The sequence below is a fragment of the Scleropages formosus genome, chromosome 18, assembly GCF_900964775.1.
Source record: "Scleropages formosus chromosome 18, fSclFor1.1, whole genome shotgun sequence".
NCBI classification, from domain to species: domain Eukaryota; kingdom Metazoa; phylum Chordata; class Actinopteri; order Osteoglossiformes; family Osteoglossidae; genus Scleropages; species Scleropages formosus.
In genome coordinates, this window is record NC_041823.1 from 21,057,200 (window position 1) to 21,197,821 (window position 140,622).

Here is a 140,622-nt window from a genome sequence, read left to right on the forward strand (position 1 = left end):
CGGTGCGTAATCGTGTCACTGCTTTTTATTCCGTAATGCTTCGTCAGTTTCACTTCCTGCGCTAAAATCTCTTCTCTCCACTCCTACTGCAGTGATTTGTTCTCTTTCTCTTCCCTTTCATTCCACCCCATCCCACCCCCCAACTCTTGCCCTCTCATGCCCTCCTGTCTTTAACTCATTTGTCCTTTGTTCTCCCTCTCTTTCAGCAAATCTCTTCGATTTTGGCTCCCAAATCACAGCAGAACACGAAAACTGCAGATGCATCTTTTTCCAAATCAGACGATGAGCACAGCTGATGATGCAGTTTACTCAAGCACTGATACCATTTTGCAGGAATGAGGTCATGATTTTTGGCCTGACTTCTATATTTCGATGACAGCATTGTCAGATGACATTGACTGAGCTGTAAGGGCGATCGCCACTACTGCGGCAGCTGCGATGACTGCGCAGTGCTGCCGTTTCGTGGGCCTCTAGTGGGGGGGGGGGGTGGTGTCACTTAGCCTAGCACTACATACAGTACTGTGGTTAGGGGGGCTGAGAAGTGACTCCACCCAACAGAATGAGCGGTGAGAGGCTCTAGATTTAAATCACACTGTCAGAATAGAGCAGACAAGCATCGCTGGGTCATTTAGGGACCTTCTTTTATTCCACAGTGGGTGGGTCACTATGCAATAAGAGGGGATTTGTTCCCTCATTCATTAGTCTGTGCAATGGGCCCTCAACCCCACAAGGTTCTGTTTAAGATAATCATGAAATAAATGGAACAATTACTCTTGCCTCCTAATTTTTTGCTTAACTTCTCTGCATAGTGAGAGTTGCCATTTTATGGTACTTGCTAGTTCCCTGCATTACAAATCATGTAAATCCTGCGCTGTGTCTGTGCAGTTGCTGCATCACATGCTGGTAGGCAAGCCCAATAAATGTGAAATAACGCTGATTTTGTACAGTCCTACTCAAAGTTTGCATCCCCCCAGGCTGATAAACCACTATACATACTCCTTATTTCAAAGGTTGTAAATATCCTTCACTCTGTTTAAAAAAAATTAAATAAAATAAAATATTTTTGCCCTCTAACACTTTTTATAATTTCACTCCTTTGCCGTTTTCTTCCACTGTCTCCAGTGCCGGAGGAAGATGAGCACCACCCACCGTGCTCCTGCCAGTCAAACTTCCATCCCGTACCCTCCTCAAGGGCTGCAAGTAGCAAACACTTCTGCTAAAGTATAATTATTCATGTGATTAACTTGGAATATAACACTGACATTTATTCATGTAGCAGATGCTTTTCCTCCAAAGCTACATACAAATCAGGGTAAGAAAAAGTGCATTGCGCAATAGACAACGGGATTTCAAGCGCAGGCACTACTTTTGTCAGCGCATACAGAAGCGAGTCTGTTAGGAAGTACACAGATTATGTGACACGTTGTTTGACGCAAATTTAAATCTCTGTTTGGAGATGTGGAGAGGAGCGGGTTCAAAATGCGTTTTGATGCCTTTGAACTCCAAAAGGGACTCAGCAGCTGCGAGGGACGGAGGGAGCTCATTGCACCACATCTGTGCCCAAAACAAGAAGCTTGTTTTGGACCATCTCCCGAGTGGGTCCACCAGTATAAATGATAATCAGTAGGTTCATGATGAACTCTTTGGAAGAAAAAAAGTGAATAATAGTAACCCTAACATTAAGGAAACCAAAAAAAAAAAAAAAAGTACAGATGCTTCATTCACAGCAAAGTATTGCAGTGGAGCACAACTGCATTAGAAATTCTCTTAATTCAGTTTTCAAATGGAGATTCATCTTGTACATTAAGATGAAAAAGTCATAAAATATTAACTAATATGTGTTACTGGACTTGAGAAGTCACCCAACACTCATTTGCAGCATACTTTAAATTTACCATCATATTTAAATGATGCATATAAGTACACTTTACTGCAGATTTTTTCCATTGAGCTAATGGCTCAGTCCATCTGTGTCCGTTTGTGTTTGAGCAGCTCAGCACAATGCGGCACAAGGCTTTGGTGTGACCTCCCGTGAGAGACCACCCCCAAATCACACAAGAGGACGGGGGCGGTCCAGACGCAGACGCAGCCCCACTCGTGCTCCTTATCGATCACACACACCACTGACCAGCAGCCTAATCCTCTTTTTTTCTTCCGCTCCCCATCTTTTCTCTGATCCACCTGTCCCCCCCCCACCCGTGTTCTCCAACCAGCCCCCACTGTACCATTGCTCCGTTTTCCCTTTTCTTCCTCCTTCCATCTTTGTAATTGTCCCTCCTTTATCTCTCCATCCCTGCATTGTGCAGCACACCCCCAGCCGCACCCCCTCCTACATTGGGAATAGAAGGTAATTAAGGAACAGCCGCCACAAAGGCCATGTGGCGAAGGCTGCGGGTGTGATACACAGTCAGACGAACAATGATGGGGCGCTGGCACCGATCCCTCGGTCGGCGTGGCCTCGGCTTGACTGAGTCACAGCGAGGCCAGCCAACAGGGTTCAGGAAGCAGGGCGCACAGGTGGAGAAGAGCCGCTGCGGGCAGCGATCAGCACTGCGCTCACATGCGAACGTGGCGTGGTGTGTTCATCTGGGTCTCTGCCAGTGTTTTCAGTATAAAGAGGCAAACTGAGGAATGCTGTCACAACACGGGCCACCCTTTACTGGCAGCCTATTGACAGAGGCACTTAGGAATGCTTTAAGATGGACAGTGGTGGAGGTTTTACTGGCAGTAAGACGGGCCTAAACCATTTCCTTCAATTAATCCACAGAAACGGCTGCAACATCTCGGTGGAAAATAATCAATAGATTCATAATGGGAGTCTGTAGGAAATCCCTAGTAAGACTGCAGTTCGTCCGCGAGCGATGGCCGGACCCGCGCTAAGGCTGACCACCCATGAGCGAGCGCACGTGCCCCTGCCAGCCAGAGCCGCGCATTTGCCCCCTTTAGCCGTCGGACAATCAGCCTTTGAGCGTCCGGGGCAGCTCCTCGCGGGGATGCCACAATCTCCCTCACTATTCAGCGAATCACAGCTCAATGACTCATCCAGCTCTCCTTCCCAGCTCTCTCGTGTCACAAACTGGGCCTCCACTATGATGGGGTGCTCCGCAACTCGGCTTTTCGCTATCGTACCGAGGAAGAAATCAAAGGAAAGGACTCATCGGCGCTCTTTCTCATTGTCATCTTCGGCGCTGGTGGTGGAGCGGCGAACCACACATTAGCAAGACAAAGACCATATTGCAAGAAGTGCACAGAATACAGACTGTATACATACAGTAATAAGTGTGAGCAAGAAAATTACATATTGCCATGGATGAGCCACAGCCATTCATATCTCTCTCTTTTTTTTAAAAAAATCTTTCAAGGTTTTGCTACTGCTCCTGAGTAGATTGGAATACAAAGAGGCTGAAGAGAGGTAAAGAATGCAAGGGATAGAAAGGCAGGGTCACAAGCGCGCCGACGGAAACCGAGGGCGAGGAAGCGGTGGGCACAGAGGCGTGAGCCTTGTTTCCGGGACAACGTAAACAGGGCAATTTGTTTACATTCCTCACGAGAGGGACGCCGGAGACCCGACAGCCTGACGCCTGCGGGATCCTGCACGCGTCATGTGGAGGCAAGGAGAAGAGGAAGGTGCAGAGAAGGAAAGGAGGATGTTGCAGAGGAGGAGAAAAAGGAACGGGAGAGGGAGACTGAACTGGAATATATCGAGATCTCACTGGCTCTGGGAAACGAGGGGACGAAATCCCCGTAGATTTGACTCAAATCAGTGTGTTCACTGTGTTCACGATGAAGCATGGCCACTGGGCCTGGGATTGTGTGCTCCTTTCACCGCGAACAAACCCTTTTCCAATTAAGGGTCAATTGTACAAACAGGATGTTGGCGGGGGGGGGGTCCGGACAAGACATCATCACACTTTTCCTTCCCTAACTTCCAACTCTTCCATAGAACCTCTTTGTCTGTCAATCGGAGGTGCTGGTTTTCCCGATCCACCTCGTTCAGGTCGTTTAACACCGTCGGTCCATCAGGAACTCCTCCAGCCACTCCATGTTCATCTCCTTTGCTGTTACGGATGGGTCCGTGGAGCGACAGACATGCACGGCCACGTGGAGACACAAAAATACACTCACGGCTACACAGAAGCCCACCTGCACACAAATGCATCCACAAAACAAACTGACACACCATGGAAACACACACACCATCTGAAACCACTTGTCCCATATGGGGTCGCGGGGAGCCAGAGCCTAACCCGGCAACACAAGGCACAAGGTTAGAGGGGACACCCAGGACAGGACGCCAGTCCATCACAAGGCACCCCAAGAGGGACTCAAACCCCAGACCCACCGGAGAACAGGACCCGGTGAAAGCCACTGTGCCACCACACCCCCCACTACCCTAGAAACACCAACCCCGCATTTCCCGCACACTGTGGAACCTGCGTATTCTCACCCTTAACTATTCACACGCGCGTTGTGACATTAGGGCACGCCGTTAATGCTTCAGGGTTTCAAAGCTCACTTTGCCTGACAACACTGATCCTCACACACTGTCACAAGTTCACAAAGAGCGCACGGCTTCCGTTGCCTGAGATGGGGCGCAAAGGGGTCGCGGTACTGATACCGGCCTCCCAAGATTGTTTCCCTCTCAGCTTATCGGTGGTTCTACCCCCATAACCCACTCTTGTGTAGTGTCTTCTGTAAATGTCTTTTCCCTCCATCACCTTCGCACACACTCTTTCCATCTATGTTCTGCCGAACACACACACACACACTCATTTGAATGCAAAGAGCTTTGGCTCCAGCTGCGAGAAGGCGATTGATATGCAAATGAGCAAACAGACCCCCCCCCCCCCGGCTCCTTGCTCGGCTGCGTCATCGTACGCTGGCCGCGAGAGATGACCGGCGGCCCCCAAGAGACCGAACGAGCGGCCCTTATCGGCCCATGGCCATAAGCGAAAGCCAAAGAGCTTTGTTTCCTGGTGAGCAGCAGCTTCCATCACAGTCCTGCTCCAGACAGGAGCCTTTCCCCAAACTAAACCCTATTCCACACACACTTATTCACTTAGCTGACACTTTTCTGCAGAGCAACTTACAACATTAACCAACATTAATTATTCACCCATTTAGACAGCTGGGTAATTTTAGGGGAGCAATTTAGGATAAGTATCATGCTCAAGGCTACTACAGCCAGAGGAGGGATTTGAACCTATGCCCTTTAGGTCCAAAGGCAATAGTGCTCACCACTACGTGACCAGCTGTCCCTAAAGCATCTTCCACAGTGAAATCGTACCACACATACTAAACTCTATTACATACTGCTGCCAATAGTGCACACGTGAAAACCTTGCCCGCACCGGTGGTGTTCGGAGGACTGGAACCACATTCCACACACTAAACCCTATTCGACACTGGAACTATACACTTTTCACACTTTCTAAACCGCTTGTCCCATACGGGGTCGCGGGGAGCCAGAGCCTAACCCGGCAACACAGGGCATAAGGTTGGAGGGGAAACACCCAGGACGGGACGCCAGTCCATCCCAAGGCACCACAAGCGGGATTCGAACCCTGGACCCCCCGGAGAGCAGGACCCGGTCCAACCCACTGCACCACAGCGCCCCCTGGAACTATACTTCACACACTAAACCTTATTTCATACTGGAACTACACTCCACACATGAAAACCTCCCCTACACCAAACCCTATTCTCCTCCAGCCCAATACTACACCAGAGCTCGATGCATAAATTAATTTCACATGGATGTTCGATGCCTGTGGGGGGCGCGGTGGCGCGCTGGCTTGGCCTGCGGTCTGGTGGGTGTGGGGTTCGAGTCCCGCTTGGGGTGCCTTGCGATGGACTGGCGTCCCGTCCTGGGTGTGTCCCCTCCAGCTTTGTGCCCTGTGTTGCTGGGTGAGGCTCCGTGACCCTGCTTGGGACAAGCAGTTTGTTAGTGTGTGTGTGTTCTACTCCCCATGGCATCCCTACTTCACCTGTGCAAACATCCTCATTATAAGTACCATGCTTCATAATGAGCCCTAACTTTCCCCACGTACTGCTCAGTAAACGCAAAAAGTTTTTCTTCCCCCCGGATACCAAGACGTCAAAGCAAGCAAACGAAGTTAAACGCACAGTAACCGGTCTAAGGGCATCGCAGGTTTCCAGATGCACTGACGCATGGCATTTTTTATTAAGCTATTACCGCATCATCTCAGCCCAGGCTGACTCATCAGTGTGTCACAGGGACCAAAGCATGGCGCCACGTGCTGGAACTAGGCTGAGTGTCGGCTCTCGTATGACAAATTGATCGGAATGGAAGCAGAAGACGTCGAACACAGCCCCCCCCCCCCAAAAAAAAAAAAAAAAAAAAAAAAACAGTAAAACCCACGCATCACATTTGTATGCTCCACTTTGTCCAGGATGCAAGCTGGTTATTAAATCTGTGAAATTTCAGACAGTGTAGTCTGCCAAAGGGGATCAAGGATTTGGCCCATCCTTCTGCAGAAATCATTGAAACAAATGCACAAAGTGTACAACGCAAACCACGCGAACTCCGTCAATAACGCGCAAGGAATCGACCGTTCAGCTGGGAGGATCATCCGAGGGGTAACGACAAGGCAGGCTGACAGATGTACCGCTCAGGATCTTCTGGGCCTCATCACATGTTGCCAAGTACAAGACGGCCTGACGATCGAGAGCGTTGGCTTTCGTGAAATTCGGATGCAATTCGCTCAACCGAAATAAGAGAAACGCGAAACATCTATAATATCCTGACGTCTAAGGGAAAAGATATTAAGCTGCATAAACGGTACGTATAAGAAATTCAGTAAGCGGTAGTCTTCGCCGCAGACCGAAGGGCAGCCTCGGGGTTCCTATTATGGTAACGTGGACCCGGTGAAATCTAAGCAGGGAAACACGAACGCCTCTGGGTTTTCCTAGTGCTCGCATGAGCTTGACGGGCTTCGGACGAAATCGAAGTACGTCTACCGTGAAGGAGGGGAATGTTTCTTCGCGGCAAATAAATATTTACACACTGCATCCTCGGAGAAGGACGGAACGCATTGCATGTGCTTTGCACTTAAAGGCTATTTATATTACGACGGCGCATAGCATAGAGCAGATACGGTGCTCCAGCATCCGGATGACGTGTTTTTTTTCGATTTAGGGTCGGCGAAACGCAAAGGGCCGACATCCCGCGACCCACGATAATTGACCGATCAATCACGACGGCTCACACCGGGAGTCAAAGAAAGTAGTTCGACGAGGGGTCGCGCGTGAATTATGGATGTTCCTGCGGGACACGTGTCTCCTAGGAGTCACATTAGCAGCAAGGCTGCGGGTGCAGGAGCCCCTCCAGCGTGGAGGCAATGAGTGTGGGGGACCAACCCGGCTGTTGTGTACACTTCAAAGTGCTTTTGCTTCGGACTCTTCTTGATGCCATTCGGTGACCAGCTGGTGGGACGATGCCGCCCCTCCCCCATGCCTCACAGGGGGTGGGATCGTGGACAGGGGACTGAGGGCCACGGGGAGGTGCCCGCTGATGCACTGGTGGCGGTGCACTCTGCCGTTCCACTCCGTTCCATTCCCATGCTCTGTGTTTGCCTACAGGTCACAAGGCTGGAGATAAAGTCACTTGAGGGCAGGAGGAGGCGGTAGGAAACGCTGAGGGATGAGCTAAAGAAGGAGCCGTGGAATCTGTCCATCCCGGGAGAGAGGAGTGTCCAAAACAGGAGGAAATACGAGCCACGAGTCAAGCGATGCGTTTAACCACAACTACTCCCTTAAGCACACCGTGTACCACCCAACCGCCCCCATCTACCTACAGTACTGTGCGAAAGTCTTACGTACTTAGGTGTTTAGCAAAAATATTTGTTTCAGATTGTTATTTAATGTCTTCTGCATTAACATCAATGGGAAAGAGCAGATTTTAGATTTCCGAGCATTCCTTTTGCACAAAGTGACAGTGTTACAGTAAGGGTTTTGTATGTTGTGAAAGTACACACACACACACACACACACACACACACACACACGTACGTTGTCTGAAAGCACTTATCCCAAGCGGAGTCACGGCAAACCGGAGTCGAATCGCCTAACCCGGCAACACAGGGCGTAAGGCTGGAGGGGGAGGGGACACACCCAGGGCGGAACGCCAGTCCATCACAAGGCACCCCCAAGCAAGACTCGAACCCCAAACTCGCCAGAGAGTGGGACCCGGCCAACCGCGTCAAGCGGTTGTTGATGATGGACGGTTACTAAGCTTTGTAGGGAGTTTATTAAGAGCATTGTTTTTGGAAGCACTCTCACTTCACAGCTTTTTCCCCCAACCAAGTACCAAAAACTTTCGCACAGTACTATATACGTAACTTGAAGGCTTCTCTGACAGCAGGGGTCCCAGGTTGGAGGTTTACGCAGACTTGTATGTTTCATGACCAATTTGACATCCACAGAAAACTGAAGCAAAAGAGCCGAGAGAGCCGGACCAGGTTTGCCCACCATCGTTATTGCAGTAGATAATGTGACGAAGGGCACAGGTTCATCTTCCCTCCTGGGATTGTTCCACTACGCACTGTCCCCAGGGAGTTCACGCTCCCCTTGCTTCATTACCATTAATGCACAAGGGCTTTGGGTTCAACTCAGTGCCACAAATCTGAGCGCTTCCGTATTGTAGCCATGCTGTACGCCCACGCAGGATGCTCCAAATGTAAACAAAACCCAGCAATACCACGGTGGATCACAGTAACAAATCCTCTGTGGATTGCAAAGTGGGAGCGAACTGTGGGGATTTAGTGATTCGGGGTGCAGGAGAACTCGACGGAAAATAGAGTGTAGAAGAGAGAGGGATGAGGCAATGTACCATACATAGGGGTGAGAGCTCTCACTTTGCAGAGGCCTGGGATTGAATCCCACCTCCTGCTGCTGAATCCCTACCCTAAGTAATAACCCTGAATTGCTCCAGTAGAAGTTACCCATCTGCACAACTGGGAAAGTAACTAAGTGTCTTTGGGGAAAAGTGTCGCTAAATGAAGAGAGAATAACGAGGGTGAGAGTAGAGATCGTGGAGCAGGAACCCAAGTGTCGGTCTGCACTTGAGGTGAAGCTGGTGGGACCCAAAGTGCATCCAGGATACAGGGGGCAGGTAAGGTGTCGGGGCATGTTTGGACAGGAGAGCAGCGGTGACCGAGTGTGACTGTCAAAACACAGACAGAGACAGTCTAATCACTTAAGCCATTTGTTTTTGTTTGTGTGTGTAACATTAGCCCATAGTGGACAGGTGCAGAAAACAGTAAGTATAGTTTATCTTAAGGCAAACACAGTACACAATAAAATGATCTTTCTCTCGCTCTCTCTCACACACATACACAGTAGCAGCATGCCAAAGGGGGGGAACAAGCTCACAACCAACCACCAAATTCTTGATCCTTCTGCGTCAACGATGCTCGGTTCAAAAGCCCCCATACCTCTTTTTTTGGCAGCCAGTTTTCATCTCCAAGGGGACCTGCACTGGCACAACGAGAGCCCAAGAGTCACAACACTTCTTAAACCGACCAGCCGCCCACTCTAAACTCATGCATCTGCTGTTCCGCACCACCCTCCCCTACACTCAAGCTCCCACTTCCTTCTGTCACACAGTGACAGGTGGTGGATCAAGTAGAGTCTGCCCCATGTGGCATCAGCCAAAAAGTACCAGGACTGACCTGGGCCTACCCCAGATCGCTCACTCCCCCCCCACCACTTTCTGCATCTGTTCTCCAGTCTTTCAATCCCTCTGTTTGAAGACAGGCGTGGGGGTGAGCATGATGACTATGCTGAGTGAAAGAAAAAAAAATTTTTCAAAAAAAGCACACAGAAGCTACTCCTCACATTGGCGTGTTGGGCGGGGCCTACAGAGCAGGATGGTACCTACCTGGCAAAACAGTGCCCAGGCAGAGCAGATCCCATCACGTTGCCGGCTTCAGTCCAATAGTTACTCGACCAACAATCGCTTTACCAGTCTCTCTATCGGCTACTCTTCCAATAGTCAAAGTCAAGTCAACCAGGTGCTCTACCACTTATTGTACCACTCACTATACCAAGTTACTCTACCAGTTACCCAGCAGTCAGTCAACCAGTTGCTCTACCAAGTTACTCAACCATTCGACAACTCGCTATGGCAAGAGTCACTCTACCCGTTAACGTAACACTCACTCTACCATTCGACCAACACTATTATGGTAGCGGTTGTTTCTCAAAGTACCTCCACCAGTTCCATTCGTGCTACTCATTTTCTCATGCACTTCAGCCCTTCCTCCCACACCGCACTTTGAAAACAAAGTGACCTCCTAGGGCCTCGAACAGATCAAACCTACCATCGGTAGCTCCTTGTTGTATTTGTTGAGTTGAGGAATGTGTACTGGAGGGAAGAGGGAATCGTCAGCTGGCTTCTGGAGACTTTTAGCAGCAAACATCCAAAGAGTGGTGTTTGTGGGGAAACCATTGTGCCACAGGAAACTGGATCTTGTCTAAACAGGGCATGCAGCACCTGGCTGCGTTCCTGCTACGTCGCCACACACGGTTGACCTCATGTTACAACCGTTCATGGAAAAAACTTTCCTCTTGACTGAGAAGCCACTCAGCCTCTCTGATGCAGCCGGCATCCGTGGAAAGAGGCTAAGGGAGATATAAGCCATTAACTCTCAAAAGAATAGCACAGCATTATCACCCTGACATACACGTACTTTGCGATGACAGGAGGAATCATTACCGTTCAAATTTTTGGCTGCTTTGAAATGCAGCTCAATGGAAAGGGGAGCTGGTTAGACAGAAGGGTTGTCTTCTGGTTAAATTTTCCCTGTTATATTTGTCACATCAGACAACCCAATCAGCGACAAGCCATAAATTTCAAGAAGTGTAGAACTTGAGGACTAGGAGGGAAGTTCAATAGGTATAAAATTGGTGATTGCCTAATATTACAATTGCTTAAACTGTTACAATGGGCACTTACATCATTTCCCCAGTAAAGAAAAAAGCCAACAGCATGAATAGCACAACGACAGCTGCTTTTTGGAACAAAACGCTACCTTACTGACAAATCAACACGTTGCTGTAGCTGTCGCACCACCTGCTCTCTCACACACGTGCCCAACACTGAGGAGGAAGGAAAGAAACACTGCATTGTTCACATGCTGTCGAGACAGGCCGAGTCTCCGCCAGGGCGATAAGGACACCGGGACCTGCCTTACGGTAACAAGTGAACAAACAGCAGACTTTGCCACACACATTCCGTGCATTTTTTCTCAACTGCTCAAGGACACATTTATCTCTGCCCCTGCTCCCAAATTACAGAGCAGCACAGGGAGCCATGCGTGCAGAGGGGCCCAGGTGTGAGAAAGCAGCTGGTGTTGGGGGGGGGGGAGGAGTTAGAAAGGGAGGTGCAGACAGACCTGTGTTTGCCTCTGTCGACAGGTTAGCGTGAGGAGGGCTGTACACACACATGGGCCAAACGCAGCTTTCGAACAGGGAAACACAAACAGTTAAACAGCACACAAAGCACATCAAAAATGAAGCAGCACAAAACCAGTGTTTTGGGCAGGGGGGGGTAACCTTTTGCCTTTCACTGCTGAAAGAGGTTCACTAGAGAAGCTCGGCATTAGTCACAGTGTCCGTACAAACCCGAAACGCCACCTGTTGCAAGACTCCCACCGCCCCATTTGGAGCAACCCATCAAGTTTTACCTTCTAGAATGAAAGCAATTTATGACCAAGGAAGGCCTTTTTACTCATGTCAAAGGCCTATTGTGGACTGCAGTGCCACCTACTGTTCAAACAGCTGCAGCAAACTTGAAACGAGACAGTAAGTTACTGGGTATGCAACTATTCAAGTTGAGGGAGCTTAGGATACACACTGGTCTAACATGTGTTCTGAGAATTAGCTTGTTCATTTCAAGCAGCCAGCACCAGCCTAAAACTGCAAGGGCTCAAATGTGATGCAAGCTGCTAATTTCAATCAATCCTTAAAATCAGTTAGGGGCAACTTGTTGTAAAGAAATTTGTATAGAGAATTCTAGGAATGTTTTTCTGCAGCTAGTCCAGCCCTTCCACTAATTGGTACCTGCGCAATCATCTTACGCTGGACACCAAGTGAAACCATGCTCAAGGGAATCAAAACTGCAATTGTACTAAATTTTATTAGGACTAAGCCATTTGCATCAAAGTTCAGATTTTATTAGAACATATTTCCCAATCATAGCTAATGAGGAATAAAAACAAGACAAAGGAGGAGTTTTCCCAAAGTTTATTACACAATTTAAGATTTCTTGCTTGCAGCAGCAACCTAGAAAAAGAAAGGTATTTTTTTGTAGATGTCAAACAAGGAAGTGTGATAAGTGCATGTGTGGGGGAAGGGGAGACTCACCTGACCAGCAATTCTATCCAGGTCTCTCTGGCCCTGGGGAGTGAGCCTACGACCACTGCGGGGGGAGGAGGGGAAAAAGTCAATCTTCGACACCCACCACTCAGGCATTTTTGATAGGTTGAAGACTAATCCTAAACAGAAGTTGTGCAATACCAAAAGATCTCAAATACTTCCACTGTTTTCCCTCCTTCCTCAAAAGGGCCCGACACCATGACCTCCATTCTAACACAGTACAAAAACAGACCTACTGCACAACTCCGTCCAGCTTTCCATCGATTCTACTGTCCACAAAAACACTGAGTTGTCAAATAATGTCAGCAGGGAAGTTACAGGTCAACCACTTAATGACCAACATCAGTTTCCAACCCTTTACACTGCCATCTACAGCTGAAAAACTGAACTCAGTTAAACCACTAAGTGTGGTTGGTTCATCTCAACTCCTCCCATCAGAAATGGGTCAACAAATTTTGAGGCCGAGAATCCTCACAGAGCATAGCCACTCACCCATTTGGGTCTTTTTCCACCATTTTGAGCCCCTCCAAGGCCTGCAGCACCTTGCGAGCTACATTCTTGGAGCCACGGCTAAAGTGTGCAGGGCAGACACCATTTCTTTGGCGACCTCCGTAGATCTTGGTCATGGAGCCGACTCCAACGCCACTGCGCAGGTACAGGTGACGCACTGTGGAGGCTGTAGAACAGCTTGGACTGAGCACAGCATTCACACAACATGCTTTACAAGCAGAAGGAAACCCAGGAGCCCCAAATAAAGCAGTCTACATCAAGTCACAAACTGATAATTGGCTGCTTCCCAAACAGCCCATTTAATTCAAAGACTGGATCATCTTCTTTATAGAAGACTGGCAAAAAACACACAATTCCTGAAAAATGTATCTGAGGAATCTTAAACCCCCTTTCCACACATTTCTTCATCAGTGCACTGCAAGTCTAGGCTACATAAGCTGTAACGTCAGAAGTTTGATTCTGAGACAGGCAGTGTCAAAACTAGCAGGGAAAAAATACCCAGCACTGTCCATCAGCCTTGGTAGTCAAAGAACAGGCCATTTAATGTTTCCATGACAAAGCAGCAGAAGATGGGCCATGTGCTGCATGTTTGAAGTAGAGAAAAGACTTACCAGCTCTAGTGTAGAACCAGTTGTCATCACATGGGGCAAGCTCCTTGTGTTTAGCCAGCTTCACTGTGTCCACCCACTCGGGCACCTTCAGTTTCCCAGACCTGAGAGAAGGACAACACGAGAAGCGTTACAAGTGTTAGAGGATGCAACTGCAGCTGAAGGGCCTGTTTCAGGAAAAAAAAGTTTCAAGCCACAGGAGGAGACAGGTAAACATCAAGCCTACAGTGATACACCATAGCAAGATGACGGATAAATAGAATCGGCACTGGAGTGGGTACGTACTTCTTGAGGAAGGCTGCCAGGGCACGGACAAAGTCCTGCTGGTTGACATCTTTCACTGTGATACCGGGCATCTGGAGGGGAGATTTGCATCGATAAATCAAACTTGTACAACTGCGACAGCTACTAGTGTGGTGGTTAGAGCTGCTGCCTTGGGACCCAAAGGTCACCGGTTCGATTTACACCTCCAGCTATAGTACCCCTGAGCAAGGTACAAAGCTCAAATTGCTCCAGTAACAATACACAGCTGTATAAATGGGTAAATAATCCTATATACTATGACACTAAGTCACTTTGCAGAAAAGCATCACTTTAATGAGCAAATGTAACCATCCATTGTGTTTTCCATAAGTACTTTAATTATGGAATCATACTGCCAAAGCAAGTGGTGCCTAGATCATGGATTATACCTCCCCATTTTCTTACAACTGTAAGAAAGAAAACTAGTAATACTAGCTCGGGAGACACCACAGTAATGTAATAAGGTCAAAGAAATAGAAAACGAGCTGAAACAGGACAGGTCTCCCAATGGACTCCATGATAAACACATTACATCTAACGTTTAACAGGCATCAATTTTGATGATCAAAATGAGGGGGAGAATATTTTTCAGCCGGGTTGCGGAACTGCTCGTTCTCACATAATTAATAGCAACAGGCCCGAAATTTGTTTTCGACACAAACATTTCAGGACTCAGGAGCATCGGAGCTATCGCTATGGAATATTCCCGAATCCTGACTTAATACCACTCCTCGTCGCGTTACCCACTACCGCGTGAAACCCATTTTAGTTACTGCGCTAAACACGCCGAACTCGTGTCGCAAAGCAGCGCAAGAGGGGCCTAAACATCGGAGGTGCCACACAGGTGTGTGTTAAGGGCTTTAACAGTTGTGCAGACGGGACCTGAACGCCGACGGAGCGGCACGTTGTTCAGGCCTCGCGCCGAACGGGGGCCGCCATTATTAGCTAGCGCTCAGCATCTTCTCCCTAAATCTCCTTCACCAAAACAGCCACATGCCCAACGCAGCGACTCGCTCTTTGTAACACGTTCTCAAAACGTCACTGAGAGAAATCCGGAATCGACACTTGCGTTAGAAAGGCAATCGTGATCACAATTTCAGAGCAGAGAGGAAGCGCCACCGTACCTTGCTCGTAGACAGCAAACGGAAAGAGAGAAACAGGGTTTCCAACCCGTATTCAAACGGCGTGCTCGCGTGGACTCTCGCGAGATCTCCTTCAATCGCACAAAAGTTCAATATACGAAAAGCGCCTTTAAATTCTGCAACTTTCTGTGAAACTCTTTGTTACCGTCTCTAAGAGCATTTCCCGTTATAATTAATAATAATGATAATAATAATACTAATCATCCTAACTGAAGTTCCACTTGGTTTTTTAAGTCTTTGAATTAAAAAGGATAATGTTTTCAAAATATCTATCTTACGACAGTGCGGTGGCGCAGTTCGTTGGCCCAGGTTCTGCTCTCTGGGGGGTCTGGGGTTTGAGTCCCGCTTGGGGTGCCTTGCGATGGACTGGCGTCCCGTCCTGGGTGTGTCCCCGCCCCCTCCGGCCTTTCGCACTGTGTTGCCGGGTTAGGCTCCGGCTCCCCGCGACCCAAGCGGTTTCAGATGATGTGTGTGTATCTTACGACACCATTTTTTTACAACTTTTTATTTTTTCTACTGATAATAACATTTTGTAATGATATAAAATTGTCGCATTTATTTACAACGAAAGACGTTTATCTCTCTTTCCATTTTCACAAACCGCTTGGTGAACAAGGGTCGCGGTGGCTCGGAGCCTATACAGGAAGGAAAGAACTGGACGCAGGGTACATCGCTCCATGGCCAAGCAACCACACAAGTCCACTTTCACATTATTTTTTCAACTTAATTAAAATAAAGTTATTAAACTCTTACACAGTTAAAAACAATTATCAAAAAGTTCACAACTAAACAAACCAAAAAAAAACCCACATTTGGTTGGTCAACAAAACATGAAATACATTGTCACAATACAGTAACATAAGTCTCTCTCCAATAACATACATTCAAAACTCATAAAAAGGAAAACAATCCCCTTCCTGGCTTCAAAATATGATTAGCCTCTTACACACACCAACACCCATGAAAGGAAAATCCCCCGCTTTCACATTTTTTTTTAACTTTATTAAATAAAGTTATTAATATAATACATAATTAAAAACAATTTAAAAATCAACAAATTTACAACAAAAGAGATTTAAATCAACTACATTTCTTACAGTTGGTCAACAAAACTTACTAAAAAGCCACTTTCACTTTTAATTTTTTTTTTTTTTCTACGGATCAGAATGGATAACCAGCGTAAGGTGTTTGGCTCCACACACTGTCCAAATCGACAGAAAATAATATCTCCATTCATCATTTCCGGTAATTAAAATCTTTATTCAATAAATAAATCCTAAAAAACTGCCATGCCAAAAATAAAATCAAATAAAACAATAAAATCAATAAGACCAACTAATATGGAAAAAAAACGCATAGCAGAACCTTTCACACACTATAATTATAAAAAAAAAAAAAAAAAAAAGAGAAACCGCTTCTCCCGACCAGGATCCCGGCACACCGGAGCCTAACCCGGCAACAGAGGGCGCAAGGCCGGAGGGGACACAGCCAGGGTGGGACGCCACACCATCGCAATAAGGCACCCCAAGCAGGACTCGAACCCCAGACCTACCAGGGAGCAGGACCGGACCAAACCCGCTGCGCCACCGCACCTCGTCATGCAGCTTTAAAAACGTCATTAATACGTTCGCATTTAAAGCCTTGAAATGGTCACGTGACAATAGCAAAAAAAAAAAAAGAAAAAGAAAAAAAGAAAAAAAAGAAAGTTTTTCACTTTTCGGAAAGCAAAGCGCTGGCGAAGTAGTCTCTGCTACGTGATGAAAAAAAAGACGCTTTTTTGTGATAAAAGATGGTTTTGAGCTTAATGTAAAACATCTTTTGACAGAAGGCGCGGACATTTACTGAATTGTACCGCCTCAGTTAAAAATGGCGCGAACTTCATCTTGGCGTCTTTCACATTGATCCTGGAATCAGTCTGAATGATTAAGTTTGTAGTAGAATATACGGGCTGAGTTCTGTTTCATTCGCTATGCAATATGAATAAAATTGTGTTGGAAGCACGATTTTGTGTGGTTTTAGTGCTATCAGTTAGCTGCAATTAGTTTTTTGCTTTTTTTTGTGTGAAGGGTATCACTGAATTTCCTGCATTTCTCGTTGCACGATGTCATCTTTCATGGTTTCCAGTCAGTAATTTTGAGTGGAGCATGAATACATGAGAGGTTTCAACACCCGTATTTATACGGTGTACATTTTCGTAGTTACTCTCTGGTGCGCTGCCCAGAATTTTGGTATTTGCTGAGGTTGTATATTGAAAATATTTCAGCTGAACTTTTAAAAATTGTTCAAATGATTGCAGAGCAAATGTCAAAACGTGTCTATTCACGGTCTGCATAATATTGTTGAAGGTGTTGAAGGCCCCTGAAGAAAACCCACGCGGAATACGCCTTCCGCTTTCTTCTTGCGTATCTTTCCTTCTCCTCGTCTCTTGGCCCGTCTCCACGCCCCTCCATCTCCTCGGCTTCCTCCGCCGACGTGTTTACCCACAGCAATAAGGAGACGGGAGAGCGATGCAAGTGTGTCCTAAACGGATTTATTGTGCCACAATTGCCCTTTGCATGGCTCAGATGGAAAGGGCGCCTCGGCCGGGGCGTTAACACTATTGAGCTGTTTGTGCCAAACGGCCTAAGAGGGAAACAATTTAGGAGCTGGGTCGCGAGGGTTGCTGGGGAGAAAGAAGGAAGGCCTCACATGTTGCAATAGGCAGTAGATACAGATTGTCAGGTGGAAGTAAAAATTTTACTTTGGGAGCCTTCGTCTTTCGAAGACGGACTTTTCAGTCTCTGGTGTGGCACCGGGTGGGTTTTGGACTTCTTCTCAATCATCTGACTCGTCTGTTTGCTTCTCAGTTCTTTCCCGCTTGATCGCTGTGCTTTGGTAATCTTTCTGTCTTTTTATATACTGTTTTCCCCCAGTTTCTTTTCTCGTATGTGACGTTCCATGAAACGCAATCGTAGCAAATCTTTTCGCCTGAACTAATTTGAGGGAGGGTGCGGTGGCGCAGTGGGTTGGACCGGGTCCTGCTCTCTGGTGGGTCTGGGGTTTGAATCCCGCTTGGGGTGCCTTGCGATGGACTGGTGTCCCATCCTGGGTGTGTCGCCTTACGCCCTGTGTTGCCGGGTTAGGCTCTGGCTCCCCATGACCCTGTATGGGACAAGCGGCTCAGATAATGTGTGTGTGAACTAATTTGTCACAAGGATGCGGCAAACTTAAAAAAAAAAAACGTTTTGGATGTTCTGGTTTTCACTAGTTTCCAATTTCAGTGCAGTTTCTGCTTCTTTTTTTTTTTTTAAATGTAGTCTTTCAATCCTTGTCTATTATCATTTGTTAGACAAACTCACGTATGTAACGGAAGAAGTATGAGCTTCAGTTCTCAGGTGCAGAAAGTAAGCTGATGGGTAAAGAACGAGGCTTGTGGTGAAAGGGCCGCAATTAAATTTTTCATAAACCGTAGCATTTCTTCATGCCAAACAGTTAGATTCCAGTTCTTAATATTTTTTTTTTAAACAGATAACATTTTCTTGTTATTTGTCATATTTTGTGTGTATCAGATTTATGTTGACCTTTCCTGTGTATGGCAGCATTATGATACCAGTGCCACGAATGTCATCTTCACCCTCTCGCCTCTTACCCCCCTGCGCTGCTCAGCCATGCAGCTGGTGTGGTTGCGCTCTGTGTGTCAGTGTGTCATGTCTGTGTCAGTGATTGGCATGAGCGTGCGCATGTGCCTGGCCAGGGTGCGAGGGCAAGCGCCAGATGAAGGGGGCAGCCATGCTATCACCAGGTTCCTGCGCCTTTGCCTCGGATGGGTGAGTGCAATCGGCGCTGCGGCGGAGGTCCCCGTGTCAGTGGCGCTGAACCTGAGGAGTCCGCAGTGCCTCTACATCTGTCTGACCTTGGTGTCCTGGCCCCTGTTTGTCAGACAGTTCACCATGTGCCTGCTGCTCCTGCTGGCCCTTAACAGCCATCTCCATCTCCGTCTGGGAGCACGGTGAGTTGCACGGTGAAGAAAGGAGCATAGAGCAGGTGAAAGACGTTCACTAGTGTATTTGCTCGTACAAGGGGATGAGAAAGGGCTGCGGGAGGGGGAGGGGGAAGAGCTTGAACTGAAAAGCCACTAAGGGTTCATAATGCCTCGGAGCTGTGAGACATTCCGATGTGTCTGATCAGGTGTGTCTTTCTTTCTCTCAACCTCAGACACGCTTCCCTGATTTCACGGTGCAGGGCCCTGTTCACAGTGCTCATCAGCTTGGGGGGCTCTGTCCTCACTGCTTTTGGCCAGTGTATATTTCAAAGCGTTCTGGACACCTGGGACATAGTCCAGGGAGACGGTACGGATGGACTGGGATTGGATGATGGGCATGGGGACGACTGGACCGCTCCATCTCCCCCTGTGAAGTATCCCATGATCGGGAAGTACCTACCCTATGGCGACTTCCTGTCCAAGTTTTATGTGCAGGACCTGGAGAATTTCACGTACGCCAAGATCCACGGCAGCCGCTCGGGGGGTGTATGCCCCCAACACCATCCTCAGCCCACAGGTCCTCGTCTACGTCTATGCCCTTAGTGTGTTTGTGCCCCCGCTGTTGGTGCAGATGGGAATCTACCTGGATCTGCTGTGTGTGCTTCCCAAGTGCGTATCCACCCCAGCGGGACCCCCCAAGCAGCACGATGCGACGGGCCGCTCACTAGTCCTCTCTCTCGGTCTCCTGGTGCTGCTTTGTCTCCCGTTCCACACCTCCCATGCCCTCCTGCTATTTGCCCCCGGCACCAAGCAGCCTCCACGGGCAACTTCCGTAGCCTCAATCCTCTTCCAGGCCTATGGTCTCATTCGCCCTCTCCTACACACCCCTGCGCCCCTCCATCACATCAAACTGATGCCCTCCACTTCCCAGAGGAAGAGTACTGATGCCGCGCTCTGTTCGACTTGGTGGAGTTGCACACACACAAGGAGGGTTTGTCCGGAGGTGTGAGGGAGCCAAACCGTCATCTCAGACATGGCTGTCGCTCTAATTGCCTTTAATTTTAAATAATGCCTACATCTGATGTCCCTTAAGCATCTCTAAAAGTCCAGAAGTTTCTCCATAATGATGTTTTTGTTCATCTTAATTAATGCATCCTGTATGGAGTGCCCAGAATAAATAAGGTCCAGTTAATGAGAAACCATAAAAATATTAAAAATATAATCCACTGGCAGAGCTGAATCTTAATCCAAACTTTACGTCTAATTTTAATGTAAACCCAAACACTATCAATCTAATCCTTGCTAATACTACCTCAGAAAACATACGCATGCAGGCTGCCTTACAGCTGGAAATCCCGCCGAATGGATTTAATTAAACCGCGTTGTACATTTCTGATACCGGGCAACAGGGAAAACTATATTTCTCTGAAAAGTAATTAACTTCTGCGTGACACAGTTTTATCTTTGTTTTGATTGAATGTGGACTTCTTCAATTCACTTTAAATAAAATGACTAGTTCACAGTAATTAGATTGTTCATTCTGCATTTTTTTCTTTTTTGCCAAAATTGGTACAGAAATATTTCTGCCATTCTGTCACGGCCACGTATGCCCACGCACGGGCACAGACACACGGAGCCACCTGCTCAGACTAACTGTTGTGGCACAGTGACAGGGACAGCGGCCATTGACTTCTATTCTGCAAAGTTTTCCAGGAGCAGAGGAAAATATTCCGCGCGCAGCGAACGCCTGCTCACGTGTATTGATGGCTCGGGAGCATCTGACTTTCACTTATTTCCACAATGCCTTTTTGATCAATGTGCGGCCTCAGCGTAGCCAGACTCAAGGTTTCGCTCAAAGCATCCTGACAAGTGATGAAGCGAGAGAAATGAAGAAAAGAGGAAGCCTCACCAGAGCTGTTTGTTTTTTGCTAAGCAAATGTGTGATATCGAAATGCGAACTCGCGATCTGCCGCTGGAGCACGGCTGGTAGCTCCAGGCTATTACTTTGATTACTGTTTAACAATTAGTCTTTATGACAGGTAGCTGCCACACCTTTCTATCCATTCGAGAGAAGTCGATCAATGCATCTCTGCCTTTTCCACCGGCTGTTAAATTCAGCTCTGAACACAGATGAACACAAATTCTTAATGCTCCTGCCACAGTCGTGTATTGATCTCCCAGAAATAATGGCAAGGTCACGTTTTAATCAGAACTGTGACTTTGATATATTTATTTTTCTATCAATCATTCATTCGAACGTTTTATTCTTTTATTCTTTCAGCCCCCGTTCCATTTTCCCTATTCCAGTTTTCAGTCAAGGGATGTTTGTTTTTCTCTATTGTGATGCATTAATTTTGTGTTTTCCCCCAAGGTGAGACGAGAGAAAGACACCGCACCGTGCACGATGTGATCATTTTTAAATGTATTTTTTTAATTTTGTCGTGCTTTGTATCTTTCCCCTCTAAAGAAATACAGTTAGCTATATCAACAGCGACGTATGGACTACAAAAAGAAACAAGAGTGAAAGAAAGAGGCGGAGAGGACCGAGACGGGGATGCACAAGAGACACAGAGCGGCCAAGGGATGGCCAGAAGGAGACAAAGGAGGAGAAAGGGGGAGAAAGAGAGAAAGGGAGACTGCAGCTTCTACAGAAGAACAAATGTGGGAAATGTACAATTAATAACAATTATAATAATAACAGTAAGAATTGCAACAATAACAACTGTAATAAAACAAATAATAATAATTATAATAATGAATCAAAATCAATAAGACATCATATATCTCATAAAGACAAAATGAAAAGACGTTTTTTCAGGTTTTCTTTTTTTTTTTAAGATCACTTTAACAGTATTTTGCTCGGTTTTGTACCACTAGGCTAATATTTGTGTTAGTATAGTAACATCGCTTCATAATGCGCTCCATAATAAATCTTTTTGAAGACTCTTTATTTTACTGTTGTTCCTGTCTTTTCTATACAAATAACATTTTTAATTCAAAGATATGTATTATTGTGAAACTGTATTTTGTATACTGTAATCTTCTGTACTAGAGCATTCAAAAAAAAAACAGTCTTTCGCTTCCACCGCCTTTCAATTTCCTTCTGTTTCACATTCATTCAACTTTTTTTTTCCCGTTTCATCCTGTTTAAAACAATTTGTTCTTCAGGCATTTCATTCTTCGTCTTATTCTCTTTTTTCCTTTCACACAAGGGACAAAGACACGTCTCCTTTAATTATTAACAAACAGCAGGAGAGAGAGAAAAAGGAGAGAGAGTCAGAGAGAAGAGAATGAGAGAATATTTCAAGTAGTAAAGAGAAAAACAATATACATTTTTACAGCCACAAAAATGAAATGGCAAGCCCAGCATATCGTAAGTATGAATATGGATTTTTCATTTTACGTATAAAACGAGTGAGTTTGTGTGTGTTGGGAGGTCACATATAATTCAGTCTATACATCTATTATGTAACGTGGGGTTTTTAAAATATATATATATATATATATATATATATATATATATATATATATATACACCGTATATATGGGTTTGACTGTAGTTTCCCTTTCTGTGCACATGACATAGTGTGTGGTCTGAAGGAGTGATCCGTATTTAGTAGAGTTCATATGTTCATCTCTTTCTCTCTCTCTGCTGAACACAGTGCATTGGGAATGTCTGAGGTCCCTAGTCTCTGGCCGGAATTGTAATTTTTCTCTCTTGCTCCCCCTCTCTCTCAGTAAAACTTGGGTGGCGTCATGGCCCTGCCCCTATCTCCCATCCAGTGTATGGCACAAGTGTGATTGGTGGCTCGTCTTTCCCTCTGTGTGACAGTCTTGCAGTGTGTGGTGTGCAGTATGCTGTTGTACAATCGCAGTTCCGGAGGCTGCCAGTAGGGTGCGCTACAGTAAATACTCCTTCTTGCCCTCCCTGGAGTCGTTGCCGTTGAGGAAGGCTTCCTGAACCTCCCCGTGCTCATCCAGACCGCTGGCCTCGTGGGTCAGATAGGAGCCTGCGGGGAGAGCTGAGGTCAACGAGGAAGAGACGAGGGCTACACGTCCTACCGGTTCCTTAACCGCCTCCGCTCATATGTCAACTCAAGTTGCGGGCACTGAGCGACAAAATGATCACCTTCCCATGCGCCTCCCACTCACATTCCTCTCCCTTCTCCCTCATCTGCCTCCACACAGCCCCCCGTCTCAGATTGTAATATTAATCCAATATCTTTTATCGAGTGAATGGGAGAGCTCCAGATGCTTTTAAAACCGGTACGGGGATTTTTTTATAGAGTGTAACCCAGCTAAGTGAAGGGCCATAAACTATATGGCCCCGCCCCCTTCTTCCAACTTCTCCCTGACGTGCCTCTTAGCGGTAAGTCATTCCCTGGCGCATTTGAATTCAGAGGGGCCCCAAAGGTTGCAGGTTCGAATCCCACCTCCAGCTGTAACGTGGCAGAGCACGGTACTTACCCTAAATTACCCAGCTGTATAAATGAGTAATAATAATTGTTAAATAGCTCAGCGTTGTAAGTCGCTTTGGAGAGAAGCTAGCGTCAGCTAAATGAATAAATATAAGTGGACAGCGTAGCCCCGCTCCCCCTTTCCACCAGCGCACCATCCCCTCTCGAATTGAAGCGCCTCCGGAAATGTGCGTCGCTTCTAGGTGCAAAAGACCCATTTACGCACTTCCATTTGCACGTATTCGTTTAGCTGCTGCTTTTTCCCAGAATCGACGAACAACAATTTAACCCATTTATAGAGCAGGGTAATTTTTACTGGAGCAATTCAAGGTAAACACCTTGACTGGAGGAGCTAGAGCAGGAGCTGTGATTCAAACCCGTGTCCTTTCAGCTCTCACCGCTACGCCACCTGTTGTCCAGGAGAGGACGGGTGCACGGCGGTCTTGAAAACATGCAAAGCGGGAAGACGGAGCCGAGGACGGCGCCTGCGAAGTCTCGCGCTGTCGCTCAATCACCTTTCTGCCTCACGGAGCACCATATGGTCACGATGAGCACACAGATGACGGCGAAGACCAGCAGGGCCAGGATGCCCCCGATCACTGCGTACGGCACCGCGCTCTGGGTCTCCACCACCGCCCCGGGATCTGCGCCGCACAAAGAAACACGGTTAAGGGGAACGGACGAGCGGAGCTCCGCCTGTCCGCAGCGCAAACCACCTTTGCGCAAAACACGCAGGGGGGAGAAAAAGCAACAGCGAGCGGCAAAGAGAGAGTTCACCGTGCACATGGGCCCAGAATAGCCTGAAATTGAGTCTTTATCAGCCCCGGACTGCGGAAAAGAGAAGAAAATTAATAAAGCTTGAGGGGATGAAAACATATTTTACACCATGACAGGCTGGAAATGATAGAGGTCCGTCACGGACTCGACACGGCGCCACGGCCGCTAGCCGCTGTGTACCGGCAAGGGGGGGTCGGGGTCGAGAAGCTGTGAAGGATTTGAAGCGGGCGGCTGTGTAAGCGGAACCCTGGCATCTGCTCACGGGAGCGAAGAAAGGTCTGCGGAGAGAAAAGGTCTGCGGGGTGATATTACACGAGAGATGAGAAATTAACATGGAAGCCGCAGTTCATTTATTTTTCCATTCCCAGCGCGGCGGAATGTGCCCTGTAACGATTAACCGTACAAGAGGGGCCGGTGCCTCCAGACGTCTCCTCCTGACATTTCCGCGGCCGGCGGCGTGTTGAGGCGCAGGCGGGGAGGTGGGCGGGGTGAGCGCCGCACCATCCCCCCCGCCGTCCTGCGGTCCCACACGGAGCCTCACGCCGCTCGGTCATGCGCTCCGGCACAGCCGGGCAGCACCATCCACCGGGCCGCAGCGCCCGGCCGAGCAGGACCGCTCTTCCCTCTGGTTAATTCTCACCATTATGAACCCGCATCCACTACGGAGCAGGCCGCGATCGAGGCTCCCGGCGTGATCTCGGGACATCTCCCAGTAGGACCTTCCCATGCAGTGTCTGCGCAGCAAGCAGGACGGTGTCGGGTTTAGAGCTGAGGCAGAGCAGCGCGCCGCATCGGTGCCGCACAGAGAGACCAGCGGGCAGAGGGAGGCGGTGGCAGCGGCGAGGTGCGAGGGGATGGGGGACAGGGTACGTTACCTTCAGGGTCTAGGAAAGTGCTGCTGAGGGTTGGGGAAGTTGGATGGGAGGTTGGAGGGACCATACGGGGGACAGACACATCCTTCACACTCTCTACCAAAGACACATTCTCTGCGGGAGACAACGGCATAGGGAGAGGAGGTCACCAGAGCGGGCAGCGGCACTACTGCAGGGATGCCAGGTAGACAGGGACGGGGTGATGAGGCTAAACTGGAACGGTAAAGATCAGCACATTGGTTATTGTTCAAAAAATGCATCATTAACGCTCGCGCCGGGATTCCTTGGTGGTGAGGGAACGGCAGAGCGCAGATGTGCCCACGCACACCTCTACGTCCTTCCCTAGGACAGCCGGACACACCCGTCGATCGCCAAAGACGCCGACGCAGCAACGGCTTCTGGACGCCAGGGGGCGGCAGCAATCTCCGGGCTTGTCCCGCGCGGGCCATAAATTGAGCCGTACCACGGGTGCATTCATCATTCAGCTCGCTCCCGCAACAGTACCTCTCCCCTTCCTTCTCTAAATCCCTTTCCAGCTCGTCATCCATCTCCCTCCTTCACGCTCCTCTTTTCCCGGCTGCTCCTTTTTTTGACGGCCGTGTTACTCCGGCTCACATCCACCCGGGCCGCTCCACCTCCATTATCCACCTCCTCCACCAGCGTCTTCCTCCCTCCGCCCCCCCCTTCCTCTTCTATCATCTGGCCCACAAGTAAAATGTGTTTCGATGTCTAAATGTGCATTTGTGTGTGGAGGCAGAACTGAGGCTCAGAGCCATTCTCAAGGGTGCGACGACAGGGCCCCCTCCCGCAACTGCGGCTACTGCAAGTCTACGTCCTTAACCGTCATGCCACCCGCTGCTGCTGGACACTGACGGTAGTATCATTAGTGAGCCGCAGATTATTACTGCTCGTTGTTAACCTCCCTCACGCAAAAAAAAAAAAAAAAAAAAAAACGGCGATGCTGTGGCGCTCCCCGTGTTTTATTCACCCCGACATCTTTCCCCCCTTGAATAAATCCGATCATGAACCGTCTACCGCAAGAGCAACAGCCAAAGGTCTATTTTTGCACATAAAAGAAATTCCCATAAACGTGCATTAAAGAGGAAGAAGTCTCCTTTTCCCTGGATCCGAGCGTTCGTTAACACACGCCCGATTGTGTATCCCCTGGTTTACCCCCCCGGCTCGGGTTCTCTCCATCTCTAGTCTCACTTCATTAATCAAGGGCGCGTCTTATTTCTTCCAATTAGCGCTACAGCTCATTAACACAAAGACATGGCTCCTCTTCCCCGGGAGCGCGGCCGTCCGTCTCTCCTTTCCTCTCTCTCTCGGTCCGTCTCGCCGCGTCTTCATCGCTCCCGCTCATCTGTCCCTCACCATCTCGAGCGGTTCAAATCGAACGGGGTTCGAAGGCACGACCATGTGGTGCGGAGCTGCAATCGGGGCACTTTGCTCGGGGGGTGTAAATGCGATCGAGGCCCTCAGTTCAATGGGTTTCCACCCAACGGTGGCATCCGCTTGGTGAGGTCCCGTTCGCTGCATTCAAACCCCCCACCCCTCTGCAAAAAAAAAAAAAAATCCCACCATTAAATTAGAGTTGCAGAAAAAAGCGAAGCGCTCTTTAAAACTTCTCCGCTCCGTGGATAAACTCGCCACGGCGAACTGACACAGCGAAAGCACCTGCGACAAATTGGCTCCGTTTTGCCCACGTTTCGCGCTTCGCGGGCGCACGCGGCGCACAAAGAACTGACAGCGCGAGGGAGGATGTTCTGGAAAAGGGAAAAAAAAAAAAAAATCATTTTTCAGTGATGTCACCCTGCAGTTTCGGCTGACTCATCTCGGCCCGTCTCCGCGATAGCAGGGCTTTATCCCCGTAGCGCGTGCGGCTAATCTGCGGAAGGCAGGTGTGTGTGTGTGTGTGTGTGTGTGTGTGTGTGTGTGTGTGTGTGTGTGTGTGTGTGTGTGTGTGTGTGTGTGTGAGAGAGAGAGGGAGCGATCACACCCGCCCCTTGGGAGTCTTTCCCCAGATCACCCCTCCTCTCTACGGTGAGCCAATGCGGTCCAAGTTACTGCTCAAAAAAAAAAAATACAGCCTGCACACACACACACCATTTTGTCATCCTCTGCAGGCCTCTACATAAAGGGTTTTCCCATTCATGTCACATGCCACGCTGCCTTGCATACTAATGAGGGACACGTGTTGATAAACACCGGGGAACCTTCCAGAAGCCGCGCTCTTGCTCGGTGCGTTCGCACGGGCGGCCGGAAGTCCGGTCCGGCTTGTTCATCGGGCTCCGTGCCCTAACGCGCGTCCGCGCTGCGGCAAAGAGCGTGGGACTTGGCGCCAGGCGGAGGAACGGGTCCGTCTTACCGTAGACGAGCAGCATGTAGTGGTCGGCAGCGCGCCCGTAGTTGTTGTGCGCCTGGCACAGGTACGTGCCGTTGTGCGACTGGCTGAGGCGCGAGATGGTCAGCGTCGAGTCCGAGGTCTCGGCCCGCTCCGGCAACGTGTCGTTCACCCGGGACCACTGCACGTTCCGCGGCCTGCGAACGGAAAACGGACGCTGTCGGTGGACGGTGGCGGGGGTGGACGGCGGCTCCGAATGAGGGACGTTAATTCTGCTGGGAGTCGCTCGCACGCACGGGGTGGGGCGGACGCATTCCTCGGGCGCGGCCTCGCAACGGTTCCTCTTCCTCCCCGGACAAATTACAGCGCGGGATCGTCGGGACCGTTAATCCGAGGAGAAACTTTTTTAATTGAATGGCAGCCAAGCGTGGCCCGGCAGCGGGTGGCACGCATCAACAGCGGCCCCAAACAAAGAGGGCTGTCCGCGTCGGCCGAGTGATGGGTGGCGCCCGGGGTGTGCGTGTGTGTGTGTGTGTGTGTGTGTGTGTCCACAGCTAGGACACACAGCTGGATGAGGGTACGTTAAGGCCCCCTGCATCAATACCACCAGGTTTTTAGAAGCAGGGAGGGCGAGGACAGTCACAAGCAAAGAGGCGCATGCGCACACACACACACACACACGCACGCAGGCAGACTTACACTGGGTTCCCAGACACTGAACAGGTGAGAGTGAGGGAGTCTCCCTCTCTCAGGATTCCAGGTGGAGGGACGATCCTCACCGTTGGGGCAACTGCACAGAGAGAAGACGAGAGGACACCTCCGTCACGGGACATTTACACGCATCGCGATGTCCGCGTCCTTCGCGCGCGTCACCGCAGCCCCCCCCGCTCACAGTGGACGTCGAGCCGGTAGTGTCGCACTTTCCGCTGTCCGTTGAGAGCCGGGTGAGAGGCTTCGCAGCTGATCGCCGCCCCGTTGTCCCTCCTCTCCACTGGGATGCGAATGGTGTTGGACACGCTCACCGTCTTACCGTTGTCCTGCTGGGACACAACCCCTGCAGCGCAGCCGAAAGACACACGCAACGAATCGCCGTTATTACCATTTTTAGCCGTTAATACGTTTTGACTACGATCCTTTTTATTTCATTTTCCCATAAATTATACGCATATGAATTGGACACAGTGAGAAATTGAAGAAGACAGATACAAAGGACAGATGAAGAGAGGACGGAGAGAGAGAGAGAGAGAGAGCAGAACAATACTTCACTAAACAATGAGTTTTATCACTCGAATTTCTATTTTTTCCTCATCTCCGAGTAAAGCCAGGTCCCGAGGAGGTCGGCGAGAGACAAACGGACAGAGGAAGAGACGGTATCTTAATTAAAGTGCGCCGCGGTGTGTCCCCATTTACGTGTGTGTGTGTGTGTGTGTGTGTGTGTGTGCGCAGCCTTTACTGTCTCACAGCAGTTATTCCCAGCTGAGGGGTGAGCGCTCTGATCGAACATACACGCGGATTGAGAGAGAGACATCGGACATCTGAAGGACAAGGGGACACAAGCAGAGGGACACACAGACGGAAGGGGACGAGTAGAGAAAAATGCAAACACGGATAGCGAAAGTCAGAGTCAGTGAGACAGGCGCAGAGACACACGCACAGAGACAGAGACACACACACACACACTCAAGACAGACGGATGGACAGACAGTGACCTGGGATCTCCCGGCGGTCCCTCATCCAGCGCAGCGTTGTGGGGGGTTTACTGCGGGGCGACAGGCATGTCAGCTCCACCTCACCCCCCTCCACCGCCTGTGACTTGACCTCCACGGTGGGCACCTCGGGGGGCACGATGACGGAGAGCGTGGCCACCTGGTGGTGCGTGTCGTCCGTGTAGAGCTGGCAGAAGTAGCCGCCCTCGTCCCACACGCTGACGTTGCGGAGGGTTATGCGCACCAGCCGCGGGGTGAAGAGGACCATCTGGAAGCGGTCATCCTTCAGAGCTGGGGGATGGAGGTACGGGGGGTGCGGCACGGGGAAGGGGAGACGAGAGACAGGGAGTCACGGAGGGAGGAAGAGAAGGGGGGGGGGGTTCGGGGGCGTGTCGGGGAGCGAGGAGCGGTGCGGGAGAGTTGAAGTGGAAACGTGTGAAAGGCGGGTGCCGTCGAGGACAGGAGAGCGAGAGCGGAGGCCAGGGGTGTGCGGGATGCGAGAACGCAGCCGAGGAATGAGGGACGGATGGGCCGGGGGCGTAAGCGGTGAAAGGAGAGCAGAAGGCAGGATAGGAGAGCGGAAACACGGGAGGCACGTTAACGCTGGTACGGAACGCTGCTGCCCGAGCCGCGTTTGACTTGCCGAAGCGTTCCCGTGTATCTCCCTTCCTCGCCTCTCTGCGTTGGCTTCCTACAGTGGCCCGGTTTAAATTCGAGACTAGTTATGGCCGGCGAATGCATCAATAGAACTGCTCCCAGATATCTACAAGACCTGATCGTCCGCTACACCCCAACCAGACTGCTACGCTCTTCCGCATCTGCCCGCTCGGTGGTCCCACGCACGAAAGGTCCGAAAGCGAAAGAGCGAAGGCTCTCGGTTCCGACCCCGTCGTGGCGGAACGACCTCCCCTTGTCACTCAGAACTGCTGAATCCCTGCCCACACTTAAAAACGGTCTTAAAACTCACCTCTTCCGGACTCACTTCGCCCGTGATCTCTTAAGTTCACGTAAGGTATAAATGTTCATGCGCCATAACTTTGAAGACCATACCCGGTGAAAAAAAAAAAAAAAAGAAATACGAGGAAGGTGATTTGGAATCGTAGATACTTGGATAAAGTTTTATGCAGCTACTCGCATGATGAAGATTGGTTCATATGGTGGAAAGAATCTAACTGCTCTTAAAGATCACACATCCGGATCTAAGTGTCTCTTCCTGCTAATGTAATGCACACACTGTATTTTCTATGAGATGTACGTCGCTTTGGAGAAAAGCGTCTGCTGGATGAATAAATGTAAATGTAACAGCGACGCTTTGACTCGCGAGCTCCCCAGCTACACTTGAACTTGTAAACCCTGCATAGACACGAAGGGCGAGCGGAGATCAAAACGGGGAGTGAAAGAGGGCAAGGAGCATGGAGTCGAAATTACTCATCTTCTGTCGTCAAAGAATAAGAAGAATCAATGGGGGAGGGGGGATAATAATAGAGATAATGGTAATAACAGTCATTTTCTGATGGGAACTCGATGCGCATTGCCTGACAAAAATGCCCAAACTTGCTTTGAATCGACTGCCTGCATAAGGTTGCTTTAGACGCCTCTCCTCACGTTCCTTCTTGCACGAGCAAAATAGCTGCACCCCGTGTAATACTGCTCATCGTAACACACACACACTTTCCGAACCGCTTGCCCCATACAGGGTCACGGAGCCTACCTGGCAACTCAGGGCGTAAGGCCGGAGGGGGAGGGGACACACCCAGGACAGGACGCCACTCCATTGCAAGGCACCCCAAGCAGGACTCGAATCCCAGACCCACCGAACAGCAGGACCAAGACCAACCCCCTGCGCCACCGCAACCCCTTCATCCTAATTCATTATGTCAAACACAGCGCATTGTGTGTGTGTGTGTGTGTGTGTGAGAGCGCGCATTATGGCGGGGTCCCACGGTCGTGCCAAGCCGAGCTCTGAAATGTGAGCAAACGTTGCCCTATCAAAGGCAATGTTGGACGAAATGCTAAATGACTTCTTTCTCGTTAAATGGCAGCTAAATGCTAACGCTTTGTTCCGCTCCCACTTCAGACATCGTGGCACTCGGTGTGAACAGAGACAGGCTGGGAAAGGCCAGCGCCGCCTCCCACCCCGTATCGCTACAAGCCCGCGCCCGCAGAAATGTCTCTGAGACGAAGGTGGCCGATGCACTTTAGGATTTGCTACTTGTCTGTCAAGTTCCGAGGGGGGGGGGGTTGGGGGTCTCCGCTGCCCCCTACAGACAGGATGTAACTGGAAAAATTAAGTATTTATTGAGTATTTTTAAGACTTCATCCACTTACATTACTTCATTCAGCAAACACTTTTCTCCAAAGCAACTTCCAATAAACTCTATGTAGTGTTATCAGCCCACACACCTTATTCGCCAAGGTGACTTACACTGCTAGGTACACTACTTACAATGGGTCACTCATCCATACATCAGTGGAACACACTCTCTCTGCAACGCTCACACACTATGGGGGACCCTGACCAGCATGTCTTTGGACTGTGGGAGGAAACCAGAGCACTCAGAGGAAACCCACACAGACACAGAGAGATCATGCAAACTCCACACAGGCTGAGTGGGGATCAAACCCACATCCTCTTGCACCACCCAGGTGCTGTGAGACAGCAGCACTACTTACTGTGCCACCATGCCAGGTGTGATGGTCTAGGTGAGCCAGCTGTTTAAAGGGGCTCTTATTCTAAATGAATCGACGACTACTTCAGAAAGGAGACAGAGCGCAACCAATCACAATAACAACAACAATAATAATAATAATAATAATAATAATAATAATAATAATAATGGGACAACACTTCCAGTGTCAGAAAAGAGAGGCAAAGCAGAGTCTATGCAGGGTTGGAACTGGTTGAACTGGACTTGGCCTCACAAGGGTTTCCAGCACTCAGTAGGAGTCCCAGGTTCTGGGGGGGGGGGGGGGGGGGGTGTGTTCAAGAAATGCAAGCTGAGCCTCAGCAGTAGATGACTAACACACACACAGAGACACACACACACACACACACACACACTTGGGCAGAGCAGCACGTCGCTCAGTCCAGTGCTTCCCTGTGCCACCTTACCTCGGGTGCCATTGAAGAAGAGGGTCTGCCTGCGCGGGTTCTGGATGACGACGATGGAGCCGTCGTAGTTCTGCAGCTTGCAGGAGATCTGGGCCGTACCCCCTTCCAGCACCGTCACGTTCTCGGCCTGCACGGCCTGGCACCGCACTGGGACGAAGAGCAGACAAGGGCAGAGCTTTAACCGCATGCCTCTTCTCCCACAAAGAAGAAAGAACGGACTAATATCTGAGGGCGCACGAGATTTAAAACAGTTTTAAAAACTCCAGATCACATTCTTTTTACATCATTCACCGATAATGAAAATTATATTTCCTTTTCTGGCTATTCAATGACTCATTACAAAAATTGAAAATCCAGCTCGCCTTCAATCACCGCACAGATCACTCCATTGAGACGGCAGAATGAGGCACTTTCATTGAAGCTGATCAAGTCTGCATTTGGCTTTAAAAATTAAAATCAATTTTAAACCCCGGCTTCTTCAAAGCGTGTAATGGCGCACGTCACGGCATGATTTATGTTGTCCTCCAGCATTCCACTCCGGGTGCGATCGACGGACGACCGTGTTTCGGGGTCGGTACGGGATCCGAAACAGAAGAGAGCGCACATTTTGAGCAAGACGAGGGAGAATGAGGGAGAATGAGGGAGAATGAGGGAGAAACAGAGGAGACAAAGAGCAGAGAAGAAGGACGAGGGAGGAAAGAGGGAGAGCAGCCATGTGAGAGAATTCGAAATGTCCCATCAAGGAAGGCTGGAGCCCGACAGCGAGCGACCGAGAGTCCCGAGCCCGGCGTGTGCGGCCAAGGATGGACGCGCTCCCCGCGGTCACGCCGCCACATGCGCTCGTCTCAATTCGCCTTTCATTCAAGTTTAATTCAGCCTTTTTCGTGGCGATACGACGCCAACTGCACATGAAGGGGCAAAGCGGGGTGGGGTGGGGGGGGGGTTAATAAAATATTGACAGACTGGATATTGAGCCATAATGAGAGAAGGGGGCAGAGAGAAAGGAAAAGAGCACATCCTTAAATCCCAGACAATTATTATCATAATTGCGCCCATTATTAAACCTTCTCTTTTCATCAATATTGTGATTCGTATCGCGATAAATCGGCAGCGCCATCGCCAGTCTAATTAATATTCTAATGACTGTTATTAGTCTCTGTGCTCGCAAGCGTGGCTTTAGCAGCTATTGTTTCAATGACAGCCATTGTTCCAGCAGCACTATATCAAAAGAAGCGTGGGCACCACCACCGCTAATGACCCACGTATCGAAAGTAATAAGAGCTACACGGCGCAACGCTGCCCGCTGCTTCCGGTGCTCGTCGGACAGGGGTTGGACCGGCGCTCCGCCGCCACGCGGATGCCGCCCCTCCGCGTCGCTCGGCCCAGGCGAGGCGCGGAGACGGCACGCGCGGCATCCGCCGGGATGGAGCGGGGAGGTCCGGCACAAGGACGGGGAGGCGAGACGCAGCGCCGCACCCCCATCGCCCCTTGAGCACTCGCCTCATTGTCTTCGTTGAGGACTTCCTGCCCTCGCGCCGTCGCAGCCGCGGCTCCGCCGTCTCACCTGAGGCCTCATCGCCGCACTGGCTGCGCATACGGTCACTGCGACCAGGCCTAACGGTAACCAAGAGATCAGTGAAAATGTCCAGAGGGCGAGCGTTCATCCCAACCCGTTAACGTGAGCTTGCCTAAGTGCTCGATGAGTCCCAAACTGCAGATGAGCCGCCGTAGCGACGCTATGAAGAACAGGCGAATACTGCGCGGTCGGAGAGGGCGCAGTACCACCGGCAGCCCAGCGGTGGCAGTGTGGAGCCATGGAGCGCTAGAGAAACGGCGCAGTAGCCGGAGCTCCTAAAACCAGGCTCTTATTTACGGGACCCGACATCCCTCGGCGACAGACCATAATTCCAGATGCATAAATAAATGAATGAATGAACGAATGAACGGATAAATAAATAAATAAATAAATAAAGACATGTATATGCAAATAAATAAACAAGGCCGTATCAGCGCCATCTAATGGCCCTGCGGAAACGGTGAGTTATTGTGTTCGGGGGGGGCAGTGTGAGTTAGGGGTCCTGGGAGGCAGCCAGGTGCACCGTGGCTCCCGGCCGCAGTAAATCGAAGGGGCCACCTCGGCGTGCGGGATTAGCGGAGTGAGTTACAGCCCGGAGACGGAGCCTCGGGGGGCAGAGCCTCGGACTTCTGCAGGTGGGTGGGCGGCGGAGGGAGAGAGGGAGAGAGAGAGAGAGAGCGGGCCACTCGCCCGCCTGCCCGCCCGCCTGCCCGCCCGCCCGTCCGTAATGCGGCGGACGTGTCCTTGTGGACCTCTCGAGGCAGCGCTGCCGTAAAGGCGCCAGGATCTCTCTCCCGAAGCTATTACTCCTCCAGGCTTGTGTGCCATTTTTACGTGTTTTATGCGTTCTTGCAGCTTTCCCCCACCAGCTCTCCCACCGGCCCCCGTCTCCCATCCCCTCTCCCCTCCCGTCTCAACTTCGCCTCCTTCCTTTCATCAGCTCCGTGCACTTGCCCGCTACTCGGCCTGCCCCCGCCCTTCCGGAGCGCCCCGAGCGGCGTGTGCCGGAGCGGCGGCTCGCGGTTCAACGGCGGATGCGCCCAGAAACGCTGACACCTGTGTTCCTTGAGGCTCCGCATCCCGTCCCGTTCCCCCGCCCCTCGCCTCCGGGCCTAAAATTAAGAGGCGGCTCTCCGAGGATTGTCGCGCGTTGCCAATCAACAGCCGCGAAAAAAAATTCTAACTATAAATAAAACACGGTCGTCTACAAACAGAGCTTTGTGTCTCTCCTTCTCATTACCTCATTCTGTCACCCCCCCCACCGCCACCCTTTCGTTCCTCCCTTCTCTGTCTGACACCCTTTTTATTTCATCATCCCTCTGCGGCTTTGATACCCTCTTCCGCTTTATACTTTTCCTTCCCTCCTCGCTCGCTCCTTCCATACTTTTATCAACCTCATGATTTTCTCTGCGACTGCCTTCCTTTCTGCCCTAATCTCATTCTCTCCCTCCTTCACACCTACGCACTCCTCCACGTTCTCTCCGCTCTAATCCCTCTCTCCTCCCAGCCTCCGCCGATCCCTGCTCCCTGCTTCTTTCTCCAGAGTCCACCTGAGCACCGCCGGACATCCAGCACCCCCCCCCCCCCCCCGCCCCCGACGCACACATACATCCCGCCCTCTTCGGCTTCCGCTCTCCATTCCTTCACCTCCTTCCCTGCACCTCTGCTTCTCACCTCTCGGCCTGTCTGTCTCCCTCTCTCTCCGCGCGCCTGTTTATTTCCCCCGCTCGCTAAATGTGATTTGTTCTGCAGCTCAAGTCTGCGGTATAATCACCCTATTTTTATCCGCGAGGGGGGGGGGGGGGGGGGGACGCCGAGGTGCGCGGCCACTCTCTCCACGCCGGCCCCTTCCTCGGTCCTCGACTCACAGCCCACTCCATGCTAATTAGCCCTCTGCGGTGCATCTAATTTGCCTCTTTCCCATCACCCCTCTCCCTCTCTCCCACTCCTCATCTGCACATTTCCCTCTATTTTCGCTCCTGTCATTACGGCCGAAAGGCCCTCGCCGGCCCCTCGGGCAGCCGCCATCCTCCCTTGTCTTCATCCCGCTCCTGGTCCTCCTCCTCCTCCTGTTCTCCATGCCGACGGCTTCGCCAGCGCCGCCGCGCCGACCTTCACACCCGTCCGCAGCATCCCGCCTCTCCGCTCCTCTCTCGCCCGGCTCCGCGCTCCGTATCCCCGTCCCCGACACTAATCCGGCTCGGGGGCCCCCGGCAGGCTCCGTGGCCGCTCCTGTCGCGCGGAGATGCCCGGCCCGACGGCGCTCTCCCCGTTGGCGCCCGACGAGACAACGGCGGATTCACAATATTTACTCTGCAATTACACATCTGTTCCTCCAAAGGGACCGGAAAGAGCCAGAACATGATGTCAGACCTCAGAAATCTTTACCTGGCTCTCCCTGCAAAATTTCATTTTGAAAACAAACACGGGCATGAGTCAGCGCCGCACATCGTACGGGCTGCGATTACGGGCTCCCGTCCGCGTTCGTTCCCGGCCACGCGCCCCCCCGTACGCGCAACAGCCGAGTACGGGGGGGACCAAAGCGGCACTTTCACACCGGTACGGCAATTACGAACGCGTTTAATCAATTACAAGTGCTAATAGTATTACGACAGATGACAATAACATGCTAATTAATCTTAGATAATCCTTCTGTTTTTGCCCCTCCGCGCACCACCCAAAACCCCACTAAACCCCCACAAAGAAACCGTCGTTCCCCGAAAAGAGCCGATTCCTTCCCTCCTTCTCCCGAGACACATGGCGGGACGGCAGAGGGACTTACGGTCCAGCGAGAGCAGCAGGGCAGCACAGAGGGCCAGGCCGGGGGGAGGAGCGGCAAGGAGAGATCGCGGGCCAGGCCTCATTGTGTATTGACCCACAGTGCTGAAAGGGCCCTCTGTGCGCGCCGCGCGGGGCTCCGGCGCAGCAGAAGAGAGAGAACGCGTGCGTCGCCGCGGCAACCGGCCTGCCTCGGCGCCACGCTGAGCCCGGCACCGGCCACGGAGCCTCGCGTTCCTCGCAGCTCCCGCTCGCGGCGCTCCCAGCCTGCGGCGTGGCGCACGTGTGCGTGTACCGCGTGGCCCGTCCCCGCTCCGATGTCGTCTTGACCGGAGCGCTGGACCGTCCCGCTCCGAACTGCCCTCTGGGACGTCCTCTCCCAATGCCGGCGTCCGCTCCTCGGCCAACTTGTCCTTCTCTCCTCCTCCGTCACTCGCGTGTCACTCTCGGTCAGTTCTCTCCTCGTCCGCCCTCCGCCGTCCAGCATCCAGAGTCAGGACACACACCGGGAAAGCAGCACCTTAAGTCCCCTCAGGTCTTCTTCCTCTTCTTCTTCTTCCCCTCCTTCCGCCGCCGTTTCCGGAATCCCGCTCTCGGATCTTTCCCGCCGCTCTCAGCCGGGGTCCTTCTTGCTGGTACCCCGCTTATATACCCCTCACTCCGTCGTTCTGCGACTGGCCCCGCTCCATCTGCATTGTTTGCGCAGAGAGCGTGTGTGTAGATGGCATACTTAACATATTTGTTATCTTTGTGAGGGCTGGGGTGCGGAGGCAACAATGGCACCCGTTGACGCGGGCGAAGAGACGCACATCTGTTCGCCGAGGCCATATAGTCGTATCTGTTTGAGCCGTGCTGGTGCGCAGAGCTTCTTCTCCAGATCACAATCGGTCAGTCAGCTCCTCGCCTCAAAGAGACACTGCGCTTACACAGCTCCGGGGGGGGTCCTTTCTTATCGTACTGGGAGCGTTATTCAAAGTGTATTCATAGGGTTCCCCGCATGGGAGGCCGAGTGTCAACCAGTGTGCGTGTGCGCACTTACACTGGTGTGTATGTGTGAAAAGGATCCCATGTACAACCCAGAAATATCTACAGGGACGTTGACCTCGGGGGGTATTTCACGTGCGACGGAACGCCTCCGAGGTCAACCTCACCGTAAACGCGGAATCCGGATCCGGAAACGTCGGCGCGCGCCACCCTCGGCCCGTCCGACGCGGAGCCGCGCCGCGCCGCTTCTCCCGCCGAGCGCGAAGCCGAGGCCGCGGGTCCATCCGTCTTCCGCTCTCGCCCGATTCACATCCAAATCAAATTTTTTTAATGGGCTTCATTGGCACCACAATGGAATAAGTGTTGCCAAAGCACTTAAGGGGCTTAAGTCAGACCGTGATGGAAATATTAAATACTATTACACCCTTACAAGGATCTTGGCTTGTTTAAGCATGCCAGGGAGGTCTTCAAAGCACTTAATACCAGAGACATTAGGATTCTAAACACTGTTAAAGCCATGGATCGCAGGGCCGCGAGACATCCTGGGTGCCTCGTGGAGGGTCGACTCTAATCTGTATCTCTACGTCAGCAAAAGTGGAGGGATTTCGAAGTGATCCTATTGACTATTTATTCGAGATTAAAAATTCAGTGCTTAATGCAATTCCTAGTAGGAGGAAGCGAGCGATTTTTTTTTTTTGCGGATAATGGAATTTCGCGCGTCTCCCGCAGGACGAGAGAGGAGATTGAGGTAGGTGCGCGAGGTCAAGGCTTCTTCTGGTTTGTTTTAAATGTCACGTGAGCGGACTGATCATCGAACGAGCGGTCATCTACGCCCCCTGCGAGCCACATCCCACTTCCTGCTAATGCTCAGCCCCACACGCGTAACTCGGCGAAAGGGACCTCCCCCCCCGCGCCGCTCCTCCAACCAACATTTCATCAACGATTTTTTTTTCTGAGTGCTAAAATGTCACAGTCCATCTTGCCTGTGCTTGGGGAGCTTCTAAATGAGCCCCCACCGGGTTGGTCACCGTGGCTCCACTAGGAGCCTTTTGCCTGCTGTTGTCATGTATTTTGGCAATAAAAGGTGGCCGAGATCCATATCCGGCCTTGGCTGGGTCCTGCTGTCTGGCGGGTCTGGGGTTCGAGTCCCGCTTGGGGTGCCTTGTGATGGACTGGCGTCCCATCCTGGGTGTGTCCCCTCCCCCTCCGGCCTTGCGCCCTGTGTTGCTGGGTTGGGCTCCAGTCTGGGCCAAGTGGCTTCAGCCAGTGTGTGTGTGTGTGTGATGCCTTTGGAAATACCCCCAAACCGAGGGTAACATTTATTCTACCACCTTGCAATGTTAACCTACTTAAACTACTTACAGTTATTTACCCTTTTACACCACAGTGTAATTTGTACTGGAGCAATGTAGGGTAAGTCCCTTGCTCAGGGGTACTACAGCAGAAAGTGGGACACGAGTCGGGGTGCAAAAAAAACGGGCAGCTGTAACCGCTGCGCTCCCTGCCGCCCCCATCCACACCGTACGCAGACTGACACACGGATCCAAAACCCACGTCCAAAACCAGCGCTACCCGCTGTGCCACCTTGCTGCCCGGGGCAACGGGCCTGCCCTACTGGCTGTGAGCCTTTGTGCGGCTCAGTGACGGGTTCTATGCAGACACACGGGCAAAAAGTGACATGTTTTGCTTTAAACCGTCTGCCCGCCTTTGCTCGTTCCCATTGCCTTCACGGCGCGAGCCGGACGCCTCCGCGGCCACGGGGCCGAAGGTCCTCTCGTGACCTCCGTCGCATTTGTCGTATTTGTTTGCTGCTCTTGGATGACACGGCCCCTCATCCCACCCAGCACAAACCCGTCTCTTCCGTCCGACGCAGGAATGAGCAACGGCGGTTGGCTCTTTATGTACCGCCGCCTCTCGCCGGTTCCTTCAGGGCCATTCCTGCTTCACACCCCTCGCGATCACCCGCGGCACAGCCTGCTCTTCCGGTCCGCCCCGCGCGACGATCTGCGGCACCGTCCTCCGCGGGTTCGGACGCGGCGCCATCGGCGCTCTGCTCCGCTCCGTCCCTCCACGTCCCGTCCCTGTTTACGGGCAAGTATCGGCGCCTTTAACAACCGACGAGCGCCGTAATCTTTTCAGGGCCTCCGCGAGAACCGCCAGAGCGATAACCGCGGACACTTGTGACTGGATTTAAAAGCAGTACGTGCAGCACGGCGCTGTCGCGTTCTTACCGCGGAGAACACGCTTGCCGAACCTTCGAAACGGCAAATAGCGGACAGCTAAGAGCAGGGCAAACCTCCGCTTACAATAAAATCTCCCTCGTCTTTGCGGCTCGACGGCCCTCCTTTCAGGGGTATTCAGAGGCCGCCGCTCCCTCCGACCCCGGAGCGGGTCGGCGCCCCCCGGCCAGCCGACGTGGGCTCCGTCCCCGCCTCTCCGGAGAAAAATCACACACTCATCAGTTTCTGGGCGCAGCTCTTGACGAGGAGCATCGCAAGGAGAATATTAACGAAGCTCCGCGGCCAATTAACACCTAGCTCACATAACAGCCTTTCTCGGGAAGGCCTGAACGCCGCAGCCGAACCGAGGAGAACGGGAGCGAGGGACCGGCCGACGCAGAGGGGTTAATGCAATATCGTATTAATATGGCATGGAGAGCCCAAGGGGTGGGGGTGGGGGGGCTAAAGCTGCATAGGGCTCATTGCTTTGCTCTAACATGGGGAGAAAGAGTGTTGTCTCACACACACGCACATACATCCAGTCACGGGCTGGACATTGCCGTTCATGACACTGTCCCCGGAGAGGGAGAGAGAGAGAGGTGGGGAGAGCACCGTCAGCGCGGCACGCACACGTTCGTAGACCAAACATCATTACGCATTAACTCCACGCCGGCGGAAAAATGGGAAACAAGAGAAAATAAATGGGAATTAGATGGCAGATTGAGCTGAAATAATTAGAAGGCCTACTTGTGGCATTCATTTTAAAATGCAAATTTGTTTAATTTTTTCCTCGCTTCGCTTTCCTACGCCGATTCCCGTCACCCGCCGCCACACACACACACACCTCCAGCATGGTGCGACCGCGATCGCTCGTCCTCGCCGGTCTATCCGTATCAGAGGCGTGCCGATAGGCCGTGGGTTTGCTTGGGCGGTCGCCACGCGTGTCCTTGTCCGGCAGGCAGACGGCGTGCCCGAGCGTGCGCGCGCACCAGCGTTCTGGTGTGTGCGGATTCTGGGAATCACCAGAGAGAAAGACAGCTGTCCTTATCTAATTACAATCTGTCGCTCCATTGTCTGCTCTCATCGCTCCTCTGCCTCTCTAATCCTCTTGTTCGATTTCCACCTTGCCGCGTCTCCTCTCCTCCAACGCCCGCCCCCAAAATCTGACGTCCTCTTTCCCCCTCCTCTAAACAATGCCGTCGCCACGCCGCTCGCCGACCGATCCGTGGCCGGCGAGTTCGCCCGCGTTTCTGGACCGAACGTGGCGATCGAGACGTCGAAAAGCACCGTGGGATGCCGGTTGTTTACAGAAACTTGCTTGCGCTTTCGCTTCCCCTTCATTTTTAAGCGAAGTGAGTGAGTTGCGCTGACGGCGGCCCACCGCTAATGACTACCTGTCTTTTCCCACGCGGCAGGAACACAACAGGGTGTCCGATTGTACTCTACATTTACACTTATTCATTCAGCAGACGCTTTTCTCCAAAGCGACTTCCAATGAACTCTATGTAGTGTTACCAGCCCACACACCTGATTCACCGCGGTGACTTACACTGCTAGATACACTACTTACAATGGGTCACTCATCCATACATCAGTGGAACACACACACTCTCTGTGTCACTCACACACACTATGGGTGAACCTGAACAGCACATCCTTGGAGTGTGGGAGGAAACCAGAGCACCCGAAGACTTACACTGCTAGATACACTACTTACAATGGGTCACTCATCCGTACATCAGGGAAACACACTCTCTGTGTCACTCACGTACTATGGGGGAATTGAACAGCATGCCTTTGGAGTGTGGGAGGAAACCAGAGCACCCGGAGGAAACCCACGCAGACACGGGAAGAACATGCAAACTCTACTCTAGTGACCTCTTGTAAGTCATTTTGTTTTGGAATTTCCTCGCCTTCTCATTTCCACATCCCCACATCAGATTTTTTCCTCTCTTAACTACTACTTTTCTGATATGGGCGCATCCACTGCTCACACGGCTCCTGACTCTGATCCAGAGAGGGAAGATGCTCTCGTGGAGGTTTCCACTGTGATCAGAAATGAGGGGAAAGGAGAGCTGGGCATCAAGCACTCAGGGTCATTCCTTCCCCGTCTCTCTGCGCTTGTGCGCCAATTCATCCCGGCCTCTGTCCCCCATCTCCCTGCGCTCTCCATCATCGGCGTGTCCCTCAGGGACGCGCGATGCTCCGTCTCACTCAATCACTCCACTTCTCCCCCACCCCGTCACCTCTCGCTCGCTCCGCTTTCATTGGTATGGCAGAGGTGTTTGGCACCGACTCCGTGCCGACGCAGGGTTCAGAGAAAGGACAGAGAGGAGATGGATGGAGGACAGTGCAGCCAGAGGGGTGTGTGTGTGTGTGTGTGCTGGGGGGGAGGGGGGGGCGGCTGGTTTTCACACCTCTGCTGACCGCGATGTGCTGGCTGCCACCACAAACCACATCCCAGAGGCTCAGGAGACCACAATGGGCTCACATGCTCAGGTTCAGTGAGCTTTAACTGAGTGGGGACATAAAGTTTAAGGGCTGGGACGACACATACACACACACACACACACACACACACACAGATCCTGAGCAGGATCTTAGCGAACCAGAGCCTACCCTGGCAACACAGGGCGCAAGGCTGGAGGGGGACACACCCAGGAAGGGACACCAGTCCCTCGCAAGGCACCCCAAGCAGGACTCAAACCACAAACCCACCAGAAAGCGGGACCCGGCCAAACCCGCCGCGCCACCGCGGCCAGGGCAACAGGGGAATGCAAATGTGAAATAGATGATGTCCCCCCCCCCCCCTCCACTCGGGACAGTTTGTTGTTCATTCATTGCAGAAGAAAAGAAAGAACACAGGCAGAGATGTGTGTGTGTGTGTGTGTGTGTGTGCGTGTGTGTGTGGGGGCGACTCTGGGGGACGCTCTGCTACTTTGGCAGAATGGCGATATTCGCCCGTCAGGGGCTGCAATTCAAACCGATGGGTCACATACTCATCGCTCCTAACTTCCAAGCAGGCAAAGTCTTTACGTTCTCGTCCACCCACACCCCATACATTCCTCCGTGTCTCCATCTCTCCACCTCTCACTCCGCGCTGCAGACAGTCCGTCTGCACAGCATCACGCCCCCTACAGCACCGACACTGACGCCGTTGTCCACGGCGCAGCAACAAGGGACAATGGACAGTTTCCACCCCCCCATCTCTCTCTTCCATTGTCTTTCCCCCTGCTTCCCGCCTCATTATTCTGCGCTGTGACTGAAAACAATAACCATCTAATGAGCGGAGTGCCAGCGCAGCCACAGGCGGAGAAGCAGAACTGCAGTCATCGCCGCCAACGCAGCTCAAGAGCGAACAAGCATTACGCCTCTATTTGCTTAGCGAGCGCGCCTCCCTGGGATCGCTCCAAAGCGCCTTCGTCCGGCGCGTTCTGGACGCGGCGAGGCCGTTGAGGAAGCAAACGGATGCAACTTTGCCGTGCGCTGCGGATCCACCTGGACTTGGAACTCATTAACATCCGCTGTGGCGTTATCTACATAATCAGCGCTCCCTGGGGTTCAGCAATTCTAATGAGCTTTAATGATCATAACCAAATGAAGTAGACCAGATTAGTAACGCTGCTGCCCAACGGTTGCCTGCGGACTAAAAGGGAGAAAAACGGCCGAGCGCCAGTTGTTCCCGCTGCCTCCAGCTTTGCGCGAGGTGCAGACCTTCTTCACGTGCAGGCGACAGGGCCGGCAAGGACAGCTGTCCGCGAGACTCCCGACCGCCTCTGGGACAACTCCGTTGTAAAACATGAAGAAGGTTCCAAGCGGGAGGGGTAACTGTTGAACTGGTGTGGCACGGTGAGCAGTGCGAGAGGACATGGGTGCGATCCCCGCTCAGCCTGTGTGGAGTTTGCATGTTCTTCCCGTGTCTGCGTGGGTTTTCTCTGGGTGCTCTGGTTTCCTCCCACACTCCAAAGGCATGCTGTTCAGGTCCCCCATAGTGTGTGTGAGTGACAGAGAGAGTGTGTGCGTTCCACTGATGTATGGATGAGTGACCCAGTGTAAGTAGTGTATCTAGCAGTGTAAGTCTTTGGGTGCTCTGGTTTCCTCCCACTCTCCAAAGACATGCTGTTCAGGTTCACCCATAGTGTGTGAGTGACACAGAGAGTGTGTGTGTTCCACTGATGTATGGATGAGTGACCCAGTGTAAGTAGTGTATCTAGCAGTGTAAGTCTTTGGGTGCTCTGGTTTCCTCCCACACTCCAAAGACATGCTGTTCAGGTTCACCCATAGTGTGTGAGTGACACAGAGAGTGTGTGTGTTCCACTGATGTATGGATGAGTGACCCAGTGTAAGTAGTGTATCTAGCAGTGTAAGTCTTTGGGTGCTCTGGTTTCCTCCCACTCTCCAAAGACATGCTGTTCAGGTTCCCCATAGTGTGTGAGTGACAGAGCGAGTGTAAGTCACCCTGGTGCATAAGGTGTGTGGGCTGATAACACTACATAGAGTTCATTGGAAGTCGCTTTGGAGAAAGTGTCTGCTAAATAAATAAAATGTAAACTGCATGCTCAGTTGTTATTGGACAAATAGCGTCTGCAGTGACATAATCCAAATCTGACAAGTTATTTTTAAAAACTGCCGCCTCTGCCGACCAAGCAGAGCTTGTCTCAGGAGCGACGTACAGAAATTTTGTACACAATAAACCGAATAATAACCTACTTATAAATCACGGCAAGAGCCATTTTTAACACATCACAATTAAAACATAATAACTGCAAACTTTTTTGTAATACGACTCGTGGCTAACTCAAAGAATACGTAATAGACGAGGGAGAGAGAGAACAGCAGCTGGGTTAATGAAGCGGCAGGATGATCCAGCATATACAGTATCTCCATACAAACACAACCCTGTCCTCTGATGACTGACAATGGAAGACAATTTATTACAAGACATCGCAATTTTGGAGACATTCACCCAACCGACACGTACAACCGCTTGTCCCAAGTGGGGTCACGGCGAGCCGGAGCCTTGCTCGGCAACATGGGGCGCAAGGGCGAAGGGGGAGGGGACACACCCAGGACGGGACGCCGGTCCATCGCAAGGCGCCCCCAGCAGAGCTCGAACCCCAGACCCGCCACACAGCGGGCACTGGCCAAACCTGTGGTGTCGCCGCGCCCCCTGGAGAAATTCAAAACAGCTTAAATGTCTTTTTCAATCTTCTAACACATAGGGGAGTGTCCCATATCGTTATATTGCTGTGTTATAACACGGTAATACCTCACCCTACCCCGTTAATTGGTTCCAAAGGGCGCGACTTGAGTCGAAAAACGACGGAAAACGAAATAACCCTTAAAAAACCGATTTAGACCCCCTATAAACCCCTAATAACCATTCCCCTTAAGTGTATACACTTTAATGCTAAAGAAAAAACAACAAAAAAACACTCGACATTATTGGCGCCGAACGGCAGGTAAATATAACATAAATTTAACATAAATGTATAAAATAATAAAATGAATAAAAAATAAATAAATATAAGAAAACTATATATAATGAATAAATTTTTATTTGATTTTACACTTTTTTTTATTGTTTTTAAGCGATTTTTTAAGTTTTGAACAATTTTTAATATTTCTGGCTGACTGACGTAAAGTCGCGTCAGCCGACTGAAGACGGATTGTGTTGTTCCATATATGTTTAACAAAAAACCGATGGAAAGTCGAAATCGACGCAACACGAAACGACGTAGGGCAAGGTATTACTGTACTGTACTACAATGTATTACTGTAAATTATAGAGGATAACTCCTTAGAATAATGTTTCTTGTCCCCCCCCAGGGGGCGCGGTGGCGCGGGTCCTGCTCTCCGGTGGGTCTGGGGTTCGAGTCCCACTTGGGGTGCTTTGCGATGGACTGCCATCCCGTCCTGGGTGTGTCCCGTCCCCCTCCGGCCCTACGCCCTGAGTTGCCGGGTTAGGCTCTGGTTCCCCGCGACCCCGTCTGGGACAAGCGGTTCTGAAAATGTGTGTGTGTGGTGTGTGTGTGTGTGTGTGTGTGCGCGCCCCACCCCCCCCCCTTTGTCTCACGGCCAGGTTATGGCAAATGAGACAAAGTATCTGTCCGGGCTCCCCCCCTGTCAACACATCCTGCTTGTTGGGACAATTTGGTGACTGGCCACGACGAAACCGGGAGACAAAAATTCCGTAAAAATTTGTAAAAGCATTATTTCAGTTGAAACTAAGTAATCTGAAAAGAAGGTGAGATGACTGCGGAACCGAAACTCGCAATCCAAGGCAGCAAACGGAAACCTTTCCACATGGGGGGGTGTTCCGCACGAAAACTCGGTTCAGGGGAAGTGTGTAATTCCGGGAAGCCAGCAATTACGCGCCCCGTAGGGCCGCCCGGCTCTGCCCCGCTCGGCACGTCCGACCACTTCTCCTCGTTCGCACTTTCGCGTTCTAATTATTTTTTCCCCCGCAAGTTCCAATTACACTTACACGCCTAATTTAAGTGTAATGTGACGTACGGAGAATTTCCGAACATCCGAGCGGCCCTGAAATTGCCCCGCAAATATCTTCTGTGGGTTTCGTTTAACTTCCAACTGGAGGATAACAGTGGCTGTGGGGGGGGGTGGGGGTGGCTGGAGGCACCGGGTGGCAGAAAGGCTCCAGGACGACGGCAACAACGGCATATGCACGCCTCTGCGCGGCGCGACACTTGGATGGCGAAGGGAACATCTCTCGCTGTGAGCAATCTGTAGCCTGCACTCCTGCTCCCCCCCCCCCCCCTCCCCCTCCCCCTCCCCCCCCTCACCCCACCCCCCTGGCAATTTGTAAAACATGCCCCTGCAAGGACCTCTCCCTCGCTCCAACCTGCTCTCTGCGGGACGCCTCCTCTCCCGCTCCTCCTCCCCGCGGCTCCTTCGGCTCGGCACCCCGTTCCGAGGCACCCCAACTCAACGGCGTCGCTATCTTCAGCTTCCCTTATCGCTCCTTTTCCCATTACCGTCAGCGCACCTTTTACCTGTCTCCACACTTCCATTTCTCATCCCTACCAACCACTTCGTCCTTTGCCATAACGGAGACGAGGGATGCGGGACGTGGCGGTCCTGCCGTTTTCTTTCCGTGCCCCGGAAACTTTTCTCTGCCTCGTAATCCTTCCCTCTCTACCCATCTCCTCACCTTCTGACTGCCGAACGTTCACCTGGCCTTCAGATTCCCTTCCTCTAGCTTCTACCTCCGCCCCCGTTCCGGCACTCCTTCGGCTCACTTCTGTCTGTCCATCTTCCCCCATCCCTCCTGTCCTCAGTCGTTTCACCCCGCTGCGCCGCTGATTCCGTCTTTCTCGTATAAACAACTCTTTCGTCGCACACCGACCCTCTTCCAACTTCCAAAGTGCAAAGCTGACCTCTATTTTCCCCAGCTGCTTATTCCACTATCGGCCCCCCCAGCACTTCCCCTCCTCCCCTTTCCCGGCCCCAGTTGTGCTCCTGTGCTGCGCATCACATGGGGTTGCCATGACAACATCACCCTGACAACAAGCCCTCCTCCTTGGGTTCTGCTTATTTGCATCTCATTTGCATGTTGTCACAGCGACTGGCGGCATTTGACTTTGACAATAAAGGAGCTGGTATAACCCCTGCCTTTGCTCACTTTACCCCGTCCCATTCATTTTTTACCCCTCCGCGACTTTCTACATCTTTTCCCGTCACTCTCCTTGCCCATTTACCCCTTTCCATCAGCGACTGTCCATCTTCCTCTCTTTTTGTCCCCCTTGTCTCCACCGACTTGCGAGACGTTATTGCTTCATACGTCATCTTAAGTGCGCCGTTTCCTGCAGCTCCCCTCGCGCTCATATCTTTTTTTATATCTTTCCATATATCCATTCGCTCTCTTTTCCACCTGCCGCCTTCCTTCCGTCCACCAATTTGTACTTCGCTGCCTGTCAGACTCTGTTTGCCTGGAAACAAAAGAGCGTCTTCGCGGTTCGCAGGCACTTGTCTTTCCGACGTGGCCACAAACACAGCTGGTACCAAGCGCCCCCCGTGCACCCTAACCCGTGAACCCGTGAAGCAATCATTTACATTCTTCCACCGCAGATACACACCTGCCCGGGAATGCAGCGCCGAGCGGCCGCGCGAACCAAACTCTTTCGCAGATGTGACATTTTGAAAAACCCCATGTTCTTTAACCAGCTAATGAAACACAGAGGCATTTTCTGCGAGGTTTCAATTAAATACTTGGTCAATAAACAGGATTAACGTTTCTAATTTGTTTTTCCGCTTAGCCCCTTTCCGTTTCGACATATGCAAAATAAAAGGCAGTTACATGCAATGTAAATTAGATCAAAGCAATGTCCATTAGACACAGCTAGTTATTATTACATAATTGTACCCAAAAGTATTTAAGACCTAATTTGGTGTATAGTAGAGGCGGAATTACAGAGAGCCATATTAGTGCGTTAAAATGTCATCCGCGACTACGGCGCAGCGGTACAGCACACCACTCGACTGCGAGGCGCCTGCGATGAAGGCGAAGGGTGACGTTTGCGCAGACACGTGTTCCCACCCTTCCTAGAACATGTTTTGGGAAACGTTTCCCCCCACAAGCAGGGGGAATCCTGAAAAACAAGGTTAGAAGTGGTAGAGAAGCTCGATGGTGTTCGTAGCTCAGGTTGCTGATCCAGATGTGAACGTCTGGATCAACAACCTGAGTTACGAACGCCATCGATCTTCTCTACCGACGATGGCACTTCGACCGGCGATGAAGCGTTCGCAGTCCGAATGCCGAGCTCGGCAAATACCTGAACATGTTAAAAAAACAAGGCTACTTTCAGGGCGGCTTCCTGAAAAAGTTACTCGGCTTTTCTTTTTTTTTTTTCGAAGACCTTGTGATCAAGGTGGCTGGTGGCGTTGCGGTTGGAGAGGCTGCCTTGGCTCGGGAGGTTGCCAGTTCGATCTCCGGCTGCAACGCCCTTGAGTAAAGTGCTTGCCCTGCCATTGCTCCGGTACCTCTGCCCGGCCGTGCGCCTGGGTAACTACAGTAGTGGCGGTCCTGTGATGGAGTGGCGTCCCGTCCGGGGTGTTCCTCGCACCCACAGCTATTGTCACCGGTCGGAGTTTGTTATCGGTTTTCCGGTGTTTCTGAATTTCGTTTAAGCAGAGATAGGAATGATTTATCTCCTTAGAGTCAGTGTGAATTGCCCAGAAAAACAGGTAAGCAAATCTGAGCGTGTGCATTTATGTACGCGTGCACGTCGGGGAAAGGGGTCGCTGTGCGTGTCACAAGAGAGCGTCCGCTCCCTCATCCATCCCTGCCTTGTGACATTTGCAGAGCCAGCGCCAGAAAGACAGAGCGAGCTTTATGAAAATGGACAAGCCGTCCGCGAGAGGGGGAGGCCGAGGCGGAGAGAAAGGGGGGATGGTGTTCTGATTCATTGATTTAAAATAGAGAGAACGGAGCAGAAGGAGAAAAAAGAAAAAAAAAAAAAAAAAAACGGAGAGGGGAAAACGGGCTCGGACACTGCGGCCACTGTAAAGGAGCCGAGTCATAGCGGGAGAGGGGCGGAGCGCGAGGGGAAGAGTGTGCGTCTGTGTGAGAAAGACAGAGAGAGATGGAAAGGGGATTAAAAGAATGATTGACTAGGAGTGTTAAAACCCCCCAAGGAAGAATAATGTTTATCACCTCTTCTCTACTCACTGGTTCAATTACACGCTTCTCTCAATCCTCCCTCTATCTTTTCATCATTTCTCAGTTCTGCTTGTATCCCCCCGCCGCCGCCTCCTCCCCGGCGCTGCATCGGCCGCACGGCACGCACTCCGTCCATTTTGCCCTCACTTCTCAGCCCCCGCCCCCACCCCCACCCCACACACCCACACACGCGCTCCTTCCCTACCCCTCACCTTCCAGCTTTTACTCAGCAGTATTGCCTTTTCCGTGCCCTCAAAGTCATCAATATTCTGCCCCGTGCGACTGCACTGTTTTCAAAACACACCGCCGCAACGAGCGCGCGCGCTCGTCGGCGGCGACTCGCACGGCCCCCACAGCAACGCATTCAATTACGCTCCCGCAGAAACACGGTCACCCTCCCGGATCTTCGCCCGTCTAAATCCCGCCAGAGACGGGTTCTCTCTTCCATAGTAATTCTCTTGTTTTGACTCAAAGTCAATTCCGGCCCCCTTCCTCGAACCCCGTTCCGCCGTGCCCTCCGCAACCCCCGCCGCCGCCCGTGCGTTCGCTCTCTCGCTTCCTATCGACCTTTCTTTCCCTCTCTTTCTCTCGTTCTCTCTCCTTTGCTATCTTGCCTTCCCTCAGGACTCAATTACCGTTTCCCCGGACACAAGCTAATTAGCTTAAAAACTCCGCCGAATAAATAAATAAGTAAGTGAAGTGGGGAGGGGGACAGATAAATAAATAAATAAATAAACAAATAAATAAATAAATGCAAATCTGGGATGCGGTTTACGGAGCACGATGGAGACGGAGCGGTGTCGACGGTGGGTGTTCTCGGCACCGTAGCGCGGTACATTACCGCGAGGCCCTGCTCGAGTTACCGGAGCGGAGGGATTCGTGTTACTCCCGAGCGAGGCGAACCTGATATGCCCAGCGTGTCCGCGGACCTGGCTCGCAGAAGAAGGGGGACCCTGTGCGACCCTCAAAGTGCATTCACTGAAGAGTCGCGGCGGCCGGCGCTTGGAAAGACATGAGAGCGAAAGAGAACAAGGCCGTATAACTGTGGCACGGAGCAACTTCTGCTGAAGGAAAGCTCTTTGTGCCCATTCTCTGGCCCGGGCTCCTGTCTGAGGAGAGCCGGTAATCCCAGATTATATTCTCTGGTTTCTTTTCTCATGCGGTTTACTTCCTGACAAAGGACCCCCCCGCCCCCAATCCTCTCTCCCAGACCAGCTCTGAGATAATTAAATGCGGGGGAAGAAAAAAAATTATCATAATTACCATTCCAATTACCGCTGGCACTGTTATTATGTTTAGCAATATTAGCATTACTACGATTGTTAATGACATCATACGACCTTGTGGTGACACCAGTCCCCTCTTAACCCCCCCACCTGTCTGGGGGAGAAGAGAGAAAAAAAAAAAAAAAAAACCCCAGGCACCCACTCAACCACCACAACCCCCATCTCCATGGAGATCGGTGCCTGGCAACAGCTGGAGGATAGCCGTTGCCATGACAACGGAACGCTTTCTGGCCGAGAGACTTGAGCGGTGATGTCATGGCCTCGGTACCTTAGACACAGGGTGCTATTATTGTTCTTTCCCCTGGTAAACACAGCTCACCTATTTTTCATTTCTGTGCCTTTTATTGCTGCTATCAACAGCCATCACAAAGGGCTCCTTATGATGATCTGTCTTCATTATGACACATTACGATACATTCATTACTGCTTTTCAGCAGATCTCTTTTCTTCTCGTTCGCCGCCCCCCAACCCCCCCCCCAGTCGCACGGCCCTACGCGCCCCCCCCCCGCCTCCATCCCGAACCTAATCAGTCCTCAACAAGGCTGCCCGCCACCATCCAGGAACAGAGCCCAGTCTATTTCCAGTACATCCTCCCAGAATTCCTGCAGCGGGAGATCCCAGCGTCGCTCTTTATGATCTGAGGACAAGCTCGGTGCCTCGCCGGGAGACGCCGAGAGGTGAGACAGAAACGCAGGTGTTCCCCCGACGCGCGGAACCCGCTCTCCTCCGCCGCCGGAACGCGAGGGACACCGCCGGCCCCGCGAACGGGATCCCGGGACGGAAAAAAACGCCCAGAGATAATTGGAAAAAGGTCACAAGTTGCTGCGCGGCATCTTCCAGCTGTTCAAAAAAAAAAAAAAAAAAAGTGATAATTGAAGAGACAACCACCGAGAAGAACTATTTCTATAAATTAACCGCTGATGCGGAAGAGATGGGCCCCGAATGGGGTGCAAATGAGGCAATTTGCTCCGTTGAGAGAGATGTCTCCTTGTCTGAGCCATGTAATACAAACCACACCATAAGTATCGCTCAGTGTGGGTCATTTGTTCCCTCGTTGTTTGGCAGTATTTTTTTTTATTGCTTCGTACCGGTGCGTTTGTTAAATTAACTTCCATGTGCAGTTCAGCGCACGTGGTGGCATGTGTCAAAATAAAGCCCAGTGCTGGGGGCTTCCAATAATACTAATGCGCGTGCGTGTGTGTGTGTGTGTGTGTGTGTTTACAGCACTGCCAACGCCAGTGACTTGTACAGAGCCTAATTTACACGCTGCCAAAAAAGAAAAAAAAAAGTGAAGGATTAGAGAGAGATCCGTGGCCGGACTTTCATTCCCCTTCGCCTTTTCCCCTCGTCGCTTTCGCTCGGTCCCTCTCCTCCAAACTCCTCTTTTCCCATCTTCTGCCTCTCACCTTCTTCGGCTGCAAATTGCAGCTCGTTCGCAATTCTCCCTCTTTTTTTTCTTTCGTTTTTCTCCTCCCTCCATTTCACCCGTCTCCATCCTTCCCTTTCAGTTACGCTCACGCGCCACGCCCCCAACGCTGCCCCCTCCTGCTCCGACGCGCTCCCGTTCCATCGGAGCTGTGTACAGAATGTAAATTGCCGTCGACCAAATAAAGAGTCCCCCCCCCGCGTTCCTCTGCCTTAAGACAGCTCCTCCTCGATTTTTAACCTTACGACAACAAATTCCATCTTGTTGACCACACAGTCCCAAAAAGTGCACACACACACACACACAAAAGAGCAGTGCTGCTCGTTCCTCCCCCAGCACCACAGGCCTTGTCGCAGCGACTGTCACACGCAAGTCAGCGTCACGCGACGGGCGAACAATGAAAGGAACATAAAGACTTTATTCAGCCGCGCTTCGAAACTGAACAGGCTCTCGGAGCCATCGGGAGACGCGGAGTTAGGGATCGACCGTGGATTGAGAAACAACCCGCATTGGCCCACGTGCGAGAAACGTATACAGTTGGTACAGCGCTCCCGGTCCCGTGCGCGTGTCTGAACGCTCGTGCGTTTCCGCACAACGAAGCGAGCTTGCGTGTTCGGTCGATGCTCACGCGTCTTTGTGTCGGTGACGTTCGGGAGCGCGCGTATAACCGCGTGCGGGGCATGTGAGCGCGCCTCTTTTTCATTTGACGCGAGCCTTCGGATGCGAGAGCGCCCCCGAGTATCGCCGTCTTCTCAATTCCATGCCCCGTCGTGTCGGCGACACGCATGGGATGCGCGTGGGCGACCGGGCCCAGCCCATCGTTTACAGCACGTTACATTATTATGTCGTTTTTATTACCAGACTTACGTGTCTTCTAGTTTTATACACGTTAATTCAGGTGGACATCCTGCTCAGGTGTCTCAACAACACAGTGAAATTCAGGATTTAAAGCCGCAACCATTAGGTTCGACATACACCCTGTTCCTTAGCTCCGGCCATTCTGCTCTTCTGAAGAAGCCTAACACCAACTTGTCTATTCTAAGAGCCAACAGCAGGCACCCTGGTAAGAGGAGTGACAGTAGGATCCCTACATGTTCATTTTCGGAGGCACAGAAGCAGCAGCGCAATGGTTGAAGCCATGCGCTCCTAGTCGGATGGTTGCCGGTTCCTACCCTGCTCCCCGTTACTGCCGTCGTACCCCTGGATAAGGTGCATTCTAGGAATTGGTCCGCTAAAAATACGCTTAAATACATCCACCGTTATCCGGTCCAGATTTGTACCTGAAATTGAACTGGATAATGAAATTATCCATTATTTCTGATGGGGGGGAAATCCAATTTGTTCCAAAATCACATTAAATGATGTCTAATATCAAAAGTAAAAAAGCAGCGTAACATTAAAATTTGAGCAGTTTTACTTTTTCGCGATTTGTTCCTGGAAAATAACCTGTTTTCTTCTTCCTTCGGTCACATCCGCGAAGCGTTTTCCTCCGCTGCACTTTTTTCAATCACAAACAAAAACGCACGGCTACGCGGGGAGGGATGCGGAGTGCCAGACTGCACGTGAAAGCGTGGGTACAAGGTTCCCACAATGCAGTGCGTCTCACACTTTCTCTCGCAGCTGCTTAGTGCAGCTTTCAAATGCGGGCTTTTATCATGCTGGAGCCAACGTCGCAGACCGCATAAATGAAAATCTGCAATGATTAATGATAAGCGGTACTGCAAGAATCACTGACTGGATAAGTGAAAAACCAGATACTGGGAGGCAAAATAACAGGGTATGAGTGTACCCAGCTAGATAAAAATAGTCATTGTGTGGTTAACGCCATATTCAGTCAACAATGGTACATTTTAATGATTTTCCCATTTCTGGACCTTACACACCCAAACCTGCACAATCTACCAATAACATTTGCCTTTGCACAGGCAACACAGTTCGCACGTGTGCGTTGCTTAATGGAGTACAATGAATAAATATTGATATTCATTAATTATTTGCAGGCTCTGGACGGCCACAACCACACGCTCTGTTTTCGTAACACTTTCGATTTTCCAGCGTCGAGAGCTTTTCTTCCATTATTGCCGGTTCGAATCTCGCCTACTGCCGCCGTACTCTTGAGCACAGTACTTTCCCTAAATTGCTCCGCTGAAATTATCCAGCTGTATAAATGCGTAAATAGTAGCGGGTAACTTAACATTGCAAGTTGTGTTGGTTAAAGGTGTCGGCTAACGGAAAACACGTAAATAACACACCTAAGGACTGACAGATAGCCCTGTAGAAAGGACTACACTTCCCATAATGCAGCACTCTCACATTCCTAACACACCAACATGCAGAGAGATTTGGATGTAGGCACATGAATCGATTTGTGATGATCAAATACTTAATGAGGTAGGTAACGGGCGTGTTCCGTGGCCGCGGGTTTTGAAAACAGGTTCCGCGACGAACGCTGCGCCAACAACAGCACATTGGCGTACCGACTTTCCTCACAGATGACAAAAAATATGTTCTTTTGCCGAGGCTTTGGATAAATTCTGTTTGATGTTTTGTTCCACAAATTAAGACTGGATATAAAAAACTGAGAGTCTTTACACCGATATTTCGGAAAGACTTCATTAATCGCAGAATGTCTAATTATTTTCAAGTAAAGATGTAAAATACTTTTCTGTACTGTATGTTCAGCATCATATGACATCATGGACAAAAGTAAGAAACGATTAGATTTCAGGTTTTCTTAACGCATTGAGCAAGTCCAATGCTAATTTTTAGGTGTTACATTATTTTAAAAAATTTATGCTGAAGTAACCAACCAACCAACCAATGTCAACAACCGCCTGTCCCAAGCGGGGTCACGGTGAGCCGGAGCCTATCCCGGAAACACAGGGAGCAAGGCTGAAGGGGGAGGGTTAGGACGGGACGCCAGTCCATCGCAAGGCACCCCAAACAGGACCCGAACTGCAGACCCGCCACACAGCGGGCAGCTAAAATAACCATATATTGTCGTTTCCCAACTATTTAAGTAAAGTGGTTCCAGTCATAAGGCCTCAGAGGACATGATCGTGGTTAGGGGATAAGTGTGGTAACCACTGGATATCAAAAGCCAAGAGTCTTTACACCGATATTTCGGAAAGACTTCGAAAAGATGTTCCCGTCCTTAATCCACAACGTAAACTGAGGGGTCACTACTGCGAGTTGCTCTGAATAAAAGCATCAACTAAACAACAGAATAAAAAAAAAAGAATAATGGGAGCACCCGGTCGTCTCCCTCGTCCTTCCCACGTGCCGTCGGTGTGCTCACATTGCAGGAGCATGCAGTGATGTTTAAATCACCGCGATGCTCGCTGCTCTGCCCCGCAAGCAATGGACCCATTCACACCTGGCGGGGCAGAGAGAACAGGAGGTTGAGAAGAGGGGGGTGTTCGGGAGAGACGCCTGAAGACACAAAGAAACGGGAGGGTGACAAGGGGCTGGGGGGGCTCACACCTCACCTCCTGAAATGCAATCAAGGAACATAGAGAGAGAGAGAGAGAGAGAGAGCGAGGGAGAACGGGGGAGTGCGTGTGGGGCCGTTATCTTAACCAGGAACACGGGGGCGGGTGGAGGAGGTGAACAGAGCAGAAGACGAGGGACGGAGAAAACGGGCCCAGGAGGGGTACCGAGGGATCCAGCCATAGGGGAGTGGGTGCGGTGAGCGAGCTGATTAATTAAAGATCTCTATCGGCTGTGATACTGAGACTGGGGAAGGGATGGGAGGGGAGGAGAGGGTTAGTCGGGGAGCGCAGCACGAGCCCAGTGATAGGCATGGGCGGGGCACAGGCCAGAGCTCCCACAGCACAGAGTCCCTTGTCATGTTACCCCCCTGTGGCTTGCTGATGGAAAAACACTCCATTTGTTGTGATGCATAAGTCAGAGAGGTGTGAACTCTAAAGAGGCCTGATCACACTGAGGAACAATGAAAATGGCCATCCTCCCACACACACACACACGCACACACACCTTACAAAATGTACTGTAACATCATATACAGGCAGTCCCCGTAATACGAACAAGTTCCGTTCCTAAGTCTGTCTTTAAGTCGAATTTGTAAGTCAGAACAGTTGGGTACAGATCGAGTCAAATGTTTGTCTTAGTATACAGTATATCGTGTACCTTTTTATGCATAAAAAAAACAAACACTTCCAGATACACTAATATTTTTAACATAACTATACAGTATGGGGTCGCGGTAACACAGCGGGTTTGGTCGGGTCCTGCTCTCTGGTGAGTCTGGGGTTCGAGTCCTGCTTCGGGTGCCTTGCGATGGACTGGTGTCCCGTCCTGGGTGTGTCTTCTCCCCCTCCAACCTTACGCCCTGTGTTGCCCGAGTGGGGTGGTGGCGAGCCGGAGCCTTACCTGGACACATAGGGCACAAGACCGAGGGGGGCGGGACACACACACACACCCAGGACAGGATGCTACTCTGTCACAAAGCACCCAAAGCAGGGCTCGAACACCAGACCCGCCACACAGCGGGCACTGGCTGAACCCACCACTCCCCCCCAAATAACAATAATATTAAAATGTAACTACAGTATTCATAATAGAGACATAGAAAGAGATAAATGTTACTACAGTATTTAGAACAGAGAGAGAAAACAAAAAAAAAATCAAAGCCAAATACAGTAACACACACAAGACACTGTTAACTGCAACGTGGTCTGATTAAAAAGAACGTGTCAATGAAGCGGGCAGAAGACCGAAGTAGGGTTTTGGAGCCAGTCGCGGGATCTTTACTGTTGATACACAAGGGAGCAGGAAATAGTCGTGGTCGGGGACAGGTATGGGTCGGTCGACGTACGAACGTTGATCTTGGTGTGAATCTGGAGCCCTGGTGGAGGAAGCGATGCCTGACTCAGGAGCCGTGGACGTCGGGAAAGGGGAACGAGGGATTGGGAAGGATGAGTAGGTAGTCGATGGTTAACTTGTGAGCGCAGGAGATACAGGTTTCTCGGTTGAGATTCCACAACGAGGGGGTGCAGGTGCGGCTTCTTTACACCCTGATGTTCTGATTTCGGGCAGGTGCGGGCGTTTGGAGCGAGGTCGACGGCGTGACAGAGCAAAGTCTTTGTCCTACGTCGGGGCCACGCGCCCACGAACCAACAAACCGCTGGAGACGCGCAAGTTTTTCCATGTTGTAAAATAGCACCAATTCGTTAGTACAAACCACGAATGTAACTCAAATTTTTAACATAGTAAGCTTTACGGGGGAGTGGTTCGTAACTACGGGTTGTACATAAGTTGGATGTTCTTAACCCGGGGATTGCCTGTATAAACCACCACACCACTCAGCTCTCATGCTGTGTTTAGCTGGACACAATTTAGACTGCAATCAGTCACAAACAACTAGGCATTTGGGCTGCATTTAATCACAAACCACTCAACCTGTGTTCTCTCGTGTATAGTCATGTAATGCTCAGCCTGCATTTAGTTGCAAAGCACTCAGACTGAATTTAGTCACATAGCACTTGGACTGGATTTAGGCGCATAGGGCTCACGACTGGATTTAGTCGCATAGCGCTCGGACTGGATTTAGTCGCATAGAGCTCGCACTGGATTCAGTCGCATAGCGGTCGGACTAGATTTAGTCGCATAGGGCTCGGACTGGATTCAGTCGCATAGCGGTCGGACTGGATTTAGTCGCAGAGGCCTCAGACTGGATTTAGTCGCATAGGGCTCAGACTGGACTCAGACTGGATTTAGTTGCATGGCGCTCGGACTGGATTTAGTCACATAGCGGTCAGACTGGATTTAGTCGCATAGGGCTCGGACTGGATTTAGTCGCATAACGCTCGGACTGGATTTAGTCGCATGGCGCTCGGACTGGATTTAGTCGCATAGGGCTCAGACTGGATTTAGTCGCATAGGGCTCAGACTGGATTTAGTCACATAGCGGTCGGACTGGATTTAGTTGCATAGGGCTCAGACTGGATTTAGTCACATAGCGGTCGGACTGGATTTAGTTGCATGGCGCTCGGACTGGATTTAGTCACATAACGCTCGGACTGGATTTAGTCGCAAAGGGCTCAGACTGGATTTAGTCACATAGCGGTCGGACTGGATTTAGTCGCATGGCGCTCGGACTGGATTTAGTCGCATAGGGCTCAGACTGGATTTAGTCGCATAGGGCTCAGACTGGATTTAGTCACATAGCGGTCGGACTGGATTTAGTTGCATAGGGCTTGGACGGGATTTAGTCGCATAACGCTCGGACTGGATTTAGTCACATAGGGCTCAGACTGGATTTAGTCGCATAGGACTCGGAATGGATTTAGTCGCATAGGGCTCAGCCTGCGTTTAGTCACATAGCACTCGAACTGAATTTAGTTGCATATCACTCAGACTGTGTTTAGTCATACAGGGCTCAGATTGAATTTAGTCACATAGTGCTCAGACTGTGCTTAGTCGCATAGTGCTCAGCCTGCATTTAGTCGCATAGCACTCAGATTGCATTTAGTTAAGTAGAGCTCAGCCTCCGTTTAGTCGCATAGCGCTCAGCCTGTGTTTAATCGCACATACTCAAGCTGTGAAATACTGGCAATTTTTAATTCTGTTGCGGATTAGACCAGAAGCTGCACTGCATGTTCCAGGATAACAGAGGAGATTTGGAAGGGGCCTCACATCTGGGAGGCATTTAAGGTTTCCTCATATTACTTAGATCAAAATTTAAAATACAGTACATGTTGCAATTCATCTCACCTATTCAGCTAATACTCCATCCATCCATCCATCCATCCCAGAAACAGCTTTTCCTATACAGGGTCAGAGTGGTCATGATGTTAATTTAAGAGCCCTGCATACTGCAATGTCTTTAGAGTACAGTACATAGAGATTACTTTGGCAGTAAAAGGCAGATTGGGAGAGAGGGAATCTGCTGGGTGGTTGGCCTTCCAGGAGCTGAAGAACCAAGCAAGCCCCCCAGTGTCCTCTCCTCATGTGTCCTCATAGAGCAACAAGCACAGCTTAGGCCCAAGAATGAGGAACCTAACTGTCTTGGCAAAGACATGGCTGATCCATTTACTTGGCTGCTGCCCTAATCCAAAGATTTACATGAGGCCCAATACAATAAGTTACACAGCGGAACACAATCCATCGCACATGCATGCCCTGATGCACACAAACATATGCATATGCGTGTGCACGTGCACGCACACAGACAAACACACACACACACACACACACACACAGCTCCTTTGGGAAGCTCGTGGTTTTACCAACAGCACATTTTCTATCCTAAGGAAAACTCGTTTCTCCTCTCAGCAAAGACTCAGTGGGAAGGGCTCTTCAAAGCCCCTCCACAGATTCTCACACACTAACAAGCAGAGGCATACTAAAGCACTGTCAAATAAACCGACCCGGAGGGCAGAACTGCATGTTAACGCACAGCACAGACACACACCTTGGCTGCATATAACCTCAGTATTTTCTAGTACCGACACACATCTTGCATTTACACAAATTGTACAGCACAGGCATGCACCTTCCCAATATGCACACTCGGTAATATGCTGTACAGACATATACATTGAACATATATATATATATATATATATATATATATATATATATATATATATATATATATATATTATATAGTCAGTAACGTAAAGCAAAGACAGACTTTGAATGTGTGTACACTATGTAATGTATAGTAAAGACATGAATACCTTGGTGTGCATGCACTCAGGAATGTGTAATAGAGAAACAAACCATGCACGTGTATACACATGTAGTGTGTAATTCAAAAAACACCATATGGGAGTGTACACACACAGGGATGCACAATAGAGAAACATACCATAGCTGTATGGACACTCAGCAATGTGTAGCACACAATCGCAGTATGGGAGTATACACAGCCAGTATTGTACATTAAATACACAAAGTAATTCATCTATAATGTACGAAAAGACAATATTTAGTAAAGGCAGACACCTTGCATTGAGGTGCTGTGTCAAAGGTGAGCCCTGAGAATACACGCTCACTAATTTAGGGATGTATGCTTCAGCATAACAAGTACAGTACAGTCTATGTACCGTGTTATTCACTCTTACACCTTACAACGCACAGTACAGAAACACGAACTTCACCCCATGAAGACTTCTGACATCTCTTTTCCAGGGAAGAAAAAAGAGAAAGTAACAAGCAGTGAAAGAGCTGGAGCTTAAAAAAAAAGCTGCATAAATGAAGAGGACCTGAGAGGGGAAGATAGAGACAGAAAAAGAGACTTCTAAGGGCTGTGCACCAAAGCACATCAAGCCATAAGACCACTCAGCTTTTAAACCCGTATTACCGCTACTTGTACAGCTAACTTTAATTGTAGTTGCCATAATACCTTAATAGTGCACCATAATTTCCATTCATTATTACCATTTGTATTTTGTGTTACTGTAAGCTTGTGATTTGCATACATTTATAACTGGTATGACTGTTGTTGTAAAATGAATTGTTTCTTAAATACACTGCCTGGCCAAAAAAAAAAAAAAAAAAAAAAAAAAAAAAGTCACACACACTAATATTTTGTTGGACCGCCTTTTGCTTTGATTGCGGCACGCATTCGCCGTGGCATCGTTTCGATAAGCTTATGCAATGTCACAACATTTATTTCCATCCAGAGTTGCATTAATTTCTCGCCAAGATCTTGTATTGACGATGGGAGAGTCGGACCGCTGCGTAGTCTTCTCCAGGAAATCCCAAAGATTCTCAATGGGGTTAAGGTCTGGACTCTGTGGTGGCCAATCCACGTGTGAAAATGATGTCTCATGCTCCTTGAACCACTCTTTCACAATTTGAGCCCCATGAATTCTTGCATTGTCATCCTGGAATATGCCCATGCCATCGGGGAAGAAAAAAATCCATTAATGGAAAAAACTGGTCATTCAGTATATTCAGGTAGTCAGCTGAACTCATTTTTTGGGCACATAACGTTGCCGAACCTAGACCTGACCAACTGAAGCAACTCCAGATCATAACACTGCCCCCACAGGCTTGCACAGTAGGCACTAGGCATGATGGGTGCATCACATCATCCGCCTCTCTTCTTACCCTGCTGTGCCCATCACTCTGGAACAGGATGAACCTGGACTCGTCAGACCACATGACCTTTTTCCATTGCTCCAGAGTCCAATCTTTATGCTCCCTAGCAAATTGAATCCTTTTTTTCCCCGATTAGCCTCACTGATAAGTGGTTTTCTTAAGGCTACACAGCTGTTCAGTCCCAATCCCTTGAGTTCTCTTCGCATTGTGCATGTGGAAATGCTCTTACTTTCACTATTAAACATAGCTGTGAGTTCTACTGTTTTTTGACGATTTGATTTCACCAAACGTTTAAGCGATCTCCGATCACGATCGTTCAAGATTTTTTCCCGACCGCATTCCTTCCTCGAAGATGATGGTTCACCACTATCCTTCCAGGTTTTAATAATGCGTTGGAGAGTTCTTAACCCAATTTTAATAGTTTTAGCAATCCCCTTAGTTGTTTTCTTTGCTTGATGCAGGCCAATAATTTGACCCTTCTGAAAGAGAGTAAGTAACACCTTTTCCACGACCACAGTATATGTCTTCCAACATGGTTGTTTAAGAAATGAGAAGCTACTCATTGCATCAGTTAGGGTTAAATAACTTGTTGCCAGCTGAAACATATTAATCACTGCAGTAATTCTCCAATGGAAGGCTCTTACCTATTTGCTTAGTTAAATCTAGGTGGTGACTTTTTTGGCCAGGCAGTGTATAATTACATACACACATATATACGTATACCTACATATACAGTAGGGTAGACATACTATACCTACCTACCTATATATATGAATATATATAGGAATTACTCGCAGAATGCTTTTGCCTTTAATGCTAATCTTTTAAAATAGGAAACACTCATGGATTTATTCATTCATTTATTTATTTATTTATTTACAGCTTTTACAGAGTCTGAAAACACGAGCGGACTGTAGTAGCGAGAGGAGACGCGGCAGAAAACAGGTTTAGGTTTGGAAATCAAGGGTTCGCGGTGAAGGGGAAATGGAAAAACAGACAGCAGACAAATGGCTGGGAAAAACAGAAAGCGCGTGGCATGGCGTGCTTGATTTTATACTTATTTATCTGCGTGCCAGTACAGATGTCTGGCGGGACTTATGTAGATGTCGCCGTGACATCGGCTCCTCTCCCTTTTCCCCAACGAAAGCCAGGCTGACATCCCCTTAATTCTTTCCCTCTCTTTTCTCTCGTCCTCAGTCTTCACATCAGAAATGCGACAAATGTGGCCTTGCGGCTACAAGCTGAGAAAGAGCGCGGGGAAATATATGAAAAGAGTGAATTTCTCTTCTCTTTTTCTCCCATGACTTCCCTGGGCTTGACAGGAAAGACAGTAGGAAGGGGAAAAGAAAGATTTTTGAAGTGTTGGAGGAGGAGAAAGGGAGGTGGCGGTGGGGGAGATGTAGATGCGCTAGATGAAAAATAGCAAAATGGGATCAGAGAAAAAGACAGGACAGCTACAGAGATCAATAGAGGAAGAATAGCTAGATGGGCGAAAAAGACGCCACACGTAGTGGGAGACTGCTCAATTGTCCCAGCTCTTTTATGTATACACCATTCAAACCATAGCCATGTAACGTCGGCTAAACGGCCTGTCGATACAGGAGCTGCACAAAAGTGATGGCCACAAAGTACAATAAATGAGCAAGGAACAAAACAAGCGAGATGACTAATAGCAGGCTTCTCCTTAACAGCGGGAGAGAGGTGTCGGGGGGGCAACGGAAAAACAACGTGGGATTTTGAAGTGCAAAAAAAAAAAAAATACTTAAGGTGTGCAAGCAGCAACCGTACACAGATTCTTGCTCTCTCTCTCCTCCTCTCCGTTGCTCATTCTCCAGAAATGAGAAGTGTTTCTACTGTGATTCTGAACCTCAGGAGGAAATGGAAAACAGAAAAATCTAAACAACACCGAAATTAGGACATGGTGACGCACACTAACTACAACGCGTGTGCACGCGCGCGCGCACACACACACATGCACCAGTGCAGATTCTGCCGCGCATAAACAGTATTACGCTTTCTGTCACGTACACAGGCAAATGGATCCTCTTTCCCTTTCTGTATTCCGCAGATATGTAAAAACGCCGGCCAATTACATACGCTGTGAAACACATAAGAATGCAGGGGAGGAAAAAAATAAATCACAGAATTTCACACACGTGACAAAGTAGGACTCACAAACTCACACACGAGAACACACACGTAGAGTTTCCATATACAAACAGGACTTAAAACAAATAAACAAAAACAGAAACATGCAACAAATAAAATTAAAATTTAATCAATAGGCTTTGAATTAACAGTGTCATTAAAGTAAACAGGAACAAGGCAGAGTGTGAAATATTAATGTGGCCATCGCTTTCATTACAAATCCGTCCCCCAGGGGCTCCCCATTCAGAAGTGGGACGGATGACGGAGTGCCATCGGGCGGCGCCGATTGGAGGGGTCCTCGCTCCTCACAGCTGCGGAGAACGGCGGAGCGAGGGAGAGAAAAATCGAAGGAAACGGGAGAAAAATCCGAAGGAAGGAAGGGAGAAAGACTGAGGGAGGTGAGAGTTTGAACCAGTGGAAGGCTTCCATGGAAAATAGAAAAGGATGCAGAGAGAGCAAGAGAGAGAGAGAGAGAGAGGAGGAGAATGTGGGGACAAGGATGTATTGAGCGAAGCATCTAATGGAAGACGGGTCCCAGAGGAGCACTTCAGGCTCCCCTCGTGGCTGCTGGAGATGCTCGACATGCTGGGCATGCAAGGAGGAGCGGGGAGAGGGAGGAGAGGAGAAGTGAGGGGGAACGCAATGGACTCAGACAGAGATAAGCAGGGAATTTAGAAAAATGAGCAAAATCAAAGAAAGATTATGGGTGCTTTTTATTATTGATGCAAAAAATGTCAGTCCGAGATTAAAGTTTTCGGGGAGCTCCGCGCGCTGTTTGGGAAGCTGTCTACGAACAAGAGGGATCGGGGCACACGGGAAGCTCTGCCACAGCTAACAAATGGTCAATTACGTTTAACAATAGGGCCACCCCGGCGGTGCATGAGTAAAACGCGCGGCTCGGCGTTCTCAGCCCACCGTGCACCCTTAGACATCTGATGCGAAGGGGCTCGGAGAACACAAAGTGGCCTATGTTCCCCCGATTAAGTGAGGCGGCTGAGCAGGCAAGGTCCGACAAGAAGATGTATGTCTGTGCTCGCTTCCTCCAAGGTGGCACAAGTGTCACACTTCTACGAGGGACCATGAGAAATGTGTAACTGGCCACGACTAAACCGAGATAAAAAAAAAAGAGGGAAATAAAAAATGACTGGAAACACGTCGGAGAAGGGCAAGCTGAAGAAGAAAATGGCTGCCACCGTATACCTGGATCCTCGCGGTGGATTCTGCGCGGAGCCCAGAGGGAGCGGGGAGGCCACTGGAGGAAGGGCCCGAGAGCCCGGCAGTGATCGAGAACTGGGCGTGGGACTTTAGACGCGGCTCTGCTTAACACACTTACCCTGGCTAATTGAAGACAAAGGGACTTAAAGCTATAAGGAGAGGATGGAAGCTGAGCACCTTCTGCATTTAGCAATGTTTCAACAGCTACAGTGGGGGGTGTGGTGGTGCAGTGAGTTTGACTGGGTCCTGCTCTCCGGTGGGTCTGGGGTTCGAGTCCCGCTTGGGGTGCCTTGCGACGGACTGGCGTCCCGTCCTGGGTGTGTTCCCTCCCCCTCCGGCCTTATGCCCTGTGTTACCGGGTTAGGCTCCGGTTCCCCGCGACCCCGGTTGGGACAAGAGGTTCGGATGATGTGTGAATTCTGAGCTTAATGTCCATTTGCTGGCTCTCTAAGGGTGGTGCAGTGGGTTGGACTGGGTCCTGCTCTCCGGTGGGTCTGGGGTTCGAGTCCCGCTTGGGGTGCCTTGCGATGGACTGGCGTCCCGTTCTGGGTGTGTCCCCTCCGGCCTTACGCCCTGTGTTGCCGGGTAAGCTCCGGTTCACCACGACCCTGCTTGGGACAAGTGGTTCAGACAATGTGTGTGTGTGGCTCTCTAAGACCATTTGGTAAATTGTACTTCTTTGGCCTTTCATGGAAGCTATGACCTAGATGGGGCTCACATCTGCATCCGAGGCTACAATTTCTGTAGGTGTGTGCGTGCAGGCAGATGAACGGATACTGGTGACGAGAGGCAGTAAACAGGAAAGCAAAGCTTTGTTGCAGTAATACTGCGAAAGGTTTCATAACATAATTTGATCTCGGAAGAAAAGTAGAAATATGAAAGTCACTGAATGGCAAGGAGCAGATGAAAGAGGGAGGAGAGGAGGAGGCTGTGAATGAGGGAGCGACCAATTTTCGCACAGTTCTAAACGGAGTCTCCGGGGAGAGAATGAAAAGGAGAGAGACAAAGGAGGAGAGAGAACGGAGGGGGGACGGGGAGCGGGAGACACCTCTCTCAGAGCGCAAGGCTCCGCTTTCCCGCTGTCTCACACAGGGCTCCCTTTATTCCACTCTGGCTCTGGGTGAAACTCGAACTCCGCTGCCCAGAGGACGGGACAGAGGGAGGGGGACGAGAGACCGGGGAAACAGGAGGGTGACGGGGAGGACCGTGGATGGACGACTTGCACGAAGGCAAAAACGATGAAGGTGGAACTCAACTTTGGCACCGGTGCAGCACGCGCCGGCGGAGCCGAGCGTCGGAGAGCTCCCTCGGCCACGCCGATAGCAGCCGTCAGAAATTCAAGTCCGGCTCCAAAGGGGAACGAGCGGGAGAGGGAGCGGAGGAGTGGAGGGGTGGAGCGAAAGGCACGGTTAAAAAAAAAAAAAAAAAAAAAAAGACGTAGCCCCAGTCCCTGCTGACTCACTAAAACCGGCCCTAAGAGAAAAAGAGACCTGCACTCCTCTCCACTTAGAAGTGGAAGAAAAGGGGAAAGGAAGCGTTTGATGTCATGCTATCATTACGCAAGAGAACGAGGGGGTGAGAAAGCGAAGGACGGTCAGAAAAAGAGAAGAAGCGCAGGGTTGCGGCACGGTTAGACTATTTGCGTTCAGCAGTATAATAATTAATGACAGCTAAAAATAATACTGCCACATAGGTTTACTTGTCAGAATAATGGTTGGAAGGTGAGCAGTAATTACACAAAGCTATTAGACAACATGGTTACATGAAAAATTAAGCAGGAACCAAACGGGGGTCTAATGGCTTTGAACATCTTCCAGCGCTCGGCGGCAAGGCGGCGTGACGCCGACGAGTTCCGACAGCGCTCCATCCGAGAGCGTCCGCCTCCCGCGCCGGTGTCACCGCGCCACGCAGGTGGGCGGACGCGGCGGCACGCCGGAAAGCCACGGTCAGAGACGACCGCGGGCCTGCGCACGCGCACAGAGTCACGCCGACACACACATTTGACACCGTGACCTGCGGTCGCGAGCACGTGCGCGTTGGGATTCATTCTGGATGAGCTATTCGGCGATGCAATGCTGACCTAAATAGTCAACCTTTACCTTACAAAGAAGGTGATTCAAAAGGCATGCTCGCTGCACACCTTTTTTTTTTTTTTTTTTTTACACCCATTCACATTCGTCTATTTACAAACCCAATTCATTCCCTACGTACGCCAATGAGTGACAAACATCATTATGTCTTATGGGTAGCATTCTAAGTCGTCCTAGGTGGGTCCCAACTACCCTGAAAAAATCAGCGAAAAAGACAAAGGCAGCGGAGAATGCGATCATCAAAATCGGCAGGTCCGAAAGTTTCAAGGTGAAAAACAAGGTAAATATTAGATGGGCTTAATTTAACTCAAGCCAAACTAAAAAAAAAAGAGCAGTGTACGGAACTTCAGTGTAAAAGTTAGTTGTTTAAAAAGTCCGCTTTTAAAATAAACTTTTCATACATCACGTACTGCGTGCCACTTTCTTCTGGATATTTCCCGCGAACGTCTTCGCAGAAATTCGGTTTTGTTTCTCCTCCCCTTATTTTTTTTTTTTTTTTTTTTTTTTTGAGTTGACTGATTTTTATTGCCGCATTTGAGCGTTTCACGCTGTTCCATAATGCTCGCAGCAATGGCCTGAGCATGTATTACGATGCTCTCCTAATGATAAACATAACATATGCAAAATGAATTCGGAAATTATTGATGCATTTATTAAATTGTTTGCTTGCTTTTTTTTTTTTTTTACTGGGACTTAAACCAGTCTACAACAGTGACCCAAAAATACAACTAAACAGCAGCACAAGTAAACAGTTACAGCCCTATAAGCTAAAGATAACTTATTACCATATGTTCTACTTCTACGGGGCTGTTTTCAGTTACGATTATATGTTGTTTTACTAAAATGCCTATTACCATTACAGCTAATTCAAATAAGGCAACAGTTTAGAGGCGGGGATGCGGGAATTCAATATATTTTTCCATCAATAAGTACATGGCCGTCAGTTTCTTAATCAAAGGTTTCTTCCGGATAGCTTGTGGAAATATGGTAATAGCTTGGTTATGTGGAAAAAGAGGGCAATGGAGGGAACAGCAGGGAAGAAGACAGCGTTAGAGCAGCTGAGTGTTTACAGGAGATAAGGAATGTAAGCAGAATGAATGAATAAAGAGGGAGAGAGGGAGAGAGGCTGGTATTAAGTAGGACAAACATGATTATTCAAAACCAGGCACTCGCACTTTAAATGAAAAGATGCCAAAGAGGAGATAAAGTAAAAGAAAGAGAGAAGGAGAAAGAGGGGACAACGGGGCCACGGGGTGAGGGAAGAGGAGATGGATTGGCGAGGGAGAATGGGAGGAGAGATAAAGAAACAAGGCACTTTCATTTCTGTAATTATAGTTATCTTCCTTTTTTTTTTTCCCCACAAACAAACAGACGGGACAACGGAATTACAATTGTGCCTATAAATACGCCTGTGCGTCCGCAAGAGGACTGACCAGCACGATGCCCATCTCACACACACACACACACACACACATTGGACGGTGGGGCAGCAGGGGTTGGATGGAAACACTGAGAAGGAGAGTGACAGTGGCTGAGGGTGGGGAGCTGGAGGCACCAGCCAGATTGACACTGAAAAATTAATGGCAGACTGTGAGTGAGAGAAAGAGAGAGGCAAAAAACCTTGGTCTCCATGCAGATTATCAGCGATTCGCATCTATGCCTCTTTCTCACTCCCTCCCTCTCTCTCTCTCTCTCTCTCTCTCTCTTCCCGTGATTACTTTCTCCTACCATTTCCCTTGGTTCATCTGGTTATTTATCTGTTGTGTATATGTGCCCCCGTGTGCCCATTCATCTGTCTGTGCGCCTGATTGTGTTGATCTCCCTCGGTGCCGCTTGCCTCTCCAATTTGCCACGAGTCTGTTGTCGCTCGGCCGCTAGCGCTTGTTAATAGGTTTGCCGAGTTGTCCGTCTTTCCGCGCAGGGGTCAGCCCTTCTTTCGCTCTCTCCCCCAAATATTCCACGGGCCCTCCTTTACTCGTGCCTGGGATTACATCGCTGCTGGGTGCACCGGTATAACGGACCATCGCGAAACAGCGCCTGCCATCGTGGGAACCACAGACCCGGCTTTGGCACGTGACTGGAATGGTTGGCTGCAAAAATTGCAATCGATACAAGGCAGCGATTACTTGTCATCTTTTGACAATTTAGGTTGTCCATTACTTACATATACCACACAGATACAACAACAGACTCCATCAGGTCTCCATCACAGCACGATCTGGAATTGATTCGGTGAGTCAACGGTCCGAAGCCAGCGGTGGCTCCCATCTCATCAGCGGAGTTGGGCACACAAGCCCCCTACGGTCCCAATTTATCGAGAAGCAACGAAGGAGGTCATTCTTGCAATCACGCCTGGGGAACCGAACACCTTACGGGTTTTAATTCCGGGGTCATCGGCGGTTGCGATCGAACAAAGCATCGCCACCAGCGGAGCTGCCGAGGGCCGCATCGCGCGCCCCCCGGCGATTATCATTCTCCCGGAACGAATGAACGCGAGGAAAAGCAGGGGTTGACTTTTGCGCCGCGGAAGACATCGTAGTCACTAAGCTGTTACAGAAAAGAGTAGGGGACTCATTTTCAACTTGCCAGGTAACAATAACCAAAACTGATAAGAGACATCTGGCTACAACCCCTAGAGGGAGGCAACCCGTGTTCCAAGCGGGACGTTGAACATGACAGTCGATGTGCAGCGAATTCCGTTCCATCAGGCTTGCGCTTCTCCCACGCCAGACGGATCAGCGGGCGACAGCGTTGGCCTCCAGCGGAGCCTCACATGCTGGCTTATCGTGGATCAAGGCTCTTTGCTGGGAAAAGTCCCCCTCCGCAAACGCGGTGCGGCCGAGACCACCCTCGCCGTGCGCTATCGCTGCAGTCAGACCTCGCCCTGCCTGGGATTTGAGCCCATTTGCAGGGGATTTTTGCAAAAAGGGCCAATTAACATGCCAAATTCACTGTAAAATCTGCAGCTATCTGCACTGTTAGGTATCTGACCATCAAAAACCAAATCCCTAATGCTACTGGGCACGGATACAGAGTGAGGCGGGGTGGGGAAGGAGAGGGAGGCGGTGGGAAAGAGAAGCAGTACAGTCAAACGTACCCAGCGGAGAAGTCGACTTTAGGGCGGCATCAGCTTAGAGGTGCAGAAGGCAATTACACTTATCTGCTAATTAAAACACAGTTTGACTCACTACACACTCCAGCGATGATAGCGGGATGAGAAAGAAAGAAAGACAATTCCGCAGAGACAAACAGAGGCGAGACAAAGACGGATGGCAAAGGAAGACATGAAGAGAAAACGGCAGGGAAAAGAGGGGAAGAGGTGTGGAGGGGTCAACGGGGTCGCCGGAGGCCAGCGGGGGAGGCAGAAAAGTAGCGGGGGGGGCTCGACACCCGCATTCCTACATGCGGTAGAACGTAAGCGCAATTACCTTTTCCCTGTCAATGTGTCACTCCTTTCTGACTGGTTGCGTTGCGTCTCTTTGTGTCGTGATTGATGCCACGGGCCACGCTGCGGCTGAGGAATTCTGGGGTCGGCATCCCGCCAGCCTGGGCAGCAGGGTCGCAAAACGTGGATTTGCCTGCCGTTGGCTTGGCAAACTCGCCCGCGCCTGTCACGCCAACATACCGCAATCGAAGGGAACAAAGACGGAGGGCAGACCGGTGTAGGGGAAGGCGTGGAGGACAGTTAATTGATGGTCCCTTTGTTGCGAATGCAGAGAAAGAGGATTTCCCCCCAGCGTTGCCACGAGTTGCGTCAGAGCCGCGTGCCGGAACGGCGGGAGCTGCAGGGTCGTGCCGTAACTCCCGCTCTGGCAAGTTGGGGGATTTCTCAACGTCAAAGCGAAAGCGAAAGCGGTCACTTGTACTTCCCCTCCCGAGCCAGAGGCGTACCCACGGCAAGGCACGGCCGGCGACGCATCTTCAGAACCGTTTCGGGAAAAAAGAACAAAAAAAGAAAATTAAAAATAAATAAACCCTGAACGAAGGAAAAGTAGAGCAAGCAGTGAAAAAGAAAAAGGAAAAATAAATAATGCATCACTTATTACTAAAGTGGTGTCTCAGGCATCTTTGTTAGGAAAGAGATTTCACCTGAAATTGTCATACGTGACCTAGCTTACAGATTTTCACTTTATTTACACTTTATCATATTAAAAGCATATCCCCATGAAAGCAGTGTCCCCTGGGAATTAAGATGTTTGTATTTCCTTGCATTTTTATCTGGATGAGGCAAAGATGTGTATCTGCTGCCAGTCTCTTCAGTGTCGGGAACTGCTGAAATGGGTGTGTGTGTGTGTGTGTGTGTGTGTGCGCGCGCTCTGCAGTCTATTTTGGTTTGTTTTCTTGTATATCCGTGCGTGCGAGCTCTCGGCAGTGCACGTTTTTGCGGTCGTGTTACTAGAATTAACGCCACACCCTGTATTTGTGCATGCCCAAGCTTGTGTGTAATTAATAAAGCTTTCTACTGTGTACGCGGGTGTGTCGGCAGCAGGTTCACGCAGGTTGCACATCTGTTTTTCAGCGTGTGCACGAGGGTGTGTATGAGTAGCAGGACTCCCCTGCATGCGACTAAGTGATATACCAGCCGGCCCCTCCCTGGCTGCAGACATACAGAGGGGCAGTATGGACACCAAGTGGGTGCCGGGAGGTCACTGTGCTGTCAGGGTGGAAAACACATTAACGTTCACCTCACCCAGTCAGGCTGCACCAAACGCTGCCGAATCCTACCGAGACCCCTCCTCGGCCTGATCTTTTTAGGCATCTTCATCACGCTGCCAGCCCTCCTTTAACTTCCACCACACTTGCGATCACCTTTAAACCCCCTTTAACTTTCTTGCTTCTTCCCAATCTTCCTCATCATCGCCGTCCTCCAACCTGCAGCATCTTCCTTGTCACGACTTGCTACGGTTCTTCACCACCTTCGTCCTCATCACGATTACCTTCACCGGGAGCTTTATCCACCATCACCCTCCTCTGGTTATTTTGCATCTCCTTGGCTTCATTGTCCTCTTCGTGATCACTACAGGTTACAGCTTCATTATTCTACTCTTGATTAATTTCCGTTTTCCGCTGCTGAAAGCGATTATAATCATCGCATTTGAAGGTCTACCAAGTAGAGTTTTCCACCAGAAAATGAGTTTTACCTCTTACATTTCCTTTTGCTTATCATCATCTTAATTGCATGTTGTTTGTTTGCCATACTGGGCTTGTTGTTCAACCCAAAAATAGTTCAGGAATAATCATTAAAACCATTTGATGAAACAATCCCTCTTTCCTAGTTTGTCCTTCCCTCCAAAAGCTCACTGTAACGTCATATTAACTGCAATCTGATATTTGTCTTCTTCGTCTGTTGAACCCATCCTGTTCCCTTCCAGGGAAACCTTTCCAGCTAATACACATTTCCACGGTATCCTTAGGAGTCTTCCGCCTCTTCCCCTTGCAACCGGCAAGGAATTCCTCCCAATTCCGACAGCACTCAGCCCTGACCCCCTCTTCTGTCCTGTCTCTCAACCCTAACCACCCGCTGGTGAGCTGGTATGCTCATTCCCGGGACCCTTCCTCTGGTACTGCCGGCTTACTCGCGCCGCCTCTTGCTGCTGTCAACCGGAGAGGCTCCAAAACAACCGAAAATCACCTTAGCCGGAGAGCTCGATCGCTCTTTAGCAGCAGTCCTGCCTGGTTATCAGTGTACGCTTAACGTGGGTTAGAGGCAGGACCGCACTGCAGACACCTAAAGGTGATTTGGATAATGACTGACAGGGCTCATTCCAAATAAACGGGTCATGCCTGAGCTTTGCAAATGAATTTTCATGGCACTGAGGGCAAAAGCACTCCCCGCTGTGATCCAGTAAGCACGGCCTGTGCAGGAAGCACAGTAGCGAGCGGGGATTTGTTACTCCGGGCCTATCTTGGGTTTTTTCCATTAAGTCATCCTCACTGTTATCGCTACTTTCATCATCATCATCCTGCATGACAAGCATCAGGGAATCTGGGAAATCAGAGAGACGCAAAGTTGAGGCACGGCTGGAGCCCCGACAAGACATTCTTTAATGGAATCTGCCCGCTCTCATCTCGGAATAAATTAGTCGTTGCGAAAAAGTTAACGCATAAGAATTCTTGTAACAGAATTTCCTAGAGTACGTTGTCCAGAAAAGCACGTCACGGGATGACCGTAAGGAACGTAATTAGTCAAGTCTTTGGACGCGCCAAAAATAGCAGCTTCGGTGATATATTGTGGGAACGCATAACGCACGGTACTTAAATACAGCATAAGGGAACAATAAATGTCACGTAGCTCGTGACACACCGTTGCTCACATGACTTCCTTAATAAGTGGCATCGCTGCTCAGCACGGAGGCCTGTTGAGCACCACGGCGCGACGTCACGGCTCCGGCGCCATACAGCCTCGCGCCGCACGCACAAACGTTCTGCTCCGAGCTCGTTTTCGTCCAACGGCCACATTCCCAACACGTTATTATCAAAGGCTCTCCTACATACAATCTGCCATGTGGATTTTAACAATACGAGATGGGTAACAATCTCTCATTAGAGCTAAAAAATACAGATTTCCAGTTTTTTGGCATCCGTACCTCATTATATTATCACTGGCAAAAAACACCCTATTGTCTGAAGTCAGCCTGCGTTGCTGAAACAGCCCAATAAACTGCCTTATACTTGGATACTGGCCTCTATAAAATAATAATAATTATACGAAGGGTAACCAATAATAGTGTCCAAAGCAGTCCCATTCTGTCCTTTTTGCTAGTTTTAATTTCCTTGTAAGCCTTTGTATTGATTCTCTCCTTCCACCATCCCCTTTTCACTTTCCATTTTATTAATAACACAAAGCAATAACAACGGTGTCGCAACCCGAATTTCAGAGGCGCAATTAATGGGATTAATCTGAAGCTACTTGACGTGCGTTTCCTACTTGCTTCGCGGCTTCTCCCGTTCCTCAGCGGTGCTCCCCCTCCCGCCTGCCTTCCACCAATTCAAACATTTGAAAGAGGAAGGAGAGAAAAAGTGTCTTTGGCAAAAAGCAAAAGGACGGGATTTGTTTGAGATGGAGAAGAGAGAAGGATGGGATTTGTCCGGGACAGAGCGGAGAGAGGGGAAGAGAGAGAAGCTGAGACTGTGGGAGGAACGCACTGCCAAATGGCAAACATCGGTGGTTTCTTCTGAGACGAAGGGGCAAAGCAAGGATGTAGGGAAGAAATGGAGGGGCTGTGATGGACAATGGGGCACGCTGCTGGAAATATAGGCATGGGCGGTGAACTTGAGTAGGCAACAACAACTCGCAAACCATCCGATCAAAAACAACAATGCGATCGGGGCTTTGTTAATTTAATCCAACCACGAGCGGCGGCGAACTGCGACGAGGGAGCATGCGGGCCATCCTGTGCGTCTATCTGTAGCACATCGATGTTTGCCTTTCTGTAGGGGTTCGGCGAGCAATCACGGCGCCCTACACGTCTGTATGTTGACTTGGCTCCGGCGGCGCAAACAAGCGCGGGTTGAAGTGCACGATGGCGGAGCCATTGTTTGCCTGCATGTGTGGATGAAGGCACGTGCATATGGACGCGGGGGCTGTTTTCGGGGCCCGCGCGGCTGCCACGTCGGACAGTAGCGCGTCTGTCCGTGAGGAGGCGTACGGAGCGCACGTGCCCACGATTCAGCGATTCGGCGTGGGAGGGAACACATCTGCGTGGTGACGCTGGGTGACAAGCAGCTCCGCGCTGCACGGGCCCGGACAGTCGCGAAGCCCCCGGGTGGAACCGAGTCGCTCAATTACAGCCCGGTTCCGCCCGAAGACGTTCTTAATATTTCATCGGTGGATGAGCACATGATTCACCAGTGGGTGGTGCGGCGTTGATTCACTGCGATGTTGGTGTTTATGTTGCTGTGTTGATGTTTTTTCCAGCGTTCGAACATAATTATCCCCGTCTCTGTCAGTCAGTGCTTGGCTGCAATTAATGTGAGCATTATTTGTTTGTCTGCACAGCTTTGGGCATTTCTTATTATAATTGTAATAACAAACATAGTAATGACAACCTGCGCTTAACTCACCGTTTTCCAAAATGACTTTGAATTTCACCAATTTATGCGTACTGTTTAATCTACATACGTACTGGATCAAATTATTTATACTGGACTGCACTCATAGGGGGTCTTTCAAAGGACCATTAGAGCAGGACCTGTACCCGGAATCAAACCAACAACGTACATGTGGCCAATCCACGCCGGACACCTCCGCTGCACCCGTTCCCCCCATTGTTTATTGGCGCTCACACTGACCTCACCGTGCCTCCCGTGCGTATGAGGGAGCCTTCACATGCGCAACGGAACGACCTTTCTGGTACCCTGCAGACGCACTATGCGTGCATGCGTGCGCGCAACCGTCTACGGACAGGGATCGGCCGAGCACCGGCGTGCGTTTCGCATGACAATGACCTGGGAACAAAGACGCATGTGTGTTCCCGTGCATGCGAGCACGACGGCACCGCGGGGTGAGAGGAACACGGATGCTGCCACAAATGCACAACGCTCGCAACGTGTCCGCGTGCGACACAACACGCACGCCCGCGTTAAATTAACACAGTACGTGTACTGCAGCGCGTACAGCATTTTAAAATATAAGCAGAATGATCAGGGAATTTGCGGTATATATCAGAAAATATGACATTACATAACATGCGGCATTTTGTGCACTATGCATCATAATGCATTAGATTAAGTGGAACGTATTGAAATAGGTTCCATTATATCTGCTGGAAGATTAGGATGCAAAGTGCAACAGACATTATAGATAGAGAGAAAAACTAGGAGTGTAGGGAGAGGTGGGGGCAAGTTTGCTTTTTTTACCCATCTTAAGTAGGCCTGGAGTGCTGGAAAAGAAAATTAAATATGAATGTTTGTAAATGGTGTTAAACTTCCCCTCACAGTAAATAAGAGCTTGTAATGCCTCCATAGCATCGGACTGACTTCTGCAAGAGCCGGGGGGAAATCGAAGACGTGCGGATGTGTGGTGGAGAATGTGGGGGGGATGTAAAGGCACAGTGGCAGGTGAACACGGGGTACCGCAGGCTCAGGGAGGGGTGAGGGAGTTGGTGGAGAGAAAAGGCATATGAGAGTCGTGAAAGTGTTGAAGAACCACATGATGGGAAGGAGGGGGAAGTAATTGAAGAAGACAGGTTCGAAGGCCACGTGAAAACCCTACAGCAGAGAGCGGAAGGATGCGGGACAGTTGCACAAGGCCAAAGCCAGAGAAAGGGAGAGAGCAGCCGGGGAAAGCGCTCCAAGGGTACGAGGAGAGGGTGGAGGGAGACGGGCACAGCCCTGCGTGAGAATGAAAAACCGCAAGGCCTACAGGGATGGTGCCTCCACCACGTATGGCCCCCCCATCAGCTGGGACAGCCGTGCCGAAACAAAGGGGGGGACAAGCGGAAGAAGTGAGAAGAAGAGGTATGGACGAAGACAACAGCATGGGGGGGCATTTCCGCATCCACAGTCGCAAGCAGTACTGTCCCAGGTGAGAGGGCGTGGCCTGCCGAGGTCACCCTCTCAGGCCACTTGCACAAGGGCAGCAAGCGATGGGCTTCCGCAACCGTACGCGCAGAACGCTCTCTCTGCCCGGCATCGGCAACGGGGACGACACCGTACGCGTACTCCTTATTTCACAGTCACTCGGGAACAATTCATTTGTGCTGAACAAATCTTTCAGGTGGTCTGCACCAACATGAGAAAAGGCTAGACGCGGACTGAAGAGCTCCATTCAAAAGAAATCTGCAAGCGTGAAAAAGAAACAAAAAAAAAAGAAGACAAGTGTATTCAGCCAGGTGACAGCAAAAAAGGCAATTTATTCCACCAGGTGAAATAAAGTGGATGGTATTTGGAAAAAAATAGCTGGGCTGCATTTGAGATCTGGTTCCAAATCATCTAATTTAATACTTTTTTCCTTGACCCCATGCTCCCTACCAGAAAATTAAATAAGGCCTTTTTTAAATAAACCCTCCAACTATGCATGAAAAATACTATGAATACATGAATATTTATTGTGAGAAATATGGAAAAATGTTAAATGCATAAATAAAACAATAGCATATATATTTTAAATAGAAATTTAGACAATACACTCATCCCTCAATTTACAACCATAATCTGACCAAAGAATATTTTCGCGGCCCAGAATTTCGTATAACAAAAACCCTACGTCCATCAGTTTAAACTGAGAAAATTCATCCAAACTCTCCGGCGTTTTCCTAAAAGGTCAATTTTTGCTTATTTCACCGATCACTCAAATTACAACATCGGTGCTACAGCACTTCTCTAACTACACATAATTAATCATACCAACAAGGCACTTCTTCAATTGTTCACTGCCATCCACATTTGTGAAGTTATTTTTTTCACTAAAACAATAATAATGTCAGTGATGTTAAGCAGTTTTAAAAAAAAAAGCAAAATTAATAGAATACATAATAACAAAAGCCATCATTTAAGGGCATTCAGCGGAATCCTGTCAACTCGTACATATGGTCCAAGTTGAAATGTGTCATGTAAACTAACAGAACTACTCTTTATGGATCACTTAGAAGCCCGTTTGCTTAAATCCATTTATAATATTACATGTATTGAGCCAAAAAACCCTAAACGAAACCCCACTGAAAGTGTTTTAAGAGAAAACAAGGAGCAATTCTGAGATAATCATATTTCTGCTCAAGTATTATTAAACTGTAACATTACCATGGTTGTTGCATTTATTTGCAGGCTTGTATTCCTATGGAATGTTAGTTTTTTCTAAGCTCATTAAAACCTCTGACTGTGGCGTAGTATCATAAAGAGTAGACTGTATATAAGCAAAACTGCACTTTCGTGTTTCTTAAATGTCATGCCAAAAGGTCTTCAATCTCCTACAGCAGATGCTCGGGAAATAAAATGATTTTATTTGTTCAAAGCAAAAATTTTTCTTTTTTAAACTGCCTAAGCGGAGCACAGTCTAAAATACTGTTATATTCCCTAAAAATGTTATAAGTCCTCTCACAGTAATTGGACAAAAAAGGTTAAATTACATCCAGGGCCCTATTCATTAAAGTCGGTATAAAGGTAAAACATTAATAATGAGAGAGAAGAGCTGGACAGAAAGTTGCATAATCAAAGGAAAATGAAGAGTTTATTTAAAAATAAAAAAAAAGGGACAAGGGAGAAGATAAAAAAGTGGGAAGAAAAAATGCACAGCGGAAAGACTCAAAGTCGAAAAAGAGCTGATCACACTACAGTAAGATTTTTCCCTCCATTTTACATAATATCCTATGGGATTCCATAAAAGGATTAGTCTGTGAGCTGACATTTTGAATGTGCAAGTATGGTGTATGTCAGCAAAGTCTCGCTTGAAAGTACTGAAATAGATGTATCTGTGCCATCTTATCACCACTGGTATAAGACAAAAGAGTCAGAATGTATGAATCTGAAAGATTTAGAAATCCACAGCCTTTCAGGATCACTAGGGATTATAATTGCTCAAATTATTGCAATTCTCTCCCTTCTAATGCCCCTAAACTGGGTTTGTACATAGCCTGCATTTCACGCTACATCTTCTAAGAGTTTAAATTCGGCTCTGCACGCAAAGAAAGCAAGTGCGGGGTTTTCAGCTTGGTTCAACGAGATTTTAGAAAAGATGAAAGGTGACCAAGCTGAAGCTCAACAACGATGCCTCTTTCATTACTTATTCTCAAAGAGTCTAGACGAAAGGTACTGGCACGTCTACCGCGATCGGAAATGCCATGGACCATATGTCTCCTTGTTTTTCGTAGGGATCCTGTTGGTACAAAAACCTTGCTTCATATTCCCATTACGTCCGCATTGGCAACAAGGATTTTAACAAGGCTTGCCTGTTGTGCACGATAATGTTCTTTCCCGTCTCGTACGGACACTGATTATAGCATCCGTTGCCCTTTCGGATACCAAAGCAATGACCCTGAAAATCCTGCAATGTAAAAAGCAGAAAACAACGTGCATGCTACAACGGGAGATTCATAAACTCATTATCTTTCGATGCCGTCTACGGGCTCCCTAAGAGACGCATGTCTGCAATAGCTGATCTTCAAGGTCAACAGACCGGAGCATTTTTTTTTATTTCATAAACTTCTCCGCTGACTTTAGAAAGAGAAAATAAAAAGAAAAAAAAACTTGGCGAGTCACTTTGTCTTACTCTTGGAGCATGGTTCAATCGACAGGAGGGAGAGCACATGGTGAGCAGGCAATCTTAACTCTCGCGAAGCACAACCGCAGCACTCGGCGTGTTTTGTGTGCGTTTTCATTTTGCAAATTGTTTGTTGCATTTAGAGACGCATCAAAGAAGCAGATGCATTTACATCGTGGAAGAAGACAACTCAACACAGACAAAGAGGTAGAGGGAACTCCCTAAATTTTGCCACTTGCTAATGTCATCTGTAGAATCCATGGTATGACAGGTCGTCTTGACAACCAAAAGCAACATCCCTTCACCCCTCCACCTCAACCCATTCTTATCTAAACCTCGTATTAGACGTCACTTAAGAGTAGCTCTCTTTTTGCCATTGTTGATCTACTGCACGTCACACATCCTAACTTTCAATCATAAAGGAGCGGTTCTTTTCACAAGGCCTTTTGTTGTTCTATGTCACGGTCATCTTCAGCATCATTATGCCGATGCATGTGTGCCAGATGGTCTTAATGGTTACCTTCAGGCTACAAGTGTAAATGGATGGAACCTCTTCTCTTCAACAACATTTTTAGATATATTGAAATAAAACATACAAAAACACAGGCTAACCAATAATTTGTTACTCCTGTAATTTATTACATCCCAGTCCGAACTTTGAAGTGCACTTATGGTCTGACATCTAACATTTCTTATATGTTATCATAAATGCTATAAACAGCAGGTGAGGCAGCGAGCAGAACTGCTGTGTCACCAAACCTGGACAGTAGAAGAGGATGTGGGTTTGATCCCCTTTTGGTCTGTTGAGTTTTCATGTTTGTGTGGGGTTCCTCAGGGTGTTCTGGTTTCCCCCAGCAACCCAAAGACATGTGTTTCATGTGAATATTGACTAAATTGCCCATAGTGTGAGTGTTTTACACTGGCCTGGTGTATAGAGAAGTAACTGACTGTAGGTAGAATGTATGTCCCCTTGGATGAAGGGTATCCCTGTAAGTAGCTTCGGACAAAGTCTCTAAATGCATAAATATAAAAACCTCCACAGGCGTAATAAGGCTGATCCGGTAGACGGAACACTGACCTGAGTCCAGCGATATGGCAAACAATCCCTACACTGCCAAATCCAGACGTACGTGTTATAATCTCTGAATCAAACGCAAGCAGCACGGTCTCGCAGAACAGTGGGTGCGGAGGAACGAGTGGCTCACAGGAAGGCGGACCCTGGAACAGGCAGCTTTCGATGAGTGGGTGCACATCGTTCCACTCGCAGGCAGGTATGTCATCTTACTTCCACCATAAGACGGGCAGCATTCGGAGGTGGCTGTGCGACCCCATCGCTGATTGGTGCGGTCACCTTCTCACCTCCCACTACTCTTTCCGTCTGCCTGTCTTACAGCCTGTTGTCTATCACACCGCATCTTTCTGCGGCTCCTTCGCCTTTGTTCCTTTCCACTGCGTTTTTGAGAAAGCCTGAGTCCTTCCCTCAGTCCTCATCCATCTCTCATTCACACCCTCAACGTGCTACACGCTTTTTTTCCTTCGCTCGGCCTCCTGCAATCATTCAGTCTTTCTCCCAACCATTTCTTTTCTCCCTCTGCGCCCGTCCATCCTCCCATGGTCCAGTAACCTGTGACGCGTATCCTCTGGCCGCTCCTCCCCACAACCCTGCTCTTTATCCCTCCCTCGAGGCCCCTGCTCCGCTCTTTCTCAGCCCAGTGAGCCGTATCGCAGATGCGCCGTATCCCCTGAAATCGCGCCCTACCTCTGCCCCGATGCCCGGCGCTCTCCCTCTTTGATCCTCCCTGCGTGGTGACCTCAGCTCTGGACTTCCACTCCGCCCAAGCCTTGATTCCTGGCACCACGCCGTCTTGCCCCACCTCCATCACCTGCGCTCAGCACAGCCTTCAACCGCTCTATTCCTCCTGAGGACTCCTATTAAAACTAATTCCACCCCGTGACATAATCTGGCAAGGGGAAATTACATTGCCGGTGCACCCGAGGTCTGGATTTCAGCTCTCCAATTTAAGCAGGCCGTTTCAATGACGCCTTCCACTAATCAAGCCGAGGAAGACTTAACGGTGCTTGATCACTTATAATTACCGAGACTAGGCACAGCGCGAGGCTCCAACAGACCATGCTCATCTGAGGACTTTAAAAGCTGTAGAGGCAAGTTTCCAAAACTGGCTTCATGATATTTAGCAAGTTGAGAGAAAACCTGGGAGAGTGTCAACTCACAGCTTCGGCAACTATAGCCCCTTCATCTAAGGGTCACCTGTGTCATGAGCTCTATCCACCTCACACCTCCGCTCTTGAGTGCGTATGACTGCGTGTCTCTATGAGACCGAGAGAAAAATTGTGATCTTCCCTTTGCTCTCTCTCAGCTCCATCCAAATATTTCTCCCCCTCGACTGGATGAGGGTTTACCGACGTGACTTCAGACACGCCGCTGAAGACAAATGAAAGGCATTTTACACAAAGTCAAAGAAACCAAGCGAACGTCAGGCACCCACGCGCAATAAGAGCAAGGCAATGGATGCCCAAAGAAGTAGCGGAAGCAGAATCAGTAGCGCCGGTGGCATTTTGTATCTCTAAAGCAGGAGCAGAAGCGCAAGGAGCCGCACCAGGGCTGGAAGCAGGACGCGGTACACTGGCAGGACTGGCTCCAGTAGCACCAGCAGCGGTAGCAAGCTGTGGGTTTCGGCAGCTGCAGCACATTAGCCGCCCCCTCACGTCAGAGCCCCCCACACAGAGCATTCGCTGTGCGGCCCTCACGCTGACGCTGAGGTAAGCCTCTCCATCCTTCTCTCTTTTTCCGGATCTCTATGTACCAGGCAGCCCGAGTGGTTCACTCGCTCATCGCCACCCCGCTGGCAAGGGGCGACAAACCGGGGAGGGTCTCTCTCCCTCACACACTTGCTCTCATCCACTCAAAGTTTGAGAGCATCTGATGAAATTATAATTTCCTGTATGGGATTTTTGAACAAGTAGCCTTTAACAAAGAAGCAAGATGACTATTCATTTGGGAGCACGGTTTCTTTCATCATTTTTCTTTCATTTTTTTTTTTCAGAGATTATTTGATAGCAAACTGCCACAATCCATTTCACAATGGGGGATTTTTGAGTCTCGCCGTCGCTTCCGTCATCTCTCTTTGCTCCGTTTCTCCTCTCCTCCTGACTCTCCTCATCCCATCCCCCATTTCTTCACCACCTTCTCGTCCCCCCCCCCCCCCCCAACTGTGACACGGGAGATTAATGACAGTGATCAGCGCACCACCTCCGGCTGCAGCAGCTCACAGCTTGAACACAACCGTAACCTGCGAGTAACACACATGCTGGACACGGATGGATCAGTGTGTGGACACCAGACACGATGTTCTTTCCAGCACAATACAAAATGAACACGTCCTCCACAAAAAGCTTTTGGTTGCCGACATCAGCATCCCCCCCCCACAAAGTAAGCATGTAAGCCGTTCACTTCTGTGTACCAGGTTTTTAACTTAGGGCACTGCGTATTCATTCATCCCTGGTGACACTTGCAGATGTGCTATTTCTGTGTTTTATATTACACTCACTCTGTGATTCCGCGTATAGGTGTTATCGCAGAACGCTTGGGTTCAGTCAACGGGAACAGGAGTCCCACCTTCACTTCTACATATATGGCCAGTGGGACCGGCTTTATTTTCCATTCGTGTAGGAAGGCGCTATCTTTAAAACAATTTCCTACAGCTTTCCTGTAACGAAAAAAAAATTGCATTTTTTGAGCCATCGAATTAACAAACAAATCGGCTCTAGGAGATGCAGTACTAATTCAGCTCCCTCATCTGCAGCTGCACTTAAAATGGAATGGTGAGCATGAAATATGGTGTCCCTAAGAGGGAATTGTATAAGAAAACCTGCAGCAGACTATATATACGTACAGACACACACACACACAGCGCACCACAGACATAAATCAGTTAATCGTATCGGTTATATATATAAGTGTGTATGTACACATGTGTGCTATCAAAGGATCTATATTATGTAATGCAGTGGATATAAAGCATATGCATAACTATACGGTATACCTGCTGAAGGTCCTGTACAGTATTACAGTGTATTCTTGCTGATCGTGTGATATAATGAACAGTTTGCACATTTCTAACAATGTATCCAACCACAGAGAATGTCTGCAGGGCACAAACACACCACACACACACACACACGCACACACGTACACACACACACACACACACACACACACACACACAGAGCAGTCAGAAGACACGGATGTGAATGTCACTGAAGCTTTTATGTCCCGGTCAGACACATGGACCTTAAATTAGGAATTGATTCAGCAATCCGGATGACACCTGCGACACTAAGTTCGCATACTAGAGTAAATGTGTGAAAAATGACACAATGTCCGACACATGCGATCAAATCAGTGCCGAGGGACTCGTCTCGTCACTCCACAAACACACACGGGTGACAGCACGTCGTCTTTACTTTCGCTTCCTTCTTCTTCTCGTGAAGGTCACTCAAGACCCACTAGGAAGGTTTACACCAGCAGGCAGGGTCGTAATTTTGCGTCCCGAAGCGGGAGGAGCGCGCATGAATGAAAGGCAGAGAGAGTGCGCAATTCCAACAACACGCACAGGTGGAGGCGCGCGACACACACACACACACACACACACACCATCGCTCCATGGCATGACCATCCATACCATACAACAATGCCAATGGAGCAGCAGAGCGACTCGAGAGCGAGCGATCGGCGGGACGAATGTGGAGAAACACACGCATCCACGCCACGGGCGAGCTCGTGGTGCGCGCTCGCCCGAGCGGACACGCACATTTTCGTAGAGAAATACAGCTGGTGTGAGAAGAAGAAGGTGAGAGGAAAAGGCGATTTCACACGCCGCTCACTGCAGGTGCGTCACGTCCACTATGCTGGAATGAAAAAAGGTGTCCGCCGTCAATCTGAGTCAATGTGTGCGACTTACCGCCACACAGCACATGATGACAGTCAAACGCGTGCTGTGTCACAAGTCCCTACCTGTGCGAAGAAAAGCGAGGAGAAAGACTGCGGACAGCGCGAAGCAGTAGTTCCAAAGGCTGGATGCCATTATTTCTCAGTGATATTATTACTGTTCCGCTTTGCCGTCCTTCTTCCTCTCGTCACGTGCGGAAGATGAATTCACGAACACGTTCTTCGCAACTAATTTGATCTGTGTTGTGTGACGCTCTTTTTTTTTTTAGTCCAGCACACTGCGCTCGCTGCCAGTTACATGCTAAAGCTCTGACTCGACACCCACTGAGTGACTGAGCTGACTGGAGGTGGTTGTGGTTTGGCCGGTTTTTTTTCTCGGCACCTTACTAATGGGACGAGCTGTAACGGAGGGAGGTGCTCGAGTCTGTAAGGGCCGATTGAGCTGTACATAACGGCGGCGGAGGGAGGGGTTACGCAGCGGTAATGGCCTATGGTGTTCGACAGAGCCCCGGCGGGGGCGTGGGAACACCGACATGTGGGCGGCATTAGACGGAATACCCCAGAGCAAAGGCGACATACAGTGAGGTACCGTCAAAATGTACCCTGGTAATTACTGCCTTAACTCGCAGTTCGACGGTCTGACGAAGCAAACAGCCCACGGGTTACCGAAGAGCAACTTTATTCTTTTGTAGAACTATGCAAGGCGTCGTGGGGATGAGCGTCAGCTAATAATAATTATATATAATAATAACAGAAGGGGATTTTAAAAATCGCTTTAAGTAACCTTTATGCCAGTGAATGGACTTGCACATCTGTTGGACTTTTCACGATTTTACTCACACATACATGTTGAAAGTATTCGCAGTGTGCAAATGTGTAACGTTAATTTATTGAAGGCCCGTGAAATTATTCAGCGTCGCGGTGGCCGGGGGGCTGCAGCACGTGAATAATTAAACACTTCGGCGTATCGAAAGGATGGATGGAGGGGTACGCCTCCAGGAGTGTTTAAGAAAACCTCATTTTTGATTTGTCCCATTCCCCCCAATTTTTTGCAGAACTCCATTTGTTAATTTTGCCCATTTTTGGACACGTGACAATCTGTTACTGATGAAATGGCCTCCGCGAGCTCAGGTGTAATCCCCTTGTCACAGCCGTCCTTCTAAGCCACGCGTGTCACAGCGCTGCGGCGGCTCAGCCTCCGTCTGTCCTGTGGATGCGCGCGAAGTGCGGCGCGCGGTGCAGGAGCGCGTCCTCTGCAGGTGTCGGGACATTCCTTTCATCAACCATCATGTACCTCCATATATAGATAGGAGACAGTATATGTATATTTATTATACATACTATATACTGTAGCGCTGGGTTCGGATAGGGTGAAGTAGAACGCAGGGACAGCGTTCATTACGAACGTTTATTGAAACACAGTGAAGGATAATAGGTGCAAGCACAAAGAAATAATGGTCTCGCTCCGAGGACCCCTTTTCCTCAACTTGCTACATTTTCTTTTTTACCTTTCACAGATCAGAATGGATTACCGGCCCACCAAAGGTGTCTGGTTCCACACGCTGTCCAACTCGACAGGTAAAAAATTCTCCATTCGTCATTTCCAATGATTAAAATCTCATTTCAGTAAATAAATTAATTCTAAAACCTGTCATGCCCATAATAAAATCTAAAATAAAACAATAAAAATAATAACAATCAATAAGACCAACTAATATAAGACTGCGTGACAGAAGCTTTAAAACACACACCCCCAAAAAAAAAAAAAAAAAAAAAAACCCCAGGCAAGGTCCTGCCTCAAGTCAGCCTGCTTGGCCTCCCCCAGACTTTCTTTCTTCCTTCCTACTAGCAAATGCAGTCACCCCCTTATATTCCCTGTAAGTCCCCACAGCGGTTAAACACAATTCCCTTTTACCCATAATTCAGCTATTTGCAATAAACACATTTTCCCGCTCAAACTCACGGTAATGCGGGTCGTTTATATATATATATATATATATATATGCGATATATAGAATACCCATCACCTTCCGGATCAAGGTAGTGCTTGATTTAACAAATTGATGCATAAATAAATGATTTATGGTTTATAAATCATTATAAATTTATAACTAAATGCAGCTGGGTACAGGGCGGCTGGATGGGGCGTGGATTCCGCTTCAATCTGTGTGAAGTTTGCATACTGTCCCCGTGTTCACGAGTGTTTCCGCCAGATGCTTCGGTATCCTCCCAGAGCGCAAAGACCCAGGGAGACGTGTTTCAGGTGCCTCTATATTCTTGATAATGGATTGAGCGAATGAATGCAGGGCGGCGCAGCTGGTGCAGCAAGTAGTGCTGCCCTTCACTCTCCGGGAGCTCTGGTTTCCGCCCACAGTACAAAGACATGCAGTTCAGGTGGTTTGGAGATCTTACATTGCCCGTAGTGTGTGAAGAGGTGAGTGTGTGGCTACCCTCTAATGGACTGGCATCCCATCCATGGCGTGCTGCCCCAGCCTTGCACCCACTGATTCTGGGATAGGCTCCAAACCCCCACAACCCTGACCAGAACAAGCAGTAAATGAAAATTAATAGTTAATGGAGTGAATGAGTGTGACTACTGTGCGATGGCGTCCCGTCTCGACGGTTTGCCCTGCCCTGCTTAGCATCCTATGCTTCTGGACAGACTCCGAGGTGCCAGGACAAGCTGTCATATGTATGTAATAGCACCATATGTGAAATGTATAAATATATACGTTTAAGAAATCATTAGGTTTGCCCTTTAGTTCTCACTTTCTACATCTAGCAGAGTACCCAACCGTAATTACAATATAGTGTAATTATAGCCTACTGGAGTTATAATGATCTGCCTTTTGAAAAGAAATCAACACATTTCCTTCCACTTACTTTATTATGGTGACTAAATTTGAGGGAATGGGAATGAAGAAAAAATTCAGCACTACGGTACTGACAAAATGTGTGTGTGTGTGTGTGTGTGTGTGGGGGGGGGGGGGCGATACAGGAGCGTAGCAACTCATCAGTAACTGGAGGAGCAAAAATATTATCAGCAATGTTCAGCGGAGTTCCACACACACACTGGTTAGGCTTGCGGGGGACACGACCCCTCCTTTGGTGTAGGAACCTATACACACTCAACTTTGCTTTGTCAGTGTGGACTGCGTCCATCTCTTTCGCTCTCACAATCACACTCTATCCTCTCTGTCTCTCTCTCTCGCTCTCTCTCACACACACACACACACACACACACACATACAGACACACACACACACTCTCCTCTCTCTCTGTATCACTCATCACTCTCACTCAGTCTCTCTCTCTCTCTCTCTCTCTCTCTCTCTCTCTCTCTCTCTCTCTCTCTCTGTCTCTGCAGGTGCAGTGTTTCATATTATTACACGTATTTGGCGACATCTACAGTTGAAGAAAATAGAGCAGCTTCACGTGTCGCAAAGCATAGCTGGATTATTTTATGTACAGGACAGCCTGCTGCTTTAGTGCTCGACATCACTTTGCATTTTACAGAGCGACCAGTGAGGAAAAAAAACTGAATCCGAAAGGGTGCTCGTTTTTCCGCTCTTTTGTATTTTATTTTACATCGATACGTGTTTCAACTGTAAGTGTAACAAGGGTGGATGGGGGGTGTGTTCCTACAGTGCCAAAGCGACTCCAGCCCGTTGTCCCGGTGTGTGTGTGTGTGTGTGTGTGTGTGTGTGTAACTACTGAGTCCTAGTGACAATATTTTTTTCCTCCCAATACCTGACAAGCTATTTCACCGCTCTTTTTCAAAGTGTTTTTTTCTCTGCTTTCTTCCATAGCTTGGTTGCATCCTTGAGATCTTTTTAGCAATGCGTTCTTCACATTTGCTTTTGTTATGTTTTTTAATTCGTTTGACCATTGCCGTAAATCAGCAGTGTCGCCCCCCTCGCCATATGGGGCGTCGTTCGAGATTAATGGCGGGAAACCACCTGCTCGCCGCCGCCTCGCGCGCTCCTTTCGCTCGCGCTCCCCGTCTCATTCAAGTGGGCTTTATGGGTTCCACAGTAAATTGAATGTCCGCCTAAAGGCTCGGCAATAACCAGGACGAAGGAGGCAACGTCGATGTGAACAGCAAGGACTCGCAGAAATACAAATGCACCATGTTATTTCTCTCCCAAGGTTTCATATTCAAACCATTAGCTCACTGTGCGACATTAAATGTGCCTCAGCGCGCCTCCAGGACCTCACTTCTAAACCCACACACACACACACACACACACACACACACACACACAACCAGATGCAGACTACTCCTCTGTGGTTAGTCCTTGAAAATGTAGCCACGTGTTAATGCGTCATTAGGTAGCGCTCCAGGGAATATTTTATAGCTTTAAACCTGTGCAGCAAAATGTGCCTGGTATCCATTTTACATGTCAATCGGACGGCAGGTAGAGAAGCAGTTGCGGCCCAAACGTTGGTTCATGTCCCGCTTTTGCCCTTGCGGTCAATGCCTTGAGCAAAGTGCTTACTGTAACCCATAGGTGACTGCTGGCAAACGGGCGAAATCTTGAGTCCACGTGAACACTCTGTAGTTGAAACGATGTAGGTGTCATGGCGGACTCAGGAAACCAAGCCGATGGACTCAAGTGCGGGTGCTTTATTCCGATAGGGGGCAGGCAAAGAGCGTAGTCGGACAGGCAAGGGTCGGTCGATCTTCAGACGTTGTTTTGGGGAGCACACAAAAGCCAGAGTCGTGGTTATGGAGCTGAGGGTCGATGAGCCAGTGAAACCAAACCTTAGGAGCGCAAGTCAGGAAACAGGGAAAGTGCCATCGCTGGAGCTCACCGTGAGCTGCGGCTTCTCAAGATGAGGTTCCACGGTCGGGTGTTTCCGAGCCGCCTCTTTATACCCTGCCTCCTGAACCGGTCACGGTGCGGTCGTCAGGCATGTGGTCAAGCCTGCTTGAAGTCCACGCACGGGTTTCCAAAGGTTTAGTACCTTCGAGACCATATGAAAGATATAAACAAAAGAGACCTGAGTAGTTTAATAACACCATACACACACTCTGTGGCCCATGCAGTCATTACTTGTGACATTGTTAAACCACATCTTCCATTATTAATAGCAGCCGCCGTTCAACCGAAACCTGGTAATAAAGTCACATAAAACCGAACATAAATGCCGAAGAGACTCGTAATTAAAAGAATAGTTATTAATGCTTTGAGTAATGAACTGCAGTACTGTGCTAAAGTTACATGCGACAGAGAATAAATTGAGAAATAAATTTGTGCAGGTTTATGACATTCTGATAATGACCAGTGGAATAAACAGTTCTGTCCAGCATTCGAGGTTGCCTTTTATTAAAAGAAGCACTGATGGACCTGTACGCATATAGTACAAAGGAATGAAGGAGGACACTTAGTATTCCATTAGGTAGAGGAAAACATGAACATGACCTGAAGGTCAGTACAGAGACATGAAAAGACAGTGGAAATGAGGAAAAGAAGTCACAGAAGTCCGAGGCAAGATTAGAAAAAAAGGCCACAGGAAAATCAGGGTCTATTCTTAAAACTAAGATGATAATGCAACACTGTGCAGATGTGTACAGTGCCTGACTTTAATGATACTACTTAATCCATGTTCTACAAGAAAGTGTAGCATTACAGAATTGTGAGGTGTTGACATTATGGGCTTGATTAATTATGTCTGTGCTTTGTTATGACAGCTAATATGCTTTCAAGACTTGTTTCTGAAATGCACAGATAAATTCTATAAAATTTGTTAATCAGCCTAAGTAAGAGCAGCTAGATCTGCCAACAAGAAGTTACATGAGTAAAAAATTAGTCACACAATTTATTTCAAACTGACTATAATATCAAAGATACAAGGTACAGAAAACAGCTTTTCAGTGCAAAATTTCAAAGTGCATAAACTGTTGTTAGTATAGAAGAAGTAATTACCCAAAAGTTTACAAGTCAATATTTAGTGCACAGGTTTTAAGTACTATACTGCCAGATTACACTATAAAACGTCCTAAATGTAAATCTTATACACAATCAAATCCCAAGAATAATTTATCCCATAGCCATAAGGATTACATGTCTGCAAAAGAAACATAAAATTGTTGCATAACCCTGCATTGCAAGTACTGCAGGGGAGGTGGTGACTAGTTCTACAGTAAATTCCAACTCTGAAGCTTTGGAATAGAAGTAATTTTTGGGTTGCAAAATCAGTACAGAGAAAAGTGCATACAGTCTGTTAAAAGACGATTGTGGTCAACAGATTACAATGGCACAGCAAAAATAGATTTTTTCTCATATGTAATCTTTTCTTTCTTTGATTTATCCTGCATTCAATAAATTCTCCTTAGCACTCTCCAATCCCTCTTTGTTCTTCCCTCTACCCCTGTCTTCATCCCTTCATTCTTTTGTTTTCTGCCTCACACCAGAGGCTGTGTGTCGCCAACAGTGGATGGCAGGGACTCTGTGCTGGCGGTGTAGATGGGTTTCTTCGATGAGCGGTCGTCACTGAGAGAGCGAAAGAGATGTGAGGCATCAGCACAGGATAAACTCACCCGTACCCTCGAAACTGTGGGAAATAAGTGTTCCTGAAAGGTATACTGCATGCTGCTGTTAGAGATATGGTAATGTATGCAAAACATGGTTCATGCTAATGAAAACACTGAAACCTGAACATTATGTGGGGTGGAAGAGAGGGTGTGATCCCTTCCTTTTTCCTTCTGTGTTTTGTGCTTAAACTGCATAATATATTTGTCAATGAACATGGCATTTGGTGTTTTTCTCCAAACACTGGCGTTATCTTAATTATCCATGGAAACAACTGTATTCTGTGGTTTTGCTAACCGAAACTAGCTTAACATGCCAGCAATAAGCAAGTATGGCATCAGAGACCTTACAGGATGAGGGTACACATTAATGAAGACACAATGACTTAAAAACTGACTTACATGGGTCCCTTGCTCTTTCTCTCTGAGGATCGACGGCATAAACATATGGACACCGACATGATCAGCAGCAGTAGCCCTGCGCCTGCAGCTGAGGTCATCAGTACGATACGACCCTGGGTGGAGTCATACCATGGGGCATCCGCTAAGGAGTACAATGTCATAAATTGAGCTGTCATTACTACAGTAGTCATTAATGTTATTCCTTTTTACTCACAATGTAGTATTCCTCCCTTTATTTAGAAAGAAAATAGTGTTTAAATTATTTTTGAATAAATAAATTATGCTACCCGTGGTGACAGCATTAAAATTAATAAAATCAAAGGACACCCTTCATGCTGAACAAGTTTAAACATTAACCCAATAACCTTTGGATTACTGAAAAAAGTATAGTTTCCTTCCTAGGTCAACAAATACTTTGGAGCCCTGTCTCACCTGGCAATACAGTGAGATTGATGGTGCGGGTCTTGGTGAGCACAGGCACAGAGGGGTGTTGGGCAGTGCAGGTGTACTTGCCACTGTCTTCCAGCCTCACCTTCTTGAGCTTCAGCTTATTGGACAACTCAACCCAGTCCTCTCCCTGACAAGGAAAATGAGAACGGAGGCAGAGTTAGAGGTTTGGTGAGAATAATTGTGTGGTAACCAGGTACAGAATGAACAGGAAGGTCTTGGGGTGAGAATGGGCAAATGACAGCATGCAGTTCTGCCTGTGATATATATATGATATATGGGGCAGTCTAGGGAAGAAATTATTTGGCAGAGTCTTAGAAGAGCTGTTTTTGGGCATATGATTGGGGAAGCCTCACTCCCAAACCAGCTAAATGAATGAATAATAGAAAATGTGGGCAGTACTGCTGCGCCGAATAAGAGCAGCAGTCAAGAAAATAAGGAGTGTAGTGTTAAAATGCAGATTATATAAGTTATAAGAAGATGGTGGGACATGGAAAGCAAGAAATAAAGGATCCTCAAAATAGAAAGAGACCAGGATTGTGGAAAGCACAGAAAATGGATCAAGAAAGAAGACAGAGGCTGAAAATGACAGTGGGTATTGTTGCCATGCAAGTGCTTTGGCATGGAGATTTCTTTTTCCTGCCAATAAAGTCCATTTCAATTTGAATAGAATTGAATTAAGAGGATTTCAGGAAGGCCAGGTTTTGGCTGCAAATACAGTCTACGCAAATACCCAGACACAAGCGAATTTTCGTCTTTTCCTGCCACCTTGTGGTCAAGAAAATTCCTGTAACAAAATCTCTGCCATACAATCTAGTCTTCCTCTTTGTCCTAAAGAGAACTTTCCATCCTTCATACCTTTTAGGATTTGCTTAAAAGTTAAACCCTCCTTGATGTGTTGGTGTTAAATGGGGCTTTAAATTGAGTTATTCTTGGCGTTGGTGAGAATGTAGCAACGTTCACTGATGAGGTACTAGTTTCAAAAACTGTATGATTCCTGTTACTCTAAACTAAGGGTCCTACTAGCAAACCAAGAATGGGCAATGACAGCAGCTTGTGAAAATACAGACTGAAAATCAGTACTGACATAAAGCAGCAATAAAAACAAAAGCTGATCCTTTTGACGAACACAGGAAAAGTATTTGATCACTTGAAATGAACAAATGTTTGCATCATATTTTTTAGCTCAGGTCAATGGTTACTGAATATTATTTATGTATAGTCATATGTAATCTATACTTTTTTTTGCAGTAAGTCACAATATTCAATATTTCACACCTAACATTTTGTGTCATTTACCATCAGTTACACAGGTCACAAAAATGCTCGTGGGAATGCATGGAATGTAGAGCATACGGCTACTGATGACTGAGAGATATGTATAAACCTGCTGGTCTTACCAGATGACAATGACATCAACAAAACAACAACTACAACTAATAATAAAGGGTTATAGCTGTTGAGCAACTATCCAGCACACACTCAACCAAATGGGTGAAGGTTTACACTTCTTTGCTCACCTCTTTACTCCAAGAGTACTGCGGTGTCTCAGAGGCGGAGGTGGAACATTCCACCTCCACATCGTCCCCTAGTGGCACACGCAAGTCCTGAAGAGAGCTGAAGTACCGGCTGTAGGAACCCACGCCCTCTCTGTAAACTGAGAGGTCACGCATGTCTGTGCACAAAGGAGGGACAAAGAACAAGGGACAGCATGTAAATTATTCTGGTAAAATCTTTCTGATTAAACACTGACCGACATCTGACAGCATAGCAGCTGGAACTGCTGCCTTTGGAGCTGAAGGTCACGGGGGCAAATCCTGTCTACTGCTGTAGTACTCCAAACAAGGTATTAACCCTTAACTGTGCTGCCAAAAAGCTGCCCTAAACTGGTATGTAATTGTAGGTAAAATGCTGTAAGCTGATTTAGAGAAAAGTGTCAGTTAAACAAATAAATGCAAGCCTGATCATGTAGTACTATATGCTTAGCATTGGAAGAGGAAATCCATTTAGACTGAAAGGTCATTTACCCCGCTTTTCCTTTTCTAGCAAATACATTTATATTTATTCATTTAGATGATGCATTTCTCTAAAGCAACATACAGTGTTAAGCTACTTACAATAATTTACCCATTTATACAACTGGACAATTTTTACTGGAGCAACTTAAAACACCTTGCTCATGAGGTGGCACTGGAATATCCAAATGTTGCCCCTTTGGTCATATGAGTTAGTAGGTACACAGGCTGCATCGTGACTTCCTTGGCTGTCACAGTTAGTGGTGATTACATTTCATCACACAGAAGTAGGCATTGTGAATTTGGGTTCAGACTGTCAACGACATATGAGCCTCTTTTTCTTCAGCTATTCATTCGCACTGCGTCTCTGTAAGCATATAAAACACCTTAAAGCAGGAAGTATTTTCAACAGTGTCCTCAAAATCCCAGTAAATCGTCTTTTGGAAAATCAATAGTAGTGTTACTAATCTCCATATCTGGTCCCTTTGTGCTCTGGGTAAGCTGGCGCTTTCCCTTTGTAAGTGTCTGGCGACCCTCCCTCTGGCTCACTGCTCTCCTTCTCCCACAAGCCCTCCTGCTTCTCCCATTTACAGATTCACCTCCTCCTGTGCGCTACACTCAGCACTCGCTGTTCAGAACTGTTGAAAGTGCAGACACTCACAGTGCACGGGTATGGAAAGCGGCAGGGAGGAGTTGTAGAGATCAGAAGAGTTGTCCGACACACAGCGGTAGGGCCCGTCTGTCCAGCTCTGGATGCTAAAAATGGTCAGAACCAGGCGATCCTGCTCTCTGGTCAGGTCTACGTCGTAGGAAAAGCAGCGGCGATACAGCCACATCTCATTCATCTCCAGACGGTACCACTTCTGCATGCGCTGTTACACAAAAAAGAGAGTGAGCGAGAAACAAGAGCATGGCTGAATCTTTGTAATGTAAAACCACTGACTGCCTGCACAGGATAGGCTGTCTATAACCCACAGTTCTCTGCAACAACCACAATCAGTCGGTGAGAGGAACGAATCTACGCAAAATGGAACAGGAAGTTTATGAGGTGCTCTACAATACTTTGCATGACAAGAACCCCTTTCAGTGTGCAGCGTGTTGCTGGTGCAGAACTTCTGACCTTGGAAAACTTCTCGATGTGGACTTGGCTCATGTTTAACTCCACGTCTGACAAACACTCCAGTGTCACGAGGTCTCCTTCCAGTACGGGTCCCTGTGGACCTTTCAGGATCAGTGCACCTGAGAGACAAGGGAGCAAGAGGGAGGGAAGTCATCAGAATACTACGGTGCATCGTGGACAGGTTATTCTACACAGCACCGGACGACAGCGTAACTGTCACCAAGAAACTTAATAGCTTGTGGATGGATCTCTCTGCGGGGGACGCGGTGACGCAGTGGGTTTGACCGGGTCCTGCTCTCCAGTGGGTCCCACTTGGGGTGCCTTGCGACGGACTGGCGTCCTGTCCTGGGTGTGTCCCCTCCCCCTCCAGCCTTATGCCCTGAGTTGCCGGGTTAGGCTCCGGTTCCCCGCGACCCCGTATAGGATAAGCGGTTTAGAAAGTGTGTGTGTGCGTGCGTGTGTGTGTATGTGGATCTCTCGGCGATGTTATTGTCACACTATGAGTGCTGCACTATCAGCTTTCCAGCACAACAAGTCACCGTTGAGCACTTTCATTTTCTCTGAAAAGTCCTTCAAATGTAGCAACATTATAAAAATTGTTCCCTGTTACTGTGTTTTACAGTAATTCTGTGAGCGCAACCCTGTTGTGTTTGACATTCTATCCGGGCAAATGCCAAACAAAATGAACTTTAAAAAATAATGCTATGTGTAAAAAATAGTAATACAAATTCTACTACTACTAACAACAATAACAACAACAACAACAACAACAAAAATAGTAATAATAATAATAGTTTGTTTCCTAGGAGAAACTGGATGTTTCACTGGGTATATTTTGGTAACAGATCCATAAAAACTGCTCACATTACCGATTATGTTTCAGTTTCAATTTTATGACTGCGCCACAGTTCGAAAGTACCTCAAAAGTACCGTGTTGTTTACCTCTCCGCCGCAAGGCACGGCTGCCTGCTTCCTGGTGCCTCAGAGCAGTTTAAACACGGTAAAAAAAAAATAAAAAACAAAATAAAAAAACAGACTCGTGATAATTAACAGCCAGGGGGGCTGAGTGCGGCGAAAAACAAAACAGTAGTTAGCAAAAAAGTACGGTGAGGGTGAAGTTGGAGAAAAGATGACAGAGAAATACACAAGAGGAACAACAAGAGGAAGGCGCAGCGAGGTGAATTATTATAAATAAAATGCAGTTACCATTCGCCCAGTGGAAACTGACGAGCGCCAGAGTCGCCAGAACAACGTGTCCTTTCATTGTCGACAGAAAAGCGTCACTTTAATAACTCCGGTGCCTCTTATAGCCGCGCGGCTCTGTGTCTCGCGGAAAAGACGCCTTTGTGCACGAGCCACTTTCTTCTCCCGCTATTTAAGAGAGCGGCGCGAGGCAGGCGGGGCAGTTCCGCACTCGGCGCGGGTGCGTAGCGCGAGCGCCTCCTCACAGCACAGGCAGGCGCTCCGAAAAAAAACGAGAGACTTGCAGTAACAGCCCTAGACTGACTTCCCCAGAGGGCACTGTGTCCCCAGTATTTCTCTCTGACACCTTCTGCTGGACAGTACAATCAGGGGTTACGTTGTGCACCTTTTATAACTTGTCTAAGTTGCATTCAGTCACCGAAAGTGGTGTTTCCATAATCCTAGAACGGGTACCAAAAGACACCAGTCACTGATCTTTTTTTTTTTTTAATTTGTCGTTATGTTCGCGTCATTTGTGTCTATGCAGTTTCAGATTCCGGAACTTTCTGCAGGTGTCGTCTTGTCCTTCTTACACAAGCAGACATTGTATTGTGCGTGGTGTAATGTTTTGTTTTATTTTACTGTTCGTGCCCATAATCACAATGACCTCTTTAAGTTCCACAACATTTAATGCTTTAAAAAAAATGTGGAAAAAGATACCATGCTAATAATACTCATACGTTTAAATGTCGTGGACTCCGATGTGGAAAAACTGACAAGCTGAGTGAAACGGATTTTGAATATGGATTTTATTCTTAAACGTTTTGTACAGTCCAAAGTACGATGCGACACACTGCTACGCTTTTAATCCACTTTCACCCGAGAAACGGCGGTCGAAAGCTGAGGAGCCGCGAGCTGCTGACGGTCGACGCGTTTTACGCGTCAGTGGCGCGCGCTGCAGCGAGACGGCGTAGTGGCGCGCGCACGCACGGTCCATTTGGTGGAGCGAACGGCGTGTTAAGAGAGCGGCAAAGCAAACAAAGGGCATTTTCACTTGTGCTTTTCACACAGACGCGGGCTTCTGTGACAACAAATAGCCTTTGTTTGCAGGCTGATGGGGAAATTCAGTACATTTTTAAACGTCGCGTCACATCGATGGTTCTTGGGTTTGCGGCTGTACGCCGGAGTTTACAGCATGAACAAGCGTTGCTGTTCTGCTCGTGGGTCACTTATGTTCACAGGGATTGTGTGGAGGATTATTATAACTTTTAATAAACAATGTAAGAACATTGCAAATCATGCAGCAGTCAACATTGTCTCGCACTTTGTCTGCGCTCCCACCACCAGTACGGGAGGCATTGCTATTGAATATGTATGATTGATTTGACATCAATATAATCACTTATTGTGATGTTGAGGTAAAAAGAAGTGAAATGGTGCAAAAGGTGCCCATCGCAGCGCTCCTTAGTATAAGGTGTGCAGGAAGCATGTGAACGTTATCTGCGGTTACTTGACCATAGCCCTTCTGGAATCACACCTGGAAATACCAGTTCGGTCAGTTCCTTGTACAAGGGAGCAACCAAACACACATTGTGCTCATTTTTCGGCCTCGGAACAGATCCGTCGCCGCGGACCACGCGGGACCAGTCGCGTGGCTCATCCTGGCAACTTGGGCAGGTTCGGTGCCCTGCGCTTCTGCGATAGGTTCTGGAGCGCCCCGGCCCCGGCTCGGGCAGGCCGCCACCGACAGCGAGCGAGTTGCCCGAGGTTGGGAAGGGACAGCGTCAAGGAGTGAAGATGAAACCGAAGAAGGTGGAAAGGAAGAGTCCCTCTAGGGAGGCCTCAATGCGGCAGATTGGCAGAGCAGCGCTGTGCCAAGTCAAGGCTCTTTTTTGCGCCAGTGAGATAATGGCCTTGTTTGGCCACATGATCGTGATCCCATGATTCCTCCGTTTGCCCGGGCACGCTCCGCTTTGTTTCGACGTGAACTGTGCAGTGTGCTCCTCGCATTTATTTACAAAACAAATAACTGCACAGCGGGGGCTCTGTTTCCACTGTGCTCTTGAAAAGACCTTGTTTGTCACGTTCTCCATCTCACAGCCAATGTGTGTGTGTGTGTGTGTGTGTGCGCGCACAGCTCTTCCCTCCCAGTGTCCCCTGATCAGCTGGAGCTGCAGGCCATGTTACTGTGCCTTGATATGACAGAAATATCACTGTGCTTATGATTTTCGCGTATCGCCAAAGAACAGGATTTAATGGAGAAGAGACCTCTTGACTACGGCGGGCCGACATGCCACATGCAGCCAATACTTTAAATACTGAAAAAAACCCACTTTTGACAAGATACGGCAGTTTCCATTGAGCATGTCACTTGTTTTTGATAACACGTCCTGGGTGTGTCCCTTCCCCCTCCGGCCTTACGCCCTGTGTTACCGGGTAGGCTCCGGTTCCCCGCGACCCTGTATGGGACAAGCGGTTCTGAAAATGTATGTGTGTGTGTGTTTTATAACATTTTAAAATGGCATTTTTGAGGAATACTTTGTAGAAAAATGTGTATTTTAAGTTTATGGTTAATTGGAGTAATAAACTGCTAGGATTAGATTAACTTTACAACAACGGATGCAAGGGAAAAAAAAAATCAAAGGTACAAAATAAGTAACTGAATTTCTGCTGAAATACATGTTTTTTTCATAAATAGGAGAAATTTCATTTGCTTTACCTTTAAACAACAAATATAACTTAAAACTAGTCAAGCATTGAACATTATCACTCATCTGTGCATTGTCTTACACAAACTCGTCTATGAGAATCATAACTCCACAAACTTTTCTAAAGAAGCAAAATACATTTTTATTTTAGTACAGTGACTGCCAGAATCTGAGAGAATACAGACAAATTTCACAGAAAATCATATAAACAGATGATGGTTCAGGACAAAGAGGACAGCTGTCAGAAAAAAGTAGAAACTGTCAACTGGAAAACTGCTTAGACTGGAGGAAAGTCAGGAGAAAATAGACTTTTCCGCAGGGTATACGGATACCACATGTGGTTATATTTAATTGATGATAAACTGCACAATATCTTACACGAAAATATGAAATTGTTCATACATCGAAGCTGTGACCTGCGCGCCGCCGTGTCTGAACTTTCATCTTATCCACTAGATGTCGCCCTGGAGCTTGAACTAAAATCATGGCATTTTCCTCTTAAAAGTTTAAATTAACGTTACAGCATGTAACACATTTCTTTCTGTACGCTTGCAAACTGCAAATTAATTTAAATATAAGGAAAACAATAGAAATACAGGAGCAGGGCACATAAAGCTAGTATAAATGCTTGTTATATAATTCCAGATGGTCAAAATTTAAAAAAAAAAAAAAAAAAAAAAAAAAAAGATTAAGGCTGATTAAATGCTGCACTTTTAAAACAGAGTGTAAGATCCCATTTTTTTCTTAAATCAATTTTGTGCATCAACATTTTGTCAGTTACACTATTATTGTTGTTTTCTACAGCAGTCATTAATTCATTGCTCACTTATACAATTCGGGGTCGGGGTGGTCCGGAGCCTGTCCTGGAGACTTAAGGTGCAAGGCAGAGTATGCCCTGGAAAGGAGGCAAGTCCATCACAGGGTAATCTCACACACGCTCATTAACTTGCACATACACACACTAAGGGCAATCTGGAGTAACTAATTTGCCTGAAACACACATCTTTGGACTGGGAGAGAAAACACATGAACACAGGGAGAACATGCCAGCTCCACAGACTGAGCCAGATTAAACCCATGTCCAAACCAAGAACCCAGAAGATTCCAGGCACAAGCGCTATCCGCTGCACCACTGTCCCACCCGCACTTCTAAACTTGTTTTCGGAAATGTGAAATTTGGTTTACGGTACAGCTTCACTGCAATAATACTAGTGAACCCAAATGATTCAGGTTAATTACTATATTCCTCAAGGTATATAAGATAGCTCCTACTATGAATTGCACCTGCAGGCGTTCGGTCACACATCCAAGATAGCATATCTCTAAATCACTAAAATTAACTGTGTGTGTACATACCAGTGTTTCACCAATTTTGCTTTAAAAAAGAAACAAAATGTACATACACTACTCACTGTTTAAAATAAATGTCCCAAGATACATGTGATGAACACATTTTGAAGTCATTTTTATATCCCTAGCATAAGTACCATCAAGACTAACTTTGTTATTCTTAGGTGATAATGAGCAATCCTTAGAGGTGGCAATGAGTGATTCGCATCCTACAGTTTGGGGAAGGCACTGATCTCTCGCCAGGTCTTTGCACTCGCAAGACCACGCATCCTCAACTAAACAAGTATCTCAATCACTAGCAAAATACACTGATCTCATAATGGTTCGAGACAGGTGACAGGGATTCGGTGCGGTGCGTTTATTTCAACGTGCTGGTTCTTTGTCATGGACTAATTACAGGTGTCATACTCTGGCGTCAATCTCAGTGTTTCAGTGCAAAACCACACCACAGGTACGCGCCTTGCGGATTATAACAGTTGAGCATGACACGAAAGCAAAAGTGCTGTTATAATTTGAGCAGATATGTCAAAAGGACTCAGTCATAATGCTTTTGCAGCAAGTTTGAACACGGTTACTCCAACACCATTCAGAATGGATGCTATTAAACACATGTCATGACTTCCATTCCCAAAATATTGGTCAATTTTCCAGCAGTCAACAGATTGTCCCTTAACTGTAATGTATTCTATTTTCAAATGCACTCAGCATGTAGTCAGTACCACTGCAAATGTGCGAACACAAACACTGCTATTTGTTGAGATACCTCTTGTTAAAAAAAATTCCACAAAATTGCCCAGTGAAGTTCAATCAAGGCATATTTTTCCCCAAAATAATTTGTAAACAGATTACGACTAAGTGCATAATGAAATATTGGCTAATCCTCTATAGGTGATGGGGAAAATGTAAGCTCTCTGAAAAGTAATAAGCAACACTGCTGATCTAAGTCGGTTTTAGTGGGTTGCTGAACAGCAAGTCTGGGCATCATAAATGAAAAACGTGCTTAAATTTTAGAAGTCAGACTCCATCAGACCTGTTTAGCTTTTACACAAAAGTATAAAACTGTGTTAAAAGGCTCCATCTGGTTCAGTCAACTCACGAGGTTCGACAAACTTGCAACTATAACCATATGGTTTGGTCTCAGCTTCTTCTGGCTGCTGTTCCTGGTGAGGGTCACTGTTATAACCATACTGTGACTTTTTTTTAAACTGAAACCATTTAGGATAAATCGCACAGCAAACTGTTCAAATGTAACTATCAGAAATACTACAGTGCCAACATGGAAACGAAAGGGCAGCATTGCAGCCCTCATATTCATATCAAGGTATTTAGAGGCATCAGTGAAAGGGTGATGCAAAAAAAGTTATTTCATTTCAAAGTAATATACAAATCTTACAAAAATTTCTGGGCTTACAGTATTAGTCTCATGTTTTTAAAGTGCTTCGTAAATAAAAATACAAAAAAGACCTACTTGAATCAATTTGACAAGGGCACAATTGTGGAACCGTTCTACCACTCAGAGGCACAACTTCTCTGTGCTTCTAGCCTCTGCTTCCCCCCAAATCAATATAATTTATAAATTTTCCTTTATTCCCTTATCATGTTGCTGCCCTCAGTCCTTCCTCTCCTGAATACAACTTTCCATCTTAATCTCATTCAGAATCATTTTCAGGCTGTTATCCTTTCTTACCCACATTAGGCACTCATGGGCAAATTAAAGAAAACCATCATTCCATCAGACTTTCCACTGTCTCTCCTACTGCACTCTCCTCAACTTGTTCCAAGCCTTCCTCCTCTCCATCTCCATCTTTCTCTTCCTCCGCCTCCTGGCCAGAGTAGTGCTCCAGCGTCTGGTGCTTATTCCTGGAAGGGGCGTCCCGGAAGCGCCGGCCACAGTCCTCACAGGCGTACTGTCTGGATTCATGCTGAGAAGAGCCCTCCCTCTTCTGGGTGTCCTTCCCTGAAATTGAGTTGGGTTTGCTGCCGGGGTCGAGGCTGAAGGACGATGCAGGCGACAGGAGGGACCCCGAAATGGTTGAGGATGCAGGATCACTCAAATCAGTGTCCGGGTTAGTGCTGGGACTCTCACAGGTATTGGAGCTGGAGGTGAGGCTGACCGTGGGACTGGTGCTCCGACTGCTCATCAGCCGGAAGCCTGAGTTTGCACCGGTATCGATGGAGCCAACGGCAGAGGAGGCTGAATGCCCAGTGTGGCCATCTAAAGCAAGGCTGGCCTCGGAAAGGATTCCGTGCACAGTGCGGTGGTGGAAGCGAATTCCGGAGCGATTGGAGAATCCCTTGCCACACAGGCCACAGACGAAGGGTCTCTCCCCAGTGTGGATGCGCATGTGAATTTTCAGCGCACCTGACTGGGTGAAGCATTTACCGCACTGGGGGCAGCGGTAAGGCTTTTCACCTGTGTGGGTTCGCTGGTGAGCACGGATGCCTGCCAGGTGAGGGAAACCCCGCCCGCAGTAGGTGCAGGTGTAGGGACGCTCCCCAGTGTGTATACGGCGGTGTATCTTGAGCGCCCCCGACTGGCTGAAGCTCTTGCCACAGTCGCTGCAAGAGTATGGCCGGGCTCCGGTGTGCACGTTGAGGTGGATGCGCAGGTTGCTGTGGGAGTTGAAGGCCCGGCCGCACTCGGCACACAGGAAGCCCCCGGCCTTGGAGGCGTGCTGCGAGCGCTGGTGCTGGAGGAGCTGGGAGGGCCGTGCAAAAGAGGCAGAACAGTGCATGCAGGGGTGCTGGGGTACCCCCTCCTGCTGTGCATGACCCTGCTGGTGCCTCAGAAGCTGGGCACACGTCTGGAACGTGCGCTGGCAGGAAAGGCAAGGGAAGGGAGCCGGGGACTGGGGAGGATGGGGAAGCTGGGGGCAATGCAGGCACGAGGTAAGCGGGCAGTGGTGGTGATGGTAGTGATGGGCAGTCTGCGGAAAGTGTGTTTCGGTGCCCTGCTGGTGGCTAAAAAGCTGAGCACACGTCTGAAAGCCACGATGGCAGCATAGACAAGGGAAGGTTGGCACCTGGGGAGAGCTGTGCTGGGTGGGGTTGTTACTGTTGTTGGAGTGGGAGTCAGTGCCTTTATCCTGGTGCTGTCGCTGCTGCTGGCCACGCTGTGGATTACATGGACTACCTGGGCTGCCTGCCTCTTCATCTAAGGACATGTCCAGTCCTAAGCAGAGGCCCAGGTTCACCGGTCCATTGCTGGTCTCCTTGGACTGTGGGGTTTCCTCAGACGGGGGTGGCTGAGCTCGCGAAGAAGGGTTCTGCCTGGGCTTCAGGGTCTGGAAAGTAGGTGGTGAAGTGGAAGAAGAGAAGGAAGAGAAGGGGCAGCCAGGGCACGTACAGGTATGGTGCTGAACTGCACAGAGAGATTAGACGGTACAGAGACAGAACAAGAATGAGGAGAGAGAGAGAGACAAAAAACTATGGAGATCAAGAGAGAACAGAAACAGTGATACAACTGATGAATAAATGAATGTAATGTTGATGTAATGCACTCTTTTTTTCTCTGAGATTTATGTCACTTCGAAGAAGCATCTGCTCTGAATAAATAAATGTAAATGTACATGAAGAAGAAGGAAAAAAAAAAAAAACATCATTGCTGCACTGTCATTACCAGTTCATGATAACATGTATCTATTCAGAAGTCACCTTTGATAAAGACACATTGCTTTGCAATGCCACTTTCACATTCATCTCCCACATAACGCAGCTTTTCTTGGACACTGCCCTGCCCCCCCCTCACCACCACACACAGTGGCCCACTGATACCATTGCCTCCTGTCTCCCTGCTCCTGTCCGCAGGTCCTGTGAGGGTCTGCAGGCTGTATCCAGCCGGTCCTTTGCCCTGAGCGGCTTTGCCCTGGGCAGGCGCTACAGGTAGAGCAGCTGCTTTGAGGCCCAAAGCTTCATGTCCTGCAGCCTCCCAGGAGGAACGCAGAGCCTCTTGCTGGACAGAGTCCTTTGCTGGCTGGCTGGAGCTGGAAGCCATGAGGTCCCCAATGAACTGGTGCATCTCTAACCATGAGCAAGGCCCACGCTGGAGGAAGAAACAGAGGTGCGGCACAGCAGAAGAAAGTGAGACAAAATGTGAAAAAATAACGTGCAGTACTAATCAGCTTTACAATTATTCACCCATTTCAAAAGCAGGGTATTCTTTTTTGCAGCAATTCAGGATAAGAACCTTGATCAAGGGTATAATAGCAGAAGTGGGATTTCAACTAAGAAAAGAAAAGGGGAAAAAAAAAAAAAAAAAATTTCAGACTAGACCACAACACCACCAGGTACATCATGGGTAGGAGAAATTGTGTGGTCCTGTACCCTGAAAGATGCTGGTTCCAGTCCTGCCTGGGGCTATGCAATAATATTTGTGTTAAGAGTTCATCTCAACTGCTCCAGTAAAATACCTATTTACAGTATAACTGTCACCTTAGTCAAAACCTACTGCACTGCCATTCATTTGTTTACGAAACATCTCCAGAGCAACGTAAAACTCAGAGTAAACAAATGCGCATTTTAGCAACAGATAGTTATAAATGCAGACATGCAGTTCTCAAAGTAGTCTGTCCAATACCACAGTTGAACATTACACCGGTAGCTATGTACAAGTTCATAGTGAACACAGAAAAGACTTTTTTCTATTGAACAGATAACGTAGTTCAAGTTTGCGGAGCAGAAAGGAGATCAGGAGAGAAGTGGGTCCGAAAGGGATTTGTTTTGAGACGCTTCTTAAACATTGCGAGGGATTCAGCAGTTCTGAGTGAGAGGCGGCGCTCATTCCATGACACTGGGGAGGCACACCCTAACCCCCCCAACTCTATTTTGCACCGCTCCTGTGTGGGACCACGATCAAAATAATAAACGGATTGTATGAATTAAAAGCAGTGGAGCACGAAGTGGAAAAGCCGGGGATTATATATATTCATAAGTATGGATGTCTGAGGCTGCTACAGTTTTGTCTATACTAGTCTTGACTTGACAAGTAGAGGTGCAGTAAAGGGAGAAAAATGTGGCTCAGAGATGCAGACAAACGCACAACCTTACTGAGAGGAGCGAAGAGCAAAGAAACTTTCATGTACTGATGTGTCACGCAAGGCTTCGGAACGGCCGCTCAGGAGGAAGGATAATTCAGGGAATAGCGAGCAGCACTCGAGATCCGTCCCGCCGGCCGTCCGACACGCAGTCGACGGCAATGGATGCAGGATGGGTGTGAGGACGCGCGTCGCAGGTGACTATTGTCGGATGCGCGCGAGAAGCGCCGCTCACACACAATGAGTGACGACGTTCCACGCGCACGAAACATTAGGGAGCCGCGACACCTCAAAAAGCGACGCTATTAAAATTCAAAATGGCCCTTAACTTGACACGTTGGTTTGTTTTACCTCAACTCGCGCTGCTACGCTCGTAAAGCAGCACGTAAAACGAAAAGTTGCAGAACGCGCTTTACACACACAGGCACCCATTCCGTTTTTCTCAATCTCATGCGTGACACTCGGCTGTGCCCACGAATCCGTGTTTTATATACTTACGCTCACGGCGAATCTCTCTTTGTCCATCTGAAATGAGTACATATGTGCAGTTTCCCCTCCTCGAGTTAGCGACTGTCTTTCTCTCTACTCAAAGATTCTTCTCCAAAATGGCATGAAGAATATAAAACTGCTGGTACAAACTAAGTGTCACAAGCGGCAAGGCCCGAATAAACGCCCGAGTCTCGCTATTTTTAGAAAAATCTCCTCCTTTCCTTTTTTAACTTACTGTAAGAGCACATCTCACTGCTCAGCCTTCTGCTCCCGCCCCCCGACATTTCACTACTACTATTATTATTATGATCCTCACACTCGTTTGCTTGCCGACAGTCTATTTCCGGGCCTCTTCGGGTCATGTGACAATAATTGTAGTTCTCTTTTGCTCGTGCCGAGTCGATTTCCGGATCTCTTTAGATCACATGACATCAGCCGTAGTTCTTGTTTGCCGAAAATCTATTTCCGGATCCCCACAGGTCACTCGACAGCAGTTGTAGTTCGCCTTTGCTCGCAGAATATCTATGACCGGGTCTCCTCGAGTCACGTGACAACCACTGTAGTTGTCTCGCTTCTCACGCGCGTTTCTTTCACCTCGTTTTCTCGACTATTTGCGCGCAGTGTCGTTTATTGTCCGCGCGGATAATGAACGACACTGTTTCTCAGGACTGCAAAGTTTGAAGCGCTATCTCGGCTACTTCTTACATTCAGTAAGGATCCAGTAAACCTTACAACAAGCATATGGGAATTTACAGTACTGTCACACACACTGTCTGTGGCTTCAAATTCTATAGCAGATAAACTGTACAATTAAAATAAAAGTAATAAAAGTATATGCAATACAGCAATAAAGGTATACGGTTTCCCCATATGTTCAAGCCCAAAATATCACCCATTGCACAGCATGTTCATTTTAAATATTTAATATATGAATTATACATTAAGTTTTGCTCATTTTCATAAGAGTGCCAGTAATTCTGGAGTTGACTGTAAATTAATTAATTAATACTATTCACTCACCATCATTAACTCCGCCATGGATGGTCCCAAGTCCGGCTGCGAAAGGAGGAGGGTTGGGCGTGGGGCTAGCTACCCCACGCTGTAGAAACCTTGACAGCTACAGAAATGCCAACAAGGAAACTTCAAGACATCTCAGCTCTTGGAGAGGATGGATCTTCCACAAGAAGACATATGACACCTCATGGTGAAAGCCAGATACCTCTGAAAGTCACTAGGCCGACACCCCTTCTTTCATCCAAGACACTCAAGAGGACAAAGGCACCTGGAGAGCCCTTGTTGGCAGCCTATGGCCCAGGAGGTGTGGAAGGTTTAAGCAAGCAGGTATTCACCATCATTAACACCTTGTCCAAGCTGGGGTCACAGCAGTTCAGAGCCTCATGGAAATGCAGCACACAAGGCTAAGAATGGTAAGCTAACCACAAACACACATATTACTGGCAATTCAGTCACCTGTCCACCTGAAACACATGGCTTTGAATTGTGGGTACAAACCAATGCAAATATGAGGAAAACATGGAATTTCCAAACAGACTAATCTAGAATTGAACCTACATCCAAACAGCCCAGGTCTGTGAGGCAGCAGCACTAGCTGCTGTGCCACCATGCCCTGCAACAACTGTATGGAATCTGCTGTTTCAGTTCTGTTTTAAATTGACTTTAGTGGTACATTTGATTGATTGGTTGAAATGGTCAGTATGATAGGAAGTGGAATATATATTGTTGGTTTTGTTCCAATACTGTTACTGTGTTAAAATAGCCATGCTGACACCACCAAGGGACAAAACCACTACATTTAAAACACTAAGGTGCGTACCTCTGCTCCAGCATTGTGATACAATCATCCGATACAAGCCCTTCAACAGAATTAAATAGGGAAGTCAAATGATGCAAATATTGCTGAACTAAACAGTAAGCCTGGATGAAAAAAGGATATATATTCTCATAAACCGACACAGCCCTTATTCTTTACTGTATGGGGCCGCATTAGGGCTCTATGTATATCCTTCACCAGACTTGTAATGGTTATTTGAAAGTAAGTGTATGGCATGCTTTCAGTGTACTGCTAGGAAAATTAAATAAAGCATTAAATACAGCTATCCAAACAAAACATCAGAAAGAGTTATAATAAAGAAGAGTGCCATTATGTCATCCCTGCCAGAAATATATTCACCACAGAGCGGCAAACTAAAACATTTTAAAAAAGATTTTAAAAAGTGAAGTTAATGCAAGTCTTTCTGAAGCTTCAACACTTTTGAAGTAATACCTGAACAAAAGTTATATATGGATTCGATTCCTGGAGCAGTATGTTATGCTCCAACAATTAATGTGCGTTTATTGCTGTATTATGAATTTACACAACCAAAATTGAAACAGATATTGAGTACACTTCTAAGTAGTTCTGTGCTAAATTCTTTTGAAATCACTCCATTGAAGTAGTGGGATGAAAACATTGGATTTCCTTTTAACATGTTCTGAAACTTTGAAATCACTTTCACATAAATTTGGAGAGATGCTTTTCTTTAACTGGGTGTACGAAATTAAGCAAATCAGGGAGTATCAGCGTTTCTTACGGGGTTTCCGCTCCTTCCTTGGGAGACTGGGAGGAGGGGAGGGTAAGTGAGGCTCAGACCAAGTCTCGCAGGACTCTTCAGGGAAAGCGCAGTCCGATTCTGCAGCATGCTGCATGTAGTGCTCCAGCAGATTCCCATCCAGAAGAATCCTGCCACAGTTTATACACTCATGGGGTTCATCTTCTGTTTCCCCATCTCTCTCCACGTCATCCCGAATCTCCACCTCCACACAGTCAAAACCCCTTGTTCCTCCCTCTTTATTGTCCTCCCGATTTTCGCGCCCCCCTTGATTGTCCTCTGCCTGCGTCAGATTAATCCCCTCAGTTGATCCCATTTCACACTTTATGGCTATCAAGCTATGAAACGGTGCAGTTCTTGAGTCCCCTGGCTCTACACAGCCAGTGTCTGTGGCATAAGGCTCCTCCTTTTCCGGGAAGGTTGAGATTGTTTCATACTGCCTGCAGGACAAGGGCTTATTTTTCATTTGGATCATCATCCCCTTTTCTTCTTTTTTTGAAAATGTCATATATTCCCCTGTCTGCTCCCCAACTTCACAGCAGATTCCTGTACTACCTTCCTTTTCCAGCTTCAAAAGAACCGTTGTTTGCTTCATGTTCCCTTCCTCACCCTCCATGACCTTTGCATCTGCAACTGTCCTTCCCACCACACCCGTTTCATTGTGACTCTCCCATGCATGCCCCATTTTCTGATGTGTCACATAATTCTGGTCAAAGCCGGGCCCCTCTATTCTTGATAAATCCACCCTCAAGCCCTCTGCTGCCACAATGGAGTTACCTGTCTCTGTAAATATCTGTGGGGACATGGAGGACACAACAGTGAGGCTGGTAACCTTGGGGTTTACATCTCCAACTGTTGTACTAGGCACACTTACACTTGTGCAGTCTCTGTCATAATCCAGTGTCAGAAGTGGTTGCAGCCCTTCTGCAAACTGCATGGCTCCAGGCATGACCGCATTCGCAGGAATCTTCAGTTGCAACACAGCCCCAGGACTTCCCAAGGGGTCAGTCTCTGTGAGGAGGTTTTGTTTTGTGCTCAGGAAGGTCGCTAGAGGAGCTACCGTGGCCTTTATTGCATCTTCACCTGGCATCGTTTTGGACAGTGTTGCACCCGGAGGAGTGGAGCAGTTTGTGGGGACTGGGAGGTACACTATCAGTGCCGCCCCTGGAGGTGGCATTTTGTCAAGTGTAAGCGTCCATACTTTTTCTGTGTCCTCCACTGATTTATCATCCTTTACAGGAGTCTTAACGGGTGGATCTGATTTAGCCAGCTCTGTCATCTTTGGCTTCTTCAGTGCTCCCTGCAACAAGATAAGATGTCATCAAGAACAGGATCTAGAGACATACTGTGAAGGCAAGGTGAAAAAAAAATCAGAGAAAGCAGTTCCCTCTTTCAACTACAACGCTTTGAATCAGTTACAGTAAATTCTGGGAAGTCACACTTACTGCTGAAGGATTCAGACGACCACAGTCTTTCTGGTGACTGTCATAGGCTTGTTGGTGAGGAAAGCCCAGTCCACAGCGCTGACAGAGGTAAGGTCTTTGGCTCGCGTGACCCCCCATGTGGGACATGAGAAGCAGGGCAGAGCGAAAGCCCTTCCCACACTCCGAACAGGTCAGCACCCTCTGATGGGCCCCTGCATGCTTCTTCAGCTCCCCGACACTTCCAAAGGCCTGCCCACACTCCATGCAGCGGATTTCATCACCCTTGGCTCCCTGGTGGCCCCAGCAACCTGTCTCCTTCTTGTGTCTCTGGAAGTCCCGCTGGCTGTGAAAGAAACCCAGGCAGGCCACACACTGGATACGCTCTGGCTTGCACTCGTGCTTATGATAGAGAGAGGCAAGGCGGAAGTGGCGCTGGCAGCGAACGCAGGTATACGGCAGAAGGCCCAGGTGCGAGAAGCTGTGCCGGAACAGGATGTTCTTCTTGGGGAAGGCCTGGCCGCATTCAGTGCACAAGTATGTGCGCTGCCTGTTATGCTGTGCCAAATGACGGGTCAGTGACTTGTGCCGACGAAAGTGCCGCTCGCACTGAGGACACTGATGTCGCATAAGGTTTTGCCGGTGCAGCTCCAAATGGCGCTGGCACTCGTTCAAGCAAGTGAAGATGCGCTTGCAGAAATCACACTGATAGAATTCCTTCTCCAAGTGCGACTTTTCCAAGTGGGTCTGCAGGCTCTCTACAGATTGAAAAATGGCTTTACATACCCTACAACGAATGGGTGTGGCCTGTGCATGGTTGCGCAGGTGGATGCGGTAGTTGGCGAGGTGACAGAACTGCTTGCCACACTCTGAGCAGCGGTAGGGGCGTGCACCGCTGTGGAGGTGCATGTGCTCGCGGAGCAGGAAAGCTGAGGGCAGAGTGAGGTCACAGACTCTGCAGCGGTGCTCACCTGATTTGTCTCCTGGGACATCTGCTGGCAAAGAGTAAAAGAAATCTTAGCAAATGTTGATCAACATCAAGCACAAATGGCTGGAAATGATTAATTACACTGTGAGGCTGGATTTTTTTTTTCTCCTTTACAGCAAAGAGAGAAAAACTATTTTAATAGGCAGTGACTGAAGCAACCCAGTGCAATCCAAACCAACCAGTTAATTTGAGAATCTGTTGAACTAATGGCAACCTAATGCAGAAAAGTCTAAACCACAGCACACAAAGAACTTTCATACCTAAATACATTGTCTCTTCTTTCTCATCATACTCATCTTCGTTGTCAATGTCTTCCTCTGGAACATCGCTGTCTTCGGTCTCATCAGAGTCCGTCTCAGACTCCCCAGTGTCTTTCTCCACTGTGTTGCTGTTTTTACAAGTGTTTATGGCCTGTTCCTTTCCATTACCAATGCTGTGTCTTCTTCCACCTCTGCCAACATGATGAGAAATGGGCAGAACCACCTCAGCATCCTGTTCACTAATCAATCTGGCACTGGCAGTACCATCATGCTGAATTAATGCAGGGTTCACGTTAGTCAGATTTGTGTCGCTTCCGTTAAGACGGGTCCGAGGTCTTAGCTGCATGCCAGTACGGAGGCTGATGTCTGTATATGAGCTGTTTTCATGGCTCAGAGCTTTCATCGAAGCAGGAGTACTGATCTGAGTGTTTGAATCACTGAAGACAGAAGGTACATTGCTTCCTGGCAAGCTGGCCTGTATGTTTGGGGAAGGAGAGGATGATATCTGAGAATCTGGAGAACTGACAGGTGTTGAAGGGGAGTTTCCATTAAGAGTTGGCAATTTCTTCACCCCCATGTCTTCATTCTTGAAGAGATCTGGGAAGCCCAGCTCTGTCAGCTGGATGTCAATGGTGTAGCCTGATGACATGGAGTCTAAGAGAAACAAAAATAAAGTTTTAAAACAAAAATCATACCCAATCTTCTAAAATACATGGAAAGTTGAAGAAAAGAACACAGACGTGTAAGTGCCAGTATGAGTCCATCAATAAAAATGTTAAGTAACATAAACACCCCCCATATCTAGTGTTGTGAAAAAGTATTTAAATTTCTCTGTGTTTTTGCAGCTTTTTGACATTACATTTGATCATAACTCTTCCACAGAATGTAAGACCCTGGTCAATTTACAGGAAGAATTTAATTGCAGTCATGCAGCTAAAACTGGAACAAGCAGTTAGTGACTATAAACGGGCATTTACTTTTTTTTCATTCCTATTTCCTTTCATTTGCACATTTCCTTACATTCTCCACCAAGGAAATGACAGAAACTATAATGGTGTCACCTTTTCTCTCAGACTCCATTCATATACCGCTAGAACTGACAAAAGGTGTGTCCAAATTATGCATCAAAGAGCTGCAAAAATTGAGAAAATTGAAAAGAGGCCAAATACTTTTTTCACAGCATTGTAAAATATATTGTCAAACAGGGTAAAATTGCCTGACGTGTACTAATGTGTCAGTGATTGAGTATGTCGGTGCCCAGCAATGCACTAGCATCTCAGAATCCTGAACTGAACAAATATTTATTGATCATTAACAGATGGATGGGAAACACTGTAAATTGTGTCTTCTCAACTAGGCTTTCTAATATTAGAATAAAACTAGTCTTTTTTTTCATTGCACAACAATATACATTTTCGATTTCTAACCTAACGAAACTAGATGAGTGGGTGAAGCCCACAATGACACCTAGAAATGAGAATACAATAATCCTTTTCGAGGCCTTGCTCTGCGCATGCAGGTCACATCCGAGTCAAAGGGCAGCAGGTGTAAAGTAAACAGAGCTGAGTTTGAGTAACCTAGTTATTGCAGAGTCTGTCAAGAAATTGTGGCTTACTATTAAGTTTTTACTCTCAGATTTGTGATCATTTTAAAACATTATCTGTTAAGATTTCTACGGCTGATTTACCAAAAAATAAAGCAATCAACATTGGAAGACTAGAAGTCAAAACATGGCTTCAGGTTGTGCATGTGGGAGTGAGACACATTGGAAAGAACTTTGAGTACTTCATGAGATGGTCAGTTGACTCACTGAAAGAATATCTGTGGAAATTCTCAGTTGGAATTTCCTCTCCTTCATTCTTCTCTTCTGCTCTCATATTCTTGTGCCATACATCCCAGGCAAGTAGACTAAGGTGAACATATGCAACATGTATAGGTTTGTCTGTACATCTACAGGCCTTGCAGCTGCATCAGGTACCTCCTCAGCTGCAGACTCTTCATCATTGTCTACATTCCCAAACAGGCTGTCTTCAAATTTTACTTTCTGAAGATTACAGCTGCTGTCAATGTTCTCTTTAAGGGATAACTCTGGAATTTGATGAACCAGTTTCCTTCTTTGCTTGTTCTCTTTAACCATGTGTTCCATGCAAAGGGTAGGCAGATTGGCCTCTGATGGTTCTGTGTCTATGAAGTGCTTGCTGCAAATCCTGGAATTTTGAGTCGGGCACCAATCAACGGCACATCCACCCTTCTTCACTTTGCCGTTCACACGCTAAATCCATCTGGACCTGACATCTGCCACTTTTATGCATGGAAACAAATGAAATGGAGGGTCACACACACATACACACACCTGCTAACATCAAAGCTGATTCCATGCTGCTTGTAGAATGTGTTCTTCCACTTCCTCAAATGAAATGTGCTGCTGTTGAACGCCAAATACCAAATGTGTCATAGTTGGCTCCAAGTGTTGGTACCTGCAGGCGAAACAAAAAGTTCATAACATGAATAATCACTACTTAATGACGAACTAACAAGGGTAGTTAATACAGCAGTAACTGGCTTCATAGGATGAAACTTTCATTGGGAAGCCAAAATAACCAATTTTTAATATTAATAAAAATACAGATGTTAGAAGAAGAACCTCAAATTGTTAAATTAGTAATAGTAGTAGTGTAGTAGTTAGAGCAGCCACCTTTGGACCCAAAGGTCATAGGTTCAATTCCCCTCTTCAGCTGTAGTACCCTTGAGCAAGGTACTTACCCTAAAATACAGCTCCAGTAAAATTACCCAGCTGTATACAGTGAATGGGTCAATACCTAAGTACCTTACCTTAACTCAAAAAAAAGCATCAGCTAAATTAATAAATGTAATGTTTAAATACTTTCCATGTCACTGTCTCTATATTACTAAATGTTAACAATTTAGTAATGTTAACAATGTAATTAAATATGCGGGACATCATCTTTTAGAACTTTTTTCCCGTTATATATAATAAAATTAGTACTTTTCCAAAAGTACTAATTTTATTCTAAGAAAAAAAAGTTTTAGTGTACCACATATCCATACAAACAATAAGTCTTGTCAACATATTCTTCAAAAGCCATCGTAAACAGTTCTTTTTCACTTAAATTCTGGCCAATTAATCTCGTAAACATCCCTCCTCTGTGACTTCGTCAGGTACAAATGGCGCGCTTTTACCTTTGAAAGGCCGCGCGACGATGCGATACCACAGAACGCGCTTGACCCTTGACCTTCCTCGCGAGACCCTGACGAGAACGAGATCGCCAGGTCCCCACACAGCATTGCATCACTAACATTAACAACATAAATGACACGAGGTGAGCAGGGGGAGACCCAGCAGAGTGACACTGAGAAGCAGGAATATTATATAATGCAGAGATGAACTCTAAGGCAAAGAAGCGCTATGCCTTAGTAAGTAGCTTATTTCGAAGACGGAATCTGTGAAAATTATTATTCCGGCGAAAAAGAGTGCGGTGGGTGGGGGCCACCGATTTGAATGGACAGTACAGTACGCGATACATAAACTAAGCCAAGAGCGAGAAAAGCCCCCCGCGGCTCACCGAAGCGACATGAATGAGTGAAAGAAGAAGAGCCAGGACACACTGTACTGTACCTACCGAGGCCCCGTTCGCTCTGCCGCACGCACGTCCTATAACAACATAACATGGGGGGGCGGAGAGAGACAACGACTGAGGTCCCTACACACACAGCGACTGACGAGAACTAATCCTACCAAACGCCCTAGTGTAAGACATCTCAACTAAACTAAAGGCCGCTGTAAACACTGCACTGTTAATAAGCTGTTTTAACTTGCAGCTATCTTGTTCATTTTAATTCGCTACATCATTTTCGCGATTGCTCATTGCGCCGCGACCCTCTCTCCATGGTGATGCAGCTTCCGCCTTCCGAATGAGAGAAGCGGACGGCACTTTGGGTGATGCCGCCAATTACTGCCGCCAATAGGCCAGGAGTGTGTACTGCAACTTTGGGTGACGTCGCATATTACTGCCGCCTATAGGCCAGGAGTGTGTACTGCAACGTTAAAGATGAAAGGCGCATGATCCACAATACAAAATGGAGAGAGCTGAGGGCTGCTTGAAATGAAGCCATCAAATATTATTTCTGTACAAGTTTTACGAGACAAATGGATTTCACGTAATTGAATGTAAAGATAACATAAGGAGGGGGGTGCGGTGGCACAGTGGGTTGGATCGGGTCCTACTCTCTGGTGGGTCTGGGGTTCGAGTCCCGCTTGGGGTGCCTTGCGATGGACTGGCGTCCCGTCCTGGGTGTGTCCCCTCCACCTCCGGCCTTATGCTCTGTGTTGCCAGGTTAGGCTCTGGCTCCCCGCGACCCTGGATGGGACAAGCGGTTCAGAAAATGTGTGTGTGTGTGTGTGTGTGTGTGATAACATAAGGAGCTTGGAGGAAAGTGAGGTTGTATGCCTTTTCAATGTATACAGGCAGCACGTGCCATTTTGCCGATACCTTTCTACTTTGACATGACAGCATGATGCTCGAAACTGGGAGAGAACAGTGCGGTGTTGGAACTTGGGATTTGTTTGTAAGGCTGCTGGTGTGGGGACAGGCATGAGATAATCTGGCTGAATTTCCTGCTGGCAACAGTTACAAGATTGTGGGACGACCGATCCGAACCTGGACTGTTTCCACAACTGTATACGTGCAGAGGCCCTCCAAACCTCAGAGCAACATCCCATGTTCTCGTACACATATTGGTGATATGGACTAGACCATTTGGGGGGTTTATCTGTGGTTAAGAAAGATTTTTTGTCACAGGAAGCTACATGGCAAGGGCATACCTTGCATGGTCTTGGCTATGAGAGGCAAGATGTGGTTTCCAGGCTGCAGAAAACCATCTGGGGTTGGACTAAATTGGGGCACTTGCAGAAGCATCAAGGACACAGGTTGTATTGGTTAAAATTTTTGAGAACCATGGTGTTGATATTTTATCATCCGTCAGTTCTTAACCATTAATTTGTGACAAAAGCGTGTGTGTGTGTGTGAACATAAGATATGGTCCAAACGCATGAGCCTCATGCCCAAGACGTTACTGTCAATGGCTGTATAACTTCATCTAAATAGAAATTATTAAACTAGTACTGCATGTGTTACTTTATGAAATGTGGTGTAATGTTTGAGCTGTCTAACATATACTGTATATCCCCTGTAACAAAATTAACTCAATTAAAATACTAATTGGCTCAATTGCTAAGACTGCTATTATTAACTGCAGTGTTAGCACCAGTACTAGTTATTAGTTACAGTTTTGATCAAGGTGGTGGTATTCCTGCAGTTACATCTACCACCTTTGGACCCAAAAGCCACAGGTTTGATTCCCACCTCTGGCTGTAGTACCCTTGAGCAAGGTACTTACTCTGAATTGCTCCAGTAAAATTACCAAACTGTATAAATAGTGTGTAAATAATCACATATATCACAAAGTCACTTTGGAGGAAAACATCAGCTAAATGAATAAATGTAAACCAAGATGTTCTTGTCATCTTTGTAAATATGTCTGCTTACTACCAGGCATTTAAACCATAAATACTTTACTTTTGACAAACAAAATATTAATAAATTAAAAAAACACTCATTCAAAACATGACAAGGACCAACTGATTTAACAAAAAAGCAAACAAAAGTTTAATAATGTAGAAGACCCTTAGGCCAGTATCTTTAATTACATTTTCGCATATTGATCAGCGATTCCATTTGTGTATAGTCAACTGTAACAGTAAAGAGATTAAGGACAACTAACAATTTCTTCCAGGTTTCTGATAATTTTTTTTTTATTATTGTGATTTTTTTCCTTGAGACTATTAACTGACTAAATTCCCGTGGTTAAAGTTATCCAAAACTTCAAAAGGTTCCAGTGTAAAAATTATAGAGAAGTACAACATGTTTCAGTTCATGGTTCACGCTATTTCACTCCAATGTATGTTCTAAACATATTGTGGAAGTTGATTTTGACTTTGATTAGAGGGCTCAGTAATTTTTAGGAAGGAAATTTTCTTTGCCCAAAGATGGTCTATTTCTCAACAAAAAAAGGAAGATATTATGGAAATAATCTGAGTGAAATTTTGGGCTATAAGTTCTGTAAATGACCCCCCCCCAAAAAAAACTGATTAAAAAAAGTCTAATCCTACAAATGGCCATAATACTCTTTAATTTTTATTCTGAACAAAACTGACCATTTAATAACCCAGAAACTAAAATTAAAAAAAAAATCATTCACTTACACAATATAATAAAAAGTCAACACAATCTTCAATCTGCATATAGCTACAGAGTCACTTAAACAGTTTTCCTCCACACTGTACATGTTTCAAATTACTGAGCCCTCTACATTTGCTACTACAGAAAGTGGATCTTTAAGTTAAAACCAAACATAAAATGCTCCATAGGTAAGACAACCTGGAAGCTACTAACCCACACAAAACACTTCTAAAATGAATAAAAAAAAAAAAAACACACACACAATAAAAAATATAAATCAGTTAAAATATGAATCATACTGACCCCTATATACTGGACATTGATGTAATGGGCTTTGACATTTTAATCCTGCAATGTAAATGATTTACGGGTATATTTACAGCCCCCCCAATTACATAGTTTTGACAAGATTAGCCTTAAATCTTTACGTTCTCTAGAAAAAGAACGGACCCTCCCTCAAAAAAATACAAATATACACACTCACTCTCAAAAATAACTAAGTAGCTAACAAAAACAAAGAATGGAACAATTACAAATAAAACACATGAAATGAAAGCCTTCCAAATCTCATTACATCTCTTTCAAAACCCACCATCGGTCCCACCTTCAAAAACTAAAACTCATTAAAATCCTGTTTCCATATTAAAAATGATTCTTTCTTGTAACCCCAGCCACTTCCAGGTCCACCCCCCCACCCTTTGAGAAAACACTTTATCCAAATTATCTTCGTGCTCCCTCTGCACCCTTTCCCTCCTCAGCATGTATTTGCCGGTGTGCTTTCAGGTTGCTCTCTCTGCCAAAGCTCTTGCCACAGGTGGGACAGGCGTAGCGCCCTGCGCTGTGGGCCCGGGCTTTATGGGCTTCCAGCTGCTCCGGTCGAGAAAAGCTCTCCTCACACTCTCCACAGGCGTGGGCCTTGCGTGGAGCTGGTGGCCGGCTATGTTTCTCCTTCTTGTGGACACGGAGTTCCGCCAGGGCTGGGAACGTGAGATCGCAATCGGGGCAGGTGTGCTGACGAGGCAGAGGCGCAGTACTCTTCGCTTTTTTCTCCTCCGTCGGCTCTGCGCCTGGCTCAGTCTGAGCCTCCTGAGCAGCTTTGGGGGGCCGCCCCCGTCGGCCTTTGACCTTGCTCTCAGCAGCCGCTGGCGCATGGTTGCTTACTCCAGACTCCTCTGGAGCATCTCCCTCACCCTTCTTCTTCCTCCGCTTCCCTTTCTTCTCACCATCAGCTGTTTCCTCTGTTTTGGGAGGACGTCCCCTCCTCTTGACAGGGGGGGCGCTGCCGTTGCAGTGCTGGTCCCCGGCATGGTTCTCTTGATGCTGCAGGAGCTCTGCCTCTGTCTCAAACCCTCTGCCACATTTTCCACACCGGTGGGTCTTCGTTCCATCATCAGCCTCTGGTTGGTTAGCCTGAGGGGGATGCTGGGATAGGCGGTGGTTGCGTAGCAGAGCTGGGCCCCGGAAGGACTCCCCGCAATCCCGGCACACAAACTGCCTTTCTGGACACACCTGTCGCCGATGAGATGTCAGCTGGAAGCAAAAAAGTAAAGAAAGAATGTATTGATTAAAGCAAGAAAAAAAAGGGGCGAGTATGTATCCTGGACATCTTTAGATGAGGCATACGCAAAGCATTCTGGGCAAATGACAGCACCTGAAAATAAATTCCATAATTCCTTTAGGAAGCTGAGAATTTATCAGAAAACAAGCACTTCCGGAAACCTACCCTTCACTATCATCTACATACCATTCAATGCGCCTTCATTTATTTTATTCCCACTAAATCCTTCTAACTCACCTCAGAGAAAGTGCGGAAACTCTCCTGGCAGTGGGAACACTTAAAGGGCTTGTCCTCCTTATTGTGAGAGCCCTGGTGCTGCGTGAGCTCTTCAGAGGACGAGAACGTGCGATCACACACGTAGCAGGTGAAAAGCGTGTCGCACTGTCCAGAAATACATTTAGGGGTGTGAGAAGCAAAATCATCCAATACCTGACTTTCCAGACTCTTTGCTTTAAAGTCTACACAGCTAGACCTTACCTGCTGAAGCTGCTGTTTGTACTCCTCACGATGGCTCTTCTTCATGTGCCTTTCCTTTGCTTTAGAGTTACAAAAGGTGATGAAGCACTGAAAACACTGCAGGTTGTCATGCTGGTCTGCAAGAAGAAAACAGAATTTCCTGAGAATATCTCTTTGCATCCAATCTCAATGACAATTCTTCATGAGTTATCTTGATGCTGAAGTACTACACAATATTCACACACGCAAGTACACCTGTTTCACACACAACATGTAACATCCATGCATCCATCTTCTGTCCCGCTTGTCCTAAAAGCGGTCGTGACCCGCGACATGTAACATTATGCAAATTATTATTTTTCATGGGAAAAAAATTGGCTCCCAAATGAAAAATATCACCTCGATGCATGTGAGGGGAAGCATAACAAAAAGTGTCACTCTGCAAAGCATTTTGCACAGGATATGCAACAGTTCATTTCCAATTCTGCTTTTCAAAAATGATTTCTTTTCGGTATTTATAATTGTAAATAACTTGGCATATTAAGAGTTTTTTTAAAAACACTTTCATTTTGCATAATATATCATCAGAAAGAAAAATTACTGGTGACATTAACGAGAGGAAAGGCTGGTGCAAAGAACATAACTTCTTTCAATTCGGCTTCGAAGAACTATTTTCAGGTTATGACTTAAGAGTTTAGTTCTTGAAAATAACTTTAAATATTTAAGTGATTTTTTGGGGAAAAAAAATCTAGGTTTCATTTTGCCGATTAAACTATGCCAGAGGAAAAAGTACTAATGATCATGATGCCATGTTGGAAGATTTACACATACAAATAACCCTTTTCTCCATATCTGCATGCAAAATATTTAGTTATTAAAAGTTTTATACAAGTAAATCACTTAAAATACTGAAATTAAGTGTTTTTTTTTTTCCCCCAGAACAATTTGTTTTATAACTTTGCCAACTTTTTCTCCAAAATTTGTTGAAAATTCTAGAAAACATATTTTAAAAATAATGACGATAATGTACTGATTGATGAACTGGATTGTTTGGTCGTTCCAATATCCAGTCACACAAGGTGCTATCACGCACAGATGAACTGCAGAAAAGCCGCGCAGTTCAACATCACTGCTTATGTCGTTGATGCTGCAAAACACACAGCCACTATGCTCTTAAAGGCTCTGTGGAGCGTTACTAACAGGTGTTTGACGCTAGACACCCTTCACTTAGCATTTCTTAATTGCTGTATTATGGCTTTATGTACACCGGCAGTTATTTTTTGTAGGGTAACTTAGAGGTTCATAAACTACATGTAGCCAGAATATACTGAAACTAACACCACTGGGGGGGGATTTTACTGAGAGACCACATCTGCATCTCTTTTCCAAAACATCTGGTATGAGCATCTAACACAAGAAATAAGAATAAACCAACCATGGATATAAAAATAATGCATCACAAGGAGAAAAAAAATGTTGTACTTAATAATGAGGCAATTCTATGAAGAACGAGTAGTTGTTAAAGGACCCCATTACACAACAACTGAGTTCAGTAATACTTTAAACATTTTTCACAAGCTGCCATGCTTGCAGATTTGCTTTGATTAAAATTAAATAGATATGCTGCGTAAAGCTTTTAAATAAAACTTATGCAATGAAATTTTCTTTAAATATGTAGAAATTGTGAAATTACACTTCATAAGTAGATTGTCTGAGACTAAAATGTTTAGGGTTTTCTGTTAATATCACTAGGAGTGCAACTGGTTAGGGTTAATTAATGAGTTACATTCTGCCTACATCAAGATCAACAAAATCGAACGAAAACAGCTGAGTCTCTTCAAATGTATTATTTTGTTTGTTTTTTTTTTTGCCAAAGTTCAATACAAATATGCTCCAACATGGTCTCTCTGACTACTTGGCACTATGTGGTCTCGGGGTCCAAGATCTGTTGTTCGACATGGAATAACACTGTAGAGAACATGTTGCATTTCTCTGAATTGATGACAGACATGTATGAACTACACCGTGCGCATCAGAATGCTGAGCTCGGTTCTGATGCCATAGAGCAAGATGAGGAATGCTGAAAAACTCTCTAACCTAATACGAAACGTAAAATATAAACGCCTGATCTCCCTCTCTCACTCAGAACTGCTGAATCTCTATCTTCATTTAAGAAGGGTCTCGCCTCTTCCGAACTCACTTCTCCCACGATCTCTTAAGTTCGTGTAATGTGTAAATGTTCATGCTCTGTAATTTGAAATCATAACTGTTGAACAATGGATAAACTTTCACGCAGCTACTCGTGTAATGTACATGTTTAAGAAAAATTAAAAGAAAAAATTAGAATGTGATCAGGAATTGTTGATTTATTTGGATAAACCTTTATGCAGCTATTCGTGTGATGGATGTACAGTGGTTCATATGGTGGAAAGTAACTAGCTGACTGTGCTTTAGAATTAGGGGCCTCTGAATAAAAAGCATCTGCTAGAAGAATAAATGTAAATGTAAAAGCACTAAATGCCAATGCACTCACATGGCTGGATGATAGAGGAAGCAGGGGGCTCCTGGATGAGGAGCGCCGTGGTGGTGTAGGGCTCAGCGGGGCCGTCCGGCGCCACCTCCGTGAGGGCCGCCGTACCCTCCCCCACCACAACCTCCTCTATCTGCAGCACTTCGGAGTCCATCAGGAGCAGAAGGTGGATGGGAAGAGGATGCGGACTCTGCTTTACTCGCAGTGCTACGAAGACAAACGGAGACAAACAGTCATCAGAGAGGAAGGATGAACCGAGCACTTCCACGAATTCATCACAACAATTCCAGCTCACCGTTCGTTAAAAGATATAACTTGTTGAACATCATAAATCCAACACGAGAACCCTCCCCAAGTAGACGTTGTCTAATGAATCCATCCATCTGATCCTAATTTACAAATACCTCTATGAATATTTATCCATGATTTTCTGCAGTTCGATACTACTATTCATTTCGCCCTGTGAGGGTTAATCACATTTATTCATTTAGCAGACAAGGGACCTACATCTCAAGAATTCTCTAATGAACAAAAATTACTTCACTTTCATCAGTCATCATCACTACAGAATAGGTTATTATTTCATTTTACTATCGGACATGATCTTTGGTGTTGGCTAATTAGAATATGATGTTAGCTTCTCACACGAGGCATCTTGCAACTATTTCTTATGCAGCTCAGTCATTTTTTATGGGATTAATTCTGAGTGGAAGGAAGGATCGAGGGAAGTGATTCGGGCTGGGTTCGACAACAACAAGAAATCAAGAAAAGAAAATGCGACATTTTTTATCTCGCAAATGAATGAGTCCCTTGGATGAGCGATCTTCGCAGATGATCCATACAGGACCTAAGACCTCGTCCTCGGCACCGGCGGTCACTCACTGTGTGTGTAGCTATCATGGTAAAATGCTCAGTTTAGCCCGCACTTTGCACTGCTAAGTGAGCCCGGGCCGAGCACAAAATGAAGAAGCACTACTGCGAACACGAATTAACCATCCGAGGCCGAAATGAATATTGTGTAAGTAACATTTCAGCTGAGAATCGTCAGATACACACGGGAGCTACATGGCTAGCTGTTGCTGCAGTGCTGCTCGCCCGCGGCTAGCAGGCCACCCGCTCGAACTAGGCCTCTTCTCGAGCCCCGAGCGCGTTAGCACGCGCGCCACTTTGAAAAATGCACTTTTTTTTTTTTCTTTTTTTAACCGCGTGCAGAACACGGCGCGAGGACGCGGCTCGCACGCGCGCGGCTGTGTGCAAACGTAGCGACGGGATCGGAGCGGTGAAGCAGCGGCTCGTCTTACTGGAGGTGCCGAGCGCTGCGGAGTCAAGTTCGGGGGAGAAACTTCAGCACAAAAGAGGGAAGTCCGCTTGGGGGAAACCTCACAAATAAAAGCGCGAAAGGATCCCTAAAATCAGTTTCGAAACATACGCATACGCAAAGCGTTTATTTTCGCACTTCAGTTACGTTTTGCACTAAGGTAAAAAGTACGAGAAAATCATATTAATGAGCGCCACTTACCGTACACCGAAAATACAGTAAGGTGAAGCCAGCCTCGTGATTTGACCCTTGACCCCTATCACATGACCAGGGAAAATCCTGTTCTTGAGTCGTACACCCGGCGGAACGGCGGCGGAGCATGCGCATTCCCCTCCACGTTACTCACGTTACACTTCGGAGCGCAATACAGTGTTTGTTTATCTCTAGTTGCTCATCCTACCCTAAGTACTGAAGTTCGGGGCGTTTCACTACGGAACTTTTTTTAAAAATTTTTTTAAATGAAATTATCACTCTTAAATAGGTAAAATTCTTTCGCACTTCTCTTTTATTTCAAAATCTTTTCATAACCACCACGTTTCGTCTCGTACCGAAGTGAGTTAAAATTAATACTAGGTTTTTATTAAAATGACTTAGTTATTTTGTTGCTTATATCTTTTAAATTTACATAGTAAAATCAAATTATATTCTAAGGTAATTTTCTCAGAATTTACTAATGGGGTTATTATTTATCACCGTTTTTGAATCAGAAAAAATGCAAATTAGGCCGGGTCAATACCAATGGACAGCCTCCACCAGTGGCAAGCGCAGGTCGGATATGAAAATAACTGAGTAAATGTGAAAAACAGAATGATAATATTACCAGATATTTACACTATTTAATACCTCAGTGGCAAAACAGAATTCCATACGATTACCAGCGGTGACTTCAAACACACACAGGATGTTTTATTTCATATACTTCTTTTTACTGAAGCTTGTTAAAAAAAATGCACAATAACTTTGTGTTATGGTTTACTTCACAGTTTTAAATTTGCTTGTGCACTTAAACACAATTTAAAGATCTCTTGAAGTATTCAGTTCAAGTATTATATTGGCTTTAGCACTCTGCACAGCAAATAACATTTAAAGGAAATTATGTAATTTCTACTTCAGGTGTAATAAATGCACATTTTACTTAAAACCACTGCTCGTATTACCTGGTTACAATAAAATAAGAGACTTTTGGCTGTACATTTTTATTTGTCTGATGGGAACAATCATCTTATCAAGGAAAATCTACATTCACCAGTATACACACAACAGTGTAGAAATTTGTTCATGCTGTTCTAAGTATATCAAATGATGCAGATTTATCAGCAGCATGGCCATAAAGTAATTACACCTAACATTTGTGCATCTAATTTTAATAATTAAACGCAGCTTAAATGCACTGAACAAAATATGACACAAAATCCAATTCAAAAACAATTGTCCTCAAACACTCCCTTTGCAGTGAAACTTCAGGAAGCAGTTGTTGCTCTGTGAGATGCACAGGAAGACACAACACTTGAGGCACCGCACCCGTGATGTTCTGTCACAGCCTCCAAATCTACATCTGCCTCCTTCTCCTTCAGACAACTGTTCTGGCCAGTGTCCAAATCCATCATATCGAGAAGTAGCATCTGGACTTGGGGCTGTAGCATGAGCAGTTGGTGATGGAGACACAGTGGAATCTTGACTAGTCAGTTGTGGAGCAAGAGGAGGAGGAGGTGGTGATGAATTGGGTGTATTAGAGTAATTTGAAAGGATTAATGCTTTAGACACTTCTAAGCGAAATGTCATAAGTTTCATTGGCTCTCTCAGATGATGATGATCTATTCTGTACTGCAGCCATGAGTTCACCAGAGCCATGTCAATGAGATGCCAGAGCACTGTCTGTGGCCAGCAGGCTGCAGAGGAAGCTGAAAGTGGGGTGCGATACAGACTTAGCATTTCTCGGGTCAGTCGGGCAACCTTTTGAGTCCCCTCAAAGTCCTCAACAATAGTAAATGGACAAGACTGCTTCTTGCTGAAATTAGAGAGAATGAACCCTTGTTGACATCGGAATAAAGTCAGTTTTCCATCAGAGCTTACAAATTCATCACCTATCCCACCCCTTACCCCCCCTACCCTTGCTGCACTTTTCACCCCAGCGGAAAGTAGATGCTCCAACACTGCAGGGGTGGACAATTCCTCTTTGCAAAGAAATACTGCTCCCTCCCCTCTTTTTTTACTCCTGGGGACCATTTTCTCTATCATATCCTCTTTGTTAGAGTCACCCACGTTCAGATTGAAATCTAGGATCAACCCGCCAGCCCCTACAAGGACAGCACAGTTTAATGTGGGACGTGCGTTGTTGGCGGATTTTCTCCTTATTGGCCGTCCCAAATGAATAGGGTATTCATCAACGCCAAAGTTTCCTTCGCGAGTCAGTGCCAGGCATCCTGCTCGAACTCTTTCAAGCAATGCCCTTACCCTCCACAGAGGGTCAGTATTTGCCAAGTTTGAGTCATGGATGACTGAAGAGGGTGTAGTGTTTTGTCTAGAGCTGTGATATGGGCTTGGGTTGTGCACATCACTGTTTCTCACTAAAACCACATCACCAACTACATGAATTTGTCTTTGTACATCATGTGTGTAACTTTGTGTGTTGTGAGTAGGCCCAGTCTTCATTGTGGTTGTCTTGTGCACTGGAGTAATTTGTGCAGCATTGGGAGATCCACAGTTTCGCTTTATTCCATGTTCCTGGCTGCTTACTGGGTCTTCCAATCTATGCATCTGGGGGTTCAAATTTTTATGAGGACATGTGGCTTGTGGAGAATCTTCAGAGACTCCAGCCCCAGTTCTGAGTGGATCCTTGGCTTGTTCTCCATCAGTAATGTTCCTGAATGGTGTTGTACCATCTGATCTGTCTTCGTTCCCGTTTTTGTCCATGGGATCTGTGGTCACTGGAGTTTCAGTTTCCCTAACCCGACGTCCCAGCCTGACCTTGCCTGCCAGCTGGAAGAACCTGGAGGCAGGCATGGTATCAGCAATCAAGGGCACTCGAGTGAGATCCTGCCAGTAGAGCTTCAGGTCAGGGAACTGGATTGAACAAAAAACAGAGGATAAATATGGGGGGGAAATCCACATATATGGTTAATCTGCTGCTGTCAGACAAGTGCATGCTGGCATATACAAAATTATGCACAATAACATAGACACAGGCTTACAAAAATATAAAAAAGAAAATGAATGTAAATAAAAGTGTGTTTCAGTAAAGAGGGCACACATTTTAAAAACGTTTACGGCATTTAGAAACACTAACCTTCAGAGTTCCCATTGCAATGTGGATCCCTACAAATTGAGCCATTTCTTTGGCAGTAACTGGGATGGGGGATTCTGACCAAGCAGTATTGCAGGAGGCAATCTCTTCCCACGTGTCCCAATCCAAATAGCTTGTGAAATAATCAATTGGAGTCTTCTCCCCTTTGCTTTCCTTGTTATTCCCTGCAGACATTTCAGCCTGTTCGCTGTGGCCGGGCAAACTTAAGTCAGAAATAGGTAAGAAAAAGAAAATAAACTTCACAATCCGTTACAGCATATAAACTTGATGCCTCAAAAGTATGCACTTATGTAGAAATGTACAACTACTTATCAACATCAAAATAAAGACAGATCTAAGTCATATTTTAGAGAAAGTTCACTTCCTAAATTAAAAAAGGAGCCCTAATGTGAATTAAAATAAACTTCAAAATTAACATACTTTGCCTTAACATACATTCTGTTAAAATCCTGATCACTCCTTGAGCTTTTGTCCGAGTTGGCTAAACCTCTTCGACCTTCGTTGTAACGAGCCAAAACACAGGCTTCCTCTTCTGGCTCTGAATCAGAATTTCCTTCAGAATCTTCAGCTTCAGAATTCTGCAGTAGGAAATCTGCAAGTTCCTGTGGATTCTGTGGTTCTGTATGATTTTCAGAGAAGAATTAATTTTGTCATCTTCATTGTCTAAGATTTATAAATGTGAAAATGCATTGTGCAGCTTTATCAAGCAGCCATTCTTACAAATATCAATCAGAGTTAAGCATCTATGAGAGATCTTTGTTGTTGCCAGCAAATGTTATCATTTATATAAAGAAAACGCTATCTAACCTCCTGATTCTGTTTACACACTGCAATTTTGCTCTGTCCCATGCAACTAAACAAACTTTTTTTTTTATTAAAGGGGAAATTCATCATGTTTACACCTATGGGTTTGTTATAACACCTGTGTGGAAAGTTCAGAAAGTATTTAGATCAGTCACTTGTATTTTTAACAATACTTTATTTATACTTAAAAACCAAAAAATATAAAAATAATAAGCACACACTCAGTGTTATGAAGAGCCCAGCTTTAATAAAGTTTCCCCTCTCATGGTCAAAAAATGTGTGAAGGTCCTCATTTAATTTCAGCAGTGTAAATACACATACTTGTTTGCGTTTCTGTCATTTGTCCATCTTCCTCGCAGTCAGTTCCTGGAAGACCTTGCTCCTTCCTACACTCTGGAGACAGAGACATCCCTGTGAAAGAGGAAGAAGATAATTCTTTACAATTTTTACTCAATCAGATTTTTGATGGATTAACTCAATGATGCGCATATGACTTACAGTATCCTCCACTACTGGAAAATGGACCTGTGTGCAGGCCTGATACAAGTTGATCGTCAGCACTGGTTTGACATGCATCTGTTTGCTCATCCAACCTTCCCCCAGGAACGACAAAGAGTGAGATTCCGTGTTCCTGTGAAGATCCTAACTCCACTTCTCTCTCCTCCTCTTTCACCTGGAGGAATATGCATTGCTGGCTACCAACTCTACCATCAAGAATCAAAGGAGATAAACTAGTTGGCCCTTCCTGTTCTCCTTCTACTTCTTGATGTCTGTTACCATGGGATACAGCCTCTGTGTCTGTAAAGGATCAGAGGAATTTAGTTAAGTTACCACTGCAAAATATTTCGAATGACTAGTAATCCTATGATGACTAAAAACTAACAGAAGAGTAAACAGCCAAAAAAACATTACAAAATACCAAATAAATGTAAACCAACAACAGAATGGAAAATGTTGTACACTTACCAAGACATGCACTGTCACTGGCCTCCATTTCCTCCATCGCTAGTTTTGTGTGCCCACGTTGGGGAAAAACTTGTGGTTCATTAAGAACAATGTGGTCCTCCTCCTTTACTAAAAATATCTGGACTCCACTTTGTTTTTCACATTGACTGATATGATCAACCACTTGCACTCTCTTGCTGACAGAGGAGCTTGTTGGGCAGGATTCTGTGGGATACTCTTCAACTTTTATGACCCGACCTCTCAGAGATTCCATTAACATTATCTGATTGGCATTGCTATCCTCACTGCATTCCACCTCGTAACCCGGGGATGTCCTATTCGTCTGTTTGAATGAAAGGAATTTAAAAATCTTAGGTGAATATAATGACTGATCAAACATAAACACACTGAAAGCAGCAAAGCAGAATAACCTTGCAGAGTATTTCATACCAACAGCTTACTAAAAGGCTGCATTATTAAGTCATCAAGGAAATTTTTTACACTGTTCACTAGACCGTAACACAAATTGTTGAAAAAAAAAAAAAAAAAAAAACTCACATTTTTTTCATTGTTCATTTCATCTTGGCACTGGTCCACATCTTCCTCTGGCCTTTCTCTTCTTGTGAGGAACCTCTCAAGAAGAATACATGGAGACTGGCAATTTTTCTCCCTTGTTCCCTCATCTTCCACCCGCTCACCGTCCATACCCTCCTCAGTTTTCAAAACTTCTACACTGGTGGTGACAGAATCCAATTCAAAAACTAACTGCTCATCAGAAGACTCTTCCAGGGAGGTTGGAAGACAAGATCTTGACAAACTTGCACAAATTTTAGGTTCCTCTTCATCACAACCTAATGTTATTTCTTCCTGATCATTACATGTTTTATGACCGGGAGACTGGGATCGGTTAGGAAATTCCACCTTCTGCTCTTTCTTTATTGGAGAATCACTGGTGAGTGGCTGTACCTCAAGAACAATGTGGCACCCATCCTTTTCTTTCTCTAATTCTTTTAAGTCTTCTCTGACTTTTTGCATCTGGCCTCCACCTCTCTGAAGAATGTTTGTCCCTCTTCTCCTACCTCTACCCCTCAATGCTCTTCTTCTTACATTTTCCTTCTTCTCTACTTCTATTTCATCCTCTTCTTGTTTGACTTCTGTTTCTGTGGTAGAAGAAACCATATTTGTATTCGAGTTCAGAGCAGTTTCACTGATATTTAAGCTTATCTCTTGATCTGAGACATTTTCAGTACCTCTGGGAATATCTTTATTTATATGTGGACTTGGCCTCGCTGACTCTGTGGCAATAAGGGTGACCTGAGGACTGCCAGCTAATGTCAGATTACTCTCTTCACTCAAGTGGAGATGATTTTCCATACTGTCATCTCCAACCGTGACTAAATTAACCTCTGAAAGCAGTTCTTCTTTAATTTCCTCCTCCGTGACCTGTTGAAACTCAGTATTAGATGCATGAAGCTGTATACCATTTGACGTCTTTTCATTGTGCTTCTCATTCCCTGGATGTTGTTTCTCTCTGCAATGATGACCTTTGGTTTGTGCTTCGTTCATGGTCACACTTTGCTGAAAGTTGTGCAATTTGGTTGCTAATGACAAATTAGGTAAATTAGTGTTATTCTGATTTTCCTTGACTTGGAAGGATTTGGAAGAAGTATGTAAAAGAAGAGGACAAGTTGTGACTGTATTCTGTGGTTGTATATTACTCTTTGTTTGTTCAGTGTCACATGGTTCTCGACTCTGCCTGGACTCACCTATAGTGTCCAGCAATTCCTGATTTTCCACAATCTCAGCTTCATGCTGTAGTTTCTGCTTTTCAGAGGGAACACTTTTGCTTGTGTCCAAAATTGAGGAATCCAACGGTACTACAATCACATTACGGTCTCCATTCACCCCCCTATTATCCTCTCCTCCTCCTTGACCTTCACCTTCAAGGAAAGTTGAAGCAAGAGAAGGAGATGGATTCAGTGCTGGGAAAGAGACTCTTTCCACTCTTTCTCCCAGTCCAATTTCCCCCATCTCTACCTCCATATCCCAGTCTGTAGCAACTCGTATTCCATAGTTATCTGTGTTGATTGAATTTTCAGATACATCTTTATTTGACTTTGGAGTCTGCAACAGGTCCAACGTTAGGCACAGTTCTGCACCCGAAGAAACTACACCCACTACTTTCACCCCTTCCCCTCCATGACCAGAAATTTTTCCAACTTCATTCTCATTTAAGCTGGTCATATCCTGTTCTTTATCAGCTGTTTGTGTTGCTGGATTTTCTGATGTTAGAGTGGTGGGACTTTTCTCTCCTGGTTTTGAGACAGTTGCATCACTATGAGAAGGTACATCCAACGAGGAATGGAGAGCAGATACATGCTCCTCTAAAGCTACCCTGTCAGAGAATCTTTCCTCACACTCTTCACAGCTGAGTGCCCGTCGAGCATGTACTATTTCAGATACTCCTGCTGAAGGTGCCTTGCGCTTTCGAGGGGGCTTGGACTTGGCAGGTGGGGTAGAGGAAACCAAGGATGAGTTGGAAGGATGTGATTTTCGGATGTCTTTATGCCTTCCTTTTGAATTCCTTGTCTGTCTACGCCGTTTCTGAATTGGCATATTCTGCTGTGGCTCTTGAGTTTTTGTTCTCTTCTGCTTTTGCACTGGCAGCATCTGCTGATCCTTCTGGGGACTCACACTTTGATGCTGGCTTGCTAGTGGCTGATGTGGAACTCCTTGAGTCTTTTTGGGATCTAATTTATGAACTTTTAGCTGTGGCTGTTTGTGTCCCTTCAGTAATAACAAAGACTGTTGCTTGATTTGCTCTAGATCTTTAAGTAGTGAAATACTATTTGTATTTTTCTGTTCATTTGCTTCATCTTGTTTTTTCAGCTTCTTCTCTGCTACAAATTTTTCTTGATTTCTAAACTGTACTTCAGAAATTTGGCCTCTTTTTCTATTTTTTTGAGTATCCTTTAATAATACTTGGTCTTGCCCTTTCTTTGGCTTTGATTGCTTCTGACACACAGCTTTCTGAATTTGTTTAAGCTTCTTTCTTGGCTGCACTCCTTGCATTTGCTTTGACGACCGTGGTACTGCTTGCTGCATTTTCTCCTGCAGTAAAGGATGTGATTTAACTTTCTTGTCTTGTTTCTTTGCTTTTTCTTTTCCACTTTTTTGTTTTAACTCCAACTTGTCAACGGTCATTTGTGTGGATGGCTTTTGTTTCTGTTTGTGGCATTGAGACACACTTTTTTTTTGCATTTTACATGTCTGCAGTGGGTCTTGTTTTGAATGACTTTGTTTTTCTGGGGGAATAAACTGCCCCACAAGCTGTCCCTTCTTAGTCTGTGTAGGTTTTCTTTGTTTTACTTTTCGTTGCTTTTTAGCATGTTTTATCTGCTCTTTTTCTTTTACTGTATGTTCAGGGAATGCCTCCACTGGTTTCAAATACTGAGGATTCTTAACCGGTTCATTTATTAGTTGTGCCTCCTTTGGTTGAACTTGCAGTGACTCATCTATAATTTCTTGCAATGGGATTGCATGTGAGGATATTTGGCTGCTCTCTTCTGTATCTTTACTTTCTGTGGGCATAGCTAAAACCTCTAGATTGTGCGTATGTAATACATTGTTTTGGCTGTGTTCTGAGTGATTAATTTCCTCCTGCTCTGTTCCATTTATCTGAAACAAACATTCATCGATCTTTTCTTGCTGTGCTGAGGTTTTCTCTTGCAGTTCTTTAGTCTTTTCTGATAGATCTTGTATGTCTTCAAGTCTGTCACAGGCTGTATTCTCTTCCTGTCCTTCTCCCATTGGTTTTTGTGTCTTTCCCTGCTCTATCACTTGTGTCTCTGTCTGCTCCAGTATCTGTATCTGTTTCAGTTCCACCATCTCCATTTCCCCCTGAATTTGTTCAAGCTGAACCGTTTCAGGTTGCCTCTGTTCCAGTTCACCCGAGTGCACCTGTTCTTGTGTCAGTTCCAGTTGCACTCCTACTTGTCCATCTGTATGTTGCAGTTCTTCAGTCTGCACCTGCCCATTTGCCTGTTCTGCTTTGTCTTCTTCTGAAGGCGACTGCGCCGTTTCCACTCTCTGCGTTTGTTCATTTGTTTGGTCGAGTAGGAACGCCTCTTCATGTCCCTCCACTGGTGTCAGCACTATTGTTTCAATATGGTCCTGTGTCAACTCTAATTCTAATGTGTCCATATGCAGGTGCGCCTGCTCCATGTCAATGTTCTTAATTTGTCCCTGTGCCTGCGTTAATTCTATTGTTCCGAAATGCACCTGTTGTTCTTCCACCGTTGCTATGTCTTTCTGTGTCAGTTCAAGTTCAGTGGGCTGCTTCTGTTCGCAGGCATCTTCATGTTGTTCCTCTAACTGTTCCTGTACCACTATTGCTACATGTTCGACTGTCTGTTCTTGCCCTAATGTCTCTATCAGCTGCTGCATTTGTTCTTGTCCAAGTGTTTCTATCACCTGCAATCCTTGTCCTTGTTCAAATGTGTCCATGTTTCCTAGAACTTGAATTGGTTCACATGTCTCAGTTTGGGATTTCATTATTTCACCGTCCTTTAATTGTTCTCCTGCACTTACAGTATTGTTGAGTTCTGCCTCTCTCTGTTGTGAGTGCTTGTGTTTCATGTGTTGGAGCATTGTCTTGGCACTCTTGAAGGCCACCCCACACAAGCAGCACGAAAAAGCAACTGTGGGTTTGCCTAAAAAAAAAAAAAAAAAGCTGAAAATTAACTCTCTGATGCCATACAAGGTCTAGTGATATTAGCAGCCACAGTTGCCATCAAATGTAATTGTTCTCTAGTCACACACACATAAATAGTGGCAAATTTTGTAGTTAAAACTAAACTTTAAATACAGAAAAACTTTAACAACCAACCAAAAATGTACAAGTTTTAACATGCATAGTTTTTTCCCTTTTTGACACTGTCACTGTATAAAAAGTTTAATGGACTTAAAAGCTGAAATAATTATTTGTAGACCATCGTAAGTATAACAAATACAGATATACTCACCTTGTGTACTGCCTTCGGGACCTGTAAGCTTTGTGGTGTGTGCGGTAGAAGTGGCAGAGCTTAGGAAAATGGTCTCTTCAACTACCTTTGTGTCGTAGTTGTGTAAAAAGCGATGTTTTTGGAGGGCCTTTGACATACTGAACCTCCTACCACAGTCCTTGCACACATAGGGTCTCTCCCCAGTGTGTGTGCGCTGGTGGTACTTGAGCAAGGTCAGGGTCTTACAGGGCTTGCCACAATCTGCACAGGTGTATCCATGCTTACCAAAGTGGACCTTCTTGTGATGTGTCAGTTCAGAGGACCTACTGAAGGCATCACCACAGATGGGGCATTTGAACGGTTGCTTCTCTGTATGAGTGCGCTGGTGAGCCATGAGTTCCCTGGAGCAAGTGAAGTGGCGGTCACAGACATAACAGGCAAAAAGGGCATCCCCCAGCATGCACTGCTCATACTCGGCAGGGTGGCTGTGCTTAAGGTGGCGCTCTCGGCTCTTGTGATCACTGAAAATAATGTGGCACTCAAGACACTGCAAAGAGAGCTGTGCAGCTGTGGAAGGGAATCAAAAACAGAAGAAGTCAAAGCACTAGGATGGTTATCAGTATTTACTTTAAAAAAAAAAAAATACAACACTGATAGGATTTATATGGAACCTAACTGCAGATAAAATTACTGGGTTTTACATTGTGGATACAGCTGTTCAGATAAAGAGTTGTTAAAACAAGTCCTTATAAGTATCTTTTCAGTCCAATTAAGACAACACAACTGATGATGTAAGCAGTACTCACAGGTGTGTGGCATAGAAATAGGCTTGGACATGTCTATCTTCAGCGGGTCCATGCGGTCCTTCTTCGGTGGAATCTCCTTCCTGACAAAAGGGACAACCTGTCCCACCATCACGTCTCCTTGTGCATCCCCAGTGTTTGAGTCCAGCACTGGCTCTTTGAGGAAAGTTATCTCTTCTTTCCTCTCTATGACCACACCCTCCTCTGGTGTGTGCTCCATAACTAAGCTCTGTCCAGCACTCCCTTGGAGGGAGTTCGTTCTAGTGAACCACCAGTGAAGATAGATCTCAAACTTCCTGAGAATGATTAATTCCCATTAATAACTGAGTAAATTGTTCACCAAAAGATGACACATATGAAAATGATGTCACGATTAGTTAAATAATCAATGATGTAACCCTCAGCATAAGAACTTATATACTCTGGGTCCCCGTGTCAAAAACGTTTGACGCAAATTTCAAAGAACACTAAAAATGTACACACACACACACACACACACACACACACACACACACACACACACACTTTCTGAACCGCTTGTCCCATATGGGGTCGCGGGGAACCGAAAATGTACGTATTTATTGTTAATTATATTTTCTTCACTTGTGTACTTTCAAAAATTTGCTTGTTGCAGAACAAACGTAATGTGTGCTTTTGCATCCAGCCATTAGTTGGAATTAAAACACACCTAAACAGAGTAAAAATGTGAGACTGTATTAAACGCAGAGTGTCTACAATTGTATCCCAGTTGTATTCATATGCTGAGGACCCAGTGTATACAGAATTGGACAATCTTTACAACAATGTTTGTCGTATGTAAAATCACAGTTTTAAATTATTCACCTGCCTCGATGGAGCCACAATATTGGCACTTTTATTTTAATTTCCTGTACATTTCTGCACTATGTGAAATATTGCAGTAACCTGTGTTTCAGGCTTATACAACCATCACTTTCTCAGGTAGATGGGAGACCGAAAATATTAGCAATAGCACTCAGAGAAGTTATTTACAGGCTTGCTTGAATATACACGCAGCATGTTTCATCTTCCACACCCTGTATCTGGATATAAGCATGGAATACATTAAGAACTAGTATAACAAAGATGTTTCTTTCAAAGGTGTACAGCAGAAAATGTCAAACGACTTCAAAAATGTTCATTCAAAATAAAGAATCCACCCTTATCATTTAGTAAGTGATAAAAGTAGTAGTGTGTGAGTAACTGAGAGTCTGTGTTCCACTGATGTATGGATGAGAGACCCCGTGTAAGTAGTGTATCTAGCAGTGTAAGTCTTTGGGTGCTCTGGTTTCCTCCCACACTCCAAAGACATGCTGTTTAGGTTCGCCCATAGTGTGAGTGACAGAGAGAGAGTGTGTGTTCCACTGATGTATGGATGAGAGACCAAATGTAAGTAGTGTATCTAGCAGTGTAAATCACCACAGTGAATAGGGTGTGTGGGCTGATAACACTACATAGAGTTCGCTGGAAGTCGCTCTGGAGAAAAGTGTCTGCTAAATAAATAAATTATTAAATGTAAATGTAAAACCTGAACTGACCATATGTAACTGCTAGGAATAATCCGTTTCAGTTTGCTTATGGCCCTCAGTCCTTTCTTCTACTCAGAATACTGAATCTGTTATTTCCAACTCTGACGTTAAACTGACCACTTAGGACATTTTGTCGACAACACGGGCAGGATGAAAAAAACACATCTGTCGAATCACATTCACCTCATTAATTTCTAGAAACTGAGGCGGAAGCAGTGACAGAATTTGGAAGGCGAGCGCTATTATATAAAGAACCCGCGGCTTCGCTGTGGCTCCGACACACAATAAAGCCCAACTGATCACGACAGCGGGAGCGATGCTCTGACACACATCTGACGGGCGGACCCTAGCGCCTCGTCACCTTTCGTCGCGAGGTGTGACCGCGATTGTTTCACCGCATGCACATGATGAATAATCACAGCGACACGACTCAGTCTGCATCTGAATGGACACCAGTGATGCAACATTCGCCAGATCATGTCTGTTATATTCGCAACAAGAGAGCACGTCAGACCGCCTTCGATTCGTTAGACCGCGATAATTGCTGACCTAACACAGCATGAGCATGTCTCCCCACCCCCGACTGCAGCGCGCACAGCACGCAACGGTATGAAAGCTCTCTGTGTTGTGGCTGTACCTGTGTTTATCTCGGTTTCTTCCGCCCGGGTCTCTTCCTCGCGCAGCGCCGCACACAAAGGAAGTGGGGAAGTGGGGAGCTGGAGACGGAGGCGATGACGCGCTGAACGCCGTTACTCCGCCGCTAATGGAGGCCGCCGCCGCCGCCAGGGATCCTGGGAGTTGTAGGCTCGGAAAGTCGAAGTGCATCGCTAAGCTGTAGTCCGCTTCGTACTTTATATATGTGGGATAAAGGGAAATGTTTGCGACCACGACCATAATCACTGATAATGTTCAGAGTGCGGAAACACTCACATACATGTGTTGTTGTTAAGTGCCGTAGAGTTGATGTCGACTCATGGCGACTCTAGTTGCCCTGAAAAGACTTGAAAGTGAGGCATCCATGGCTGTGGTGACTAGTAGTACGTCAATCCACCGCTTTACAGACCTTCCTGCTCAACAGTACCTGCCCAGTTTGCCCAGCATGATTACATTCCATTGTCTGCAATCACTTGTCCCGAGCAGGGTCATGGCAAAGTGGGCCCTACCCAGCAACGCAGGGCACAGGGCTAGTAGGGACATGCCTGGGATGGGATGCCATTCCATCACAAGGTACCCCAAGCGGGGTTTGAACCCCATACCCACCACGCAGTGGGTACCGACTAAGCCTGCTGCGCCACCACCCCTGCCCCCCATGATGTCCTTTTCCATTGACTGTTCTCTCTGTATGATGTGTCTGAAGTAAGAGAGTCAAAGCCGTGTCGTCTGAGCTTCCAGTGACATCTTTGGTTTGATCTGCTGCAAACCCACACATTTGTTTTCTGGGCCATACAGGGTAAATGCAAGATTCTTTGCCAGCACCATAGCTCAAAGGTGTCAATTTTCTTCTTGTCCATCTTCTTCAGTGTCCAACTCTGGCATCAATATGACATGACTGAGAAGACCATGGCTTGAACTAGTTGGACTTTTGTGCACAGAGTCATATCTCTGTACTTGAGAATTTTGTCCAAGCCCTTCATGGCGGTTCTGCCCACAGCAATTCATCGTTGGATTTCTTGGTTGATTGTCACTTCTTTAAGTTAGTTATTTACTAGTTCTTTAAATTATTATTATAATAGTTATTTAGAAGTTATTTACTATCTCTATTTCTACTCCACCAAGTCTGAAGTATATGTTTTAATTAACCATAAAATTATCTGAAAATACAGTTGCATTACTGATTCATACATGGATGATCTTGTCATCACAGTCTTCTTAACACAGGCTACCTAAAATTAATTTTGGTGAAATTTAGAGTATATAATAGATTTTTAGAAGTTTACATAGATTACTGTGCTTATCTAATTCAAGCTGGAGAGAGATAAAGAATGTGATTTATTGGTGAATTAAATATTCTCAGTATTTGATTGACTGAAAATGGGTGAAGAAATTTCTGCAATGTGCCACAAAAGATGCATCACACTGGCTCAAGTTGTTACAAAGATTGGAGTGACACATTTTCAAAGATATGCACAATGTTCTAACTTACATTTATTCATTTAGCTGGCACTTTTCTCCAAAGCAATTTACAGCGTTAAGATTACAATTATTTACCCATTTATACAGCTGGGTAATTTTATTGGAGCAATTTAGGGTAAGTACCTTGCTCAAGGGTTCTACAGTTTGAGGTGATGATCAAACCTGCACCCTTTGGATCCAACAGCAGTTGTGCTACCCACCACACTACCAGCTGTCCTGTTAATTCATTTAATAAATGTAATTGTACTGTATTTTCTTCACTTTTGTATTCTATATAATTTTTCTTTGTTGTGGAGCAAGCAGTCCATATTTATAAGGTCAGCTCATAGCTGACAGTAAAATGCACTTAATCAGAGTAAGAGTGTGGGATCTTCCTAATTCAACTCACTTCCACAATGTTTAACTTCTATCTGGTCTTCATGAATGTTGGTGATCAATATCAAGATGACAAGCATTGCAGAAGGGCTGAACTGGAATTGAACAAGAGTTTGACAGTATGTTTTTTTTTTTAAATTCCTTTTCAATAAGGTTTAACTTGAATGTAGCTCAATATCCATAAAAATGCAGGGAAAAAAATCTTACAGTATTGTTTATTTACTATGGCTGTATCTTGGATTTTTAAAGTGACTCCAAATAAATGGATACACATTTATAGTTTTTATTGACATTGCAGATAATGAAAAAAGTGGCCAGAAACTGACAGACATTGTACATACTGCTTTGATAATCAGCAATCTGGTCAGAATTAAAGACTGTGGAAATGATTTATTTAATATTTTTAGAGATTAAGTTAAAACCTGCATTGTTTCTAAATTGTATTTTTAATGTGATGATCTGGTACAGTGTTACAAACGTAAATGTATTTTTATCACAATTCAAAGTGACAGTCATTGAAATTAAATATAGCTTCAATAGTTTCCAAACACATTTGTGTATACGCAAATGCAAACTTCTCAGAGAACTACGGACGTGAGGAGCAACAGGTATGATTTTTGCTCAAAAATCAGAAGCTGAAGTGCAAATGTTAGTTTTTCAAGGAACAGCAGGTACCAAATGTAATGTGGTAAGAAAAGCACAAATTTCACCATAAAGATAAGCTATAGTGTGAAAATGTGCAAGATGAAAACAAGTAAACCAATTTAGTAATTCTTAGTGCTGTCAGTAGAAGGGAAAAACTCATGACCTAGAAAGAAGCACACTGTTTCATGTCATCAAGGAATAATGCCATACTTAAAGTCATTAGTTTTGTCATTGTTTATTTGTGTATATGTACACATATACAGTATTTGCATGCATGTCTTCACTATCATATTCTCAGTTGCTGGCCATAACGTTATTGATCCAGTCAATGTAGCGACAAACTTCAGCGTAAACCCCAGGATAGCCAGGCTCTGCACAGCCAGATCCCCAGGACACCACACCCTGAAGCTGACCATGACATACCAGAGGTCCACCGGAGTCACCCTGCCAGGAGATACCAGCATTAATTAAAGGTAAATATGTATTAAGAGAGATGGCGTGCAAAACTGGCAATAAATGACAGCGAGCGTAAGGACGTGGAGGGGAATGTGAGAACAGATAAATTGAAAAAAATCACAAGGTGTCATAAGTTACAAGACATTTCGCACCATAAAGAGTTCAACCATGTGTGGTTCAAGAAGGTGTGACGTGTGTGACAAAGAACAAACCTGACAAGAGTCTTTGCCTCCCTCAAGGAACCCTGCACACAGCATGTTGTCTGTTATAAGGCTGCCGTAGGAATTCCGGCACTGAGACTCGGAGAGGATTGGCAGGTTCAAGCACTGCAACACTGCTGCATAGTGAACTGGAAAACGGTACAAAAAAAACATTTCAGGTGCATAGCATTACTATGCTGCATATCTTTATGTAGAACTACGCGTGGGTGGTGAGCCCCGACCCACTCGGCCCAGATATCAGGTCGGTCGCTGCTGCATCCACATCCATGGGCTCGTGTTGCACGGTGATGTTGGGTGCGCAAGAAGTCGATGGTTGTGACTCCGAGGCCTCCTGAGTCGATTTTGCAGCCTTCCGGGCATGCTGCCCGCACTTTCGTTGTGCCGGTGTCTTGGCTGGTGTCTTTCGAGTCCCGGAGGCCTCGGATTGCTCCCTAAGTGCAGCTCGTCGATCGCAAAAGTACTTTGCGTCGTGTTTCTTGGGCTTCTTTGAAATTTTTAATTCGATGATTCGCCTTCGGGCCCCCTACCTCGGTCTAAATTTAGGTTTTCCTGCTGGCGCGATATGCGTCCAGTAGTGCGGCTCTGTAGCTACGAGCTGAGGTGCTGACGTCAACGCTATGACACATGGTTTGAACGTGGTGACATCTAGCGCAACGCACGGCAACTCCATAACAAGCCAAATGTGGGACATTTTCGCAACGTTGGCAGCTCGCTCAGGCTGAACCGGCAGCGACCGTTCATATGTCGTGTGATTCGGTGTTCCTTCCTCTATCCAATGGTATATGCACTATCTCTCTGTGTCTTTTTCATTTGTGAGCAGTAGCGGCGAGAGGGGGTCGCATTTTGACGTGACGGTTGCATTTCTAGGTGACGGTCAATTCCCAAGTTACCCCCCATACCTAGTGAGGAGAAAGACGTAGTTCTACGTCAAAAAATCAATTGATGTCCCGAGGGTAAACAGGTCACAGCAACCTGAAATTACTTATATGTTGTACATAGAAACAATAATAACATTCTGTATTAGCACCATTAAGTCCGACACGGAAAAGTTTAACTTTCCTTTTTTCCCACAGTGTCATTTTCCCTATACATCTTTGTCACCATATTTTCCCCTCCATGCTCAGGTTTCTCATCTTACCTCCAGTGTTGATTTGGTTGCCCCAGCCAGACACTAGGCACGCTTCCCCAGGCCGAGCACAACTGGAAGCCAGGGGAATGGGATGCACAAACTCGTTGAATACAGCAGGCTGTTTCAGCTTAATAAGCATGATGTCATTGTCATAGTTGGAGCTACTGTAGCCAGGGTGACGTATGGCTTTTTCAACGAAGATTCTTTGCTCTGTTCCCTCCTCGGCATACAGGTCATGTTCCCCAAGATGGACTGCCAAACGAGGAGCCCTGTTTGATGAGGTTTTAAAAAGTTTGAACTGGTTGAGAAAATGCAAGCTATTTGGATTTATAAGGATCGACCTTTAAAAACTAAATAAAATGCCACCGTAGAATAAACTTAGAAATAAATGGAATAGTAGAACAAAGACAATAAATGATACAAAGATAAATACCATATAAAGACCAAATTAAGTATTACATTTATAGGAATACTTTGAACTCATAATGCCTGGAAACATATGTAAATTTCATATACTCACGGAATGTAACAGTGAGCAGCTGATACCACCCACAATTTATTTATTAGCGATCCGCCACACCAGCGTTGTCCATCGTCATAAGTGAGGAAAACTTGCCATTTCTGAGAGTTGCGGGGGCATTCGTAGCCTCCAATTATTTTGTCACTGTCTTCCTGACCATACACTGCTGTATCGCATTCAAAACAGCTTCAATAATCATACTACTATTTGACAAAACATATCACAAT

At 47.1% G+C, this 140,622-nt stretch overlaps 9 protein-coding genes across 22 annotated transcripts in view; 1 reads left to right on the forward strand and 8 right to left on the reverse strand.

Moving 5' to 3' along the window:
* Positions 1-12,252: 12,252 nt before the first annotated feature.
* Positions 12,253-14,980, reverse strand: rps19 (ribosomal protein S19). The gene is made up of 6 exons (XM_018732173.1): positions 14,945-14,980; positions 13,803-13,873; positions 13,521-13,621; positions 12,892-13,075; positions 12,388-12,442; positions 12,253-12,306 (listed from the first exon to the last, which is right to left on the reverse strand). The coding sequence occupies exons 2-6, from the start codon at positions 13,871-13,873 to the stop codon at positions 12,280-12,282; spliced, it is 438 nt and encodes a 145-aa protein (XP_018587689.1). The 5' UTR covers positions 14,945-14,980; the 3' UTR covers positions 12,253-12,279.
* A 3,338-nt stretch (positions 14,981-18,318) lies between these two features.
* On the forward strand, positions 18,319-19,932 carry LOC114912573 (uncharacterized). The gene is given in 4 exon segments (XM_074559727.1): positions 18,319-18,345; positions 18,541-18,950; positions 19,157-19,460; positions 19,462-19,932. Coding segments are annotated over 4 exon segments (1,212 nt in total).
* Positions 19,933-21,333: 1,401 nt separating this feature from the next.
* cadm4 (cell adhesion molecule 4) lies at positions 21,334-84,210 on the reverse strand. 6 transcript variants are annotated; one of them, XM_029260183.1, is made up of 9 exons: positions 83,896-84,210; positions 32,192-32,338; positions 29,083-29,370; positions 28,266-28,427; positions 28,073-28,163; positions 27,398-27,570; positions 25,033-25,143; positions 23,896-24,024; positions 21,334-22,933 (listed from the first exon to the last, which is right to left on the reverse strand). In XM_029260183.1, exons 1-9 carry the CDS (start codon positions 83,963-83,965, stop codon positions 22,824-22,826), a joined length of 1,281 nt encoding a protein of 426 aa, XP_029116016.1. In that variant the 5' UTR covers positions 83,966-84,210; the 3' UTR covers positions 21,334-22,823. The 6 variants fall into 6 exon arrangements, with proteins under 6 accessions (XP_029116016.1, XP_029116014.1, XP_029116015.1 ...); XM_029260181.1 differs by lacking the exon at positions 83,896-84,210 and adding an exon at positions 46,920-47,974; XM_029260182.1 differs by lacking the exon at positions 83,896-84,210 and adding an exon at positions 36,550-37,676.
* Positions 84,211-89,639: 5,429 nt separating this feature from the next.
* LOC108922180 (cell surface glycoprotein MUC18) lies at positions 89,640-95,789 on the reverse strand. The gene is made up of 7 exons (XM_018732152.2): positions 95,555-95,789; positions 94,349-94,467; positions 93,890-94,100; positions 92,734-92,888; positions 91,199-91,343; positions 90,767-90,908; positions 89,640-90,326 (listed from the first exon to the last, which is right to left on the reverse strand). The coding sequence occupies exons 1-7, from the start codon at positions 95,610-95,612 to the stop codon at positions 90,239-90,241; spliced, it is 918 nt and encodes a 305-aa protein (XP_018587668.1). The 5' UTR covers positions 95,613-95,789; the 3' UTR covers positions 89,640-90,238.
* Positions 95,790-98,936: 3,147 nt separating this feature from the next.
* On the reverse strand, positions 98,937-105,635 carry LOC108922219 (zinc finger protein 497). Of its 2 annotated transcripts, none has more exons than XM_018732208.2 (3): positions 105,346-105,635; positions 103,363-103,630; positions 98,937-102,949 (listed from the first exon to the last, which is right to left on the reverse strand). In XM_018732208.2, the coding sequence occupies exons 2-3, from the start codon at positions 103,604-103,606 to the stop codon at positions 101,313-101,315; spliced, it is 1,881 nt and encodes a 626-aa protein (XP_018587724.1). In that variant the 5' UTR covers positions 103,607-103,630; positions 105,346-105,635; the 3' UTR covers positions 98,937-101,312. The 2 variants fall into 2 exon arrangements, with proteins under 2 accessions (XP_018587724.1, XP_018587723.1); XM_018732207.2 differs by having other exon boundaries at positions 105,120-105,635.
* A 1,086-nt stretch (positions 105,636-106,721) lies between these two features.
* On the reverse strand, positions 106,722-114,308 carry LOC108922218 (zinc finger protein 652). 6 transcript variants are annotated; one of them, XM_018732204.2, is made up of 6 exons: positions 114,030-114,308; positions 113,590-113,701; positions 112,742-112,865; positions 110,389-111,042; positions 109,165-110,135; positions 106,722-109,019 (listed from the first exon to the last, which is right to left on the reverse strand). In XM_018732204.2, exons 3-6 carry the CDS (start codon positions 112,764-112,766, stop codon positions 107,688-107,690), a joined length of 2,982 nt encoding a protein of 993 aa, XP_018587720.1. In that variant the 5' UTR covers positions 112,767-112,865; positions 113,590-113,701; positions 114,030-114,308; the 3' UTR covers positions 106,722-107,687. The 6 variants fall into 6 exon arrangements, with proteins under 6 accessions (XP_018587720.1, XP_018587719.1, XP_018587721.1 ...); XM_018732203.2 differs by lacking the exon at positions 113,590-113,701; XM_018732205.2 differs by lacking the exons at positions 112,742-112,865; positions 113,590-113,701; positions 114,030-114,308 and adding an exon at positions 112,199-112,286 and having other exon boundaries at positions 106,722-108,512; positions 108,594-109,019.
* Positions 114,309-116,104: 1,796 nt separating this feature from the next.
* On the reverse strand, positions 116,105-122,786 carry znf576.2 (zinc finger protein 576, tandem duplicate 2). Its single transcript, XM_018732209.2, has 5 exons — positions 122,712-122,786; positions 121,196-121,399; positions 118,684-118,799; positions 118,444-118,587; positions 116,105-118,178 (listed from the first exon to the last, which is right to left on the reverse strand). Exons 2-5 carry the CDS (start codon positions 121,344-121,346, stop codon positions 117,369-117,371), a joined length of 1,221 nt encoding a protein of 406 aa, XP_018587725.1. The 5' UTR covers positions 121,347-121,399; positions 122,712-122,786; the 3' UTR covers positions 116,105-117,368.
* An 875-nt stretch (positions 122,787-123,661) lies between these two features.
* Positions 123,662-135,624, reverse strand: znf576.1 (zinc finger protein 576, tandem duplicate 1). Of its 3 annotated transcripts, none has more exons than XM_029260121.1 (10): positions 135,554-135,624; positions 133,373-133,665; positions 132,852-133,133; positions 128,122-132,275; positions 127,585-127,906; positions 127,117-127,416; positions 126,940-127,029; positions 126,235-126,433; positions 125,797-126,016; positions 123,662-125,573 (listed from the first exon to the last, which is right to left on the reverse strand). In XM_029260121.1, the coding sequence occupies exons 2-10, from the start codon at positions 133,587-133,589 to the stop codon at positions 123,945-123,947; spliced, it is 7,413 nt and encodes a 2,470-aa protein (XP_029115954.1). In that variant the 5' UTR covers positions 133,590-133,665; positions 135,554-135,624; the 3' UTR covers positions 123,662-123,944. The 3 variants fall into 3 exon arrangements, with proteins under 3 accessions (XP_029115954.1, XP_018587712.2, XP_018587711.2); XM_018732196.2 differs by having other exon boundaries at positions 126,250-126,433; positions 132,588-133,133; XM_018732195.2 differs by having other exon boundaries at positions 132,588-133,133.
* Positions 135,625-138,343: 2,719 nt separating this feature from the next.
* Positions 138,344-140,622, reverse strand: part of LOC108922222 (trypsin-2-like) — a 2,759-nt gene continuing 480 nt past the window's right edge. Inside the window, exons 2-5 of the mRNA XM_018732212.1 lie at positions 140,396-140,558; positions 139,885-140,144; positions 138,738-138,874; positions 138,344-138,513 (exon numbers count right to left, since the gene is read on the reverse strand). Coding sequence (XP_018587728.1) covers positions 138,364-138,513; positions 138,738-138,874; positions 139,885-140,144; positions 140,396-140,558 — 710 coding nt within the window. The 3' untranslated portion in view covers positions 138,344-138,363. The remainder of the gene's footprint in view (positions 138,514-138,737; positions 138,875-139,884; positions 140,145-140,395; positions 140,559-140,622) is intronic.

What these genes read in the sequence shown, in the direction of transcription:
- LOC108922180 (XM_018732152.2), bottom strand. Translation starts at nt 95,612, where the DNA reads ATGAAAGGACACGTTGTTCTGGCGACTCTGGCGCTCGTCAGTTTCCAC. An exon ending in ACATCGAGAAGTTTTCCAAG is followed by an intron (nt 94,101 to 94,348) that starts GTCAGAAGTTCT and finishes TTTGTGTAACAG; the next exon opens with CGCATGCAGAAGTGGTACCG. An exon ending in AGTACTCTTGGAGTAAAGAG is followed by an intron (nt 91,344 to 92,733) that starts GTGAGCAAAGAA and finishes TTTCCTTGTCAG; the next exon opens with GGAGAGGACTGGGTTGAGTT.
- LOC108922218 (XM_018732201.2), bottom strand. Translation starts at nt 112,265, where the DNA reads ATGAGAGCAGAAGAGAAGAATGAAGGAGAGGAAATTCCAACTGAGAAT. An exon ending in TTTCCACAGATATTCTTTCA is followed by an intron (nt 111,043 to 112,198) that starts GTGAGTCAACTG and finishes TGTTTCTCTTAG; the next exon opens with ACTCCATGTCATCAGGCTAC. An exon ending in GTCGTCTGAATCCTTCAGCA is followed by an intron (nt 109,020 to 109,164) that starts GTAAGTGTGACT and finishes ATCTTGTTGCAG; the next exon opens with GGAGCACTGAAGAAGCCAAA.
- cadm4 (XM_029260181.1), bottom strand. Translation starts at nt 47,031, where the DNA reads ATGGGGGAAGATGGACAGACAGAAGTGAGCCGAAGGAGTGCCGGAACG. An exon ending in CTACCGGCTCGACGTCCACT is followed by an intron (nt 28,164 to 28,265) that starts GTGAGCGGGGGG and finishes CTCTCTGTGCAG; the next exon opens with TTGCCCCAACGGTGAGGATC. An exon ending in GTGCTCCGTGAGGCAGAAAG is followed by an intron (nt 22,934 to 23,895) that starts GTGATTGAGCGA and finishes CTCTCCCCGCAG; the next exon opens with GCTCCTATCTGACCCACGAG.
- LOC108922219 (XM_018732207.2), bottom strand. Translation starts at nt 105,161, where the DNA reads ATGTACTCATTTCAGATGGACAAAGAGAGATTCGCCGTGAGC. An exon ending in AAGAGAGATTCGCCGTGAGC is followed by an intron (nt 103,631 to 105,119) that starts GTAAGTATATAA and finishes TTCTTCCTCCAG; the next exon opens with CGTGGGCCTTGCTCATGGTT. An exon ending in CAGGGAGACAGGAGGCAATG is followed by an intron (nt 102,950 to 103,362) that starts GTATCAGTGGGC and finishes CTCTCTGTGCAG; the next exon opens with TTCAGCACCATACCTGTACG.
- znf576.1 (XM_018732195.2), bottom strand. Translation starts at nt 133,589, where the DNA reads ATGGAGCACACACCAGAGGAGGGTGTGGTCATAGAGAGGAAAGAAGAG. An exon ending in CAGTGACAGTGCATGTCTTG is followed by an intron (nt 127,417 to 127,584) that starts GTAAGTGTACAA and finishes GATCCTTTACAG; the next exon opens with ACACAGAGGCTGTATCCCAT. An exon ending in TTGCAATGGGAACTCTGAAG is followed by an intron (nt 125,574 to 125,796) that starts GTTAGTGTTTCT and finishes TGTTCAATCCAG; the next exon opens with TTCCCTGACCTGAAGCTCTA.
- znf576.2 (XM_018732209.2), bottom strand. Translation starts at nt 121,346, where the DNA reads ATGGACTCCGAAGTGCTGCAGATAGAGGAGGTTGTGGTGGGGGAGGGT. An exon ending in TTCCTCTATCATCCAGCCAT is followed by an intron (nt 118,800 to 121,195) that starts GTGAGTGCATTG and finishes TTCTTCTTGCAG; the next exon opens with ACCAGCATGACAACCTGCAG. An exon ending in ACAAACAGCAGCTTCAGCAG is followed by an intron (nt 118,588 to 118,683) that starts GTAAGGTCTAGC and finishes ATTTCTGGACAG; the next exon opens with TGCGACACGCTTTTCACCTG.
- rps19 (XM_018732173.1), bottom strand. Translation starts at nt 13,873, where the DNA reads ATGCCCGGTATCACAGTGAAAGATGTCAACCAGCAGGACTTTGTCCGT. An exon ending in GTGGAAAAAGACCCAAATGG is followed by an intron (nt 12,443 to 12,891) that starts GTGAGTGGCTAT and finishes CTCCCCCCGCAG; the next exon opens with TGGTCGTAGGCTCACTCCCC. An exon ending in TGGATAGAATTGCTGGTCAG is followed by an intron (nt 12,307 to 12,387) that starts GTGAGTCTCCCC and finishes TTCTTTTTCTAG; the next exon opens with GTTGCTGCTGCAAGCAAGAA.